This window comes from Myotis daubentonii, chromosome 14, assembly GCF_963259705.1.
Source record: "Myotis daubentonii chromosome 14, mMyoDau2.1, whole genome shotgun sequence".
Taxonomy (NCBI): Eukaryota; Metazoa; Chordata; class Mammalia; order Chiroptera; family Vespertilionidae; genus Myotis; species Myotis daubentonii.
The window spans coordinates 51870981-52013153 of NC_081853.1; the positions used below are offsets into that span (position 1 = coordinate 51870981).

The 142173-nt window shown below is 46.8% G+C and overlaps 4 protein-coding genes across 7 annotated transcripts in view; all 4 read left to right on the forward strand.

The window, feature by feature from the left end:
* Positions 1-6034: 6034 nt before the first annotated feature.
* OXSR1 (oxidative stress responsive kinase 1) lies at positions 6035-75882 on the forward strand. The gene is made up of 18 exons (XM_059664411.1): positions 6035-6432; positions 20100-20212; positions 25335-25443; positions 35272-35413; positions 41686-41741; positions 49135-49244; positions 50369-50470; positions 53274-53407; positions 55355-55403; positions 56053-56118; positions 59074-59196; positions 62191-62223; positions 65025-65171; positions 65895-65959; positions 70160-70212; positions 71960-72028; positions 72533-72597; positions 73238-75882. The coding sequence occupies exons 1-18, from the start codon at positions 6363-6365 to the stop codon at positions 73310-73312; spliced, it is 1581 nt and encodes a 526-aa protein (XP_059520394.1). The 5' UTR covers positions 6035-6362; the 3' UTR covers positions 73313-75882.
* A 2688-nt stretch (positions 75883-78570) lies between these two features.
* SLC22A13 (solute carrier family 22 member 13) lies at positions 78571-87679 on the forward strand. 2 transcript variants are annotated; one of them, XM_059664412.1, is made up of 10 exons: positions 78571-79003; positions 81607-81710; positions 82828-82982; positions 83199-83367; positions 83592-83712; positions 83793-83887; positions 84257-84471; positions 84664-84772; positions 85324-85539; positions 85772-87679. In XM_059664412.1, the coding sequence occupies exons 1-10, from the start codon at positions 78626-78628 to the stop codon at positions 85863-85865; spliced, it is 1656 nt and encodes a 551-aa protein (XP_059520395.1). In that variant the 5' UTR covers positions 78571-78625; the 3' UTR covers positions 85866-87679. The 2 variants fall into 2 exon arrangements, with proteins under 2 accessions (XP_059520395.1, XP_059520396.1); XM_059664413.1 differs by lacking the exon at positions 85324-85539.
* A 4454-nt stretch (positions 87680-92133) lies between these two features.
* Positions 92134-101411, forward strand: SLC22A14 (solute carrier family 22 member 14). The gene is made up of 10 exons (XM_059662927.1): positions 92134-92955; positions 93618-93721; positions 93928-94082; positions 94378-94546; positions 95290-95410; positions 95675-95772; positions 96047-96261; positions 98157-98265; positions 98852-99058; positions 100782-101411. The coding sequence occupies exons 1-10, from the start codon at positions 92443-92445 to the stop codon at positions 100957-100959; spliced, it is 1869 nt and encodes a 622-aa protein (XP_059518910.1). The 5' UTR covers positions 92134-92442; the 3' UTR covers positions 100960-101411.
* Positions 101412-109927: 8516 nt separating this feature from the next.
* Positions 109928-142173, forward strand: part of XYLB (xylulokinase) — a 36320-nt gene continuing 4074 nt past the window's right edge. Inside the window, exons 1-18 of one of the 3 annotated variants that reach the window (XM_059664416.1) lie at positions 109928-110084; positions 111328-111410; positions 115305-115374; positions 117209-117289; positions 119580-119666; positions 120240-120368; positions 121157-121222; positions 122349-122421; positions 124322-124440; positions 125281-125362; positions 127502-127542; positions 128097-128212; positions 129171-129286; positions 129929-130002; positions 130545-130641; positions 132888-132946; positions 135050-135137; positions 138348-138442. In XM_059664416.1, the coding sequence (XP_059520399.1) occupies positions 110028-110084; positions 111328-111410; positions 115305-115374; positions 117209-117289; positions 119580-119666; positions 120240-120368; positions 121157-121222; positions 122349-122421; positions 124322-124440; positions 125281-125362; positions 127502-127542; positions 128097-128212; positions 129171-129286; positions 129929-130002; positions 130545-130641; positions 132888-132946; positions 135050-135137; positions 138348-138442 (1533 nt within the window). In that variant the 5' untranslated portion in view covers positions 109928-110027. The remainder of the gene's footprint in view (positions 110085-111327; positions 111411-115304; positions 115375-117208; positions 117290-119579; positions 119667-120239; positions 120369-121156; positions 121223-122348; positions 122422-124321; positions 124441-125280; positions 125363-127501; positions 127543-128096; positions 128213-129170; positions 129287-129928; positions 130003-130544; positions 130642-132887; positions 132947-135049; positions 135138-138347; positions 138443-142173) is intronic. The other 2 variants (XM_059664414.1, XM_059664415.1) reach the window with 2 other exon arrangements.

A 142173-nucleotide genomic window follows, 5' to 3' on the forward strand; every position in this document is an offset into this window, starting at 1 on the left:
GCTGCTGAGACTCTATTTTCTGCACTCTCCTACAATAACCTATGCACCCACCTGTTTCTTTTCTTTTTTTATATATATATATTTTATTGATTTTTTACAGAGAGGAGGGAGAGAGACAGAGAGTCAGAAACATCGATGAGAGAGAAACATCGATCAGCCGCCTCCTGCACACCTCCCACTGGGGATGTGCCCGCAACCCAGGTACATGCCCTTGACCGGAATCGAACCTGGGACCCTTCAGTCCGCAGGCCGACGCTCTATCCACTGAGCCAAACCGGTTTCGGCAGCCACCTGTTTCTTATAGGCTCTGAGCATCTGTCATTTGGGACATTGATTTCCTGGGCCTCAAGGTATCAGCTTTTCACCAGGCCCCCAGACTCCTAGCTTGTTCACATCACCTCTACTCTGACACTCCATCTATTTAATCATATGTGCCTGGCACAAGGCAGGAAGCACACCTATGTGAGGCATGGGTGTCGTCATAACAAGAGATGACATTACGGTCCATGTGACACATGATAAGGGATAGACGGGGGGAACAGATTCTAGCAGTCTCCAGTGGTGCTGGCACTGACACGGAACTGCTGAGAAAATCAGCTTATGACAGACATCACATGTTGCTTTTCTTTATATTCAGGTTTCTCATGGGGTGCATATTAATTTCCAGACTTCAAAACTTTCATTGATGGAGCCTATAAAACTTGAATGATTACAACTGTAATTACCACTTCAAGGCCTCACTAGCCTTGAAATCTGTCCTTTCTCTCCCCCCCCCCCCCCCGCCCCCGCCCCCTACCCTGCCAGGTGCCAAAAGCAAAGCACAGCACAGGTAAGTTGCTCAAAGGCAATGAAGGGAAGCATGACTATACTCTCTCCTGGTTCACACATTGTAGTAGATGCTGTCTACGCTGCTCACCTCCTTGGGCCTCCTATCCTGAAGTTTGCTTTCAGAGCGTTCTGGTGCGGGAGGAGGACTGCCTATGGCTCCTGCCTAAGTGCCTTCTCTGACTCAGGAGTGTGCTCTCCCAGCTGGGAGCGGGGCAGAGGTGCAGGAGCATTAACACGCTAAAGAGGGAGAGGAGTTGGTGGGCAAGTGCCTCAGCATTCTTGCCTGTCAGTGGGCAGTTCTGACGCGTGTTCAGTTTCTCAGACAGTTCCCAGCAGGGCTGAGCCCACACGATAAGCCCTCACCAATGTGCCCTTTAAGGACACTCCTTCCTCTCCTGTCTCACTCCTTCCGAGTGCCTCTTGGAGTCACCTCCTAGATCCATTATTGGTATCTCAATCCTGGTTCCCAGCCGGATTTTGGGAGGAACCCCAACAAAGACAAGGACTCCTTTGAAAATGTGGAAAAACAAGGTCCCGCTCCCAAGGAAAATAAACCTACTCTGAAGGAACCTAGATAAAATTTGGTGGTGTTTGTTTTTTTAAATTCTCACCCGGGGATATTTTTTCATTGCTTGTATATAGAGTGGAAGAGAGGGGGTTGGGGGGGGGGGGGAAGAGGAGAGAGAGAGAGAGAGAGAGAGAGAGAGAGAGAGAGAGAGAGAGAGAAATATCAATCAATGTGAGAGAGACACACAGATTGGTTGCCTCCCACACGTGCCCCTACTGTGCCTGCAACCAAGATATGTGCCCTTGACCTGGAATCAAACCTGCGACCCTTTGGTGCATGGGCCGATGCTCTAACCAAGAGCGACCGGCCAGGGCAAGATTTGGAGGTATTTTAATATTAGGACCTGGGTTCCAGAACCACTCTAGCTTCTCTTCCCCCGCTTTCCCGAAAGATTACTGAGGGAGCCATATATAAGGATCAGCAGCCTAACTAGAATGAGATTATTAGTAACTTTGAAGTGTCTAAAACCCCTTTATACCCTGTTTAAAATTCTGTGTGTGTGTGGCTGGCTTTTCCTCCGTTTTTCTCCAAACTCCCTAACGCATGACAGTAGAAAAGGTGTCGGTAAGCAATGGCTGACACCTGCTTCTACAGCAAGGCTTCTGCTGTGCTTTCAGACCTGGCAACTCGGGCACCTTCGCCGGGACTGCAATCTCCTAAACTCTCATTTTCCACCTGTTGGAATGGTGTTTGCCGGGAGCCGGTCCATGATTGCTGTTTCAAGGGACCTGGCATATATGGCATACTGTTCTTAATATGTTTGCTCACCTTCTTGGCACTATGTGTTTTAACCAAGGTCTCTGAGAAAGGTTGTTTTCCCCAGGTAGGGATTTTCCCCTGAAGTTAGGGAGGGAATAAAACCCCTCAACTAAGTGCCAGGCGGGTAATTAATCCCTTTAACTACGAACAATCATGCTTAAACTACATAATCTTTTCTCCCTGGAATGGAGATAAGAAACGCCCTAACCTTTGTAATAGAGATTGATAGGATTGAATCAACTGGTATAAATACAGTTGTAACAAGACAGAAACACTCAGAACTCAGAACACAGAACTAAGGACACAGGGCTTGGAAGACAGGACCAAGAGAGACAGAGCCTAGGCACAGAACCTACACAGAACGTTCTCTAGAGACAGAAGAACTTCGCTGGAGAGAGCATGCCGGAGGATCCTGGAGAGGGACTGGCCTCAGAGCCTAGAGACAGAGCCTAGCGGGAGAACATGGCAAGGGATCCTGGACTGAACCTGACTACAGAGATTGGCAGGAGAACCTGACTGGAACCTGGACACTGAACCTGACTGGAGAGCCTGGACAGAACCTGGCTGGAGAGCCTAGCGAGGGAACATGGCCACAGAACCTGGCTGGAGATCCGAAGCAGAACCTCTCTGGAGATCAAGACCATTCCTTCTTCGCCGACTCCGTCCACACCTTTGGGGACCCCTGGACCTGCTGGGGTTGGACCCCGGCATATGGCGCCCGAACAGGGACCCCTAGGTAAGCGCCCTGCACTCGGGACGGATCAGACTCCACCGTAGGAAGAGGGTGGATAGTCTTCGCCGACTCCGTCCACACCTTTGGGAACCCCTGGAACAGGATTCCCTTAGGTAAGCCGCCCCATTGAGAACCTCCACACTCGGGACGGATCAGACTCCACCGTAGGAAGAGGGTGGATAGTCTTCGCCAACTCCGTCCACACCTTTGGGAACCCCTGGAACAGGATTCCCTTAGGTAAGCCTCCCCATTGAGAACCCCCACACTCGGGACGGATAGGACTCCACCATAGGAAAAGGGTGGATAGTCTTCGCCGACTCCGTCCACACCTTTGGGAACACCTGGAAAAGGATTCCCCTAGGTAAGCCCCCCCCCCATTGAGAACCCCCACATTCGGGACGGATAGGACTCCACCAGGGTGCTGCAAACCCCCCTATAGAGGATAAGTAGGGTAAGAAGGTGGATAGTACAGAACTCAGATTGAGAAGATGTGCCATACTGAGTCCAAAGAAAGAAGACTCTGTATTGATCTTTAGATTAAGAAGATGTGCCATACTGAGTCTAAAGAAAAAAGACTCCGTATTGATCTTTTAACACATATGCTTGCTAGCAGAGGAATTAAGGTTACTCCCAGTCAGATGGAACATTTTATACAAGAAATACGTCCATGCTTTTCTGAGGAAGGAAAGGTGCCGGAAAGGTAAATGTAGAGGCATGGGAGAAGGTAGGCCCAAGGAGCCTTATCCTTAACCCCACTGCAGCCTTTCCACCCCGGGAAAGTGCAGGATTGGCAAGCTCTCCCTGGGGTGATAGATCAGGACTCAGGTACTAGCGGAAAGCGCCAATCCTACTCTTAAAATGGATACAAGAGAGCGTTTCAGGTTTTTCTTTTTAATGCTTGCTTTTAAAAAATAAAAAAAGGGGGAATTTGCCGGGAGCCGGTCCATGATTGCTGTTTCAAGGGACCTGGCATATATGGCATACTGTTCTTAATATGTTTGCTCACCTTCTTGGCACTATGTGTTTTAACCAAGGTCTCTGAGAAAGGTTGTTTTCCCCAGGTAGGGATTTTCCCCTGAAGTTAGGGAGGGAATAAAACCCCTCAACTAAGTGCCAGGCGGGTAATTAATCCCTTTAACTACGAACAATCATGCTTAAACTACATAATCTTTTCTCCCTGGAATGGAGATAAGAAACGCCCTAACCTTTGTAATAGAGATTGATAGGATTGAATCAACTGGTATAAATACAGTTGTAACAAGACAGAAACACTCAGAACTCAGAACACAGAACTAAGGACACAGGGCTTGGAAGACAGGACCAAGAGAGACAGAGCCTAGGCACAGAACCTACACAGAACGTTCTCTAGAGACAGAAGAACTTCGCTGGAGAGAGCATGCCGGAGGATCCTGGAGAGGGACTGGCCTCAGAGCCTAGAGACAGAGCCTAGCGGGAGAACATGGCAAGGGATCCTGGACTGAACCTGACTACAGAGATTGGCAGGAGAACCTGACTGGAACCTGGACACTGAACCTGACTGGAGAGCCTGGACAGAACCTGGCTGGAGAGCCTAGCGAGGGAACATGGCCACAGAACCTGGCTGGAGATCCGAAGCAGAACCTCTCTGGAGATCAAGACCATTCCTTCTTCGCCGACTCCGTCCACACCTTTGGGGACCCCTGGACCTGCTGGGGTTGGACCCCGGCAGGTGTTATCTCTGCAGGGCCTGGTGCAATTGCCACCACCTCCATAAGTCGTTCTCCGGTTGCACCAACCAATCATAAACCTGCTACCAGCTCCGTTCCCACAGTTCCTAGCGATGGTTTGGTTTCCGGTCAGCGACCTGCCTGCCGCCCCCCACCCCTCCGCAGACCCGCCGCAGGGCTTCCAGCGCCCCGGGAAGGGCTTCCTTAAGGACTACAATTGGTCTGAAACGTGTTCCGCTGAGAACAGTTTTGCACCGAGCCCAATCCATGTTGATACCTTTGAGAATAGGTTTTTATTGACTTCGGAGAGGAAGGGAGAGGGAGAGAGAGAAACATCAATGATGAGAAATCATTGATCGGCTGCGTCCAGCCCGAAACCCGGGCAGGTGTCCTGGGCGGGAATCGAACCGTGAGCTCCTGGTTCATAGGTCCACGCCAGCCTGGGGTTGATACCTTCTTTTCCATTTTACCAAGCGCGTTTAATTTTCACCTTGTGAATTTCCCCAATGGCCTAAGGCTAAGCGGTCAACCCGAGAAAACAAGCTCAGTGAGGTCACACCAAAGGCAAAGCCCTGGAAAAACGGGCCAAATCCCACTTGTTTCATGGCCTAGGATGCTTAAGGGGTGGGGGTGAACCCCAACTTTCAGAAGCCCCCCCAAGTCAGATGCTCTTTTGAACTCCAGACCCAAAGTTGAGAATGGAGAGAACTCGCTCCCGGCCCAATTAGGTGGCCGAGAGAACCGCGAGGGGTTAACGCGGAGAGAACTTCCTCCTGGAAAAAAGTGTCGTCATGGGACAAGCTTCCAGTTCCACTCCGTACGTGGCCCGGGCCTTTATCCTAGTTGGCGGTCTTCCAGCGCCCGAGGCCACCCCACCCTGCTGCTCCCTCGGGCTTCTCCACACCCAGCGGAACCGTTTGCACGTCTCGAGGGTGTGACGGTGACGCCGTGACGTCGCTCGGAGACGGGCCGCGAGCGGAGTACGTCCTAGCGATCTCGAGGGACTGGGGCCCCTGGCGCAGAGAAGCGCGCTGAGGGCACGGGGGCGGGACTAGCGTATGACTGATGTCCACACACGCCTATCGCCTTTCTGATTCCCTCTCAAACAAACCAATGAATGCGACCACGGAGACGGCAACGTGCCCCCCGCCGCCAGAAGTGGCTCCGCCCCTCCCCTTGGCCGCCGTTGGCCGCCATACTTAGTGTGGCCACCTCGTCTGTGCTACTTGAGGGCCTTCCCTGGCTCTCCGATGTCCTCGCTGGACCCCTTCCTAAGCAACCTGCCTTTTCACTGTCAACTTGCACCTTCTCGGGCTTCTTGCTTGCTCCTTGCTAATTCAGCCGCACTTGATATGGCGGAAGGGGGCGGGGCCGAGGCGGGGCGTGACCGGCGCGGTGACGTCAGCGCGCTGCGTGTCGGCAGGTGAAGGGAAAGTTTGGCCCGTGCGTGGGGCCGGGGTGGAGGGCGGGACAGAGGGGCCGGGCCCAGGCGAAGCTCCAGTCGCTGCTGCAGCGGAGGCCCAGGACGGGACTTGGACCGGGCCGGGGAGTGCCGGACGCAGAGGAGCAGGAGGCGAGATCCGCCGGAGCTTCGAGCCCCCGCCGCTCCGCCGCGCGGTGACCCCGCACCCAGGCGCCCTGCGGACCTGGTTGTTCTCGAGGAGATTGGTGGGGTCGCGGCGGCAGCGGTTGGGGGTGGGGAGAGGCGCGGCGAGGAAAGGAGAGAGGTCAGCGAGTTGGAGGGAGGACCGAGAGCTCAGCTGCCGTCATGTCCGAGGACTCGAGCGCCCTGCCCTGGTCCATCAACAGGGACGATTACGAGCTGCAGGAGGTGATCGGTGAGAGCTGGCGCCCCTGAGTGGGGAGGCACCGCTCTGGGCAGCGGGTGACACGCGGGATCGTGGAGACCCGCGGGACTCTGGGCACTAGCGGGAGCTCGGCAGCACAGGACGCACAGATATGAATGGGCGCTCGTGGGGCCCCCGGGTTGGTGGGGCGCGTGGGTGAGGCTCCGGGTTTGTGCCGCGCGGGAGGGAATATTGAGTGACGCGCCCGTGGGGCGGGGTTGGGTGGGCTGGAGGGGCTCCGCATAGACGGACGCAGTGATAGATGTTTGAACCTGAGCGACAGACGTCTCCTGGGGAGGAAGAAAAGTGCAGGCTTGTCAAGGCTGCGCAAAGAAATGGGGTGTTGGAGTCGAGACACAGCCACCTACCTCCGTGGGGGATTGTGGGATCGGGTGCTTTATAGTTCATTCCCGCCTCGGGGGAAATGCCCCCGAAATGCCGGGCGCCGCTGGGGTGGAGCTGGGTGGGGATCCCCTCGAGAGGAAGCTGCAGGTACCGTTCTGAGCAACGTGGACACAACACAACTTCCTACCGCTCCGGACCGACTCTCTGTCCGGGGAGACAGACGTGAAATGAGTAGACAAATGAAAACAATTACAGGCTTTTGGCAAGTGCTGGGAAATAAGATGTTCTGATAAGGAGTGACCTGGAGACCTCCTGAGGGCGATTTCAAGGAAAAAAAGTCTTTTTCTGCGGCGTTGGAGCTGAGCAGGGAAGGATGAGGAGGAGGCTGAAGAGCCTAGGGAAGATGGTCCCTGCCCAGAGAAACGGCAAAGGTTCCGAGGAGGGGGCCAGCTTGATGTGTGTCAGGAGCCGAGGGGCCGAAAGAAAGGAAAGGGAGAGGCGGGACCTCAGGGACCTTCGCGGCCCTGGTAAGGATTCTGGAATTTGAAGTGTTACTGGAGAGCTTCAGGCGGGGACATGGCATCGAGTGGGCCTGGCTGCTTGCTGTGTGTGGAGTGGATTTGAAAGGGGTCCAGGAATACCAGTTGGCAGGGCACAGAACTTGCGCGGAGTTTGTCATTCTCGAGAGGCACGTGTGATGGGGGGTGATGAGGGAGGTGTTTGTTGGAAAACAATACTCCAGTGACTTTAGAAATGAAAAAAGGGGTGGGTGTCCTTAAACAGAAACCCGGTCCAGCGGACGCGAGCAGACCCCTGTTCATTGAAGGAAGGAGGTTGTCTCCTTTGCTACATCAGCATCCTGTCCTAAAATTAGTTCTATCGCAGAGACGGGCTGGACGCTCACTAGCTGTCATGGGGGTGTGTTTATTGTACGGTATCTGCGTTTTAGAGAAACTTGGTCATGTTTCTCTTTTCCACTTGCCTCTTGTTTCAGAACAGATCTGGGCTAAGTTTTGTCTGAAAGACATCACATCTTTTCCCTTAAGCCGCTTCCTGGGCCTGTGTGCTCCTTACCTGCTGTGTCTTGACATGTGTGGGTTGGTTCGCAGGACAGCTGCTAGCTAGGGCTCTGCCTGCAGAGATGGCTCCGGGCCCCTGAGAGTTTCATGCTGAAGGAAGGGACTAAGGGGGAGATCCCAAAGCAGTGTCTGAAACTAAGAAAAGCGTCCCTGTGGTGGTTTTAGAAGAGGCGTTTTTGCTTTCCTTTGGGTGGACATCTTTTTAGGGGGAAGAGGATGCTTGTGGTCATTCTTAATGCCTTTGCTATTAAGGTGGCATCAGAGTAGAAATTTGGGTATCAGTAGGGTGTCCGGGAGTGGAGACAGGGGAGTCTCAGTCCTCTGGGGTAGGGTTAGTCTTGTTCTCATTCAGAGTGGTCCATGGATAAAAGGTTGAGAATGCCAGTGTTAAGATTTGACCCCTTATTTTTTAAAATAACTTTACTGAGGTATAATTTAATACCATAAAATTCACCCATTTTTAAGCATAAAGTTCAGTGATTTTTAGTAAATTTACTGTGTTGTGTACCAATCAGCATAATCCAGTTTTAGAACATTTTCATCACCTCATTGAGATCCCTTGTGCCTGTTACAGTTCATCCCTGTTCCCACTCCCAGCCCCAGGCAACCACAAATCTACTTTCTGTCTCTATAGATTTGCCTTTTTTGGACGTTTCATGTAAATGGGATCATATAACATGTGGTCTTTTGTGTTTGGCTTCTTTCATTTAGCATAGTACTTTAATTGTTGAAAATAATTTTATGGAGGTGTAAGTTATATACCTTAAAATCCACCAGTTTTAACTGTATTGTTCTATAGGTTTTTAGTAAATTTACAGAGTTGTTCAATCACCACTACAATCCAATTTTAGAACATTTTCATCATTCCAAAAAGATGCCTCATGTCCATTTGTAGTCACTCCCTGTCCCCACCCCCTGCTTCAGGCAACCACAAATCTACTTTCTGTCTCTCCATATTTGCCTTTTCTGGATTTCCATATAAAAATAATCATATAATATGTGATTCTTTGTGTTTGGTTTCTTTTATTTGACATAATTTATTTTTGAGGTTCATTCATGTTATAGCTTGCCTTATAGTATATATTATGCCTCTCCCCTCCCCCCTTTTTTTTGGATACCACTTGCTGGACATTGGGCTTCTGTTTTTTGGCTGTGAGCACTTCATGTGAACATATTTCATTTTTCTTGAGTGGAATTGCTGCATCAGAAGGTAAAGTGACTGTACCATTTTACATCCCCATTAGTGATGTATGAAGGTTCCTATTTCTCTATACCCTTGCCAGCATTTGTTGTCTGTCATTTTGGTTGTAGCCATTCTAATGGGTGTGAAGTAGAATCTCATTGTGGTTTTTTTGCATTTCCCTGATGACTGATGATGTTGAGCATCTTTTCATGTGCTTGTTTATTAGCTTTCCATATATCTTCTTTGCTGAAATATCTATTCAGATCTTTTGTCTTTTCGGGTTGTGCTTTGGGTTGTGTTCTTATTGAGCTATAGGGGTTTGTCTGTGTATTCATTCTGGATTTGAGGACTTCGTAAACTGATACATGATTTCAAATATTTTCTCCCAGTCTGTAGCTTGTCTTTTCAGTTTCTTTCTTTCTTTTTTTTTTAGAGTACTTGATATTTGATTTTTTTTTATTTTTAATTTTTTAAATTTTATTGTTTAAAGCATTACATATGTGTCTTTTCAGTTTCTTTTTTTAAATAGTTGTTTTTTAAAAATATATTTCATTGATTTTTTACAAAGAGGAAGGGAGAGGGATAGAGAGTTAGAAACATCGATCAGCTGCCTTCTGCACACCTCCTACTGGGGATGTGCCCACAACCAAGGTACATGCCCTTGACCGGAATCGAACCTGGGACCTTTCAGTCTGCAGGCCGATGTTCTATCCACTGAGCCAAACCGGTTAGGGCTCTTTTCAGTTTCTTAATGGTGTCTTTTAAAACATAAAAGTTGCCCAGCTAGTATTGTTCAGTGGATGAGAGGACCTATGAACCAGGAGGTCACAGTTCATTCCTGGTTAGGTCACATGCCTGAGTTATAGGTTCAGTACCCAGTCAGGGTATGTGTGGGAGGCAACCAATTGCTGTTTCTCTCTTACATCGATGTTTATCTCTCTCTCTTTCCAATCAATAAAAACATTTAAAAAATACAAAAGTTTTGAATTTTGATACAAGTTTAATTTATCACTTTTTTTCTTTTATCGATTGTGCTTTTTTGGTGTTGTAGCTAAGAAATCTTTACTTATCCAACATCAAAACATAAAAAACAGCCCTAACCGGTTTGGCTCAGTGGATAGAGCATTGGCCTGCGGACTCAAGGGTCCCAGGTTCGATTCCGGTCAAGGGCATGTACCTTGGTTGCAGGCACATCCCCAGTCGGGGATGTGCAGGAGGCAGCTGATCGATGTTTCTCTCTCATCCATGTTTCTAATTCTCTATCCTTCTCCTTTCCTCTCTGTAAAAAATCAATAAAATATATTTTAAAAAAACAAACAAAAAACCCCCCATAAAAAACAACAACAACAAAAAAGCAGAATCCCGATGTTCATCAAGTGGTGTCTGAAAAAAAGGGAATATAATGTATGCAACAGGCTACAACATGAATGAACCTCAAAAAAAACATGCCAAATAAACCAAACACAAAGAATCACATATTATATGATTTAGGACTCTGATACATTTGAGTTAATTTTTCTGTATGGTGTGAGGTAAGGTGAACCATTTTGTTTTACAGATGAAAACACTGAGACATAGAAAGGCAAAATGACTTGTGTGGAGCCATAGAGCTAATTAATGGCAAAGGCAGTACTGGTGTCCAACTCTCCTTTTCCTATTTCGGGTCCTTGTTCCTGCATCTGTATTTGATTAGTTTTTGGATATAAACTGGAAGGTGATGGTCAGAGTCTGACAGATTAAAGGAATAGCCTTACAATGAAAACATCTGGCAGGAGCAGATATTTTGTTGATCACCCTTTCTGATGTAGTATATACTATGCTGATGTTGTATATACTATTCTTATAATGTTCTCCCTCTCTTTAGTAAGTCCCTGACACTCCACTCCTCACACACTCTCACCTATCTTCCCAACAGAGAGAGAAAAAAAAGATTTTCCTCCAACTACAGCCTAGTACTGGTACAAGTAGCAAGGCTCAATAAAGCAGTGTATTCTTATTCTGATGTTTCTTCTGTACTGAAATGTTTGGAATACAGGATTTTGTAATAAGCTGTGGTCTTCAAAATAAATTCTTTGTTGTTTTCAGATTGCACTCAGTTATTTTCAGGAAACAAATGCTTGGAGTCCAAAAAAGATAAAGCTTGGGGAGGGAGAGGTTAATTTGAATTTTTTATTTTCTTTTTTTATATATTTTATTGATTTTTTACAGAGGAAGGGAGAGGGATAGAGAGTTAGAAACATCGATGAGAGAGAAACATCTATCAGCTGCCATCTGCACACCTCCTACTGGGGATGTGCCCACAACCAAGTTACATGCCCTTGACCAGAGTCGAACCTGGGACCTTTCACTCCACAGGCCGATGTTCTATCCACTGAGCCAAACCAGTTAGGGCTGAATTTTTTATTTTCAAGGGATTGTATTATAAGGAAACTAGAGGCCCGGTGCATGAAATTTGTGTGCAGATAGGCTCTCTAGGCCTGGCCATGGGGTCTTCTGGCTGCCGGCTGGGGCCTCCCTTCATTCCACACCTCCTCCTGGTGGTCAGCGCACATCATAGCGAGCGATAGTACTCCTGGTCTCCCAGTTGAACTCCCGTGGAGACACTTTGCATATTAGCTTTTTATAGTTATAAATGGTATAATGATGTCTTTCTGACCAAAGCACATTATATTTATTTGAACTGTAATTTTTTTTCATGTATGCTGCTTAGTACTATATTTGTGGGGTTAATATTTCTTAATATTTCTGTTTTGTTCTCTCCTTTTCTGGCAAAATCCTACAGAGAAAAGAAAATTTCTTAATTCAAACAAAATAAAAACATACAGATTCAGGATTCAAAGGACTTCCTTTTAAAGAATTTTATTATCTTAAACATTTTTTATAAGATTTGAATTTCTTTAAGTATATTTACTTGTAACAAATGTTAGTATTGGTCTCTCTATAAATCATCCATCTTTTCAGTGTTTTTGAGCTCCTTTCTAACCCGTATTATTGCGTTAGGATTCTGACCAGGTGTTCAGTAGCCACACATTCTGATGTCTAACATAGTGATTTCCAAATGCAGGTTTCAGGATCCCACTCTAGCCCCCTGCATAAGTGCGAAAGACATTTGCTCTATCAACAGTGATGCTTAAGCAATGGTTAGTGTATTTTTTCCCCATGATTGGGAGACTTAATTATGGCAACATTTTTAATAAGGCCAGCTTTGTGCCAACAGCCTCATAGGCTTGTATCAAACAGGGATTGCATTTAGCTACATGTAATGGAAAATAAATAATAGTAGCTTAATAAAATACTTTCCCCCCATTACACATAACAAGAAAACTGGAGTGGCAGCTTGGTGCCATCCGACACCCAGGCTCTAGTTTTCACTCCACTACACTTAGCACATGACTCTCATTCTCGAGATAATTGTTCCACCTATATAGCCTGGAGCCTGTGTTCGGGCTGGAAGAGTATGGCAAAAGGACAAAGGCACGTGACCACTTAGTTGGCACCCTTTCATAGGACGTACTTTCCTGGAAGCTTTACTCGGTGGCTTCCATTTCTTTTATTGGCCAAAACTGTGTAATTGGGCCATTTGCAAGGGGGGGCTGTGAAATGAAGCTTTTTAGCTGGGCACATTATTACTTCACACAAATTTAGGTGAAAGTTTTGTTGTTGAAAAATAAGGGGAAATTGTTGGATAGGCAACTAAAAACGTGGGCCTCGGTTTTTTGAAAAAATTAAAACAGTTAAATAAGACATTTCAAGTAAATAATTTAACCTGACACATAGTATTCAGTTAATAAATGTTAGCTTTAACCTAAAGGGGCAGCTGCCTACCAGTTAAGAGCATGGTGTTGAAACATCATGTAGTTCTGGTTTCTAGGTCCTACCCTGCCTCTTACTAATTTATGACCTAAGTCTTACACTTGCTTACATTGCTGTTCTTACACTGCTTTGTAAGATCAATAATACCTAACTCATGAGATTATTCTGAGGATTAGATGAAAAACAGCAACACAAGTAAAGAAAGTGCTCAGGATAGCACTTGGCACCCTGAGCAAGTGTTCAATAATGTTAGTTCACGGTCATCGTGAGGAAAGGCCCGTAACACTGGGCTGCTTTTGTGTTTGTTCTGTCCCAAGCAGGTCATTATTTTTTTCTTGAAAACATATGCCACTACCTGATTGATTAATTTGTTCAACAAATAATGAACTCCTTAAGGGTCAGGCACTGTTCTGGATGCTAGAGATAGCAGTAAAACAGAGAGAAATCCCTGCGTTTTGGAGTTTATAATCTAGTGGTGAAGGACAGATAAAGCCGGGAAAGGGGTGGGGGCTGCCAGGGACAGAGGCAAGTTTTAAATAGATCAGGACAACTTGGGCTGCTAGGTGGAGAATGGTTTTGTAAGGGTTCAAGGTGGAAGGAGAGGTTACCCAGGGGAGAGACGCAGTTGTAGCGGGGGTGAGAGCAGTCAGATAGGACATATTTCAAAATTAGAGATGTGTGGTTGGATGGGATGTGAGAAGATGTGAAGGTTTTTGGCTGGAACATCTGGAAGAATGAGTTACCATCTATTGAGATAGGAGATCACAGGAGTGAACAGGAGAGAAAGGGATGATTCATTGCAAAACCATCCGGCTGATTGAAAACTTACTCAAAGCATATGGCAGTGTGTCTTCATTTCCATCACTGTGTGGAGAGAATAGCATGCCTTTTATGATGACTGTTCTCACAGCTGTTTCTCCAGTTCTAGGAGCTTTAATTTTCAACATGACTCTGACAAGAGGCCTTATTTAGAAAAGGGTTTACAAAATTGTAAATTCCTGTATTTTCCATGGTTTTCCATGGTTCAGGTGACGATGCTTTCGTCATCTTTCATAATGAACAGTCTAAGCTAGCTCTTTAGTAAATGTAAAACCTTATTAAAAAATACTTAAAAACGGAATCTTTAGAATGTGTATCTGATATAGTGATGGCTGGTTAACATTTTGGGAGAAAATATCTTCAAATGATTTGGTTCATTTGATAGGAATAATATCCTTTTTTTTTTTTTAACTTTCTCTTTTATTTTTTTAAAAATATATTTTTATTGATTCCAGAGAGGAAGGAAGAGAGAGAGATAGAAACATCAATGATGAGAATCATTGATCTGCTGCCTTCCTCACGCCTCCTACTGGTGATTGAGGCCCCAACCCTGGGCATGTGCCTTTGATCGGAATCGAACCCGGGACCCTTCAGTCCACAGGCTGGCGCGCCATCCACTGAGCCAAACCGGCTAGGGCTTCACTTTCTCTTTAAATACCTGGGTGTACTAAAGTGGAGGGAGACGCAAAGGTTTTTAGTCCCCATCATGCTTTTGGGCATCTCCTTTTCTGTCTCAAGAGATGAAGTTACCCAATTTGAAGGATTTCAGGAGAAAGTTCATTCATATTTTTGTGCATTAATCCACTCTGTTGTATAATGTACGCTAATCCTTCAGTTAACTAACTATCGAGGACAGAAGAGTGTAAGAAGTGGGGATGAAGGGAAATGGTGCATTGAGATGCACAACAGTGTAAAATGGTGAAAGTTTGAATTAGGATGTTTATTAGAATTGTTTTATTTATACTTGCCATTATATAATCTTCACATCGGGTTGATGCTTATTAGAAGGCATTGGCGCAGTAGCTTTCACACCTTGACTAAACCACTTTTAAGAGATACATTTTCTTTTACTCTGTTCCGTGCATACTGATGTGTTCTATTTGGTTCTATTTACTCTAAGAAAAATGATGGTTGAAACCAGTAAGTTGACTTGTAGTTTGAAAAATTCCACACAAAGGGACCTGCTTTAAAGAAGAGATGAAATATTTTGAAAATTCCTATCTCTAATCCTGTTCGGTGCAGCCACTGTGGAAAGCAGTGTGGTTATTAAAAAAATTAAAAATGGAACTGCCCATGACCCAGCGATTCCACTTCTGGGAATATATCCGAAGAAACCTGAAACATTAATTCGAAACAATATATGCATCCCTATGTTCATTGCAATGTTATTGACAATAGCCAAGGTCTGGAAGCAGCCCAAGCGCCCATCAGCAGATGAGTAGATAAAAAGCTGTGGTACATTTACCTAATTGACTACTACTTGACTGTAAATAAGAAGCAAAGGTAGCCCTTTGCGACAGCATGGATGGACTGGAGGGTAGTGTGCTAACTGAGATAAGACAGTCAGGGAAAGACAAGTACCATGTGATTTCACTTATATATGGAATCTAATGAATAAAATAACAAAAACAAAATAGAAATGGACTCATACATAGAGAACAGAGTGACGGATGTCAGAGGGGAAAGGGGCTGTGGGACTGAGTGAAAAAGGTGAAGGTATTAAGCCAAAAACACAAACAAACGCATAGTAACGGACACCAGTAGATTCACATAGTTGTGCAATCATCACCGCTCTAATTCCAGAACATGTTCGTAGCTCCAGAAAGAAACTCCATACCCATTAGCAGCACTCCTCATTCCCCTTTTCCTCTGACCCTGGCAACCACTAACCTATTCTCCATGTCTGTTAGGTTTACTATTTCAACAGTGTTACGTAAATGGCGTAATAAAATATGTAACTTTTGAGATTGGCTTTTTTTCCCACTCAACATAATGCCCTTGACATTCATTCAAGTAATTGTGCATTTTCAGTGGTTTATTTTTATTGCTGAGTAGTATTCCTCTGTATGGATTAACCCCCATTTGTTTAACCATTCATCTGTTGAAGGTTTTTGGGTAGTTTACAGCTTTTGGTTATAAATAAAGCTGCTATGAACATTCATAAATAAGTTTCTGTGTAAACATACGTTTTTATTTCTCTGGGATAAATACCCAACATACAAATGCTGAGTTATACAAGGCCATTTTTAGTTTTAAAAGAAATGGGGAAACAGTTTACCAGAGTGGCTGTACCAGTTTTTCCATTTCACCAACTAGTGTATGAGTGATCCAGTTTCACCATATCCTCACCAGCATTTGGTGTTCTCATTAAATTTTTTCCCCCCAGCCATTCTGATAGGTTATCTCATCTCCATTGAATTGCTTTTGCACCTTTGGCAAAATCAGTGGGACACATTGGTGTGAATAGGTTTTCTATTCTGCTGTGTGTGTGTGTGTATGTGTGTGTGTGTATGTGTGTAGTCTTCTGCCAATACTGCACAGTCTTGATTACTGTTAAATATGAGTCTTAAAATTGGGAAGTATAAATCCCTTAACTTTGTTCACATTTTTCACTATTGTGTTGGCTATTCTAGAGTCTTCCATTTATATATACACTAGAGGCCTGGTGCACGAAATTCGTGCACTGAGGCGGCGGGGGTGGTGGTGGTGGTGGTGGTGGTGGTGGTGGTGTGTGTGTGTGTGTGTTTCTTAGCCCGGCCTGTGCCCTCTCGCAGTCCGGGAGCCCTCGCTCCTTACCACCCGCCTGCTCACTGCTCCTTAGCACTGCTGCGGAGGCAAGAGAGGCTCCTGCCACCACCCCTGCACTCGCCAGCTGTGAGCCTGGCTTCTGGCTGAGCAGTGCTCCCCCTGTGGGAGTGCACTGACCACCAGGAGGCAGCTCCTGCATTGAGCGTCTGGCCCCTGGTGGTCAGTGTGCATCATAGTGACAGGTCATTCTGGTCATTCCAGCCGTAATGGTCACTTATGCTTTTATTATATAGATTTAAAAAATATATATATTTTATTGATTTTTTACAGAGAGAAAGGGGGAGGGATAGAGAGTTAGAAACATCGATGAGAGAAACATCGATCAGCTGCCTCCTGCACACCCCCTACTGGGGATGTGCCCGCAATCAAGGTACATGCCCCTGACCAGATTCGAACCCAGGACCTTTCAGTCTGCAGGCCGATGCTCTATCCACTGAGCCAAACCAGTTAGGGCTATTATATAGATTTTAGAATAAGCTTTTCTATGTGTACAAAATACATTGCCAGGATTTTGATAGAACAGCATTAAACCTATATGTAGTTAATTTGGGAGTATTGACATCTTTATTGTGTTGAGTTTTTTAAATTATTTAGCCCTTCTTTACTCTATTTAATTGGAATTTTGTAATATCAAGCATATTTTTTCTGTTCAGATTTTTTTGGATTTGTACCTAAAGACTCATTTTTTGGGATTACTTGTTAATGTTATTGTGTTTGAAAATTTTGGTTTCCACTGGTTTGTTGTTAGTTTATAGAAGTGGAATTCGTTTGTGTGTTGATCTTATGTCTTGCAACCTTACTAAACTCTCTTTTTAGTTCTAGGTACTTTTCTTGTAGATTCCTTGGAATTTTCTTTATAAATAATCATGTCATGCCCTGGCTGGTTTGGCTCAGCGGATAGAGCGTTGGACTGTGGACTCAGGGGTCCCGGGTTCGATTCCGGTCAAGGGCATGTACCTTGGTTGCGGGCACACCCCCAGTGGGGAGTGTGCAGGAGGCAGCTGATTGATGTTTCTCTCTCATCGATGTTTCTGACTCTCTATCCCTCTCCCTTCCTCTCTGTAAAAAATCAATAAAATATATATTTAAAAAAAATAATCATGTCATGTACAAATAGGGATAGTTTTATTTTTTCTTTTCTGGCAGTCTTTTTTTTATTTCTTGATTTATTGTGGTGGCTAGGACTTCCATTACTATGATAAATAAGAGTGATGAGAATGGACATCCTTGCCTTTCCCCTAGTCTTTTAGGGAGAGCATTTAATTTTTCATCATTAAGTATGTTGTTAGCTGTAAGGTTTTTTTGTTGTTGTTTGGTAAATGTTCTTTATGAAGTTGAAGAAGTTTTCCTCTATTCTTAGTTTGCTGAGAATTTTTTATCATGGCTAATGTTGGATTCTTTTTTTAAAAAATGTTTTTTTGTGTCAATTTATATGATCATATGATTTTCTTCCTGACCCTGTTGGTATAGTGTATTACATTGATTTTGATTTAAAAAAATATTGTACCAGCCTTGCATATCTGGAATACGTACCACTTGGTTGTGGTGTATTATCTATTGCTGAATTTGATTTGCTAATATTTTTTAAGAATTTTGCAGCTAAGTACACAAGAGATACTGGTTTGTGTATTCTTGTGATGTCTTTGTCTGGTTTTGGTCTTGGTAATTCTGGCTTCATAAAATAAATTGGGAAGTATCTTTGTTCCATTTCTGGGAAACATTGTGTAAAATGGCTATTAATTCTTCTTTCAGCGTTTGGTAAGATTCTCCATTGAAACCATCTATGGCGATTCTTTTTTTTTTAATCCTCAGCTGAGGATATGTTCATTAATATTTTTTTTTGTTGTTTTTTCAGAGAGAGGATGGGGGGGGCAGAGAGAGAGAGAGAGAGAGAGAGAGAGAGAGAGAGAGAGAGAGAGACATCAATCGGTTGCTTCAGGTATGCCCCAAGTGGAGATCGAACTAGCAACCTAGGCATGTGCCCTGACTGGGAATTGAACCCGAAACATTTTGGTGTTTGGGATGTCGCTCCAATCAACTGAGCCCACCCAGCCAGGGTGTGGGGTGTGTTTTTTGTTTTTTTTATAGAACTTTTAAATTACAAATTTGATTTTTAAAAATAGTTACAGGATTAGTCAAGTTACTTTATCTTGCAGCTAAGTACACGAGAGATACTGGTTTGTGTATTCTTGTGATGTCTTTGTCTGCTTTTGGTTGGTAATTCTGGCTTCATAAAATAAATTGGGAAGTATCTTTGTTCCATTTCTGGGAAACGTTGTGTAAAATGGCTATTAATTCTTCTTTCAGCGTTTGGTAAGATTCTCCATTGAAACCATCTGTTAAGATGTTTAATATCAGAATATTTTATCTTTTTTGTTTGTTTTAATTTATCTTTATTGTTGAAAGTATTACAGATGCCCCTCTTTTCCCCCCATTGACCCCTTCTAGGCGGCACCTGCCCCTCGCCCCAATGTTGAAGCATTTTTATAACAGCTGCTCTAAAATTCTCCAACATGTGATTCATGTTGGTGCTGGCATCAGTGTGAATATCTTTTCTCAGACAAGTGTGGGTTTTTCCCCCTTGGTGTGACATGTTATTTTTATGTTTTAATTGTATTCCGTACGTTCAGGATACTAATGTTAGGAGACTCTTGGTTCTCTTTAATCTTCTGTTTTAGTGGGCAGCTACTCTATTTAGGTTTAGTGGTAGGCCCTGGCCTACTTTTGTGAGTTGTGTAATTCCTGTGATAATTAAGTTTCAGAGCTGTTGTGGTGCGAGTCTCTTCTGCTGTATTCTCGGGCACCTCGGGGACTCCTGTTTGATCTCTACACGTGTTACGTGGGCTGACTGGTGGGCGTGGGTCCCCATTTCTGCTGCTGCTAAGGGCAGATTGGCTGGATGTTGCCCCAGGTGTGGGTCTGGGACCTAGCACCCCTGTGGTGGGTCTGGCTTACTGCTGTCTGGGCCCGGGTGGCCCCTGCTGCTGCTGCTGATGCTGTGGTCGGTTGGCTCCCTCACTGTCCTGGGTAGGGATGGGGCTCTGTCTCCCTCTGCATCTCTGCTTAGCTTCCCTTTTCACAGTCCTTTGGCCAGAAAGCAGGATCTTCTCGTTTGTCTGTCTGTCTGTCTATCCCTATTGGTGGTTTCAGGTTGCAGGCTGTCCTGGAGCCCATTCATGGATATTTGGGCGATAAATGGAAAACCCAGTGAACTCACAGTGGTGCTTTTCCTCACACTCTCAGGTCCTTAGCCAGTTCACCTTCTTTCTACATTTCATAGGCACTTTATGATTGTGGAGTTATTTCCAGGGCATTTAGTTGTATTTAGAGGCAAGGGTCAGAGAAATGTGGGCCTATACCATCAAATTCTAGAACTGAAACCCTAGCAATTTTTTATTTTTATTTTTGGTACTGGTATTTACTGGCAATTCTATGAAATAGTTGAGGCTTTTGCTTTTATAGACACCTAGCTTTATAGAATGTTTCTTTGCATCTATTGAGTGTAGGAACAAGATAAGGGTTAACTTCTCATTTAAATTGTGTGGGAATTTGAAATGTCATGTTTTTATCTACCCATCTATTCATTTACTCTTTTATGTATTTATCTTTAGGAAGTGGAGCAACGGCTGTGGTCCAAGCAGCATATTGTGCCCCTAAAAAGGAGAAAGTGGCAATCAAACGGATAAACCTCGAGAAATGTCAAACTAGCATGGATGAGCTCCTGGTATGCGCGTTTCATATTTCTTCAGTGGAGAGGTGTACTCTTGTACATTCATGTTGGAATGGGAAATAACTTGAAGTTTTTTTTATTCCTTTTTTAAAAGTATGTGATTTTTTTCATTAATAGTAATATTTATTATAAAACATATAAAAATTCAGGTAAGTAGAGAGAGAATATATAGTTACTAGAGGCCCGGTGCACGAATTTATGCACCAGTGGGGTCCCTTGGCCTGGCCTGCGGGATCAGGCTGAAACCAGCTCTCCAATATCCCCCGAGGGGTCCCAAATTGTGAGAGGGCGCAGGCCAGGCTGAGGGACTGGGGAGGGATGTGGGAGGTTGGCCAGCCAGGGAGGGACCGCGGGAGGGCTCCAGGGCATGCCTGGCACGTCTTGCTCAGTCCCGATATGCCGGACCCCAGCAGCAAGCTAACCTACCAGTTGGAGCGTCTGCCCCCTGTTGGTCAGTGCATGTCATAGCAACTGGTCAACCGATCAACTGTCTGCCCCCTGGTGGTCAGTGCTCGTTATAGTGAGCATTTGAGTGGCCTTAGCATATCATTAGCATATTACGCTTTGATTGGTTTAATGGATGGCCGGACACAGCATATTAGGCTTTTTATTAATAGGATAATCCTCTCATTCTGAAATTAACACTGCTATATAATCTTTCAGACTGCACATTTAAACATCTCTTTATATTTATGATAATGTGAATCATATACTTGTTCTTTTTTATTGAAAAATTTATCACAATTTTTTGTGTCTAAATATGAATTAATATAATTTTCAATATGTGTGTAGTGTCCCATTGAATAAGTAGACCACACTTTACCCTATCCTCTGGTATTGGACCATTACCTTACTACTTCTTTTTTATTGTTATAAAGGATACTTGCTTATTTCTCTCTTTCCTAAAAATAGTATCTTGCAATTGTGATTCCTGGGTCAAATGGAATATCCATTAATGGGAGATGAGAGATAGAATGACCCAGGCAACACTGGCTTCCGTAAAGGCTAGGGAAAGGGAGAAGAAAGAGAGTCCCAAGGATCCATAGCCTTAAGAGATGTTCTCTGGCATTGAAAGCTAGCCACACAGGGATTGTTTTGTACTTTTATGCACCATGACACCCAGAGTAGTTTTAAGTATGTAGTAAATGTAATAGTTTTAAGTATTTCAGCAAGGGAAATAAGATAGCTTTTCAAATCATTCCTTTTTAAATTTTTGATTTCTTCGGCTTAAAATGGACTTTATGAGGTTTCTCCTGAAGATCAAGTGACATAGTACTTGAAAACTTTATAAACTGCCATACAATTATGAATTAATATTGTTATTTTATTAAGTAATTTCTCTGAGATCATATACAGCTAGTGATAGAGAAGGATTAGGACTAGGATGATCTGACAGTCAGAAGTTTTTTTCCAGTGTCCCAGATTAGATTTAACTTCTGGGGTAGTCAGTACAGAGTATTACGGAATAATTGAAATAAAAGGGAGAGAGGGAATAGAATTCTATGTTGGACTTTTAGAAGATGAGACAAATGTGTTTCTTCAGGTGTTGGTAATGCATGACAGAAGCTCAGGAACTCGGTTGCTGGCATGATCTAGAGCTGTCTTTGGTGGGACAACCCACACTTGGATGGAGATGCTGATTGAAACCCTATTTGATGAACTTGGGTTTACAGATGCCAGCAATACCTTAGAGCATCATTTGGACATTTGAACAACAGTGATCATAAAAGAAGTCTAAATTGTAGACTAAGTCTGTTAAAGAAAAACAATATTTTTAATTTATATATTAAGCCTGGAATTTGAGAAGCCCAAAATGAATTTCTACCATTTGCCAGTTAATTTACATAATACATAATGTAAAGATGAATGAAAGTTTTATTCATTACTTCATGATTACAGAAACTGAGGCTCAAAGTTTAAATAACTTGACTATGTTCACATGAAAGTAATAGCAAACATCTTTTCAGTGGCAGGCACTGACGTGTACTTTAACCTCACAAACACCTCTGTGAGATAGGTAGTTGTTGCATTTTATTGCAAGGCAATAAATCATATGATAATGGCAGTCTGGATTAAAAATCGGGTCTTTCTGACTAAAGTCTATTTTCTACTTCATATAATACAAAATGATTATAATCTTAGTTCAAAATTAGAAAGAGCATCTCTTTTCAAATATAATTTGACATTCTTAAAAGTAATATTTGTATTATTACAATAGGGCCTTACTTTTAGAAGAAAGGAAATTTGATATAACTTAATTAAAGGAAAAAACATCAGTTAGATTTCCATAAATTTTGGCCACATATTCCAGTAAGCTTTATGTTACAAATGTAGTATTTATGTATGTGGCAAGTAAGTAAAGGTTGGGGGAAGTGACTTTTAGTAAAGCAATTTTAAGATAATTGGCTTTTGTGGGGGAGGGGCACAAAGGTAAGCTCCCACTAAGCCCTGCAGACACACACATGAGAAGTATCAATAATGCCGGATTTATTTGTGGTGTTCATGGTGTCAGAGCCAGCGGTCAGAGTGCCAAGGTCTCCATCTCTGAAAGATAGGAAGCCCTTCAGTTTACCTTATAAAAACCTAGTAGGTCAACACAGTAAACCTAAGATGTGGTGATTTTACAGTAACTTCATTATAATGCAGAAGGCGCTCTGGGCTCTCCAGCGAGTGCTGACTGCAGGGGTGCAGCATATGTGACAGTTATTACTGAGGAGGCAATATGTTGCTCCTTTCTCTTGTCAAAATGTTTTCTTGTCTGACAACCTTTGCTAAGTGTGATGGGAAAATCAGCTACCAGATCTTACATTTATTTTCTCCAGACATTTTATCACAGGCTTTTCTCTAACTTTCTATTTTGAGATAATTTTAAATTTACAAAAGAGTTGCAAAAGTGGTACGGAAGTTTCCATATGTTATTCACTCAACATCTCCTAATAGTAGAATAACCACAGTACAGTTAGAAAAACTGAGGAATTAGCTTTTTATTGTATTTCAGACCACCACCGTCTCACCCAGATCATGGCAACAGCCTTAAACAGAGGCTATGCCTCTGGTCCTGCTTTTTCTCATTTATTTTTCAGAAGGTAGCCAGAGTGGGTGTTATGAAAAAAGAAATATAGTTAAACCTTTGGTTCCTTTACATTGCCCTAAGGATGAAATTTAAAATCTTGAATATAGTTATAAGATCCTTTTTTATATGGTCCCAGGTAATTAAACAATCAAAACTGGTAAAAACATACTTATCTTTCTTATTTCAGTGTCAGTGAAGTCAGACTTGTTACAGGAAGCCTTCCCTCATGATCACTCCTATTTTTTGATAATTTGCCTCTCGGATAAAGTCATGTAGTATCTTGTACCTCCCCTATCAAACTGTTCTTCGGTCTGTGCTGTAAATTAGTATTTGTCTTCTTTACCAGACTGTACGTTTCCTGAGGGCTCACCATAGTGACCAGGCACCTAATATGCCTGGCATACAGTTGGCACTTGGTAAATATCCGTTGAAAGCATGAAGTATTTACCCCAGACAAGTTTACTCATTGCGTCCTATAATCTTCTTTGCATATTTCATCTTTTTAAAATTAATTATATGTGCATTTCACCTGTACCGCTGTAAAATCTCAGCACATATATGTGCTGTCCTATGTATTCCCTCTCATATGTACTTATCGCTTCGAATCCTGTATAACTATGTTAGCGGGCAGGTGCTTACTTTAGTTCCTTCTTCCTTTCCTTCATGTTTACTTAGCTTTTAGTACAGAAGATTGTGCTGGTGACTTGGGGGTTGCAGCAATACATGCAGCAGGTCCTTGCCACAAAGCAATTTCCATTCAAGTAGAGAAGATGAGGAAAGAAAAACTGGCAGTTATTGAGCACTTCTTATCAATCAGGGATTATGGGCAACTTTTACACAATTGATTTTACTAAACAAATACCAAGGTCACAGGGCAAATACATGAATCAGTAAAAAACTGTATGAAGTGCTGTAGGATTCATTCATTCAACAAATATTTATTGAAGGTGTGCCAGGCACAGTGATAAGTGCCAGAAATACAGAGTCTTAGCTCTCCTTGAGTTTCCAGTTTTATGAGGGATACAAAAACATAACTAGGGCAATTACATAAAGTGTGCCAAGTTCCACGATGCTTAGGAATCCACTTTTAAGTACTTGCCTTCTGGGAGCTCTCTGTCTCGCAAGGAGGGACAGACCACAAAGGCCCCGGGTACTACATCCTGTATACAAGGATGTATACAGGGAGCGTAGAAGCCAAGAGGAGGGATACCTAACTCAGCCTGGGGATCTGGGAGTTCAGAAGGAAGCATTGGCGGGTTTAGCTAGGCAGAAATAATGAGGGGACGGTATTTGAGGCAGAGGGAGCAATGGGGTTAAATGTCCATGGTTAGGAGAAGCATGGCTCACCTGAAGTGACTTCGCTGGATCTTGGGACGGGGCTATGTTGGGGTGTAAGGATGAGGGAGTAGGAATGAGACTAGAGAGGTAAGCAGGGCCCTGATCACACAGGGCTTTAGCAGGCATTTTATCATACAAACCCTAATCTAAATTCACTAATGGAAATTGTGTAAGCTTAGACGTTTGGCTCAGATTTCTACTTTGGATTTAGCTTACGACCTTGCCCTGTTTTAGTATATTTCTCTTTAGAGTGAGAGTTGTTAATCATTTCACAAAAATGGGATGAAACAATATTTTGAAAGAAAACAACAACCCACAAACAAACAAAGAGCACCCTCTATTTATTAGTAATTATCCTCTCTGGCTGTAAAGCCAGATTTCCCAAGATGGTTCTCCAAGGGCACCTTGCAGTAAAAATATGTGCCCGCGGGGAGGCCTCTGTGGTCCTGTGCCAGGCCAGGGCGTGGTGCATAGTCCACGTTTCCGGTTTCACAGATTACTGATGCAGTGAGTCAAGGAGAAGAGTCAGAATGGACTGAGGGTAACTAAGTGGTTCTGGTTGTAACTGTTCACGAAGAGGTCAGGGCCATGGAGATCCCAGGAAGGTCGTGGCATAGTCTTGGGATTCCCAGGCTGTATTCACTAACTTGTAGTGTTGTTTCAGGCCTGCATGTAATGAGTTACCATGTTTTCTCTTCTTTGTAGAAAGAAATTCAAGCCATGAGTCAGTGCCATCATCCTAATATTGTGTCTTACTACACGTCTTTTGTAGTAAAAGATGAGCTGTGGCTAGTCATGAAGCTGCTAAGTGGAGGTGAGTAAAATGCAATGAGGTGTTAATTTCCATAGGTTGGGAAGTTAATAAAAATGTTCTTCTTTTCTATTCTGGTTGGTTTTCATGGATATTTGCACGTGAGGAGATACTGAGCATATAGTGTCTGTTAACAGTGCTAGTGTATGAGGTGAGACAGGTCTCACGGATTGCATGCATTGTCATGCCTCTTGTTTGTCTTAATCTAGGATGGTTCCCTCCTGCTTCCTCTCTTCCATGATATGAACTTATTGAAGGATCTGATCTAAAAGGTCTAATGGTAACTATTTGTAGAATGTTCCACATTCTGGATTTATCAAGTTGTTTCTGTATGGTGATGTTTAACTTGATTTATATTCCTCTAATCCGTGCAAATCGAAAGTTAGATCTAAAGCCTTGATTAGATTTAAGTTGAATATTTTTGACAGGTGTTTTGTAGGTGATGCGGTGTACTTCATAGTGCATCACGTCAGGAAGGATTTGTTATCTAGTGTATCTTTTTAAAAAAATCATTTTTATTGATTTCAAAGAAGAAGGTAGAGGGAGCAAGAGAGAGAGATGGAAACATCAATGATGAGAGAGAATCATTTGATTGGCTGCCTCCTGCCCACCCCCTACTAGGGATTGAGCCCACAACCTGGGCATGTGCCCTGACTGAGAATCAAACCATGACCTCCTGGTTCATAGGTCGACCCTCAAACCACTGAGCCACCCTGGCCGGGCATCTGGTGTATCTTTAATGGTGATGTTAATTTTGATTGCTTAAGATTATGATAACCAGGCTGCTCCATGGAAAGGTTAACTTTTTTTCCCCTTTGTAGCTAGTAGGTAATTTGTGAGATAATACTTTGACACTCTGAGTATTTATTTCCCTGTAAGTCTTTTGTCTAATGATTTTAGCATTCAGTAACAGCCCTGTTTGAATCAGTTCATTTATCAGGGACAGCAGAATGGTGGTTTTTCCTTTATTGCATCCTTTCTTTTACATTTATAAACTGGCATTCTTCTGTGTAAAAGAACCTCACCTTATTAACTGGGGTTCTTTGATTAATTTGTATTGTAATCTCTATATTAAAGAGTTAATTTAATAATCAACTCCAGTGGTGCCAAATGAGAGGATCCTCCCACTCCTCATTGGTTGAGGCTGTCATTTAAAAAAATATTAATAGGTCCATAGGCTCAAGGATTTTTATATAGTCAGTGTATTTCAATAAATGATAATCTATTCTTTTGATGCTCAGGTTGCCCAAAATTTTGTCAGTGGGAGTCCCCTCAGTCTTTCTCTTGTATCCTTTTGACATGAATCCATCAATTTTTGATAACTTCCTTGTTTTATGGTTCAAGATTCCCCAGGCTCAGGTTTCTATTGCTTTTCTCAGACCCAGAGCCAGCCAACATTCTAAGGATCGCCGGTCTTTTCTATAGGGGATGGTATTTGGAAAGCCACTTGGATGCTTGGGATGCTCTTTGCTGCTACTTTGTCATTTCTTCTAGTTGAAAGACCTTGGAAATGTATAAATAAGTCATGATTTGACATTAATGCTTCCAATTCCATTTTAACATTATAGACCAGCGGTTCTCAACCTGTGGGTCGAGACCCCTTTGGGGGTCGAACGACCCTTTCACAGGGGTCGCCTAAGACCATCGGAAAACACATCTATAATTACATATTGTTTTTGTGATTAATCACTATGCTTTAATTATGTTCAATTTGTAACAATGAAATTGGGGGTCACCACAACATGAGGAACTGTATTAAAGGGTTGCGGCAGTAGGAAGGTTGAGAACCACTGCTATAGACCTTCAAAACTTTCAAATTACACTTGAATCTCATTTCTATTATACAAAAAATCTTGGTCCCCAGCATTAATATGATTAATTATGTGCTTTATCCTGCAGTAAATATGCAGTCATTTCTGCTTTAGTCCTTAGAATTTAATGTAAGTATTGTGATTATAAACAGTAGGCCCTTGGCATGTATAGATTGGACATTTTGTTACGGTTACCTGAAGGCCCATGCCATGTAGTAAAGTAGAGATTTTGCTAAGGCATGGATTTGAATCCTGTGGCGGGAGTGGGATGGAGCCACCTGACTTTCCCATCACTAGCCTTCTTGGTTTTGTTTGCATATGTATTTTGTGTGGGAGCATGATTTTCCATTTTATTTTTATTTATTTATTTTTTTAAAATATATTTTATTGATTTTTTACAGAGAGGAAGGGAGAGGGATAGAGAGTTAGAAACACCGATGAGAGGGAAACATCGATCAGCTGCCTCCTGGACACTTCCCACTGGAGATGTGCCCGCAACCAAGGTACATGCCCTTGACCGGAATCGAACCCGGGACCTTTCAGTCCGCAGGCCGACGCTCTTATCCACTGAGCCAAACCGGTTACGGCGATTTTCCATTTTAGAATGCACAGTTACAGCGGAGAGAGTCCATATTTGTTTGCAATCTTAATATGTTACCTCATTAATCACTTTACTTCCCCAGAGAAGTTATAAAGGAAAGAGCACAGGCTTAGAACTAAATTTTAACTTTCCTACTAGCAGTTATGTGCCATTGGGCAAACTATTTCAACTCTTTGAAACTATTTACTTGTTTGTTAAATGAGGGTAACTGTCTGCATTTCAGGGCATTGGGGAAGCGTGAATGAGATGGTAAGGCCTCCATCACCATGCTGACATGTAGTAAGGTGCACAAGAATTGGTCAAGAAGAAGAGTCCCTGTTACTTGATGCTTTTCAGTGTGGCCAGAATCACCTTTTTGTTTCAATCCCATTAGTGACACTCTGGAGGAACTGGATTGCTTTGTTAAGGGCCTTGTTCATATGATGGTTGGAAGCCTTGCTAACAGCAACCACCTTTCAAGATGGTGGTCAAGCATGGTTCTTTCAGTATGGACAGATATGGGAATATTAGGTAATTCTGTATCTTTCGTTATTGCTCACTTATTGCATTATTAATTTACAAAATTGTATTATACAAAGTTTTTAATGTTTGCTAAAAAGTCCTCTGATGAATAGGAATAAATTGTCTGCTTAATTTTTTCATCCCACACTTGTATGCCAGCCTGTTCTTTCTGCTAAACTCCTAAGCAGAATTATAAATATAACTCCATGTTCTCTTAGTGAGTAAATGTCCTGAACACAGAAAAGGCAGGACATGTTTCTGGGTGGTACCTTTTATTATTTTTTTATTTTTATTGATTTCAGAGAGGGAGTGGGAGAGAGAGATAGAAACATCAATGATGAGAGAGAATCATCGATCGGCTGCCTCCTGCATTCCCCCTAGTGGGGGTCAAACCTGCAACCCAGGCATGTGCACTGACCTGAATCGACCCCTGACCTCCTCGTTAATAGGTTGACACTCAACCTGAGCCACACTGACCGTGTTGGGTGGTGTCTTTTAAATGTACGACCCTGTCCTTCCTGGTCCTAGGACAGTGCCCATTTTTTTAGCCTAGCACTTAGCAGATTTCCTGAAGGATAATCTTCAAACATTAACTCTTTTTTTTCCAGGCATTAATTCTTTTTTTATAACTACTTATAGTTTTATGAGTCAGTGTAATCTTACATCTAAACATTTTAAAATAGTAATAATTTTGCACCTTTATAAAGAAAATGAAATCTTGCTTTTGTAGTTACACAGTGAATACACATTTAACCTTTAGAGATACATTGTGCAATATTAGAATATAGTAGGTAGAACTAAGCACAACTTTAATTTTTTTTAATAGAAGGAAACTGTATCAAGATAGCTCAATTAAAATTCCATTCATCAAATACTTATTGATCACCAGTACGTTGGTGAATCAAACTGTTGGTCCTTGCTCTTATGGATCTCATAGCTAGTAAGGAAAAATTACAGTTAAATAATTGTAAGTGTGTAGAGTGCCGTGAAGAAGTATTCGGTGCCATGGGAATACGTCAGGAGAACTTAACCTTATTGAGGGAGAATGGATGGGGTGGGGTTAACAAAGACGTCCCTCAGGAGGTGATATTCAGCTGAAACCAGTGGAGATGGTATCAGAGGAAGGATGGAGAAGGGATCCGGACAGAGGGAACACTGTACAGAGAATTGTCTGGAGGCAGGATGGAGGGGTGTGGTGTGTCTTGGGAACTGATGAGGGAATCACAGCTGCAGCAGGGAGAGTAACAGGAGACCTTTTGATAATTAAAAAATATATATAATCAGAATTGACAGAAAAGTGTATAGGCTACCTTCTTTCACATCAACCTTTTCAGCCAAAATATTAAAAACAAATGCATATTTTTGATTTGGCAATATTGTACTGTTATAGAATTTAATAAGCTAATTAAATTGTAAAATAAATTGCAACTGTCACTCTCAAACCCATCAACCACGTGGACATCATAGTTAAAATAAGTTTCAGTGTGTCAGTATTATTATTTCATAATGCTTCCTTGAAACTGTAATATCCTTATCTTTTGCTAATTAAAACTCTCATATTGAATAATGAGATTTATCAGTATAGGACGTTATGTTTAGAAATTAGGAGCACTTTTGATCCACATAGCTATTTCTACAATTTATGAGCACTAAACTGCAGTGTAAGATTTTTAGAAATCAAAGCAATTAAGAAAGCTTGGGAAGGGAAAGAGAAAAGGTGCCTGTAGGCTTAGATGCTGCAACATGCTGAGGCAAAGAAGGGGAGACCTTTCAGGACCAAAATTTTTCAGTCAAGGTTGATGATCTTAGAGTGACATCAGAGGAATGGGGTATGAGGGCACATCTTTTCCTCTCCCCCTGACATTTCAACAAGTTAACCATCTATAATTCAACAAAGAAGTCCCTGCTCAGCACAGATGCACACCTGAGAGACCCGCACACTGATGCCTAAAGGTGGGCATCCGGAAATAAACGAGGAGATGGGAAAGGAGGAAAGCACAGGCTCAGCCATGCAGCCGGGAGCTTGTGGCTCAGCTGGGAGCTCGCAGGCCAGCCAGGAGAGGGGAGAAAGCCTATGGTAGTAGGCACTTCCTTCTGCCAGGAGGAATAGAGAGTGTGTGTGTGTGCTTGCGTGCGGGCGGGCAGCCCAGTAGGGCTAGCTGCTGTGAGTAGAGCAGCAGGGGCGAACAGTGACTAAGTCTGCAGATGCCTGACAGAGCATGGGGTTCTGCTGTGCTCCCCACTGCTGGGTCCGGCAGTGGTGTTTCAGACAAAGAAAGAAAGCCACAGAGCCCTGCTACTGCTTAAACTTGCCCCCGCCCCCCCCTCGTGCCCTTGGAGTTGGCTCCAGGAGCATATTATCTATAAACCAAGAGCTGTTGCAACAGAATCACTGCTTCTCCCTGTGACTGATCTCCAGGAGACGTGCTTGGGTTGGGACCTTACGGAGGTCAGGGGTCGCCATCAAAACCCACCCCCAAGCAGTACTGCAGTACTGTCCTAAGGAAGCCAAGGAGGCTCAAATCTGGGAGACTTCAGAGGTCAAAATCTTGCGATTCAGCACCATCTACTGGAACATAGTAGAAGGACCTCTTCAGAGATAAATGCAAAAATAAAGGAGGGCAGTAGATTGAGTGAATTGTTGAGCATAGGAAGCAGAACAAACCAGTTAGAGGAAAGAACTAGTGATATTAAAGATAGGAATCAAGAAATGATGCAGAGGGAAGAAGAGAGACCTGAGAATAAAGAAAAATGAAAGAGCACTACAAGACTCTATGACTTCATCAGAATCAAGCGTTGTGGAGGAGGAAGAGAGGGAGCATGGAATGGAGAGTCTATTAAAACAAATGGTGGCTGAGAACTTTCCAAATCTATGGAAAGAACTAGATCCTTGAATCCAAGAAGCAAACAGAACATTTAGTTACCTCAATCCAAAGAGGCCTTCTCCAAGGCACTTGGTAATGAAGCTGTCAAAAATTAATGAGAAAGAAAACATTCTCAAAGTAGCCAGGGAAAAGAAGGATGTGACTTACAAAGGCAAACCCATCAGAATTTCATCTGACTTCTCAGCAGAAACTACAAGCCAGAAGAAAGTGGACCAAATATTCAAATGTCTGAAAGAGAGAAATTACCAGCCATGAATGATACATCTGCAAAATTATCCTTTAAAGATGAAGGAGAAAAAAAGACATTCCTGGGCATACAGAAACTGAAGGATTTTATCACCATAAAACTTTCATTGTAGGAAATATTCAAGGGAATTATTCTACCTGAAACAAAGAACATTAAGGTCACAACACTACAAGTAAGATCATCAAAAAACATAGAGCATAAACAGGAATAATTTGTGACAACAAAAACATACAAGGGAAAGGGGGAAGGTCCAAACTGGCAAAGAAAGATGAAGATCAGATGTGCTCAAAAGGAAACTCAACACCAAACAAACAATCCAATCAAAAAGTGTGCAGAGGATCTGAAAATACACCTCTCCCAAGAAGACATACAAACAGCCAATTGATATAGCAAAAGATGTTCAACCTCCCTGGCAATCAGGGGCAGTGCAAATAAAAACTACAATGAGATCCCACCTAATGCTTGTAAAGAGTGGCCATTAACAACATGACAGACAATAACAAGTGTTGGAGAGGTCGTGGAAAAACGAACCCTCATTCACAGCTGGTGGGAATGTCGACTGGAATCATCACTATGGAAAGCAGTCTGGTGATTCCTCAAAAAATTAAGAATAGAGCTGCCATATGACCCTGCAATCCCACTCCTGGGTATATACCTAGAAAACTCGAAATTGTGTATTTGGAGAGATATGTTTTATACACCCCTATGTTCATTGCAGCATTATTCTCGTTGGCCAAGACATGGAAACAACCAAAGTCCCACAATAGAGGACTGGATAAAGAAGATGTGGTACACAATGGAATAATAGTCAGCCGCAAGAAAGGATGAAATAGCGCCATTTGCAACAACATGGATGGACCTTGAGAACATTATGCTAAGTGAAATAAGTAAGAAAAAGCTAAGAACCATATGATTTCACTCATGTGGGATATAAAACTGAAACTTATGAACACAAACAGCAGAATGGTGGTTGGCAGAGGCAAGAGGGTCCTAATATAAGGTGACAGGAGAAGATTTGACTTTGGATGATGGGCACATGGTGCAATATACAGATCTTACAACATAGAAACCCACACATGAAACCTATAGGTTCACATGTTGACCAGTGTCACTCCAATCAATTTAATTAAAAAAAATAGATGATGATCTTAGTGGATTGATCATCCCTCCACTTATAAAAATTATATTGCTGGAGACTGAACTGGAAAAGACATTGTTATCCCAGGGGCTTCATATGAAGCCTTGTTCAGAGTATCTGTTCTGGATGTAGACTGGGGATGTGCATTGCTTTAACCTCCCCATTGATCATTAGATGATGTGAAATTAATAAAAATCTAAGATTCTGAAAAGGAGTTCCTATTTCAAACTTCTTAAACTTTTTATGTGCCCTAGGGTTTCTGTTGATCCATTTCCCTGACCCATCAGCCTGAAATTCTAGAAAGTCAGCAGTCGTGCCATATATATCTCGGCATATTCTGTGGCACCCAGTTCTAGATACTGCATGTAATATGTTTTAATTGTTGAATGAATAAATTGTGTTAACTTTCAATTCCTAGTAGAAATTTCTTCCTTTGTATTTCTAATTTAGATATTCCTTACGTTACAAACATGTAACTCAGTTGGCATTTATACAGCTATCTTCTTACTAAGCATTTCTTATGTGGTCTGGATTTCTCAGAATAATGAAGTATGTGGCCTGTTAGTGTAGTCACTTTGTTTTGGGGATTAATGTGTGATTGCTTAAACTTAGCAGAACTAAAATTATCCCTTAGTCCTCCCCCTTTGTGGATGTCTGGTGAAACCCAGCATTAAAGAGAGGAAGTGAGGTAATGTATGGAGAAGTTACCGAGTATCTGGAGCCTCCCTGGTTCTTTTTCTAAGGAGCGTAAACTGCCTGCCTCCTGCTGGTGATGCAGACAGTGGCTGGCTTCCAGAGGGGGAAGGGCGGGTCGGGGGATCTTACTCTCCCTTATATGAACTTTCAACCAGTTTTCCCGTTTACAACCCTTTCCTTCAGTTCCCCCTCTCTTCCCCTTTTGTGGTCCTTCTATTCTGAGCCTTTCTGAAACTCTAGGTAGACATCACTTTCTCCTAATTGGCATACATTCAGTAGGCATTGAAGTTTCAGATCTCTCCACTCTGCAAAAGTAGTCAGTTACCTTTTCTCTTTCTGTTTTCCTTCTTCCAAAAAAATTATTGTCTCTCTTCTGTTATCATTCTTGTTCTATTCTTTGTTCTGGGTTTATGCCTTTTTTATTTTTTTAAACATGAAAACTTTGTTTTTTAAAAATATATTTTTATTGATTTCAGAGCGGAAGGGAGAGGGAGCGAGAGATAGAAACATCAGTGATGAGAATCATTGATTGGCTTCCTCCTGCACGCCCCCAACTGGGGATCGAGCCTGCAACCCAGGCATGTGCCCTTGACCGGAATCGAACCCAGGACTCTTCAGTCCACAGGCTGGCACTCTATCCACTGAGCCAAACCAGCCAGGGCTTTTAAAAAAAAATCAACTTTAGCCCTGCTAGTGTGGCTCAGGGGTTGAGTGTCAACCCATGAATTGAGAGGTCACTGGTTCAGTTCTTGGTCAGAGCACAACCTGGGTTGTGGGCTCAGTCCCTGGGTGGCAGTGTACAGGAGACAACCGATCGATGTTTCTATCTCTCTGTCCCTCTCTCTTACTCTAGATAAAGTCAATAAAAACATTTTTTAAAAAATCAAGTTTATCAAGTTACTGGAAATTCAAGTGGGAGCTAAAGTGAACATGGGTTCAACCCTCCCATGTTTTCATCTAGACTGCTTCCTTTCACCTATTTGGAAGGACATGTTTTTCCTCTTAAGTGAAATGTAAATACCCACCAGGGCAAGGTGTCAACAAAAGTGGCGCGTGTTTTCATTTTAGTCTTGGTCATGAAGGTCTTATGCCAGGAAATGGGCATCCAGTCTTTTCAGTGCCGTTCGTGTTGTGTTTCAGAGTTCTTGGTACAATTTCTAATATTAGAGATGGTTTTATTTGGTTCCGTGATCTTCCTGAGCCATGTGCTGCCAGAAGTCTTACAAATCTCTAGCAAACTGTTACAAATTATAATAGTTATGGTCGTCAGCATTCTATGATTTAATTACAATATGGACACCTTTCCCCTCCCCCTGATTTTTAGTAGGAGCATTGTTTCCCACCTTGGGAAGAATGGGATTGATAATACATGTGGGCTATTATTTAAAGAGAACTACCATTTTAACTTTTCTTTGCCTTTCCTATTGTATTTCTTTTAAAAAATTTTTATTTCTATTATTTATTAATCTGAAACATAATTTTAGCTCTTAAGTCAGTTTGAATACACATACGATTTTTTCTTTCCAAGTATTTATTCTGTAATTTGACTTGCATTTCAATTTTTTTCCCTCTAGTCACATAATATTGTATATGCTAATCTGGTATTGGAACTTAAATTGTTTTGTGGTACCTTATGTTAAAGTGTTAATTGATGGGCGTGGTTAACCTAAGTATTCTTCAGAGGTGGTTAAAAGTTCTCTACTAATTCTCATAAGTCTGAAGATGATGCTTGTTTAACACTACTGTTTGGATATTAGCAGGCTACTTTCTGTTTTAGATTAGAATTGCGAATAAATTATTAATCTTAAACTTTTGTATTTCTTTATATTTGCTGTTTTTTTCCTTTATTTCCCAGACAGTTTATCAAAAGGTTTACATATAATTTGATTTCAAAATGTCTCTGAATCATTGAATTAGTTAAAATTTTATGGAAAACTGTCTTCTGTTTTCAGGTTCTGTTCTGGACATTATTAAGCACATTGTGGCGAAGGGGGAACACAAAAGTGGAGTCCTAGACGAACCTGCCATTGCTACAATACTCAAAGAAGTGTTGGAAGGGCTGGAATACCTGCATAAAAATGGACAGATTCACAGGTACGTGAAAGGCAATTCCCTTATCTTTTGGATAAGTGCAGTGGTAGTTGTGCTATATCATTTCATTGAGGCCACTTCCTATTCTTTTACAGATTTAATCATAATCTGAGTGTTAACATGGTTCTTTGCACTACTAGTTTTAATACATTGTGGTTAGGGTTTTAATTACACAGCTAGTATTTTAAAATACAAAAACAGGAAAAATTCCCAATTTCTTACCAGGAGGCAGTCACTGCAATCACTGATAACATTTTTGACTATTCCTTCTTAGTCTCTTTCATGTGCTAAAAAATATTTAAGATAAACCTGTATATGTAACTTTGTTTCTTTTACATCTTGAATATTTTCTCAAATTATTAAGAGCTCTTTGTAAAATAATATTTTTAATTAAAACTTTAAAAAAATAAAAATAACACTTAAAAAGCTGTGTAACACAGTTATACAATAATAGTAGGGGATTTTAATATGCCACTCAGGTTAGTGGCTAGATCATCCAGACCACAGAAAATTAATATGGAAATAATGACCTTAAATGTCACATTAGACCAGATGGACTTGATAGATATTTATGTAACATTTCACCCAACAAACACAGAATACACATTTTACAAGTGCATACAGAACATCCTCCAAAATAGATCATATATTAGGCAGAAAAATAAGCCTTCATAAATTCAAGAAAATTGACATCATATCAAGCATCTTTTCCAACCACTATGGCATAAAACTAGAAATCAACTACAGGAAGAAAACTGGAAAAAAACACAAATACGTGGAGACTAAATAACATGCTATTAAACATGCTATTAAAATGGATCAAAGAGGAAATTAAAACAGGAAATAATCTATCTTGAAACAAATGAAAAGGAAAACACAACTTTTCAAAACTTGCAGCAAAAACCGTTTAAGAGGGAAATTCATAGCTATCCAGGCTTACCCCAAGAAACAAGAAAAACTCCAAATAGCTCTAACTCTACACCTAATGAACTAGAAAAAGAACAAATAAACTCAAAGGAAACAGAAGGAAAGAAATGGAAATAGTTATGATCAGAGCGGAAATAAATAAAATAGAAATATGTGTAAAAAAAAAAAAAGAAAAATCAATAAAACTAAAGTTGGTTTATTGGAAAGATAGATAAAATTAGCAATTCTTTAACCAAACTCAACAAGAAAAAAAGAGTAAGAGCCCAAATAAGTGAAATTACAAATGAAAGGAATGTTACAACTGACATCTCTGAAATACAAAGAATCATTAGAGAGTAGTACAATTATATGCCAACACATTTTTGACAGTGTAGAAGAAAGGGTAAATTTGTAGAAGTATATAACCCCAGATTCAATTATGAAGAAATAGAAAATCAGAACAGACCAGTTACTAGGTAGGAGACTTAATCAGTCAAAACCTCTCAGCAAAGAAAAGTCCAGGATCAGATGTCTTCCCTGGAGAAGTCTACCCAAATTTTTAAAAAACTAACAACAATCCTTCTCAAACTCTTCCAAAAAATAGAAGAAGAGGGAACACTTCCAAACTCATTTTAAGGGCTGGCATTTCACTGATAACCAAAGCTAGACAGGACGCTACAAGAAAAAATTTACAGACCAGTATCCCTGATGAATGTAGATGCAAAAATCCTCAACAGAATATTAGTAAACTGAATTGAACAATGCATTAGGATCATACCATGATCAAGTGAGATTTATTTCAGGGATGCCAGGATGGTCCAACATTTGCAAATCAATCAATATGATATACCACATTAACAAAATGAATAATAAAAATCTTATGATTATCTCAATAGACTAAAAAAAAAAGCATTTGACAAAATTCAATATCCTTACATGATAAAAACTTTCAACAAACTGGCTATAGTGGTAATGTACCTAACATAATAAAGACCATATATGACAAACCCACAGCTTATGTCATACCCAACAGTGAAAAGCTGAAAGCTTTTTCTCTAAGATCAGGAACAAGACAATAATGCCTACTCTCACCATTTTTACTTACTTATTTTTATTATTTTATAAACAAGTGTTAAATTCCTATAGCATCTCATCAACATTATAATGAAATTATGTTGAATGAAAGACATTAATACAGGACCTGCTGTAGTTGATAACAATACTAGTATATTGTATTATTGCAATTTGCTAAGAGAATAGAATTTAAATGTTCTCACCAAAAAAATGTAAATATGTAAGGTGATAGATATGTTAAGTTACTCGATGGGGGTGGAATCCTTTCTCTGTATATACCTATATCAAACCATCACATTCTTATACTCTTAAAATATCTTACAGTTTTGTCAGTTATACCTGAATTTTTAAAAATCACCTACTACTAAATCCTAATCCCTCAACAAACAGACAAGCAAAGGCCCAGAAAACTAACTGATTGAAGATCACCTACCAAGTTGTAAAACTGAGGTTTTAAGGAGTAATTAGAATATGGAGGGAAAAAGCAAGTTTTTTTGTAGATAAGCAAGAAAGGTGCTAAGAGTTCCGAATTTCCAAAACCAATCTCAGAATTCTCCTTGTTTAGTAACATTGATTTAAAGTAGTTTTTTTTTTTTAAAGTGAAATAACTCTTTTTTTTTTTTTTAATATTTTATTGGTTTTTTACAGAGAGGAAGGGAGAGAGACAGAGAGTTAGAAACATTGATGAGAGAGAAACATCGATCAGCTGCCTCCTGCACATCTCCCACTGGGGATGTGCCCGCAACCCAGGTACATGCCCTTGACCGGAATCGAACCTGGGACCCTTCAGTCCACTGGCCGACGCTCTATCCACTGAGCCAAACCGGTTTCGGCGATTTAAAGTAGTTTTAATAATTAAATAAATATGTCAAAGTGAACCCCCCCCCCCAAAAAAAAAAGAAATGTTAAATATTTAGTTTAAGATGCCTAACTGTAGTGCGTTCGCCAGCTTCTGTTTTGATTTGTTTCTTCTCTTGCCCTTTTTCAAATTTTCCATAAACTGTGCTGATTGATGAGTCATAAAAATGTCATGGGGAGAAACTTGTGTTGGGTATTAATGAGAAAGTTAAGCATGTCTATGATATTCCTTTTAATTTTAAAAGGAATTTGTAACTTTGGTGCAATAGTGACATGTGAGGAATGGCATGAAGCCGAGAAAAACAGAGCTCACCTTTCTTGCTATTTAAGGGTGGATGGAGGCTTTAACTCTCCGGGCTGCTGGGTTGCTTGCTATTCTTTGTGGCAAGTAACAACAGTTCTTTCATCAAGGACCATATTGACGCCAGATATTTAGTTACAAATCTTCTTCTTGAAAGGTCAGTTGTCCTGCTGTGTGTGAGTTGTCCAGGGAGCCCTTTCACTGCGTGGCATTCCTCTGCTTTCACTCCTGGAAGCTGTTCTACAGATTGCACTTGTGGTTTCAAAAGGGAACAGGAATTGATTATCTGGTGAATCACTCCGGAAAGGCGAAGGTTCTGCTGAAAATGCATGACTGTCTCTTCATTTATGAAAGACAAAAACTTAGAAACATCATTTAAATAGGCAAAAGTTCACACTGCACAAAATGTATATGATAAAAAAACAAGTCTTCTCAATATCAACTGTGACTGAATTATGTTGATACCATGTACTCTTGACATGATGTGATGAAAATGGCACTTTGCTTCTGTGGTTTTTCTTCCAAGAACTTATAACACCAGTCTAATCATGAAGGAAACAAACAAATCCATGAGATGGTCATCCTATGGAAAACTAGACCCTTATTCCTCAAAATTGTGAAGGCCATCAAAAACAAGGAAAGTCTTGCCGGGTTGGCGTGGCTCAGTGGTTGAATGTTGACCTATGAACCCGGAGGTCACAGTTCGATTCCCAGTCAGGGCACATGCCCGGGTTGTGGGCTCGATCCCTGTGTGGGGCATGCAGGAGGCAGCCGATCAATGATTCTCTCTCATTATTGATGTTTCTATCTCTCTCTCCCTCTCCCTTCCCCTCTAAGATCAATAATAAAAATATATTAATAAAAAAATTAAAAAAAGGAAAGTCAAACTGTCACAGACAAGGGGAGCCTAAGGACAAATGACAACTAAATGTAATGTAGTATACTGGATGGGATCATGGGACAGAAAAAGGGTATTAGGTAAAAACTAAAAAAATCTGAATAAATGGTAGACTTTAGTTAATAGTAACACATCAATACTGGTTCATTAATGGTGGCAAAAGTGTCATACTAATGTAACATGCTAATAATAAAGGAAATTGAGTATAAGGTGTATGAGAACACCTCTGTACTATCTTCTCTTCTCAGTTTCTATGTAAATTTAAAACTGTTCTGAAAAAAGTAAAATAGTCTTCTTCCTTCCCTGAACCTCTAGACCAGCGGTTCTCAACCTTGGGTCGTGACCCCTTTGGGGGTCGAACGACCCTTTCACAGGGGTCTCCTAAGACCATCGGAAAACACATATATAATTACATATTGTTTTTGTGATTAATCACTATGCTTTAATTATGTTCAATTTGTAACAATGAAATTGGGGGTCACCACAACATGAAGAACTGTATTAAAGGGTCGCGGCATTAGGAAAGTTGAGAACCACTGCTCTAGACCAAGCATGTCCAACTCAAAGGCTAACACGGGCCAGATAAATGAGATTTAAGTTTATGTGGGCCACAAAAAAACAAAAGCCTCAATTTTCATAGAAATGTAAGTTTATTTCAATAGAGACATGCTGAATACAAAGGGCTGAAATAATTGAGTAATCGTTAACATAAGATAATAGAACATTTTAATAAAAATTAAGTTTTTTCTTGGAAATTATCAGACACTGAATAACTGCACAAATTAATAAGCACAATGCAAATAAATCTATTTTTCTTGCTCTCGAAAAGCGAAATATTTTCTGTTGCGCACACCAAACAAGTCAGTACAAGACTAATGATGTGGCAGTCGGCTGCTAAAATACTCGCTGCTGGTATTAGTGGAGAGAGATGGTGCACCTGCGTGTAAAGCACATAAGGGAGATGAATGCAACACGATTATAGTAATCAGTCATTAGCGAATGTTGTAGTTCGTTATTAATAATTATGTATAACAGGATACTGTAAAAATTAAGTTGTGAAATTTTTATTAAAATGTTTCTTATATACTGTTATATTGGCTGGGCCACAAAAATATTCGTTGTGGGGCGCATGCGGCCTGCAGGCCGTGAGTTTGACATGCATGCTCTAGACCAAGCGGTTCTCAACCTGTGGGTCGAGACCCCTTTGGGGTTCAAACGACCCTTTCACAGGGGTCACCTAAGACCATCGGAAATCACATATATAATTACATATTGTTTTTGTGATTCATCACTATGCTTTAATTATGTTCAATTTGTAACAATGAAATTGGGGGTCACCACAACATGAGGAACTGTATTAAAGGGTCGCGGCGTTAGGAAGGTTGAGAACCACTGCTCTAGCCCCTGGTCTTGCCATTTTCTTGTGACTCCTTTGAGAGAGATTTTAGGCCAATATAACATAATTTATATATCCTTCTTTCTGCTTAAAAAACAAAAACAAACCCAGGCAAATGGCAACATACTACATATAATATTCTTCACTTAAGAATGTATTTGGAGCCTGGCTGGTGTAGTTCAGTGGTTGAGTCAAACTATGAATCAGGAGGTCACGGTTTGATTCCTGGTCAGGGCACATGCCTGGGTTGTGGGCTTGATTCCTGGGGGCATGCAGGAGGTAGCCAATCAATGATTATCTCTAATCATTGATGTTTCTATCTCTGTCTGAAATCAATCCTACATAATAAAAGCCTAATATGCAAATTGACCAAACAGCAGAATGACTGGAGGAACAACTGGTTGCTATGACGCTCACTGATCACCAGGGTGGCAGAGGCTCAATGTGTTTATGGTATAATCATAGAATAATCCCTATTTTCGACCACATACTGACCATTTAAAAATTTTGATCATATGTTAGGTTTTAGAAAAAAATCAATATATTTCACAAAGTAGAATTAGGTGAGGATCACATTCTTTGGTCACTATTATTACCCAATCAAACATTTAATCACCTCAGGCTTTAAAACTCTATGTAATTCTAGCTTTCTGTTTATAATGGTTGGATTCTAGTACAAGTGACTAAAATTTTTAAAAATTTACTATTGGCCTTAATACCCTTTAATGCAAAATAGAGCACTTCAGTGGCTATGCTGTATGAATATAGTGAACAGTTTCTTAAATTATGTGACTCCAAAGAATACGTGTTATTTTAATATGTAATTTTTGTTTTTCTTAAAGAGATGTGAAAGCTGGAAATATTCTTCTTGGAGAAGATGGTTCAGTACAGATTGCAGGTAATGATTAGTATTTTTTATTTTGACTTAATGCTCAGTAGAACCACATGACCCATCTTTACATTTTCTGGATCATTTCTCGTCACGCACCCTATATTGGCACATCCCTGCTGACTCTCAAGATATTCTTCACTTCTCAATATTCATTTTCAATCTTAGACGTTTTTCTGACTATTACTCATCACCTTCTAGTTATCGACTCCTTATCCCACATTAGGGTCTTTTTCTATGGTTTCTCATAGCATTCTGTACAGTTTTTTAAAGGAGAAGTAGTCAAGAAACCGCCTTATGTTTAAGAATAAATATGCTATAGAGAGGCGATCTAGAGCTGCTTCTGTACTGGGGGACATGGGGTATTTGCCAATTAGGAAGAGTCATTTGAGAGGTGGAAGTGCGCTGTTGGGAGATTCAGAGCTGAAGAGTTGGAGTCCAGGGTCTGCCAAAGGTGGCTATCCTGGTGAAGTAACCCTTGCTTCAGGCCGAGACTCCAGAATGGTGGAACCACAGGCTTGTTGAGCAAGCAGATGATCTGAGAAAACCTCAGTGTAGTCCCATGTGCACTGTTGCAACAGTCTGGTGTTTGGCAGGAGGAAGATAATCACTCAAAACTTAATTCTTTCTTCAGCATTGAAAGATAACTTAGGTACACATTTTCATGTCCTAAGGTAAGGGAATATTTTAACCAAGCCACATGATGTTCTAATATAAAGGAAAAGATTGATAAATTTGATTCTTAAAATTAGCAACCTTTATTCATCAAAAGAGGAACCAACAGTGTATCACCTTGAATAAGTAAAAAGCAAACCACAGGGTATAGAGAAGATATTTGCAGCATGAATACTGATAAAGGGCTCAAATTTAGAATAAATAAAGGACTCATTAAGAAAAAAATCTGATTAGAAAATAGACATAAGGCTTCTCAGATGAAGACATTAAAACATAAGTATAGCCCTAACCAGTTTGGCTCAGTGGATAGAGCGTCAGCCTGTGGACCGAAAGATCCCAGGTTCGATTCCGGTCAAGGGCATGTACCTTGGTTGCAGGCGCCTCCCCAGTAGGGGGTGTGCAGGAGGCAGCTGATCGATGTTTCTCTCTCATCGATGTTTCTAACTCTCTATTCCTCTCCCTTCCTCTCAATAAAATATATTTAAAAAAAACAAGAAACATAAGTATAAAAGGTGTTCAGCCTCACTAGTAATCAGTTAAAAACGAAGTAGAGTATCATTGGGATACCATGTCATACTGACTCAGTTGGCTTACAAATCTAATAATACCAGTTGTTAGTTTGGATGTAAAGCAAGGAAAAAATCTCATACTCTGATCATGAGAGTGTAAATTAAGTTAAAGATATGCATACCCTAAAACTTTGCCTTTTAGATGGCATGGCCTAGAGAAACTCATGCTTACGTGTGCGTGGTGCTCATAAGCATTGAGAAAGTTTAAAAGATCCCCCAGCCCTTCATTAGTATACTGGATAAATAACTTGTGGTTAATTTATACATTAGAATACTATCTAGTTGAAATTGGGTAGAATTATAACTACATACAACAACATTAATAAATTATAAAGACAGGATGACATAAACCAGTCAAATTATATTACAGGGGCCCGCAAAAGTAAGTTTACAGTTTGTATATAGAATGTGACTCCATTATGTAAGTTTAACATCAGGGACAATTGTCTGTCTTGCTTAGGGAAGCAAAACGAGGTGGAAGAAAAAAATAAAGGAGAGGACTGTGATAAAATAGTGAACAGAATTATTACCAGGAATCTGTCTTCCCACCTGGACAGCAATTGAACTGGCAGAATCTGATGCACAGTGGGGTTCTCGAAAACATTTTGTCCATCATTTCATTATAATACTAGAGGCCCGATGCATGAAATTCATGCAAGGGGCTCGGCCCTCACATTCCCAGCTTCGTCCAGAAGGTTGTTCGGCTGTCTGGTCTAATTAGCATATTATGCTTTTATTATTATAGATAGATAGAAAGATAGATGAGATGCTGTAGGAACTTAACTCTTTCTATATCAATTAGCTTATGATAAAATTGGCTTCGTTATACATTGTTTTTCTTAAAGTCACAGAACCTGTTGATGTTAAGTGAGGACTTACTGTAACTGTTTTGGAATTCTGTGGACCATTAAAGGCTTGAAAATTCTAGGGAAGGTCTTAGATTGCAAATTGTGCTTAATTTGGTCAATTTCAGAGCCAAATTTCTCACCCATCAGCCACTGTATGCAGCTGTGCATTTTTTGGAATGGTTTGCACACAACTTGTGGGAATCATAGTGGGCAAAAATGATCTGTTCTCCAGATATCATGCATCTGTGTTCTGATCAGTGATTGCTGCTTCAGATCTCAAAGGTGCAGGCAAAGAGGCAAACAGCCATTATGGTTGTTATACACCCCCTCTTCCTCCCCACAGTGATTTCCAGGCAACTTAATAGGCCAGCACCCATTTTCCTTCCCTTCATTTTTCTCGTCTTTCCCCTTTTGGAGCCAGACATTAAAGACTAGGACATTAAAAAACACCTACATTTACAGGGAAAATTGGAAAATGACTGCACATGCAGAAAAGATCTGAGAAGACCTTTAAGTTTACATCTCAGGCTGATGCTTGACATAGACACAGTCTCCAACAAACAAAAACATTTACAAAAAAAACAGCAAACCCTGGAAATGGGGTAGAATATGATCTCCACAGTTGCCATATTAATCAGATTTAAATCTCCAGTTTTCAACAACAACAAACTTACAAGGCATTTAATGAAACTGCAAAGTATGATCTATTCAAAGGGAATACATAAGTCAACAGAAACTGTCAGTGAAAAAGACCTGAAGGCAGATCTGCTATACAAAGATTTTAAAAGAGCCGTCTTAAAGATGCTCAGAGAAGTAATGGATGCTGTACAGAAACCAAAAAAAACAATGTCTGAACAAAATGGAGCTATTAATAAAGAGAGAACACCTAAAAGAAACCAAAAAGAAATTATGGAGCAAAAAGTACAATAACTATACTGTGACATGAAAAATTCACTGGAAGACTCACTTGCAGATTTGAGTTGGTAGAAGAAAGAATTGGTGATCTTGGAGATAGGGAAGTGAAAATTAGCAATATGATGAATAGAAAGGAAAAGGGCTGAAGAAGAGTGAACCAGAGCTGAGGGAGTAGTTAGACACCAGTAAGTGGACCAACATGCACTTTGTGGGAAGTCCAAAAAGAGAAGAGAGAAAGGGGCAGAGAGAGTATTTGATGAAATAATGTCTGAAAACTCCCCAAATTGGATGAATATAAACATCAAAGAAGCTCATTGACCACCAAGTATGAAAAACCCTAAAAGACACATTATAATCAAATTTATGAAAGCCAGGGACAAGAATCTTGAGAGCAGCAAGAAAGAAATGACTTGTCACAAGGGATACTGAATAATGTGGTCAGCAGATTTCTTATGAGAAACTACGGAGGCCAGAAAGCAGTGGGCCTATATATTCAAGTGCTAAAAGAAAAGAATTCTCAACCAAGAATCCATTATCTGATAAAACTTCATCAAAAGTGAGGGATAAATAAGACATTCTCAGATAAATAAAAGCTGAGGATTATGTTTCCACTTGGCCTGCCCTGCAAGAAATGCCCAAGGGAGACCTGCAAAGCGAAATGAGAAGATGCTAGACAATAACTCCAAGCAGGATGAGGAAATAAAGACCTCAATAAAGGTAAATACATGGGCAAGTATGAGAGCTGTTATTATAAGTATTACTGCAACAGTGGTTTGTAGCTCTACTTTTTGTGGTTTCTACATGATTTAAGAAACTAATACACTATTGAAAACAGTAATTGGTCTAAAAGTTAGTATTACAGTAACATTAGTTTATAAGTCCATCTTGTCTACATAATTTAAGAAACTAGTGCTTTTAAAAGAATTGTTCATTTATGGTTTTGAACACACAATGTATTAAGATGTGCTTTTGTAACATCAGTAATCAAAAAGGGTGGGAACAGGACTATAAAGGAGAAGCGTTTTTCTGTCTTGAAGGTAAGTTGGTATAAATTCAAATTAGAGTGTTATAATTTTAGAATGGCAAGTCTAACCCCTGTGGTAGCCACAAAGAAAATAACTGTAGAATATAGACAAAAACCAACTAAACACAAAACACAAAAGTAACGTAGGAAATGAGGGACAAAACTATTAGATATCAGGAAAATAAATAATACAGTGACAGAAGTTTCTTCATATCAGTAATTGCTTTCAATGTAAATGGTTAGCTCTCCAGTCAAAAGACAGAGATTGACAGAGTGGATAAAAAAAACACATGATCAACAAACAAACAAACAAACAAAACACATGATCCAGTTATATACTGTTTATACAGGTTTTCCCACTACCTGATGTAGAGCACTTTTATGAAATCTTTCGTAAGCCAAAATGGCATAAAGCAAAGAGAATCTCCTGCTTTCAGAATGTTAACTTTAGCCACTTGATCTCACAAAAAACCTACATTGGTATAGTAATGGCTTTTTTTCTGTAAACATGAAAACCTTCTTCAGGTTTCTTTTAGTTAGTGAAAACAGATACTCATGTAGTCTTTCGTATTATGCAAACTAGAAAGTGGGGATACCTTTATTGTTAAAATGTCAGTACTACCCAAAGTGATCTACAGATTTAGTACAATCACTATAAAAATCCCAATGATTTCTTTCTTCTTCTTTTTTTTTTTTTTTGTAGAAATAGAAAAACCTATCCTAAAATTCATATGGGATCTCAAATAACCTCAAATAGGTAAAACAATCTTGAAAAAGAATGAACAAAGCTGGAAGAATGACATTCCCTGTTTTTAAGACTTATTGCAAAGCAACAGTAATAAAAGTAGTATGTTATGTATGCCCTGGCTGGTATGGCTCAGTGTTTGAGCCTTGACCTATGAATTAGGAGGTCACAGTTTGAATCCTGGTTAGGGCACATGCCCAGGTTGCTGGCTTAATCTCCAGTAGGGGGAGTGTAGGAGGCAACCGATCAAAGATTCTCTCTCATTATTGATGTTTCTATCACTTTCTCCCTCTTCCTTCCTTTATGAAATCATTTAAGATATATATATATATTTTAAAAAATAGTATGTTATGGGCATAAAGATAGTCAGAGACAGATGAAATAGGAAAGAGAGCTCAGAAATAAACCCTCACATACAGAGTGTGGCAAGAAGAGGTTTATGGTTGTTTGTATGGAAAAATACAATAATCTATAATAATAAAAGGGTAATATGCTAATTAGACCAGACATCATTCCGGGCATCCTTCCAGACAAAACCAGGGCTGGAGCAACGCCTGGGTCCTGGGTGCCTGCTGGCGGCCGGAGGGAAGCCCCGGTTCCGGGTGCCAGAGGGAAGCCGGTGCCGGCAGCTGGGGGAAGGGAGGCCTACTCTTGCACAGATTTTGTGCATCGGGCCTTTAGTTAATAAATAATAGTGCAAGAATAAATTGTAGTTCTCATACTCACAACTGTAAATCTACTTTTGCCCACCCTGTATATGGTTAAATTGTTTTGACAAAGATACCAAGTCTATTCAAGGACAAATGGTGATGAGAAAACTGCATACTTTCATGAAAAAAAATTAAGTTGGACCCTTATCTAACACCATATACAAAAATTAACTCAAAATGGATCTAAGATTGAAACATAAGACCTAAACAATAAAATTCTAAGAAGAAAACATAGAAAAATAGTTTTATGACATTGGATTTGGCAATGATTTCTTAGAAATGATGCCAAAGGCATGGCTTAACAGAAGAAAAGGTAGACAAATTGGCCTTTATGAAAATTAAAAATTTTGTGCGTAGACACTACCAAAAGAGTAAAAGGCAACCCATTAAATGGGAGAAAATATTTGCAAGTCATATACCTGATAAGAGGCTAATAATATCCAGAATTTACGGAGAACTCCTAAAACTTAACATCAAAAAGAGCAAGGTTTTAAAAAATGGATTTGAATAGACATTTCTCCAAAGAAGATAAACAAGGGGCCAGTAAGTACTTGAAAAGCTGCTCAACATCACTAATCATCAGGGAAATGCAAATTAAAGCTACGAGGAAATTTCACCTCACATCCACCAGGATTGACTATCAAAAGAAAACCCCCAAACCCAGAATATAACAAGGATATGGAGAAATTTGAATCCTTGTTCACTGTTGTTGGAAATGTAAAATGGTACAGCTGCTGTGGAAAACAGTATGGCAGTTCCTGAAACATTTAAAAATACTATATGATCCAGCAGTCCACTGAAAGCAGGGACTCAAACGGATATTTGTACACTCATTTTTATAGCAGCATATTCATAGTGGCTAAATCATGGAAGCAAACCAAGTGTTCCATCAATGAAATAATCAGTACTCAAAATGGTATATACATACAATGGAATATTATTTAATTTATAAAGGAAGAATATTCTGATATCCTACAACATGGATGAATCTTGAGGACATTATGCTAAGTGAAATGAGCCAGTTATAAACAGATAAATGCTGTATTATTCCACTCATATGAGGTACTTATAGTCAGAATCATAGAGACAGAAAGTAGAATGCTGATTGTCAGGGCTGTATGGAGAGGGCAGTGAGGAATTATTGTTTAACTAGAGGCCCAATGCATGAAATTCGTGCAAGAGTAGGCCTTTCTTCCCCCGGCTGCCAGCACCGGCTTCCCTCTGGCACCTGGGACCCGGGCTTCCCTCCAGCCCTGACTTTGTCTGGAAGGACGTCTGGTATGACGTCCAGTATGACTCCAGTCTAATTAGCATATTGCCCTTTTATTATTATAGATAGACTAGGGGCCCGATGCATGAAATTCATGCAAGGGGCTCTGCCCTCACAGCCGTGGCGGCTTGCCTCAACCCTCGCAGCCCAGCTTCGCCTGGAAGGAAGTCCAGGAGGTCGTTTGGCTGTCCGGTCTAATTAGCATATTATGCTTTTATTATTGTAGATGAGTATGCAGTTTCAGTTTGGGAAGATAAAGTGAAAAGAATGGAGTGGAGCAAGGAGGAAAACCTAAGACTACGATGATGTGTCGGGGTGGAGAGGAATGGAATGAAGGACCTGTTCAGCTGTGTTTTAATTTGGTCCAGAAGTTCCGCAGAGGCTCAGCTTAATCTCTAGGTGGCCCAGGTCTGCTGGGACGTGTCCTTTTTGCTTCTTGTGTAGCCATGCCCGTGCCCCTGGCCTTTGTGTTTCTCTACTTGAGTAAAATTTGCTTTGTTCTCACATGCACAAAAAAGTTTAGCAAGAAGAGCAGAAGATGTCATGCTGTTTGCATATAGAACTATAACTACATTATATTATTTTCCTATTTATTTATGTTATTTACTGTACTTTTAATGCCTTGCTGTTATTTTCTCTGTTTCAGACTTTGGTGTTAGTGCTTTTTTAGCAACTGGTGGTGATATTACCCGAAATAAAGTGAGAAAGACCTTTGTTGGAACCCCTTGCTGGATGGCACCTGAAGTTATGGAACAGGTACTGTGTGTTTTACTTTTTATTTATTTTTTATTTAAAAAATATATTTTACTGATTTTTTTACAGAGAAGAAGGGAGAGGGATAGAGAGTTAGAAACATCAATGAGAGAGAAACATCAATCAGCTGCCTCCTGCACATCCCATACTGGGGATGTGCCTGCAACCAAGGTACATGCCCTTGACTGGAATCGAACCTGGGACCCTTCAGTCTGCAGGCCAACGCTCCATCCACTGTACCGAACCGACCAGGGTGGTACTGTGTGTTTTAAAATGGTTTAGGGTTTTGTTATGAAATTGAAAAACACTGAGTAATGTTTGCTTCTGTTGGTATACTAGATTAGGTTTGGGAAATACACATATTTGATCTTTGGTTAAGACTTTTGTCCTCCTTTAAAAGAGAACTAAAAAAAACAAACAAAAAAACTAGAACTTTACAAAGGACATATGCAACTAGGATTTATACTAAAGACAACCTAAGGAATAATATAATGAAGACTGGTTTAGTAATATTTTTCTTAGTACAAATTAAATGACCTAATCTTTTTTAAAAAATATATTGATCTCAGAGAGGGAAAGAGAGATAGAAACATCAGTGATGAGAATCATCTATTGGCTGCCTCTTGCACGCCCCCTACTGAGAATAGAGGTCGCAACCTGGGCATGTGCCCTAACCAGGAATTGAACCCTGACCTCCTGGTTCATAGATCAACACTCAACCACTGAGCCACACCGGCCAGGCAGTATGACCAATTTTGTATTTTTATCACAGGTGTTTTTCATATGGAATTCATTAACCTTGCTTTTGTTTACCTATATAATATTTCTTTAAGTGAATGTACCATATTTAACGATTTTCCATTGTTGGTGAACATTCATACAGTTTGGTTCCTTTTTTTTTTTTCTGTTCCCAAGTATGTTTAGCTTTTGCCTACTTTAGGTTATATGATTGGTTTAAAACCTATGAACACTTCCATGGTTCCTGACACATATTGGAAGCTACTTTTTATTTTTATTTTTTTTATTATTATTTTTTTTATTCTCACTGTTTCTCTTTTGGAAGCTACTTTTTAAAAGTGCTTTTAGGGTGGTAAAGGTAATCCTGTTCATCTCTCTGTTTCCTACAGGTCCGAGGGTATGATTTCAAAGCTGATATCTGGAGTTTCGGGATCACAGCGATTGAATTGGCCACGGGGGCTGCTCCTTATCATAAGTATCCGCCAATGAAGGTGAGGCTTATACCCCAAGTACTACCCCAGCTCCTGTCCACACAGTTCCATTTCAGAGCCTTTCTTCATTTGACATTTTTACTCATGGAATTCTGCCCTGCATTCCTTCTAACTCCTGGAGCAGTTAAAATCTGTAGTAGATATTTGGTATTTAGTATTGAATGACTGTACATTGTAGCGGTCCTCTTTATATGATGACTGTCCATCTCCTGACACTAACTGGTTTGATATTAGGGTCTGATGCCTCTCATTTTAGTGTGTGTTCCGTACAGTCACCTTTAATGGGGATGAACAGCCTTACTGGGGATGGTGATCGTTTCTACTTCATAAGGTTGTTGGAAGGGTTATGAATTAATAGTGGTTATAGCTGACATTCATTGAGCACTTATTTTTCCAGGCACTGCTTTAAGTGCTTTTTATATCTTAAATAAGATAACCCATGCAAAGTGTTCATGTGCCATACATATGTATTATTATTTTTTTTAAATATATTTTATTGATTTTTTTACAGAGAGAAAGGGAGAGGGATAGAGAGTTAGAAACATCGATGAGAGAGAAACATCGATCAGCTGCCTCCTGCACACCTCCCACTGGGGATGTGCCCGCAACCCAGGTACATGCCCTTGACCGGAATCGAACCTGGGACCTTTCAGTCCGCAGGTCGACGCTCTATCCACTGAGCCAAACCGGTTTCGGCCATATGTATTATTTTTAATATTGGATAAAAGTTTGCTTAGGACACTAAGCAGCTTTTATTAAAAGCCTATTATTATTTCCTAATGTAGTCGTTACCTGAAGTGTAGTCATTAATCCTGTCCCTAACATTAGTAACAGAATGAGTATTTTGTGTTTAAGATGGTGCTGCCAGTACTATTGGTAACCATTTTTATCTATGTGACCCTTTAGTTGTAATATGCACATGAATTCTGTTTTGTTTGCAGTTATTGTTTATAGTTGTTTTGTTTGTAGTTATTGTTTATAGTTCTTCTTGCCACTTTATAAGATATTCTATGACTGTTTGAAATGGCAGACCACCATTGTGAATTGTTATATTGATATTATTCACACCTGTATGATTTTGGTGTACTGTAGAACCTCTAAAACAGTGGTTCTCAACCTCCTGGCCCTTTAAATACAGTTCCTCATGTTGTGACCCAACCATAAAATTATTTTCATTGCTACTTCATAACTGTAATGTTGCTACTGTTATGAATTGTAATGTAAATATCTGATATGCAGGATGGTCTTAGGCTACCCCTGTGAAAGGGTCATTTGACCACCCAAAGGGGTTGCAACCCACAGGTTGAGAACCGCTGCTCTAAAAAGATGTTATTCTGTTCCCTTTAAGGATCTAACAATGTGGAGAGGTACAAAATCAGTAAAAGATTATTATGAAAAAACCTCTCTCTCTCCATATTCAAAACATATCCTATATAACAAAAGGGTAATATGCAGATTGACCAAACGTCAGAATGACCAGTTGCTATGATGTGCACTGAATACCAGGGGGCAGATGCTCAATGCAGGAGCTGCCCCCTGGTGGTTGGTGTGCTCCCATGGGGAGCGCCGCTCAGCCAGAAGCCGGCTCACGGCTTTCGAATGCAGGGAGAGGCTCCTGCCTCCACGGGGGCTCCTGGACTGTGAGAGGGTGCAGGCCAGGCTGAGGGCCTCCCCCCCTGAGTGCACGAATTTCGTGCACTGGGCCTCTAGTACATATATATTGACCTACATGTTTGGTGGGTGCAATTTTGATTCTGTGAAAGGTAAGTGATGTTTAAGGTCATAGTTTGCCTAACGGTTGAAGATTCCTAGGAGAAAGTGGGTATGCACAAAACTTTTTTTTTTTTAAATATATAACTGTAAGGTGGGAGGCTGATTTTAAGCAAAAAAAATAAAAAAATGTTATTTTTATTTATTTTAAACTAGAGGCCCAGTGCACAAATTCATGCACGGGTAGGGTCCCTAGGCCTGGCCAGCGATAGGAGTGGATCGAGGCCTTCATTTCGTGCTGCCCCCTGGTGGTCAGCACACTTCATAGCAAGCGATCGAACTCCTGGTCTCCTAGTGAACTCCCAAGGGGACACTTTGCATATTAGCTTTTTATTTTTTAGTGTTGACTTTATGTGTAGAAAAATGGCTTATGCTTTTATAAAAATAGTCAAACAGTATAGTAAAAGAATCACCCAAAGTCCCATCACATAAAAATGACTTTCATTACTTGCATCTCTGTGCATTAAGCTAGTATGTTGCCATGAAAGTCCAGGAAGGAACAGATGGACAGGATAGTCAAGATTGTCAGTTGCTGCGGGGAAAGTAGGAAGAACGAGAACTAAATAAAGCTCCAGCTTTGTTATCTAGGACATCATTAGTGATTTTAATGATAGAACTATCTGAGGAGTTCTGGGAAGAGAAGGCCAGATAACAAGGCATCAAGTTGAAAGAGAGCCATGAATAGGTAAAGTCAGCAAGTTCACACTCTGAATTTTGCTATGGTTTTAATTTTTTTAAAGGTAGTTTGGCAGTATAGGAGTGGGGACAGAAGACATGAAGAAAGGAGTCCAATTAAAGGATATATAGTGTGGATACAGTTGAGCTCTAGTAGGCATAGCATCTGGGAACTTCCTGTAGGATATTGTTTATGTGGATAACTCTGGATTCTGAACAACTGGTCTAAATGTGAACTTCTGGAAAATAATATCTGCTCGTATGTCGGGGGTTGTCCATATTAAAATGTCGTGGCCACAGCATTTAATTTTACTTTACTGAGTCTTTAGAAGTTTTTGTTATATTGAAAATCTTACAGGTTTTGATGTTGACACTGCAAAATGATCCTCCTTGTTTGGAAACTGGTGTTCAAGATAAAGAAATGCTGAAAAAATACGGAAAATCATTTAGAAAAATGATTTCATTGTGCCTTCAAAAGGATCCAGAAAAAAGGTAAATATCAGATAAGGCTTACTTTTCTCTTCATCTAATATGTTACTAGGAATCACATACATGCACAGAGAATTATTTGTGCATATGAAAGAGAGATGAACATACAGAGCAGCGGTTCTCAACCTGTGGGTTGTGACCCCTTTGGGGGTCGAACGACCCTTTCACAGGGGTCACCTAAGACCATCGGAAAACACATATATATAATTACATATTGTTTTTGTGATTAATCACTATGCTTTAATTATGTTCAATTTGTAACAATGAAATTGGGGGTCACCACAACATGAGGAACTGTATTAAAGTGCCGCGGCATTAGGAAGGTTGAGAACCACTGATATAGAGGCTAGAATGAGAAGGTTCAGAGTTGTGTGTATGTAACAGACACACACATACACATATGTATACAAATCTACATATATGTACCTATGGACTTTATAGGAAGGATTAGAAAAAATGTGGAAGATAAAATATTCAAGGAAATAATAGCTGAGAATTTTCTAGAATTGATATACCTATATCCTCCGGTTAAAGACCATCTCCCAAAATTCCAAGCAGCATTCCCCTTTTCCACTTGGACACATGGTCATGAAACTACAGGACAGTGAGGCAAATAGAAACTCTTAAATGCACCCTGAGGGAACAGATTACCTCCTGAGGAATGGCAAGTAGACCATTAGCCACTTCCCCAATAATAACAGTTGATGCCAGAATATACTGGCATAATGTTGAGAGAAAATAACTTAACCCAGAATTCTCCAACTAATCAAATTAACATTCAAGAATTAAGCATAGAATTAAGATATTTTTCAAAGATTAAGTTTTTCAGTCATGTTTTAGCACTTAAAGAACTCTTATAAATTGTATTTAGAAAGAAGGAAACGATCCTAGAAGAAAGGAATAAATTATAAGAAGCAATGTTGTGCAAACTATCGAACCTATTGAAAACTTGACTGAATGAAAAAATAGGAATGGTAATGACTGTTGTCAGTGTGCATTTATTCTGTCTGTTACTCTTTATAGAAATCCTGGTTCTCAAGCTTGAGTGCACATGGGAATCACCTGGAGAATTTGATCAGCTAATGATCCCTGGTTCCACTCTAATTGGTGTGGGTGCAGCCTAGGCATCAGGATTTTTTTCAGCTCCCAGATATAATGCACGGCAACGTTTAAGAACCACTGTTTTTAGGGAATTGACCAGGTGATCCTGAACCTTAGAGAAGTGATTTGCTCAGAATTACATGGTAGGTGTGTGGTGTAATCAGGACCAGGCTCTTAAGTATAGAATTGCTTGTTCTTTATTCTCAGCCATACTCAGTTAAAAATTTGTCAAGTTGGTATGATGCCTTTACTCAAAGGAAATAAGACTCTGCACAGTTGAGTAAAATTGAATTTAGATTAAATTTGGAGAATATTAAGTGTAGAGTATTTTTAAGTGAAATCTATTTTTAATATGTTAATAAGTTGAAGGCTAGCAAGCAGCCACATAGCAAGGAGCAGAGGACTTTGTGAATTTAGATGTATTTTTTTTCTTTTAAAAATATTAGTTTGATTGTTGACACTATTATAGATGTCCCCATTTCTTCCTACTTTGCCTAGCTCCACCCAGCACCACCCTGCTCCCCAACCCCCTGGCCGTCACCACACTGCTGTTGGTGTCTAGATGTATTTTTATGCCGTGTTAAAGTAAACATTTTCTAGCCTACTTCTTGGGAAATAATATTAAATAGCAAATGTATTGGAAGCCACTGAGAAATCATGCTTCCAAAAAGAAATTTCACCTAATGACTTTGTCAAAGAACCTACAATAATTATTGTCAGGACATTTCTACATGAGTTTTTATTCTACTTAATGTCTTATACCAAGTTTATCATAGTTTTCTCAGCTTTAAAGATAAAAACCCATATTACATTTGAATTAATTATAAAAGCTTTCTTTTCTGGTTTTAGACCAACAGCAGCAGAATTGTTGAGGAACAAGTTTTTCCAAAAAGCAAAGGTAGGAATTTCTAACTTTTGATATTTGTGTTCATTTTCTCTTCCTCAGTTACCTAAAGTAGGTTCACTGCTCAGAAGCTGTACTATGTTAATATGGTTGTGTTTAGAAGAATGGTAGTAGTAGATCAAAGAATTGCAGAGGCTGCCATTTATACAGTCTTTGGTAATTTAGATACCTGATTTAGAATAAGTAAATTTATTTTTCATATAAATTAATTTAAATGTCAATAGATTAAACTTATAACAGGAACAATGAATGTTAAATTTTGCCATTATAAATATAATCTATGAAAAATACTGAACTCTCATTTCAGGGTTGACTACTAAATTACTAAACATCTCATTTCCTAAAGATTTCTGATAAGTGGGAATTTACTATATTTGGAAGTATCGGACCATGATCCCAAAGGACATAGGGTATAAAGCAAACTTTTCATAGATAATGGTTCCTAACAATACACTAAAACTCTGTGGCACCTTATAAACCCTTGTTAGCAGTATCCGAAGGGAGCTTCAGAATAAAAAAATGGAAGCGTTTCTTGAACTTCTTTATAAAACATTTAATTTGTCACATTTTAATTTGTGTCAATAAAAACTTCTTTGTCAATAAAAACTTGTTATAAGAAAAAATACTTATTTTTCCTCTCCAGAATAAAGAATTTCTTCAAGAAAAATTATTGCAGAGAGCACCAACCATTTCTGAAAGAGCTAAAAAGGTGGGTATTTAACTCGGTTTTCCTGGCAAATTGCTTTGAGTCGATTTACTTTTGCATTTTGAAGGTAATACTTTGCTGCCCTGGCTGGTGTGGCTCAGTTGGTTGAGCGTGGTCCCATGAACCAAAAGGTCACTGGTTCGTTTCCTGGTCAGGGCACTTGCCCAGGTTGCAGGTTCGGTTCCTGGTTAGGGTGCATATAGGAGGCAACCAATTGGTTTCTCTCCGTCTCTCTCTAAAAAAAAAAAAAATCAATAAAAAGTAATACTTTGTTAACAGTCTGAGTATTACTCATTTTCTTTCAGCCCTTTCTTTAGCATTCTTTGATACATTCATTCAGTAAATATCATTTATCTACTGAATGCCTACACATTACTCTGCTATCTGCTGTTGATGAATGAATTCTACACTGTGTTAAATCACTATTTGCAAACTAGAGTGAGTTGTGAGGTTGGGCTCTTTTCCTCACACCATACAAAAGTATTGAAGATACCTCTTCATATCCACTAGGAGGACTAATAAAAAAGATAGACAATAACAAATATTGATAAAGATGTGGAGAAATTGGAACCTCACACTTTAATGGAAGTGTAAAATGGTGCAGCTCCTTTAGAAAGTAGTTTGGCAGTTCTCCCAAAGGCTAAACAAAGCTGCCATATGACTCAACAGTTCCACTTCTTGGCATGTCTAAGAGAATTGAAAACATGTACACATAAAAATATGTACACAAATGTTCATAGCAGCATTATTCATAATAACTAAAAAGTGTAAAAAACCTGAATGTCCATCTACTGATGAATGGATATGTAACATGTCATGTATCTGTTTAATGCCATAAGAAAGAATGATGTATTGATACATGCCATAACAAGCATGAGCCTTTAAAAAATTATGCTAATTGAAAGAAATCAGTTACAGAAGGCCACATATTGTGAGATCCCACTTATGTGAAATGCCCAGACTAGCAAATTTATAGAGACAAAGTAAATTAGTGGTTGCCTAGGACTGGAGGGATTTTAGAGAAATAGGCAGTGACTGATAATGAGTATGGGTTTTGGAGGGTGGGGTGGGAGGAAGTGATGAAAATAATCTAAATTTCATTGTGGAGATGGGTTCACAACTCTGAATAAAATGATTAAATTATATGCCTTAAATGGGTTAACTGTATGGTATATGAATTATCTATAATAATAAAAGCATAATATGCTAATTAGACCAGATGTCCTTTCAGACGACCTTCCAGATGAAGCTGGGGCTGTGAGTCGGGTCCTAGGTGCCAGAGGGAAGTTGGTGCCGGCAGCCGGGGGAAGGAAGGCCTACTCTTGCACGAATTTCGTGCATTGGGCCTCTAGTATCTCAATAAAGCTGTTACTGAAAAAAAGCATTTAGAGAATTGCAGCACCACCAACATAAAGCTCTTAGAAATTGAAAACATTATAGAATAAATGAAAAAATTCAGTACAAAAGCTGTAGAGTCAAGTTTAGGATGTTTCCCAGAAAACAGAGCTAAAAGGCCAAGAAATAGGTAACAAGAGAGAAAAGACAAGAACAGTAAAAGGATCATTTAAAAAGATTCAACAGATGAGTAAAATGAATTCCAGAAAAAGAGAACTAAAAAGAAAACAAAAAAAACAGAAGAAAGGAAATTATCGAATAAATAATTCTGGAAAAATTCTAAAATTAGTGGTCATGAGTTTCCAGATTGAAAGAGCCCAAGTATCCGGCACAATGAATGAAAATAGGCCAACGCTGAGGCCCACCGCCATGATCACTCAGAGAACTGGAAGCAAAACGCTTGTCGGAGAAGGAGGAATGATCACAGACAGGAGCAGGAGTCAGAATCAGGGTCAGGAGTCAGAACGACCTCAGGAGCGCTTCTGGCAACCAGATCACAGTGGAGCAGTTACGCTCAACATGTTCAAAGGAAATAATTTCTGATCCAGACTTTTTCTTAACCAGGCAAACTGTCAGTGAGATGCAGAGATGGAATAAAGATATGTTTTAGAAATGCATGGCTTTAGCCAGGCTAATGGTGGGGAAAGTGCCTAAACTAAGAAGAGGGAAGTCACATGATCCAGAAAGCATGGTCCTCTGGATGATGGTAGAGGGAGATCAGAAGTACTAGACCTGGTGTGAAACCTTCCTGGGGGAGCAGATGAGGAGGCTCTGGTGGGAGTCTTCCTCCAGAAGATGACGCTGATACAGAATACCTACTGTGCATGAATGTGCTGGGAGGAGACGTACATAGCTGGGAGAGAATCGAGGGATAAATTTGACAAGTACACAGACATAAGCAAATATTAACTCCAGGGAAAACAAAAATGTTATGCAGGAAAGAAAAGTAATTATAATGCACAGTAAGGCTCAGCCATATCAATTATGTAATCAGGTTATGTAAACACTGAATATTGATTTAACCAAAATAATATATCTTGAGAAAAGAGTAGAGGGGTGGTAATAGGGTTAAATTCTCAACTTCCAAAGTAGGAAGTCCAATAGATAATTCCTAAAATAAGAAAATGGGTAATAATGAAACCATGTTACATAGAGAGATGAAAATACAATCCAAAAGAATAAGCTAACGAGTTGAAAATGGTTGCTTATGATAAATAGGATGAAAGATAGGAGATTGTTATTTTTCTTAACAAAATTTACACAGCTATAAGGCTCTTAAAATTGTACAGGTATACTTGTGATTTTTAAATAAAATTATGACTTCACATAAGGACTTGGATGATGTTCGATTTCAGAGCATAGAAGTATAGGGAAAGTAGTGGTTGTGAGTAAAGAAAGAGTGGAGATTACGAGCAGAGCTGAGCCGGCGAGGGCTGGAGGATACTTAGAGGAGAATGATTATCTGCTGGGTTGAAGTAGTATAAGGAGAGGAGAATATGATTGACTTTTCTATATAATAAATGTCAACATTAGCATAACTTACGTCTCTCTTCCAATGAGCAGGTTCGGAGAGTACCAGGTTCCAGCGGCCGTCTCCATAAGACAGAAGATGGAGGCTGGGAGTGGAGTGATGATGAGTTTGATGAAGAAAGTGAGGAAGGGAAAGCAGCAATTTCACAACTCAGGGTAAGTTTTGTGAAACTATATGCTTCAGCCAGAGCTCTATCTTTCTGTCTGAAGCCTTTGAGATAATACTGCATTCTATAATTCTGGTCACCCTACCCACCTAAAATATAAAAAATCCAAGTGACAGAATTTTCTTGAACAACTTATCAATATCAGGAGCCCAATTGATTTTACATGGAGAAGTGAACTGGCAGGTCTGTTTAAATATGATAATATTTGGGGCACATACAAATGACCCAAGCCTAGAGATGAAAACTGCAGTGTCCAGGATGAACGCACATTGGGGGGGGATTAATGGCTAACTATGCATTGCACAGAAAAGATTAGTGAACTTGAAAGACTAATAGTAATAGAAGCTTTGACCCTGAGGCCTGCTAACCTCCTATCCGAAGAGTAATAGTGCATCTCATCTCTTCTTATATCTACTTGATATAACCTTGTTGATCATGATGATGTGTGTATGCTAGTTTTTGCTAGAAGCAGTGAAAATAGTCTTGTTTTCATTTGTTGTATCACTGTTGCCTAAATTTAATACCTGAAGTGATTTTAGGGCTCACCCCCAAGAATAGGAAACAAACACAAAACTAAATTTATAGACTATTGTGATGTCTGAGATGGAAAATAGATCGGATGGGAATAGCAGCAGATTAGACACTGTACAAGAAAAGATCAATGAACTTGAAGGCTAGCAATAGAAACTGCTAAATGAAACTGAGGAAAGGATTTATAAAAAATGAAGAGAATCAGTGAGCTAATACAAACATTAAGCAGCATAATATACATGTTATTGGAATCTCCAATGTGTGTAGGAAATATTAATGTTTGAGGTCATTATAGCCTTGACTGGTCAGAACCTTTTGTGGGAGGAGCAGTGGCTAGTGGTATATCTTTGCCTGCTTTTAAGAACGAAGGCTTCTGGGGGAAATGGCTGATTACAGGGCTTTCACAGATAATATACAAGATGAATCTGGAATACCTTCTTTTGTCACAAAGTAAATATTTTTTATTAAAACAAAAAAATCATAATAATAGATGAGCCTGGTTCACGGATCTCCCAGTGGCCAAATCAGCGAGAATTTAACCATTAAAACCATTAAGTGCAGTAATAATTTATAAATAATTTATTAAGTCCACAACAATAAATGGGGGAAAGGAATGGTTTTTTTCATTGTAGTGAACTGCCATGCCAGTGCTGACTGGTAAATGTTGAGGAGTGTTGTACAGGGAGAATTATCATTTTACAGCCACCATAAAGCAGTCATAAAGATTAGATCAGGCAAGGATCATCAACAGATGCTAAGTATAGGAGAATATTTTGATGAGCAAGATATTTACATGGTTTTAAAGTGTTTCTTCACTGAGTGCCTTTTAGTTGCAAAATACAAAATAGTTCCTGCATACTGGAGAAATCAAAAATTGCCCTGAGTAGATGATTAACATCACTAACGAGGGGCAGACGAGCACATGCTTCCCTAAGATATGAAACCCTAGGAAGGGCACAACACTGTAGAATTCCAGCTGTGAGTTCATATAATTAGTCTAGATCAAGCGGAACCATCAGACAAACACAGATCAGGAGCATTCTATTCAAATAAAGTGTGTGGGGGGTATTCTTCAAAAATATTTATGTGCCAGATAGAAGCAACCTAAAGAGACATGACCGCTAACTGCAATACACAACCCTAGAGTTTATCCTGTACTGGAAGAAAAACAGGCTATAAAATGAGGTCTGTTGAAAAAAGTTGGATTATGGACTATCAATAAAAGTACTATTGTTAAAGTTACTGAAGTTGCTAACTACAGTAGTGTTATGTAAGAGAATATCCTGACCGGTTTGGCTCAGTGGATGGAGCGTCGGCCTGCGGACTCAAGGGTCCCGGGTCCGATTCTGGTCAGGGGCATGTGCCTTGGTTTCGGGCACATCCCCAGTAGGGAGTGTGCAGGAGGCAGCTGATTGATGTTTCTCTCTCATCGATGTTTCTGGCTCTCTGTCCCTCTCCCTTCCTCTCTGTAAAAATCAATAAAATATTTTTTAAAAAAAAGAGAGAGAGAATATCCCTATTAAGAAATACAATAACTATTCAGTGGTAAACAGCTATTTATTAATAACTATTATTATCTATTAAAGTGAAAGTGAGCATTGAAACAATAAAGCAGATGAGGAATAAATACTATTAATAGGTGAATCTGGGTAAAGGGTACACTGGTGTTCTTTGTATTGTTCTTTATGTAAGTTTGACATTTTTTCCAAATAATAAAGTTTTTTGTTTTTTTTAACAAGGTTTGAGGTTGGCCATATACTTGCTGTGATACATTAGCTATTAGCTAGACCTTGATTCTCCTTAATAAAATGGTGATGAGAATTTTAAAACAAACCCAAACTGACGTTTTAATTAGTCTAAATCCATATTTGGTAATTTACCATAAATTGGTATTTGTTTAGAGATAAAGTTTTTGTTTTTTTGTTCCCCAGTAGTATCCAGAATTACTACTAACTGTTTTGATTTATTAAATAACTTTAGCTTAGATTTTCATATGATAGATTATAATTGGTTTTTCAATTTTGGCTCTAGAGTTTTCTTCATTAAAGCCCATAATCATAATTACCCTGTGTTGAGAATTATTAAATATTAGCTTGAAGGTTGACATTTGGTCTGGTACATTACACACATAATATGTTCATAATTAGTAGAAAGTTGTGCTTTGAAAAATGTGACCTTCCTGCTGTCTGAGAACTCAGTCTCGTTATGTTTGTTTATAAACTTCAAGTTGTGAACTCTTCAGATACCATCAGTACAGGCCACCTGGACAAAGATTGCAATAGTCACGACAGTTTTCTTTTTCCTGAAAACTTTCACGAGAGTTGCCGGTGAGTGAATGTGTGGATCAGAAGAAATGGAGTTCACTTGTGGTTCAGCTTTCTGTGCAGTTTGGAACTGACCAAGTAACCCGAGTTTTGAGTTAACAAGGCTTCTTTTTTTGTATTTCTTTTAGTCTCCCCGAGTGAAAGAATTATCAAATTCTGAGGTAAGTAGTTGTGATTATTGAATTGTTAAAGAATATGGGCTTTTGTTTGGGTTTGGTTTTAATGTTAAGCACATCCTATATAATAAAGAGCTAACATGCTAATTAGACCAAACAGCAGAACAACCATCCTGAAGACCGTCCAGACAACCTTCTGGATGAAGCCTGGGCTGTGAGGGCCGAGGCAGCCGGCGCTGAGTGTTCATATATTAACATGTATCAGAATTTACTTCCTTCCTTTTAAAGGCTGAATAATATTCCATTGTATGTATATACCACATTCGTTTATCCATTCATCTGTTGGTGACACTTGGATTGCTTCCATCTTTTGACTATCCTATATAATAAAAGCCTAATATGCTAAGTGTCCGGTCATCCGGTCAGCCATTCAACCAATCAAAGTGTAATATGCTAATGATATGATAAGGCCACTCAACTGCTCGCTATGATGTGCACTGACCACCAGGGGGCAGACAGTCGACTGGGTCGCTATGATGTGCCATCAGGGGGCAGACGCTCCAACTGGTAGGTTAGCCTGCTGCTGGGGTCTGGCCAATCGGGATTGAGCGAGATGGGCCGGACATGCCCTGGAGCCCTCCCCAGCTGGCCAACCTCCCGTGTCCCTCCCTGGCCCCAGTCGGGCACTGGTGGGGTCCCTCGGTCTGGCCTGTGCCCTCTCGCAATCTGGGCTGAGGAACTCCCCACCTCCCCGCTACTGCATGGATTTCGTGCACCAGACTACTAGTTGTTAATAAAATTCCTATGAAAATGGCTGCACAAATACCTGTTGAAGTCCCTGCTTTCAATTCTTTCAGGTCTGTACCCAGAAGGGAATTGCTGAATCCTACGATAATTCTGTTATTAAGTTTTTGAGGAACCACCGTACTGTTTTGCAATGCACAAGCTTCCAGTTTCTCCACATCCTCTCATTACTCTGTTTCTGTGTTTATTTTTGGCAAACATATATGTGCATGCTTCATTTTGAAAAGTGTTAATAATTATATTAACATTTTGAAAACTAATCTTAAAGTTCTGTTTTTCTATCAAAATCCAGAACCAGTGAGTAACTTTTGATTTCCTCTATATGAAACTAAATGAACACAAAATTTTACTTCCTCATCTCCTTGATTTTGCTTATATATTACTAGGGACCCGGTGCACGAAATTCGTGCACTGGGTGTGTGTGGGGAGGGGAGTGTCCCTCAGCCCAGCCTGCCCCCTCTCACATACTGGGAGCCCTCAGGCGTTGACCCCCATCACCCTCCAATCGCAGGATCGGCCCCTTGCCCAGGCCTGACGCCTCCGCCAGAGGCATAGACCCCCATCACCCTCCGATCGCCTGATCGGCCCCTTGCCCAGGCCTGACGCCTCCGTCAGAGGTGTCAGGCTTGGACAGGGGACCCTCATCTCCCCCTGATCACTGGCTCTGGCCCCTGCCCAGGCCTGAGGCCTCTGGCCCAGGAATCATGCCTGGGCAGGGGACTCCCATCTCCCTCTGATCGCTTGCTCCACCCCCCGCCCAAGCCTGACGCCTCTGACCCAGGCTTCAGGCCTGGGCAAGGGGACCATCATATCCCCCCAATCCCCGGCTCAGCCCCCCACCCAGGCCTGATGCCTCGGCCAGAGGAGTTGACCCTCATCACCCTCCAATCACCAATCACCGGATCGGCCCCTTGACCAGGCCTGAGGCCTCTGGCAGAGGTGTCAGGCCTGGGCAGGGGACCCCCAGCTCCCCGTGGTTGCAGGCTCCGCCCCTGCCCAGGCCTGACACCTCTGGCCTAAGCGTCCGGCCCGGGCAGCGGGGACCCGCAGCTGCAGCGGCCTGCGATCATGGGCTCCGCTTTAGGCCCAGGCAAGGGACCCCTAGTTCCCGGGACTGCCAGCTTCGACCGTGCCCAGCTCCCATCGCTGGCTCCACCCCTACTTCCTGCTATCACTGGCCAGGTCGTAAAAGGCACCTGATTCTCCGATCATGGCTGGGGGGCAGGGCAAAGGCGGCCCCAGGGCCGCCTTTGCCCTGCCCCCCAGCTCTTAGCTCCTCCCTGGGTTTCCGATCACTGTCAGTGGCAGGGGGCTTCTTCCTGCTTTCCCTTTCGCCTCCCTGCATTGTGCCTACATATGCAAATTAACCGCCATCTTGTTGGCAGTTAACTGCCAATCATAGTTGGCAGTTAATTTGCATATAGCCCTGATTAGCCAATGAAAAGGGTATCGTCGTACGCCAATTACCATTTTTCTCTTTTATTAGATAGGATGAGCTGTTAGACCTCTCTTCTTGTCCTTCTGATTTTTTTTCTCTTTTAACTCTAAATTTGATTTCTTTTCACTAACTTTTCTTCTCCAAGTTACATAATTAAAATGTAGAAATATTTCAAACATGCAAAATAACATATATAATGTCTATGTTAGTCATAAAGTTTCATATCCATTTTGAAAAGCATTTCAGCTATGCTAAGGAATTACTGGTTGATTGTCTTTCTTTATAAGTAATGGAAAGTCCCTAGACATAGAAAAAGGTAGCTTGTATAATTTTGTATTGCATACTTAAATTTGTATTTTGAATGTGCTATTTTGCTGAGCAAAGGGTGCAGAATAGATGTGGTTAAAAGTAAGTATGATACAATGAACTGCTATATTGAAGAAGAAGAAAAAAGTGAACTACTAATATATGCTGCAGCATCACTGAACAAACTATGCTATGAAAGAAGCCAGACACAAAAGAATGCATTGTTTTTTGAGGTCCAGCCAACCTTGCTCAATGGCGATGAATGAAACATTATTCAAGGATATTCATTCTGTTACAGCTGTTTCCAACAACGGATCCCGTGGGTACTTTACTTCAAGTTCCAGAAGAGATTTCTGCTCATCTACCTCAGCCAGCTGGGCAGACGCCTGCACAGCCAACTCAAGTCTCTCTCCCACCCCCCGCAGAGCCAGCAAAAACAGCTCAGGTAAAGCAGGGGCATGCGTTAGTGGTTAGCCTCTGGGAAGATGTAAAAAGCAGACAGGAATGTGCTCATATAATAAGGTGACCTAATAAAATATAATAAGGTGACCTTAGTATATTAGGTGGTAGATTTTGAAACAAGTTTGAATTCTTTTCCCCCAGTTTTAAATGTATGCAGATAAGAGAGTTTTATAAGGATCACACAGATTTTTAAGCAAAAAAAAAAAAAAAAAAATGTTAACAATGGAAACATTTCAAACATCAAAATTTGGGGGTTAATGTTGTCAGCCATTTATTAGATCCTTATTATGCTTAATTTCAGAATGCAGCTGACAGTTATCTTGACACTAGGAAAATTGTCGACTGTTCTCTTTTTGTTCACTTTTGTTTGTGGTATTTATTAATACTGTCTACAATCCTTGATTTTCCAGTATTCCTCTTTTTAAGATATTTGTCAGTTTTATGGGGGTTGACTTTATTAAAATGAGGGAATGTCATCTGTAAATCCACATACTCTGGAGCACACAGACTTATGAAAGCAGTGGGGAAAGTTGCTGCCTTGGAGTGCGTGTCCTCCCACAGCAGGGAACGTCCTCGGGACCAGGATGGCCTCACCTGGCGATGGAGAAGCTTGCTGCCAAGTGGACGGTTCCTCTGCAGATGAGCAGCGGTCACCTCCATGCGTAGCAGTCCTGGCAGTGACCCTCTACCTTTCAATGCTTTTTAGGCTCTGTCTCCAGGAGCAGGTTCACAGGAAACCAAGATCCCCATCAGCCTAGTACTAAGATTAAGGTCAGTCGACGTTTTTGTTTTGTTTTGTCTTCTGAATACTCTGAACACGCTCTTTTCTCTTCGAAAGTTACTCCTTGTTCCAATAGTCTGTGCCCAAGAGTAACCAGATAGGCTTGCGTGTCCTCCTGGCATCGGGTGCATTTGCTTGCAGGTGTATTATTTCACTCTGAAATAATAGGAGCAGCGTGAGGCCTTGGATGTTGACAGTCAACTGGTACATACTCTTCATTGTTTCTCCACTAATTGTGCATTTGCAATGTAGGTCGTTTAGATTAGGAATATGGTCTTTAACCGAGGAACAGTTTTTAGGGGAGTAGCACTAAGTGGGCTTATCTGAAAATTAGTCTTGTAATTGTGACCATATAAATAGCATGGACTCTGAGATCAACTAACCCAAGAGTGGAGTGCTTTCTGATTGTGAGAGAGCAAATAAAGGCCTTCTCCTTAAAAGTGGAGGGAAAACTTCTACGTGTGTAGTTTTGTCTGTTTCTCTATTTTACAGCAAGTGCTCTAATTGATGCTTCTTGGTGGGGCTGCAACTGATAGCTCGCAGGAAGTGCCATGGTGGCGATCTGTTCATTTTAACCCTCTCTCCCTTTGCAGGTAGTTGGATTAGGATTCCAGAGCATTCTTATCAGAATAGCTGTGAATGTTATATTGCTATAAAGTACTCATAAATGAACTTTAAAAATTTATTTATGCTCTAACTGGTTTGGCTCAGTGAATAGAGTGTCGGCCTATGGACTAAAGGGTCCCAGGTTCGATTCCGGTCAAGGGCATGTACCTTGGTTGTGGGCACATGCCCAGTGGGGAGTGTGCAAGAGGCAGCTGATGGATGTTTCTCTCTCATCGATGTTTCTAACTCTCTATCCCTCTCCCTTCCTCTCTGTAAAAAAATCAATAATATATATATATATATATATATATATATATATATATTTAAAAATCAATAAAATATATTTAAAAAAAATAAAAAATTATTTACTGATTTGGGGAGGGAGGGGAGAGAAGAGAAAGAGAGAGAGGTTTTTTGTTCTACTTATTTATGCATTCATTAGTTGATTCCTATATGTACCCTGACTGGAGATTGAACCTGCAACCTGGTGTATCAGGATGACACTCTAACCCAGTGATGGCGAACCTATGACACGCGTGTCAGAGGTGACACGTGAGCTCATTTTTTGGTTGATTTTTCTTTGTTAAATGGCATTTAAATATCTACACTAATAAAAGAGAAACATGGTAATTGGCGTACAACCGCTACCCTTTTCATTGGCTAATCAGCGAGATATGCAAATTAACTGTCAGCCAAGATGTCGGCCTGCAGCCAGGCAGCTTGAAACTAACATGAGGCTTGCTTGCTTCGGTGACGGAGGAAACCAACGTTACCCCCCTGAGGCTGCAGGCCTCTGGGCCTGCAGTTTCAAACATTGTAACAGATACCGCGGGGACTTCAGCCAGCAGAATCGCAACATTGTATGCAAAGGCCAGAAACCTACTTTCAGCCGGAGGTCTAAGAGCTGGAGCCAAGCCTCAAGCTAAAGCTGGCCCAGAATAAAAAAAAAAAAGGAAAAAAGGAGCGGTTGGGAAATTCAGTCACTCCCAGCCTGAAAACAGCCCTCAGCCCCTCACCCAGACTGGCCAGGCACCCCAGTGGGGACCCCTACCCTGAATGGTGTGTGACCAGCTGCAAACAGCCATCATCCCCTCACCTAGGCTGGCCAGGCACCCCAGTGGGGACCCCCACCCTGATCCAGGACACCCTTCAGGGCAAACCAGCCGGCCCCACCCATGCACCAGGCCTCTACCCTATATAGTAAAAGGGTAATATGCCTCCCGGCACCGGGATCAGCGTGACGGGGCAGCACCCAAACCCCCTGATCGCCCTGCGGCTCTGTGTGTGACGGGCGGGGCCACAACCTCCCTATCCATCCTGCTCTGTTCGTGACAGGGGAAGGCGCCCCAACCCCCTGAGCAGCCCTGCTCTGTGCCTGATAGGGCGGAGCTCCCCAACCCCTCCCCCCCCCCACACACGGGTCCTGCTCTGTGTGTGACGGGTAGAGCCATTACCTCCCCATCGGCCTTGCCCTGAGTGTGAGAGTGGCGGCGCCCCAACCCCCTGATCGGCCCTGCTCTGTGGGTGATAGAGGGCGGTGCCCCAACCCCCTGATGGGCCCTGCTCTGTGTGTGACAGGGGGCAGTGCCCCAACCCCCTGATTGGCCCTGCTCTGTGCATGACAGGGGGTGGCGCCGCAACCTCCCCATCGACCCTGCCTTGAGTGTGACAGGGGACGGTGCCCCAACCCCCAATCGGCCCTACCCTGATCGTGACTGAGGGTGGCATCACAACCTCCCAATCTCACTGCTCTGTGCATGACGGGGCGGCGCCCCAACTCCCCAATCGGCCCTGCTCTGAGCCCGACCAGGGGCTGCACCTAGGGATTGGGCCTGCTCTCTGCCACCCGGGAGCAGGCCTAAGCCAGCAGGTCGTTATCTTCCGAGGGGTCCCACACTGCGAGAGGGCACAGGCCGGGCTGAGGGACCCTCCCCTTCCCCCCGAGTGCACAAATTTTTGTGCACCGGTCCTCTAGTATAAAATAAATATCAAAAATATAAGTCTTTGTTTTACTATGGTTGCAAATATAAAAAATTTCTATATGTGACACGGCACCAGAGTTAAGTTGGGGTTTTTCAAAATGCTGACACGCCAAGCTCAAAAGGTTCGCCATCACTGCTCTAACCAACTGAGCTACCTGGCCAGGGCAGAAAACAATTTAGTTTTAGAAGCATCATATGAGATGGCTCAGGCCTTCTTAAACTGTACTCTAACACTTTTAAAAGACTTTCACTAAATTATATTGACTCATTCCTCCTTCCACATATGAATTCCTAGTCATCCTCTTGATATGACCATAATTAGAGATAGAGGTAGCAAGAGCTGTTTGGAGAATGTTTTGATTTTACCACTAGGAGCAATGAAATTATGCCATAAATGTGAGGAAAGCAGATCTGGTTACCTTTTCTTTACAAAAGCCTCCTCAGTGTACCCTATCTCATCTCAAATAGTTCTGAATTAATAGAGTGTCTTAGTAATCTCATCCTATTTTAATTGTACTTAGAGAATACTACTTGTCTCTTTTTGAAAATTTGTTATGCTGCCTTCTAGCAGTCAGTAGACAGTACAAAACTTCTACTTGACGTGTGCTCCAGGAAGGTGGAGAAGGTACTTGGAAGTGATGCAGTTAGCTTTCTAGAGGGTGGTTTCTTAATGAACTATGTTGCAATCCTGTTTATGGAGGAGGGGGCTAGATTCTTCTCGCTGATGAAAACTTTGAGGTTAAATGATGAAAGAGTTTCAGATCAGAGCATATTATTGTCTTTAAAGGTGTTGGTGCTTGACATGTCAGTTAAATAACTAGTGATGCTAACTGTCGGACCTACTTTTAATCAGCTTTCAGAAAGAATAGATTGAACAATTATACAGTCAACAGATTATATATATATATCACTCTTAGCTACTAAGGAGGAATATGGAAAAAAGAGAAAATGAAATGCCTCACTTGATAATCAAGTCTGGGTTGGAAGTTGATTTGGATTATGTACTAATAGCTAAAAACAAATTTCAGGCAGTATACATGCAGAAGTACAAGTCTGGATGCAGGGCGCAGAGAAGGCGGTGCAAGGGTTGAAATCACGTGGGGGCAGGTTGTGTTGGAGATGGGTAGCTGTATTTTAAGCACAATAACAGGAACCTCCTCAAGTATTTGTCAATAGTCCTAAGCCCTCTGCATTGTTTTGATAAAATGGATTTGGGTTCTAAGTGATCAGACATATCTGCCATTAGACATAATGTTCTAATTTCTCCACCTTTAACCAGAACCTCCAGGGAGCCTGGTTAATTTCAGTACAGTCTATGTGGTGTGTGTAACTTTTCCTTGCCAGTCACGTATGAGGATCTGTGGAGTCAAATGTTAACTCTTTGCCGATATGGGCCCAGTTGTTTCCCCATCTCCTTGGACTGCCCAAATCTTACCCATCCATTAAAACTTACTTCTGATTTTTTTCTCTCATCTCATTAGGACTAATGATATGATCTTTGGGAACAAGACAGTCTTGAGGCACAGCTTTCCTAATATATGTTGGCAGAGTCTGTGTGGGTAAATTCAGAAATTGATTTTATACATCCTGTGTTTTTCATAGGAATTCCAAAAAAGAACTAAATGATATTCGATTCGAATTTACTCCTGGGAGAGGTAAGTCATCAAAAAAACTGGAGCTAAAGTAACTGCTGCTTTGTTTAGTGAGAGGTGTTGTGAAGTTTTGTCCTTGAAATATGTTATGTAAAGGATGATAAAAATGTTCCAGATTGGGGGCATATGAATAAAATAATGCACTTCGTTACTGCTCACCTCATTCAGAAAATCTAGTGCCGGTGACCCTTGAATAGCATGGGTTTGAACTGCGTGGGTTGCTTATACACAGATTTCTCAATGAATACTGTAAATGTATTTTGTCTTCCTTGTAATTTTCTTAATAACGTTTTCTTTTCTCTACTTTATTATTAGACTGCAGCACATAATACATGTAACATACAAAATATGTATTACTTCTCTGTTTATGATATTGATAAGGCTTCCAGTCAGCAGTAGGCTATTAGTAGTTAAGCTGTGGGGATAGTCCAGAATTTCCCACGGCACTGCTGGTCAGAGCCCCTACCTACCCCTCATGTTGTTCAGTGGTCATCTGTATAATACAAACAGTAATTAATACAGTTCTAATTTACTGTTACTGTTGGCCAGACTTGTGCTCTGATAATGTACATTATCTCATTAAATTCTCAAAACAATCCACTACATAAAGATTACCGACATTGTATGGATGATGAAATCAAGAGACAGGTGAAGTAACTTGGCTGGGAAGAGGCGTAGCTGGAATTCAAACCCATATCTGTCAGAGGCAAAGTTCTTGCTCTTATCACTGGACATGGTTATCCTCATGACAATAAAGAAGGAAAAAACGAGGCTTCCAGACTCGTCTCTCCCAAGGCTAAAATTGAGCCTGTCGTGCAGAGTTTCTGGCCATGAACTTCTCCCTGGAACATGGCTTATTGCCTTCGTTACTCAGTGTTCAGATTTGGGGAGTGGCCAGCAGCAAACAGATACCTGTCCTTTGTGCCATGCTTAATCTTCTTGCTGCCTTATATCATCAGCAACTGACTATAGAAGAGAGTAGATGCAGATGTACAGAGGGGTAGTCGCTGTACTTTTTAAAAACCAGGCAGAGTCACATACTTAAGAACTAATTCAAAGTGCTGGTTGTCTGCACAAGTGTGTGCATGTCCCCTCTGAGGGGCTGAGGGTTCAGCCCTTCGGGGGGAGCGTCACTGACTCAGTGGGGGGTGAGGGTAATTGGGGATACTCTGTCTTCATCGTTTTAGTTTCTCATTACAGTTGCTCAGATTATAGCACCCAACATAATTAGCTATGAAGAAAAGCCCATCATCATCATCATAAAAGATTTCAGCAAAAAGTTGGGCGTGTGATCCCAAAAACAAGGGATTGCGTTTTATTTTTTCAAGATTTAATTGAGAGAGAGAAAAAATCACTGTTTTATTAGCCATGGGGATGTGGCAGGTTTGCCATCACGTCTCAGAGCTCATGAGGCACCGGCCAGGCTGCCCTTGGACCAGGCGTCTCCTCAGCAGCGTCCCTGGCAGGTGCTCTCCCACTGACATGACACCATTATTGAGACAATTATCTTTACCTTGAGCTCACATTTGCTGTCTAGTTGTATTGCTTTTGCCCTCCAGCTAGACCTGTGAGAATTCCTCAGTTGAGATAATCCCAGTGCTTAAAACTACGTGTGTGGGAGGAAGACCTCCACCTGCCTCCTTGGTTCTGTAGATTTAGTAGCTGAAGTCTGGCAGTGCCAACGCCTGCTCGGAGGGTTAGCAGTGACGTGCCGCACAAGAAATGGAACACCTCTGCTTTGTCCTTGCAGATACCGCAGAGGGCGTCTCTCAGGAACTCATCTCTGCTGGCCTGGTGGATGGAAGGGATTTAGTCATAGGTAACTCCACTCTGCTCTACCCTTCCCCCCGTCTCTGTGTACTTAGGACCAAGAAAACCAGGCTTTGATTCCACTGAGGGCATATCAGTGGTTCTTGGAATGGTCCTTGGCTTGGCTGAAATAACAAGTATTGGGCACAGTTCCTTACAAAAAAAGAAAATGTCACTCCTGAGTTTGCTTTGTGACCTTTGGTGATAGTGAAAAGCCCACCCAGATCGCTGGGAGACTATGACAAAAATTACAAGTTAAAGTAAGCGTGGCCATGTCCAATCCATTTTGGAGGATGAGCGCTACCCTTGTGGAGCTAAGAGGTAAACAGAAATCTTTAGAGTTAGTCCTAGAAAAAGCAGGCAGTAAGATAATGCACAGTCAGCTTTGGGGAGTGATGAAACTTTCTGCTTCCATTTTAATTGTACATAGAAGATTAAAAACTACCATTTAAATTCTTAAAATATGGCTGAAAATGGATCGACTAAGCTCATTACTTTTTCTGTTTGATTACAGTGGCAGCTAATTTGCAGAAAATTGTGGAAGAACCTCAGTCGAATCGATCTGTCACTTTCAAACTGGTATTTGTCTCCTCCTCCTTATTAAACCATCTTCCTTTTTACACACCAGTAACTCCTGCAGACCAGCTTCCATATTCTCTGGGTGATGAGAATTTTACTTTTATTTATTTATTTAAATATGTTTTTATTGATTTTAGAGAGAGGAAGGGGAGAGAGAGGAGAGAGAAACATCCATCAGCTGCCTCCTGCCCACACCCTGACCGGGGGTGGTGCCCTCAACCTGGGCATGTGCCCTGACTGGGAATCAAACCTGCGACCTTTCAATACCCAGGATTCAATGCAACCTTTCTGAGCCACACTGGCCAGGGCTAGGTGATGAAAATTTTAAAATATCGTGGATTGTGTTCACTTAGCCACTCCCCAAGGTCCTGGGCTGAAGTCTCCCTTTGAGGGCCCTCTCTTTCTCTGCCCTCCCAGGAAACCTCCTACCCCAGGCCCTTGACTGTGCTCAGGAGAGATTGTGAGCTAATTTGACTCCAGACCCATCCCTTCTGGAAGAGATCCCTTCATCTGCCTTCTGTTTCTATCCCAGGGACCTCTCCCCTACTGCCTGCATTCCCACAATCCCCATATCAGTTTTAATTGCTACCTGTGATTTGTTTATAAATAGCCCCAGCTTCTCATTTTGTTTGGTTCTTAGGCATCTGGTGTCGAAGGCTCAGATATTCCGGATGATGGTAAACTAATAGGATTTGCCCAGCTCAGCATCAGCTAAATCACGGCCCTGGACGAGGAGGCCTCAGAAGATCCCACACATGCGTATCTCTGTTACTTCTGTGGCCTAAACCCACTACTGCCAAAGAACCCAGCAACAAACTTCCCAGCTAGGAGTTTTCGAGGTCTTTCCTCATGTTCGTCCTGCCATCACCCCCCGTTTCCCACAGGGAAAGAAAAGTTGGATCACCAGTGGCCAGCATCCCCTTACAGAGTTCCGTTAGTCAACTTCCATGTCTCCTGTCTTCCTCCGTCTGCGAAGAGGCCTGCGTGCCTCAGCCAGGAGGAGATCTTTCAGCTCATCTTGCCTTACTCTGTTGGTGGCGCTGGGTGGAAAGTAGCAGCTGTGTCGGGCTTCCTCGTGCCGCCTCTTCTCCCACACCTGACGGGACGTGGGCACCTTGGGATGTCTCTTCACCCCACGGGAGTAGCAATTAAAAGTTGATTGTCCAGCTGGAGCCCAGAGCATTTAATTTAGGGATTTTTTTCTTTAATCTGATGTGAATTCTAGCAACCTTTGTTAGGAAAAAGCACAGCCTCAGATGGAGGCAGCCTAAACCGTCTTCGAGTTTTGTTCATGATGTTTCTAAGCGTTTTGCTGAAGCTGCTCTCAGGCACCCTCTTCATTATTCCCTCCAGAAAGGGTTGCTAGCCTTAACTTCAGCTGGTGCAAAACATCTGACTGTAGTCGAACTTCAGCCATCGGATCCTTCGAAGTGGAACTTGGAACTGTTTTTAGAGAAAATACCAAGTATCGGCTTGTTAAAGTGAATTTTCCCAGCAGTGGTTTTTGGACAGAAAAAAAAAAATCATAACTCATGTCATTGTGGAAGTTATTTATTTTCAGAATTTAAAAAATTAAATTGAAAAACTGCTCCTTAATCCTCCCCTGAAAATCAGTTTGCCTGGCCTCCAAGTCACGAGGAAATGCAAGGCTGAGATTTCTGCAGCAATAACGGAGACGCCACTGCGCCGGAGAGGCCTGCTCCGCCCCTCGCCTGCACTGACCTTCGGAGGGGTCCATCCTGCGGTGCACTGACCCTGGCCCAAGGCAGAGAGTGAAACCACATGTGCCGTGACCTAGGGTTTCTGACAGACAGTATTCATTTGATTTTCTACAGAAATAATGTAAATTATTCTTTAGGTTTTAAAAAAGAGCACTCATAATGCAATTTGTGAATAATCAATGGGGTTGATTTTTTTTTTCCCTACTGTTTCACAGTCAGCCTTTGTCTAATTGCAAAGAGCCCTGACGCGTTTTGTGTATGTAAGGGATCCTCAATCTGGCCTTACACCACACACAGAGGGGCTCTGGCCCCAGGAAGCGGGGAGAGCTGAGCTGCCTCTTAGGGAGTGGCTCCAGCACGTCCAGCATTGTTGGTCTGTGAATAGCAAGATTGCTTTACCTGGTTTTCTCGGAGTGTCTCAAGGCTCTCCCTACAGGTGACATGTCACAGCTCTTGTTTCATCCGGAGCTTGTAGTTTTAGTCACGGGCTTTCTTAGCCTACCCTGGATGCAAAGGCATGTTGGGAAAGGGGTGGATGTTGGGGAGTAGGAGAGAGGATGGCTTTGAGACGGAGGTTGGGAAGAAAGTAGATTACGGATCAGACACCAAAGTCCCTGGTCCAAGCAGGATTGTTAATGGGAGAGGAAAGAAGGTGGATCAGCTTGCTGGGAAAATACTTACCTTTTTCTTTCTTTTTTAAAAAAAAATGTATTTATTTTTTTTAGAGGCAGGTAGAGGGAATAAAGACAGGGAGGTAGGAATAAGTTTGAAAAAGAGATAGTGTCCTCTTTGGCGCAAGACTAGTCGCTTACCTAGAGTCTGTGTTTTGGTGTCCAATACGCCCATCATCATCTACTTGTTTATGAGTCCAAAGGGTGTGGCTTTCTGTTTGTAGGCGATGAAAGCCCAGGCCGGGGGAAGCAGCAGCCCATCCTGCTCAGCGTCTCCAGCCGCCATTACCTTTGGACGGCAGTGGGACAAGCACGGCAGTGGAAGTGGCTGGGGCTTTCTCTTTGCTCCCAGTTCACTGTTTGCCTGCTGGGAATGAGGAGTCACCAGGCTGCAGGACAGCGTTCGTTCTCGTGCATGCGGTATGGTGGGCTCCCTTTGCCGCCTCGCGCAGTGATGCTGAGAAAATAAGTGAACAGAAACTTCCAGGTGGGACAGCACGTGACCTAGTGAGAGACCTCGCTCCTTTCCAGGAGTGGTGGGTGGTTCCGGGTACACCCTTTTCCCAAGGTCCCCAGGACTCCCTGTGGTAGGGACTGACTTTAGCACAAGGTAACCTGTGCCAACGCTGTTTGTGAAATGTATGGTGTTTCTGAATGACTATTGGATTTGTTTGGTTTTTTTGCTTACGTTTTGAACCAAATCCTAGAGCCAGCTGATTCTATTTAATAATCTGGAGGATAGAATAATAGTGTATCAATAAACGGAGGTTCCTCCTTACGACGTGTGCTAGATTATGGAAGATGTAAAATATTTGACTCACCCCCACCCCTTTTTTGACTTTGTATTTTGCTGCATGTTTCCTTCATTTTTAATCAATAAAGAGTAAATTGTCTGTGGTGGTGTAAGGAATCTTTACTTTAGTAGCGGTGAGTGGGGAGGAATGGGGAGTGGGTCAGAGAGTCTCTACTATAATTTTTCTTAAAAATGCAGAAAAACGAAAGTGCACATAAACTTTAAACAATGTCTGTGACCTACAGAATCTTTGTACACATGGGAAAGCTGGAACCCCAAAGGGGAGAGAGAGGATCCACCCGGAGAAGTTTGGCAGGACGGGATAGAGAACGCCGAACATTGATCTTTTCTGACTTGATCCTACTTGTGGGTGTGGGCGGGGAGGGGTGCTGGAGTCAAGCTCATGAGAGTTCCTTTAGGAAAGTTCAGAGCAGGGCTGAACTTGTCTCCATTTGGCTTTGAGATTGCAATGGTGGGGTTTCATAGAAGATTCTAGGCCCCTCTATTCCTCCACCTTCTAGAGAAGTAATCTCCCTGAGCATAATCCCTTCCAGGAAGGTGGCCATGACCAATGATAGGACTGCTTGTGGGTCTTGGTCATCCAGAGCTCAAGTCCTGGAATTGGCAGTATCAGAGCTGATTGAGTTTGCTTTTAAGATAAGCAGGCCATAAAAGTGGACTCTGACTATTGTGGGGAACAGAGAGGGGGTGCTGGTTATTCAAAAGTGACCCTGGTGTCTTGGGGACGGGCACAGCAGGAGCAGCACCCCTCCACTTGGCCATTCTCTCTAACACGGTCGGATCTTGTCGAGAGAGTGGTGATGCTCAGTGCAGCAGTTTACAGGTCCTTTCTTTGGGCCACCTCATCTACCCCTTGATTTTATAGAGAAGTTTTAGTTTCATAGCAAAATGGAACAGAAAGTAAAGAGTTTCCATCTACTCCCTGAATCCATACGTAACAAACTTCCCCGCTATCAACATCCTGCACCAGAGTAGTACATTTATTGCAGTCGATGAACCTACATTGATCAGTTACTATCACTCAAAGTCCAGATTCACTCTTTCTGTTGTGCAATCAATGGATTTGGACAAATATATAATGACATGTATCATCGTTACAGTATCGTACAGAATAGTTTCACTGCCCTGAAATCCTCTGTATTCTGCCTGTTCATTCCTCTCTCCCCTCTAGTTCCTGGCAACTGGTGATCTTTTTACTATTTCCATACTTTTGCCTTTTCCAGAATGTCATACAGTTAAGATCATACAGTATTTAGCCTTTCCTGAATGACTTCCTTCACCTCGTCATATGCATTTAAGGTTTCTCCATGTCTTTTCATGGCTTGTTAGCCCATTTCTTTTTAGCACTAAATAATGTTCCCTGTCTGGATGTATCACAGTTTATTAATCCAGTCACCTGCTGGTTGCTTCTAAGTCTGGGCAGTTATGGGTAAAACTGCAATGAACATTCATTTTGTGTGGATATAAATTTTCAACTCTTTTGGGTAAATATCAAGGAACCCAGTTGTGGACTGTATAATAAGAAAGAGTATGTCTAGTTTTATGAGAAGTCACCAGCTGTCTTCCCAAGTGGCTATACCATTTTATATTCTCACCAGTGAATATAGATTTGTCTGTACTCGTATGTGTGTGTAATGGTATCAGTTTTTAATTTGCAATTCCCTAATGACAATCTTGAACATCTTTTCATTTGCTTATTTGCTATTTGGCCATATATATATATATATATATATATATATATATATATATATATAAATAAAATTTCAGAGAGGGAAAGAGAGAGATAGAAATGTCAATGATGAGAGAGAATCATTGATCGGCTGCCTCCTGCACGCCCCCTACTGGGGATCGGGCCCATGACTGAACTAGACTTCTTCCAAGACCTGGGTCTTTCATCTGGTAAGACTTCTCCCCGGGGGTAAAAGATGGGAGGATGGGAGCCTTTATCTTTGGGAGAGTCCTCTTTGAAGTCCTGCCTTTGTTCGTCTCACAGCTGGGGCCTGTGATAGAGAGACTTGGTCCTGTGCTCTTTTGTTGTCACTGAGCTTGCCTAGGATCGCTGGGGCTACTCTGGGCAGCTGCATTTGTTTTTCATCTTGGCTTGTGTTTGTGATTGATTCCTTGATTAGAGATCAAAATGTAGCTCTTGGCTCCTCCGTAATTGCTTTGTATTCTTGAATTGTCTTCGTTGCTGAAAATGAAAAGCTTTTATGCCCTGGATGGGTCTCCTGACCTCCGTGCTGCCTTGGGATTGACTGGTGTTACACACCACCAGTACCAGGTCCCAGAGGAGAAAGATGAGATGATCATGAGTCAAGAGGCTAGGTTGGTCCATGGACAGATGTAATAAATCTGCAGGCTGGGTCCTTGCAGCTCTCCTGACTTACCCTGCTCTGCTAGCGTGGGCTGGTTGCTAGAGGGACTTCTGTGTCCCTTTGGGTATCGCAACTACTCTCAGAATGTGGATTCTATTGTGGTGAGGGGTTTGAACTGGGTATGGGTTGTTGAGGATGTGGCTGTTGGCGGGGGTGTAGGGGGACGCTGTATACTATATAATGTTTGGGTAAAGCTCTGTCCTGCGTGCTGGGCCTGGGAGGTTTCCAGTGTCTAATAAAACATCGTCTGATTCTGCAAGCCCGAGTGGACTATTTTTTTCATCCTCCTCCATCCTGGACAGGGAGCTGAGGTGTGAAGGTGCAGCTGAGTGCGGCTGGGTTAAACATTAATGCCGCCGTTATCACAGCCAAGGGGAGCAGAGAACCCCGGGCCAAGGTGCACAGCTCTCTGCCGGCCTCAGGCTCAGGACGTGGTGGCCAATAGACATGGCTCAGTTTTCCGAGGTCTTGGCTGAAATAGGCGACTTCGGTCGCTTTCAGGTGCAGCTGCTGCTGCTGCTGAGTGTGCCCAACTTCCTGTCCGCCTTCTATATGTTCGGCCAGGTCTTCATGGCCCTGGAGGAGCCCCACCACTGCTCAGTGGCCTGGGTCAGGAACCTCACCTTGAACCTGAGTGCTGCCGAGCAGCTGAACCTGAGCGTGCCCCTGGACGCTGCGGGCAATCCCGAGCCCTGCCGCATGTTCCGGCCGCCCCCCCACGGTGCCAGCCTGGAGGACATCCTCGGCCACCGCTTCAATGAGACACAGCCTTGCGAGGGGGGCTGGGAGTATCCCGAAGACAGGCCCCCGTCCCTAAAGAATGAGGTAGGCTGCCTTTGGGGCTGGCCGGCCACTTGTTTGGGGCCTGTCCCTTCCTCTGCCTTCGCCTTGCCCGCCTTGCCCTCAGTCACTGGCGTTGCTGCCTTTGTCTTGCCCCTATGCCTGAATGGTTAACCATTGATATGCCTGTTTGTCTTTTTGCCAATTACGCTGTTTTTCTCTCTGTCTTCTGCCTCAAGGCCCGTCTACCTCTCCATCCGTTTCCTCTGTCTGGTCTCTCTGCCCATCCGTCTGTCCATTTTTGCCTGTTCTTTTGTCTGTCCTGCCTGTGTGCCCAATCGCCTGCCTTTCTTCCTGTTCCCTCCTGCTTTTCTGTCTTTATCCCTTTCCCTCCCGTGTCCTCAGTCCGCGCCTGCGTGTACACCTGCGTGCCCATCTTCCTGTGTTTTCCCAGTGCTAATCTCTTTCCCTGTCCGCTCATCTGCCTTTCTGCTCATTTGCCTTGGCTTCCTACCTGTTAGCTTCTCTCTCCCGGTCTCCTCCTGCCGACCCCTGGGATGCTGGAGGACCCCCGTGACTCTAGGACTTGTCCTGTTGAGTACAGGTCATTGTTCTTGCTCAGTTCATTCTCCCGGAGGGACCCAGGCAGAGAACAGAAAGATCCCCACCCCAGCCGCCTCCGATTAAGAGGACCCCTCGGCAAGCATCCTGGCCCACGCCGTTTCTTCCTAGATGGCGGGGTGGGTCTCAGAGTGGGGGTGGGACTTTGCCAGGGTGGCATCGTGGACTGGCCATGGAGCTGGGACCCACGCGGCTCCTGCTGTCCAGTGCCCTGCAGGAGCGGGACCGGGGGCGGAGGGGGCGGGCACGCCTGAGAGGATCAGCGCAGCTCTCACCTTCAGGTGGAGGACGCAATCTGGAATCCAGAGATCCAACATTTATTTTCCCCCAATGGGTAAAAAAGATTTCTTTCTTAGAAGCTCTCAGAGGCGAGTGTTTTACCCAAACTTCCCTTTAATATGTGACCCTAAACCTGCCCAGAGCCCTGGCGCCCGAGGATGTGTTTTTCGGTCTTCATTGGCCACCCCCCTCACCCCGCCCAGAGGGAGAAGACAGCCCAGGCGCTCCCCCGCCTCTGGATCACGTCCAGCTAGCCCCGTCCACCCCTCACTGGCCTCCCGTCTCCCCAGCATCACCCATCCCAGGTTCTGCCTTCACCGCCTCAGATGCTGGGGGGGGGGAGGGTGCCTGCCTCTCCACGTGCCCATGAACTCTGCCGGGCGGCCAAACAGCGCCATCCTAAACGCCCAGGCAAACACCCAGGTGGCTGGAAGCCCCGCTCGCCCTTGTCCGCAGCCCGTGCAGGACTGTGCTTGGAGTCTTATTCAACCAAAGACCCCCGAGTATGCACCGTGGGGAACAGTCAGCGGGGGAGGCACCCTGCTCCCTTCTGCGGTTGCCCCGATGCTCGGGGGAAGACCTGGCTCCTCACTCAGAGAGAAAGGGCGCTGGGCTGGAGGCTAGAAGTTGCTTCCTCCGAATGAGGAAATGGGAGCTTCCGGAAGAGCTGCTATGTGAGGGGGGCCCCCAGGTACCAGGAGGGTGAAGTGGAGTCAAGCTGTGTGCAGGGGGCACAGAACTCCCCGAGGGGCCCACACATCAGTGGGGTGAGGGGTGATCACATGGACTTCCTGGGTGGGCACGTGCAATAGACATGTGTTCAGAGTTACATGGACATGCATGTTATTCCTGGGGGTTCCAGTCTGTCTGTCTGTCTGTCTGTCGGGTTCTCTCTGTGTGTCTCCGGGCGCATTGCCTCCACCTCCTCCCCCACCATGTGTGCATGGATGGGCTCTCCTCCATCCTAACCTCGCCCCCCCCCCCTTAGTATTCTGACTGCCTGTGAATGCGGATAGCTTCGGGGGGAGGGGGGGATTTTGCTTCTGGATGAGAGGACTTGGGCAGCCCGGGAGGGTCACAGGGGTTTCCTGGCTGTGAGGAAGAGGCCCGCTTTGTCGGGGAGCACCAATTAGTGCTTCTGTCAGAGGTCCCCAAACTCTGCATCCTTAGTGTGTTGGTAATTTTTCTTGGCATCTCTAGATACCAAGAAATACATAACTCTGCAAACAACTCAAGCATTTATGTTCTAACAATTTAATAACTGTTCTTAAAAATTAAGACATATATTAAAAGGACATGTTTTTATTTCATTCTTAAAGAAACACAATTACTTACTAATAGGATGTTTGGGCCTATTGGGAATGGCACATCTTCTCAATCCTTGAACGCCGCCACCCTCATTTTCAGATCCACATAGATTTTCTCATGGTGATTGCTTTTCCTCATAGCAATGGCCAAAAACACAACTTCCCATAGATATGAGCCACTGAAAGGAAAGTAGCATGATCTCGTGTTGAAACAACCATCCTGAGCTAGTAGTTTATGTGATATCAGACAGATGTTACATATTGCTGTATTTTCCTTCACTAGTTTAAATATCATGCTACACTCATGTTCCCGGGGGTACCTTGACACACAGTTTGGGAACCGAGGGCACCTGCCATGAGCTGTCTGTAGTGGGTGGCCTAGATGATAAAGGACTTGTCCCCAGATGCCCCTGGACTCATATCTGCCTGTGTCTGCCTCAGTTCAACTTGGTTTGTGATCAGAAGCACCTGAAGGAGACCTCGCAGTCAGTGTACATGGCCGGCCTCCTCATCGGCGCTCTCATCTTTGGGCCCCTCTGTGACTGGTAAGAACCTTGACGAACCCATCCCTTCCCAAGTCTATCCCTTCCCTCGCTCACCCCTTCCCTAGCCCACCCCTTCCCTAGCCCACCCCTTCCCTAGCTCACCCCTTCCCTAGCGCACCCCTTCCCTAGCTCACCCCTTCCCTAGCTCACCTCTTCCCTAGCTCACCTCTTCCCTAGCCCACCCCTTCCTTAGCTCATCTCTTCCTTAGCTCATCTCTTCCCTAGCCCATCCCTTCCCAAGTCTATCCCTTCCCTAGCTCACCCCTTCCCTGGCCCACCCCTTCCCTAGCCCACCCCTTCCCTAGCGCACCCCTTCCCTAGCTCACCCCTTCCCTAGCTCACCCCTTCCCTAGCTCACCCCTTCCCTAGCTCATCTCTTCCCTAGCCCACCCCTTCCTTAGCTCATCTCTTCCCTAGCCCACCCCTTCCTTAGCTCATCTCTTCCTTAGCTCATCTCTTCCCTAGCCCATCCCTTCCCAAGTCTATCCCTTCCCTAGCTCACCCCTTCCCTGGCCCACCCCTTCCCTAGCCCACCCCTTCCCTAGCGCACCCCTTCCCTCGCTCACCCCTTCCCTAGCTCACCCCTTCCCTAGCTCACCCCTTCCCTAGCTCATCTCTTCCCTAGCCCACCCCTTCCTTAGCTCATCTCTTCCCTAGCCCACCCCTTCCTTAGCTCATCTCTTCCCTAGCCCATCCCTTCCCAAGTCTATCCCTTCCCTAGCTCACCCCTTCCCTAGCTCACCCCTTCCCTGGCCCACCCCTTCCCTGGCCCATCCCTTCCCTGGCCCACCCCTTCCCTAGCCCACCCCTTCCCTAGCTCACCCCTTCCCTAACTCACCCCTTCCCTAGCTCACCCCTTCCCTAACCCACTCCTTCCCTAGCCCACCCCTTCCCTAACCCACCCCTTCCCTAACCCACCCCTTCCCTAACCCACCCCTTCCCTAACTCACCCCTTCCCTAACCCACCCCTTCCCTAGCGAACCTTAGGCACCAGCACAAGGGCCTCAGGGTGGGACTGTGTATCCTCCACACACAGAGAGCCCAGGGCAGGGCTGAGTCTCCCCCTCTCCCCTCCCCTCCGAGATTCCCTCCCGGACCTGTCCCCTCTGTACCGCAGGATTGGTCGCAAAGCCTGCATCCTGATCCAGCTGCTGCTCTTTGCCATCATCGGCCTGGCCACGGCGTTTGTGCCCACCTTTGAACTCTATATGGTCCTGCGCTTTGCTGTGGCTACAGCTGTCTCTGGCTACGCCTTGACAAATGTCACCCTGCGTGAGTATCTGGCCTGCAGCCTGAGCCACAGGCGGAGGCCCTGGGACAGGCCTCATCCCCACACTGCCGCAGGGGCCTTGCCAGGGGCCACACCTACAGGGTCACACCTGTGCTTCCTGGGCTGGGACTCAGGCCCCGACGCTGACAGGGTGGCTTCTGGGGAGATGGGGGGTGTGAGGGCAGGGCCTGGCCCAGTCTCCGCGTCTCCGTTCACAGTTGCAGAGTGGGTGGGGCCCTCGCGGAGGACCCAGGCCGTGGTCCTGGCCCAGTGCAGCTTCTCCGTGGGGCAGATGGCCCTGGCCGGGCTTGCCTATGGCGTCCGTAACTGGCGGCTCTTTCAGATCGCAGGCGCCGCGCCCGTCCTGCTGCTCTTCTTCTACTTCTGGTGAGGAGGTGCTTCCCAGAGCAAGCACTCTCGGTCAGCCGTGCTCCCACAGGCTTAGAGTGTAGACTCGTGTTCCTCCCATGGGCCGCTCAGGGACACGTCTGGGAGAGGGGCCTGCCCAGGGCATGGGGCTCAGTGTGCACTGGAACGGCCAGGGAGGCTCTCGGGCACTGGGGGGCTCTAGGACTTCGTGCCCCATACTCACACCCGTTCCTGACCTGCAGGGCTCTGCCAGAATCTGCCCGCTGGCTCCTGGCCCGGGGGAGGGTTGAGGAGGCTAAACAAGCCATCCAGAAGGCGGCCTCAGCTAACCGGCGTAAACTCTCCCCAGAGCTGCTGAGCCAGGTACTCACGGCAGGGCCCTGCCTGCCCCTGATCTGACCCACAGACCGTTCTGCGGGCCTCACTCGGCGTCTTCCCCCCAGCTGGCCACTGAGAAGACAGGCCCCTCGGGGAACGCCCTGGATCTGTTCAGACACCCCCAGCTCCGGAAGGTGACCCTGATTCTCTTTGCCGTCTGGTGAGGGCACTGGGGCCATGCCCCTCCCTGGTGTGTGACAGAGGGATGTGGGACAGTGGCTCTCTGGCTGGGATGGGCTGCTCGGGAATGACTGGGCTTCTCCCTGTCTGTCTAGCCCAGCGGTTCTCAACCTGTGGGTCGCGACCCCTTTGGCGGTCGAACGACCCTTTCATAGGGGTCGCCTAAGACCGTCCTGCATATCAGATATTTACATTACGATTCATAACAGTAGCAACATCCCTGCCCAAGGCATAGCCGGCGACGGCAGAAGTCTACCTGACGGGGACTTCTGACCAAGTCAGGCCCCCTCTCTGAGTGTGATGATGTCTCGTCACTGAGAAGTGAGAGGGACCCTTGGATACTTTGTAGGTTTGTGGACAGTCTGGGGTACTTCGGCCTGAGCCTCCAGGTGGGGGACTTTGGCCTGGACATCTACCTGACGCAGCTGATCTTCGGAGCCGTGGAGGTGCCCGCCCGCTACTCCAGCATCTTCATGATGCAGTGCTTCGGCCGCAGGTGGAGCCAGATGGGGACTCTGGTTCTGGGGGGCCTCATGTGTATCAGCATCATCTTCGTCCCGGCAGGTACCTGCACTGGCTCTCCCCTGGCCCTCCCCGCCCTCCCCGCCCTCCCTCACCTGTGGCCAGAGGCCCATGGCTTCTCTTTCTGGAGCGAGGGCTTCCTTGGGGTTAAGTGTCTGGGTGCGTGGGGCAGGGAGCAGGGCCCAGGGGATGGGCTGTCTGCCCTCCGTGTGGCTGACCAGCCTCCTTCACCAGACCTGCCCGTAGTGGGCACCGTGCTGGCCATCGTGGGGAAGTTCGCCACAGCTGCTGGGTTTACCATCTCCTACGTCTACTCCGCTGAGCTCTTCCCCACCATCATCAGGTAAGGGCTGCTGGCACCGTTCTCCTCCGCTCCCGAGACCCTGATGTGGGCCATCCCTCCTCCGCCCTCGCCGCCACCCACATATAGCTTTCGGGGTGGCTCTGGGCAGCTGTGCTGGGTGGGGGCCAGGGCATCTACAAATGTCGTCCAAATCCAAGTTGTCCCAGGCTGGTAGCGAAGTAAGCCATGCCCCGGCTGCGTCGGGACTGTGCCATGGGCTACATCTAAGAATGAATGGCTCCGAAGAAGGAACCATCATGTGGGGGAGGGGTACTCAGGAGGGGCAGCCTTCGCCCTGAAACTGGACAGAGGGGCAGGAGCGCAGCGGCTGACAGGCCTAGAGGTGGCAGCAGCCTTGGACTCTCAGTAGAGGAAGACGGGGGGGCAGGGGGTGGGGGAGTGGGGGGGCGGGGGGGGGCTGGATGCTCCTGGAGGCCCTGCAGGCCTGGGGGGCCATACAGAGATCTGGGCCCTCCCAAGGAAGTACGCTGAGCTGGCGCTGCAGCCTGGCGTTGAGGCCAGGTCCCCAGCTGGCACGGGCTTCCCCGCAGGCAGACGGGCATGGGGCTGGTGGCCATCTTCTCGAGGATCGCGGGCATCCTCACGCCCCTGGTGATGCTGCTGGGCGACTACCACGAGGCCCTCCCGATGGTCATCTACGGCAGCCTCCCCATCGGGGCGGGCTTGCTCTGTGCGCTGCTGCCCGAGACACGCGGCCAGGCCATGAAGGACACCATCCAGGACCTGGACCAGGGCCCCCAGCCGCGGTGAGCAGCCCGCTTTCTCTGCAGCCCGGACCCTGGCTTCCCATCAGTGCCCTACCTCAGCAGCCCACGCCTCTGCCTCACCACCCGTCCGTGGCCACTTACAGACCAGTGAGGGGGTTTAGGAACCACAGACATCTGACTGGCCTTGGGGTTAGGTCCCCCTACTTCGGGGAGGGACATTGCTATGGAGTCACTTCCGGGTCGGCCAGTGATGGCTTTTCGCTCCCTCTAGGACTAAGAAGTTAGCGCCCGCAGACAATGAAAGGGGGGCCCCGGGAAGAACTCCCAGCCCAGGGGAGGCCTCTGTGAGCAGCACGTCCTTCTGACCTCATTCCCTGGACACCGCAGGACCTGAGAGCAAGGCCGGCTTTGCTGATGGAGGCAACACACCAGGACCCGACTCCAGCACCAGCACCCTCCTGGGACGGGGCCGCTCCCCTTCTTATCCCTTGAGCCCCACCCCAACACCCTCTTCTGGGTCAGGGTCTTGGTTGTAACTTGCCCTCTGATAGTCTTGTGGGGGGTACAGCTCCCCTGACCCCTCCATCTCTATGGCGCCTAGAGGTGGTGGTAGGTGCAGGGCCCGTTGTCCTCTTTGTAAACCCAGCGTGGACGCGTCCAGCAATCCTCTCGGATACCTGGACAGTTGTCACTCACGGTTCTCAGCTGTGAAGCGACGGACAGTTCTGTTTTGCTTCCTACTTGGTTACCCTCATGGAGTCAGTCCCAAGCCAAAGCCTTCTCTTGGGGACACTGCACCGTCTTTCTTGGCACAGTGTGGCACCCGGGCTGAACTGCCCTGGTGAGAAATAAACACCCGAGCGGAGCCAGGAAAGGGCCAGTTCAAAGCGGAAGGCGGTTTTCAGCTCTAAGATGCGGACCCTTGCACCCCTTTGAGGCGCAGTGATCTTTCCTGAAAGAGACTTAAATGGACCCTCTATTGGCACAAGCAAGATGCAAAAATCAGCTGTTGCCCCCGGACAGGTCTTCGGAGACTCATTTCTGTAGGGACTGGGGGCCCCTGGGGAGAAAGGTTTTTCCCCCTGGGTGTATTACAGCGTGCCCCGTGGCTTCCTCTGGCCCACGGGTAGATGCTCGTCTTTGGGCGCTTGCTGGTGTGAGATCAGCAGCTGAGACCCCCGAGAAGACATGCAGCCTGATGTGGACTCGACCCCAAGGAGCTGTGGGCGGCCTGGGCTGGGCTGGGCTGTTCTGCCTCGGTTGGGGAGCCCAGAACAGCCCAGATTCGGGGTGGTGCTAGCAGTGGGCCCACTGCTCATGCTATAGCCAGCTTTGTGGAAGATAGTGCAGAGCTCCCATCTCAGGCTTGGGTGCAGGAGCCCTCCTACGCTGGGCCTCAGGCTTCCCATTTTCAAATGGATGATTTTATAGGTCCCTTAGCACTAGTCAGCAAGGACTCATCTTGGCGGCCCTGGCTGGGTGTGAAAGGCAGAGGGCTTCACAGTCTGCCCCCAGGGTCCAAGGAGATAGGAAAGGAGGGCCACCCTCCACCCTCAGGACACTGCCAGGCACTGGGCTGGACTGAGTCCTCAAGTGTGGCCCTGACTCAGCCACCCTGGACATTGCCTCACTCGCTGCCCACTCACCCACTCCTCTGTCAGGGAGGGGTTAGCGTCTCGTTTCCTTGGCTTCTGCCCAGGAGGAGCCCCCTGGCCACCAGGCTTAGTGCCCGCCCTCCTCAGAGACCCCTGAGATTGAGCCCTGTGCTGTGCATCTTGTGTTTCCTATGTCACTGTCAAAGGCGAAGGCACCTGCACTTCCCCTGCCACCTCCTCTACTTTGACACGGTCCTCACCGAGTCCAACCCACTGACCTGGCCTTAAGTTCACCCAGTGCCATAGGTGGGTGGCTTTCAACAGTAATTTATTTTCTCACAGTGCTGGAGGCTGGAAGTCCGAGATCAGGGTGCCAGCAGCGGCAGGTTCTGATGAGGGCCCTCTTCTTGGCTTGCAGGCAGCCACCTTCTCGTGCTGCCTTCACATGGTCTGTCCTCTGTGTGTGGATGGAGGGTGCGAGATCTCTCTCCTTCCTAGAAAGCCACTAATCTCATCAGGAAGGCCTGCCTTCATGACCTCATCTAACCCAAATTACCTTCCCAAGGCCCATCTATTTTTTATTGAGTTTTTTGCAGAGAGGAAAGGAGAGGGATAGAGAGTTAGAAACATCGACCAGCTGCCTCCTGCACACTCCCTACTGGGGATGTGCCCGCAACCAAGGTACATGCCCTTGACCGGAATCGAACCTGGGACCTTTGAGTCCGCAAGCTGACGCTCTGTCCACTGAGCCAAACCTGTTAGGGCCCCAAGCCCCATCTTTACCTATCACTGGGGTTTAGGGCTTCAACATGGAGATGTGGGAGACTGGGGGAGGACACATTGTCTACAACACCATCCACTGGGCCCTGTGGTCTGTGGACCTTGTTCTGCCTCCCCACCTCTGTCCTCAGATTTGAGGATGTAAGCCATCATTTTCAGTTCTATGGAGAGATAGACAACATCTCTCTCTGTTGCCAGCATCCTGTACGTTATCCTTTTCACCCTTTAGTTGTGCCCCAATTTGCAAAACCACAGCAGCTAAAGAACCCAAACATCTGCCTTTTCTCTCCCTGCACCCCAGACTGCTGGGCACTGCAGGGCACTGCTGAAGAGGGTCACACGGCCGCCACGTCTTTTCCGTGAATGAGCTGCTAGTCATCAGCCTCAACTGGGCCTTTCACTGCGCCCAGCTTTCCCACCAGCTTTTTCTAGTCAGCTTGTTTTCCAACTCTCACCAGTGGCTTTTTCTTTTCATATATATATATATATATATATATATATATATATATATATATATATATACACACACACACTAGAGGCCCAATGCACAAAATTCGTGCAAGAGTAGGCCTTCCTTCCCCCAGCTTCTGGCACCGGCTTCCCTCTGGCACCCAGGACCTGGGCTTCCCTCACAGAGGGAGACCCTACCCACCTGCCACAGCCCACTGGTCAGTGACCTGGGCCTCCCTCTTTGGGGCGATCATGGAGCCCCCCAATTGATTGCCCTGCCAGCCTGTGGCCTGGGCCTCTCTCTGTGGGGTGATCATGGGGTGATGGCCGGGCCCCCGACCAATGGCATCGCACCCGCCTTAGCTGGCCTGGCACCAGTGGGTGTCATAGCGTGGTCCCAGATGGTTGTCCAGATAGCCGTTCCACTGTTTGGCCATTTGGTCGATTTGCATATTACACTTTTATTATATATATATATAATTAGAGGCCTGTTGCATGAAGAGATTTGTGCAATAGGCCTTCCTTCCCCTGGCTGCCAGCACCAGTTTTCCTCTGGCACCCAGGACCCAGGCCTTTGCTCCAGCCGCAGTGGAGAAGCCACGCCTCTTCAGTCTTCAGTTGTCTTCAGTCTTCAGTCTTTGCTCGGGCGGAGCCTTCAGTCTTCGCTCAGTGCCTGCATATGCAAATTAAACGCCATCTTTGTTGAGTTGATTTGCATACTCATCCTGATTGGCTGGTGGGCATAGCGGAGTGACACCAATTTGCACGTTTCTCTTTTATTAGTGTAGATACTAGAGGCCTGATGCATGAAATTCGTGCATGGGTAGGGTCCCTAGGCCTGACCAGCAGATCAGGGCTGATCTGTGGAGCAATCTGTGTGGCAATCGGAGGGCGGGGGGGGGCAGCCCCACTGGACCTGCCTTGGCCAGCCTGGCGCCACCTGCTTGCCAGCCAGCACCGCCCCACAATCTCCCTGCTGCCGCTGCCTGTCACCTTCTTCTGCCAGGGCAACCAGAGGGGCAATTGGGGGCCCCACTGGTACCTGCCTTGGCTGGGCTGGGGCCAGCAGGCTGGGGGCAGCTCCTGCATTGAGCACCTGCCCCCTCGTGGTCAGTGCGCCTCATTGAGACCAGTAGTTTCGCAGTTTGGTCAATTTGCATATTAAACTTTTATTATTTATTGATTTTAGAGAGGAAAGAAAAGGGAGAGATAGAAACATCAATGATGAGAAACATTGATCAGCTGTCTCCTGCACACCCCCTACTGGGGATTGAGCCTGCAACCAGGGCATGTGCCCTGACCCGGAATTGAACCGTGACCTCCTGGTTCATAGGTCAACGCTCAACCACTGAGCCGTGCCGGCTGGGCTCACCAATGGCTTTTTCTAACCTCCCATCTGCATCCCTTCATTCTGCCTCCTAACAGCCTCTCCTCCTTCCAGAAAAGGAGAAGCCATCCTATGGCAGCTCCCAGACTTCTCACCACCAGTCTTCCACCTCCGCTCTCTCCCCTCCCTCCTGCGGCAGTGGAAGAACTGCCCTGCACAGAGCTGCTAGGGGGCCAGGCCCGAGGCTCGGCGCTCACCGCTGCCCCCAGATCTGGGAGCAGCTGAAGGGGGTCCTATCCCCTCTCTGCCTCTCCTCCCGCCCCCACCGTAGGCCTGGGGACTGAGGACAGGTGAGTTGTGTCTGGACGGATGGAAGATCTTCCCTCAGTGGAGGTGGGACCTTTAAGGGGAGGGCAGGGGCTCCAGGAGCCGGGAACAGTCTGCACAAAGGCCTGGAGCTGGCTCATGTGGAGACTTTCCCACCTGCCTTGCCCCAGTCCCTCCCTGGGGTCTGTGGCCAGCTATGCCCCTGGAGTAGAATGCCGCTCCTCACCATGCCTACCCCACCCCCTGCCCATTGTGACACTACTTCCTGGCCACCAATGGAACCCAAAGGTTCTGCTGCCAACCACCTGGCTAGGCCTGGAGTATGCTAAGGTGGGTCCTGGCTTTGGTTTGTGGTTCCGTCTCCAGGGAGGCGGGACGGGGAGGGTGGCCGTTTTGATGACACCTGGCAAGTGTGGGGCCGTATTCTCAGCACACATGTGGACAGGAGCCTGCCAGGACCGCTCGACTGTGTGGAGTCTGTGAAAGGAGCAGGCTGCCCTCACAGGAAGTGTGGGTTTGGGGTGGCATCTGGCCATTTCCTGTCTCAGATGGAGCATTGCTTCTGGCTATATGTTTATTTTCCAGGCCTCAGTTTCCTCTTTTTCTGTTGTTACTCCTCACCCAAGGATATTTTTTCTATTGATTTTGTGTGTGTGTGTGTGTTTTTTTAGAGAGTGTGGGAGGGAAGGAGGGAAGAGGGCGGGGAGAGAGAGAGAGCATTGATGTGAGAGAGAGTCATAGATTGGTTGCTTCCTGCATGCACCCTGAATGGGGCTGGGGATCAAACCTGCAACCCAGGTAGGTGCCCTTGACCGGGAATCGAACCTGAGACCCTTCAGTGTTTGGGCCGATCCTCTCACCACTGAGAACACTGGCCAGGGCTCACTTTCCTCTTTTGTACATTGAGAATCAATTACCTTGGGCCTGTCCACCTGGCAGGGGACCTGTGGGGTCAGTAGAGGGAGCAAGTGCTCCAGGGCCTTGCTGACTGTCAAGAGCCCCATGGGCATTCAGGTGATGCTGGGGGACACTGAAGGGAACCCCGAGGGCAAGGTGGGGACAGCTGGCTCCTCAAAGCCAGAGATCTGTGGGCAGAGCAAAGTGCCCTCCCTGGGAAGCCTCCTCCATCCACCTCTGCCGCCCTCCAACCTTCCACATGTATGCACCGTATTGGTTTCCTTATGCTGCTGTAACAAATGGCCACAAATTTAGTGGCTCAAAACAACACACATTTATTACATCGCAGCTCTGGAAGGCGGAAGTCCAAAACGGGCCTCACGGGCATAGGTCATGGCGCCAGTCGGCAGGACTGCGTTCTTTCCTGGAGGCTCCTGGGGAGCACTCGTTCTCCTGCCCTTTCCAGCTGCTAGAGCTGCCTGCATTCCTTGGCTGCCCTTTTACATTCCCAGTGGCACTATACAAGGGTTCCAATTTCTCCACTTCCTCAATAACACTTGCTGTTTTCTGGTGTGTTTTTTTAAAAGCATTAGCCACCCTAATGGGTATCTTTGCACATATTAAAATATATTTTTATTGATTTCAGAGAGGAAGGGAGAGGGAGATAGAAACATCCTATATAGTAAAAGGCTAATATGCAAATTGACCAAACAGGAGAACGACCAGTGGCTATGATATGCACTGACCACCAGGGGGCAGACACTCAATGCAGGAGCTGCCCCCTGGTGGTCAGTGTGCTCCCACAGGGGCAGCGCCGCTCAGTCAGAAGCTGGGCTCATGGCTGGCGAGCACAGCAGCTGTGGCCGCAGCGCTAAGGACCCCTCAGGGGATGTCTGACTGCTGGGTTAGGCCCACTCCCTGGGGTCCCGGACTGCTAGAGGGTGCAGGCTGGGCTGAGGGACACCCCCCAACCCCAGTACCCAAATGTTGTGCACTGGGCCTCTAGTTAATGATGAGAAAGAATCATTCATTGGCTGCCTCCTACACTCCTCGAACCCACAACCCAGGCATGTGCCCTGACTGGGAATTGAACCGTGACCTCCTGGTTCATAGGTCGACTCTCAACCACTGAGTCACGCTGGCTGGGCTCACCCTGCTATTTTGGTGCCTCGCTGCATCAGCTCCATCTCTGTGGCCTTAGTTCCTGGCCACTCCTGATCCAGATTTGGGGGGTGTTTTTGGTGCTGTTCCCTGGAGAACTCTACTTTTGCAAGACTGGTAGTGCCTTGGTGTGTGTGTGTGTGTAAACTAAGTTTCGGAGCAGGGAAATTGTCGGAGAACTCAGCACTTAGCAGGACATTGTCTAAAACATTCAAGAAATAGGAATGGGCGGGCCAATGGGGGACAAATTAACTAAGAAACTTCAGAAGCAAAGTGGGGAGCTACAGAGGACATCAAGGCTGGAATCCAAATTGTTCTAAGACATGCCAATTTCAAGTCAGTGGCTCCACGCCAGCCCCTGACTTCTGGCTGGTAGACACTGAGCTGCATTCTTTCTCTGAACAGATGATGCATGAAGACAATTCAGTGGAGCTCCAACCCCGGTCCTCTTACAGGGACTTACCCCAGCATGTGGCGGCAGAACAACCCCGTTCCTGGTCTCTGGACTTGTTTTTACGCAGGTTGAGGTCCATAGAGAGCAACCAGGGTGACAAGTTTGCCAGTATCATGGAAGCGATGGGGAAGTTTGGCCCCTTCCAGCGAAGGCTGGTGGCCCTGTCCTTCATCCCCAACCTCCTGGCGGTCGTGTTCATGTACGCTGACCTCCTCGTGGCCGCAGAGCAGAAGGCCTATTGCAACACCAGCTGGATTCTGGCCGTGGGCCCGAACCTGTCAGAGGCTGAGCAGCTGAATCTCACCCTGCCCCGGGACGTAAACGGCAGCTTCCTGACCTGCCGCATGTTCTTGCCTGTGAGCTGGGATTTGGATTCCATCATCAAGTACGGCCTCAACTACACACAGTCGTGCAGCCAGGGGTGGGTCTATCCTGAGAGCAAGACGCGATCAGTGATCAATGAGGTGCGACTTGTCCTGAGTTGCCGGTAGCATGGGCCCAGAGATGTGCCCCACCCCTCCCCAAACAAGTGGAGAAACTGAGTCTCAGCGAAGGGAAGCAGTTGGCCCAAGGTCACCGTGCAGAGGAAGGGCCGAGGCAGAAACTTTGAATTCTCGCTGCCCGGCTCTAGCCTCGCCCATCTTAGCCAGAAAGCTAGAGTGGATTTGGGGGTAGGGACAGAGGCAGGGTTTGCCATCTGTCCAAGGAGTTGCTTCTGCAGTTGTGGCTCTGCCCTCTGAACTCACAGAAGGTAGGGAACTGGAGAAAAAAGCAGTCTAAGATGCAACCTGGGCCCTTGAGAGCACAGACCTGCCAATCTGAACCTCTGGGCTGGAGCCCAGCATCTGCATTTGGGGAAGGGTCTTCAGTGATGTTGGCCTTTAAACAGGGACCTCTCCATCCACCCCCTATCTTGGCTCCGCCCCTGGTCCCTCCCTTCAGGCCTAACTCCCAGAGTGTGCCAGATGCAGGATGGACGGCAGGGGTGACAGCTGAGGCCTGCTGCCTGTCCCTGTCCCAGGCCCCTTCTGCCTAAACGCCCACCCTGGGAGGAGACTCCATCTCGGGAACCAGGCGGCTGGCCCTGGGCGGAGGCCTGCGGCCAACCCCTGCGTGTAATCCCCAGTTTGATCTGGTGTGTGGTGAGGAATTTTCCCCGGAAGCCGTGCAGTCCATGTTCCTGACAGGCCTCCTGACGGGGGCGCTCATCTTCGGGTTCATAAGTGACAAGTGAGTCTCCCAGAGTTTCTTCCGGTCCCCGGGGCGCTCCTGCCTCCCCCTCATGGGCACGCAGAGCTGAGTCTCAGACTGAGGGAGGCAAGGGTGGGGACACGCTGGAGGCCCATGGGTGGTTCAGGACCTGGCCCGAGTGTTGGGCTGGGGCCGGACTCCGAGGTTCGTGCGCTTGACACACAGCCTTCCTTCGATGCCCGCAGGCTTGGCCGCTACCCCTCCATCCTGCTGTCGAACGTGGGGATCATCGTCTTTGGCTTTGGGACAGCTTTCGTCAACAGCTTTCACCAGTACCTGTTCTTCCGCTTCGGGGTGTCCCAGGCCCTGGTGGGCCACAGCATCACCAGCATGGCTTTAAGTGAGGCCAGGCTGCACGGACGGACGGGGTGCATGGAGGGGAGGGTGCACCGGGAGGGTGGGATTAGAGGCGATGGGGGTGGGGGGGGGGGCCACGAGCCGGCAGGACCGAGTTGCCATCCAATGGCACGTGGAGCGGAGGAAGGAGCCTCCGCCTCAGGCTGCCTAGAGGGACGGAGAATGTGTGCCCAGTCTGCACTGTCCCACGCGGGGCTGGGCGTCTCAGAAGGCTGGCTGCAGGAGCCGCCCCAGGGACCCCGAGCTAACCGGGTTTTGTCCTCTTGGCTTCTGCACAGCTGTTGAGTGGCTAGTGGGCGAGCACCGGGCCCACGCCATCATCCTGAGCCAGTGCTTCTATTCTCTGGGGCTCATTTTCCTGAGTGCGTTTGCCTACAGCTTTTCCAACTGGCGGTTGCTGTTTCTGTTGGGCACGGCCCCCGTGTTATTCCTCGTCTCCTTTATCTGGTAAGCCGAGGGGCCCGGGGCATGCCCGGGGCTGGGTCCGACGGACTTGGAGATTGAGGGTTGGGAAGGATCCTCGAAGGGACGGAGTGAGTGGATGAGATGAGAGAGAGCCAGGGGCAGAGCCTCTGGAACCCCAGCATTAACCCTCCTCAGAAGAGACCCTTAAAGGGACGCCAGAGCCAGTCAGAAAACCAAAAGGCAAGATTCAAGGACAAGGAATGGTCAGGGTTGAGGGCAAACAAAAAAGAGTCTAGTCAAGTTGGTCTTGAGTTGACTTCCCTGGAGCAGCAGGGAGTTGAGGAATGAGGAGGGACTGAAAAATGGAGCCACTTAGGGGACACAGTGTTGGGCTGAACTCCCAGCGATGTGGATGGGCTCTAATAAAGGATGTGGGCATGGAAGACAGTGCCCTCCATGTGCCTGGGCAGGTGAGGATGACCCTGGAGATAGAAAGTAGTTGAGCTCTTCAAGGTGGCTGAGAGGAAAGACACTGCCAGGCAGGGGAAATAATGGCCAGGGTGACACCGAGCAGCTGCGGGACCTGTGTGTGGCTTAGGAAGGGGAAGGGACGAACTTCCAAGGAGGGACGGAGGACATCTTGGGGTTGACGGTCACCTTCAAGGCCTCCGTTATCTGAATGACCTCATGCTGGGACAGGATGGCCACCCCTGAGGCAGAGATGGGGCCTACTCGGGTGTCTGGGGCATCTTGGAGTGATGAATAAAGGAGGGTGTGCCATGCAGGATTCTCCCAGAGTCCCCTCGGTGGCTGTTGGTGAAGGGGAAGGTGGAGGAAGCCAAGCACGTACTGCGCTATGCAGCGGACATGAACAAGAGGACCATTCCTTTAAGTCTGTTGGACAAGGTAAGAGGCCTCGGGCCCCATGTAGGGCAGGGCTGGGGGTTGTGGAAGGGCCTCTTCCCGCCCCATCCTTTCAGGTGGGGCCTTGGCCCAGAGGGTGTCTCTAGCCCACTGCTTGAAGGGAACAGTGACAGCAAAATCAAATCCCATCAGGGGAAGACCAGAGACCAGGCTGGCACTGTGGGGGCAGGGCCTTGTGGGTCTTCTAGGGGTGGGAGCAAGCTGGGGTCCCCGCCCTGCCTCTGGCTGGTCCTGTTTGTCCTGTAGCTACAGGTGCCTGGAAAGAATGTGACCAATGCCTCCATCCTGGACTTCTATAACAATAGTCAACTGCGCAAAGTGACCTTGGTGATGGGCTGTGTGTGGTGAGTCCCCAAGGCTGGCCAGCAGGGACTGCAAACAGAAGTGCATGCCAGGAGCTCTGGTGAAGGAATGGGGCATGGCCTGGCTGCAAGGGAGCAAGGCCTAAGGACGGGGCGTGGCCGGTAGATTCCAGATCTGTGTGTATTTCTCCCTTCCATTCCCACCCTGCTCCCCCTCCTTCGCTTCTGTCTTCATTTTGCCCCGTCTGCATGAGGGTATCTGTGTGTGTTCTCTCTCTCGTTCTCTCTGAGTAGTTATCTTCCGGTCTCATTCCAGGTTTAGTGTTGGTCACAGCTATTCTACACTGACCTTGAAGATGAGGGATTTTGGTGTGAAGTACCAGATGAGCGCGATAATTCCTGGCATGATGGGGATGCCTGCCCGGCTGTGCAGCCTCTTTCTCTTTGAGCATTTTGGGAGGAAGTGGACTATGGCTGGGTCTCTCTTCCAAGGCAGCTTCCTGAACTTGCTTATTCTTTTCATCCCCTCAGGTACACCCCCTTCCCCCTCCCCATGCCTTCTGTCAAATCCCTCCCTCGTGCCTCTTGCCCTGTCTCTCCAACAAGCCACCCTGGGAGTCAGCATCCTACACCTACAACCTGCCTTCTCTGCAGGGGCCCAGGTACCTCCAGAGCAGGCACTAATCGCTAGAGCACTGCCCTCCCTGGGCAGTGGGGTCCCCAAGACCAGGCACTCACAGCTCTCAGAGGCCTGGGAGAGGGTGAGCTGTCTGGAGTAATCGTCCCTGTGTGGACAGCCTTCTTCCCTTGATTTCAATCCACATTAGATCAGGTGATGCATCCCTGGGTGTGCACAGATGCATCAGTGCACCGAAAGGTTGCTGGTTCGATTCCTGGTCAGAATATATGGGATCAATCCCCCATAGAGGGTGTGCAGGAAGCAGTTGATTGATGTTTTGTTCTCATATCATTGTTTCTCTCTCTCAAAAATCTATTTTTTAAAAATCTTAAAAAAAAACATGTGAACAGGTCTGGCCTGTTTGGCTCAGTGGATAGACTAAGTGTCAGCCCATAGGCTGGAGGGTCATGGGTTCATTTCTGGTCAAGGGCACATACCTTGGTTGCAGGCTCAATCCCCAGCCCCAATGGAGGCAACCAATCGATGTGTCTCTCACCTCAATATTTCTCTCTCTGTGTCTCTCCCCATCCCTTCCACTCTCTCTAAGAATCAGTGGGAAAATATCCTCAGGTGAGGATTAACAAGCAAACAAAGAAAAAAAAATGTGAACAGATGCAGCAAAAATAATCTTTCCACTGCTACCCAAGGCGTGGCCTCTCATCTGTAGCCTCTGATTGGAAAATGCCTGTTAGCTGTAACTTTACCAGGAAAGCAGAACCTGCCTGCTGAACCCAGGGGCACAGCATCCTGGTGCCCCATAGGCTCAGAACTAAAGAAGGAAAGCCAGGGGTTTGGGAAGCTGGCAATATTTTCAAAATTTCAAAGAGCCCTAGGGCAAATGAGTAACACCCCCCCTCCACCACCACCTCCAGGTCAGCTCACAGGGCTAGAGAGTGACAGGGCTGAGGATGTGGACATTAAGATGTCAGTTTTCGCCCAATCAGAATTGCTGCCCACAAGGACCCCCTCCGCTGCTGGGGCCTGGACTAGGGCCACTGTGTCCAGGGTCTGCCTCAAGGGGGCGCCCTCTCTTTCTCTGAGGGTTGGAATTGTGAGCCTCTTGACTGGGTGGGACCTTCGTTCTCTGAGACGTTGGTAGCGTGGACTGGCTAAAACAAAATGGTGAGACAAATTCCTTTTTCAGTTTCTTTTGCTTGGTGGTGTTTTTGTTTTTTTAAGTGAGTCTATAATGCGTCAAGCAGAAATGTTTAAAATTCTCCACCCAGTGAGAGAAACCAGGACTGGAATCCCCGCTAGAGATGTCTGCTCTCATCCCAGGGTCAAGAAAAGCTGGGCTCAGAGTGGGGAGTGGGGCCGACAGGACCAGGAGCCAGCAGAGGCTGACGAGGAGGGGTAGTGAACCCTCAGCTCCAAGTGGCTTCCCCTGCCTGAGGCATGGCGTTTCCTGGTTCCTTTCTCCCTCCCAAATGCACCTACGGATGGGGGTGCTCTGGGGGAGGATGTGGAAGACAGGAGACTGCCTGGAGGCACAGGTGTGGGGGCCGAGCCCAGCAGAGTAGATGGTGTGACCTCCCATCCTACCGGCAACTCCCCCACTGCTGGCTGGGCCTCAGCAGGCGGACCCTCTCCTCTGACCACACGCCTGAGTGGGCTGGCCAGGCGGTAGGGATGGACTGTTGAGATGCCTTCTGAGAGGGGTTCAGGGAGAGCTGATGGGCAGACCTCCCCTACCTGGCCTGATGGGAAGATTGCCCCAAACTCAGGTGGTCACATTGTCTGGCTACAGAGTTGAAAACCACGCTGATGTTGTTGATCCTGGTGGGACAAATCAGCCTGACCGCCTTGATCACCTTGTTCTTCGCCTACGGTGCCGAGCTCCTGCCTACCATCCTCAGGTACGGGCCTGGTGGGAGCAGGCCATGCGGGTGAGAAGGCGGGACAATGACAAGATGAACAGCAGCGGCTAAGCTTGGGCATTCACCCGGTGACAGGCAGCTTACATGGATTATCCCATCAAGCCCTCACAAAAACAGCTCCCAAACACCATCCTTAGCCTACGTAAGACAACAGAATCCAAGAGGTAAAGGCACTGGCTCAAGGTCAGACAGAGCGAGTTGGCAGAACTAGCACTGGCCCAGGCAGTCTGTCCCGGTGTCTGCCTCTCACGGACCGGCTGGGCTGTGGCTGAGTCTCAGGCCCTTCACCGCGGGAGAGCTCGCTGATGGCCCAGTGTCCTCGGACCCACGCTCTCTCCGCACACCCCCTCAGGGTTGCGTGGGTCTTACTTCTCCCACTCCTGACCCCACGAGGTAGGCCCAGAGGAATGACTACCTGCTTTGACCAGCAGAGAACTACACTCTCCCAGGTCACGCTGGGTGTGGGGACAGGGTGGAGGCTGGAGGTTGTGGATTGGGGGGAGCTGATTCTTCCAGCCTTTGGGCCTCCGAGGCCCCTTAGACAAGCTCTGATCTTTCCTTCCAGGACGACGGGTCTGGGGCTGGTGACTCTGGCCTGGGCATCTGGATCATTTGTGTCCCTGGCATTCATCACCTGGAGTCCTCCCAGCATCACCAATTATATTGGCTGCATCTCAGCCATTCTGTCCTTGTCCCTCTTCTATATGCTTCCAGAGACGCAAAATCTGCCCCATTCCGATACTCTGGATCACTTTCCCTTGTACAGAAGGAGGTAGGTGTGTGTGAGGGCTTTGGTCAACACAGGGCCTGGTTCTCAAGCTCTGAAAGTACGTCAAGTGCTGTCCATTCCTGCCCCTTTGCCCAAAGGGCCTGTGGCGTAAGAGCCACCGTGTCCATAGCTCCTTCCCGCTCTCCTGATGCTGCCACCCAACTCTACCCATCCCAGCCCCTGCTCTCCCATCCAGCCTGGGCCAGGTCCTTTCCTCTCTGTACCTCCTGGAAGCCTGCCTGGCCTTGAGCGCTACCTTATAGATGCCCTGGGCTCCCTGCCCTCCCAGGGCGAAGGGCACTGGCTGAGATCAGCTCTCTCGGCCTCAGCAGCTCAGGTCCCTGTTTAAGAACTAGGCTCCACTCCATCCCCTTCGTGGGCACCCTGGTCTCCTAAGTGCCCGCTGGAGAAGACTTGTGATCGGCAGAACCATCATTTCTGGGATTTGGGCCAACAGAGTGCATCACTCTCTGCAAGCAATAGTGAGGGGTCCTCCGCTCATACCACAGGGGTCACTGCCTCTCTCGTTCTCCTGTCTTCCTCCCCACCATTCTCCTCAGACGCTCATTGGCACCACCAGGGTTGGGCTGTCAGTGGTAAGAGCAAGCGATAGTTTATGGCAGTGGTCGGCAAACTCATGAGTCAACAGAGCCAAATATCAACAGTACAACGATTGAAATTTCTTTTGAGAGCCAAATGTTTTAAACTTAAACTATATAGGCAGGTACATTGTTATTAACTTAATTAGAGTACTCCTAAGGCTTAGGAAGAGCCACACTCAAGGGGCCAAAGAGCCGCATGTGGCTCGCGGGCCGCAGTTTGCCGACCACGGGTTTATGGGGAGATAGACATGCAAAGAGTTATCACTAATGGTCTCTGACAGAGGAATGTCAGGACCTATAGGAGCCCCAGGAGAGAGGAACGTTCATGTGGGGAGGTGAGGCGGGCTCCCCAACGAGGTGACATGTGAGTTGGGCTTTGAAGGATGAATAGGAGTTTGCCCCGTTAGACAAGGGGAGTGCAGGGCAGCAGGGCGACGGCACAGTCGCTAAGAACACAGGCTTTGGAGCCGAGGGCCTGGATTGCTGTCTCTGCTACCACCTCCTAGATGTGCACGGGGAAGTTACCGAAGACCGCTGAGATTCTTCCTGTACCTTGAGTTTCTTCGTTTGCAAAATGCAATGATAACATAGTAATCACAATAGCTAACAGGCATTGAACATGTATCACGTGTCAGGTCCTGTCCTATACATGCGTTTTTCACACCTTGTCCTAACCACCACTGCGTGCACGGTAGGTCCTGTCACTATCCCGCGTTTTACAGATAAGGAAACTGAGGCACAGACAGGTTAAAAACATATGTAGCCCAGCCTTCCTCTCTCTCAGGGCTTTAGGGAGGCTGAAAGCCACATAGAGCTTGGCCCTGTGTCTAGCATGCGGCAAGTGCTCAGCAAATGGTGGTGGTGAAGATGGTGGGTAGGACCCCAAAGGCACAGGAGAGGGAAGGGTCCGGCTAGAGTCAGGAGATGGAAGTGGCCCGATGCTAGAGGCTAGAGGCCAGGGTCCAGCGCAGGCTCACGACCTGCAGGTGTGGGAAAGCCCCACCTCTCAGGAAGGCAGAGCCGGTCATCCCACTGCTGTGGGGAGGGGGGGCCGCCCCCGAGTTGCTGCTTTTTTTGGCTCCAAAGCATATGACTCATGACTTGTTCTCCAATGGCTTGTTCAGGGGCATGAGCAGCAGTTTGAACAAAGATGACTTGTTGGCTGAGGCTAAACTATATGGTGAAGTGAGTGAGGAGGTCGCAAAGAACACCCTTCTCAATGCCATGATGGAGCCGGACCCAGCCTTGTTCAGCGCGCCTCCGAGGAGCAGAGAGGCGAGCACAAGCAGACAGGATGCCTGAGGGCCAGGCCCTCGGACGATCTCGGATGGAGTTGAGTGGCTGAGTGTGGGGCCGTGAATCTCAGGCCACAAATTCTGGGCCAAGTTCAGCCCGGGGACAGGGTCAGCCCTGCTCCGAGGTTAGCCCTCGAGATCCAAAAATAGCTCCTCTGGGGGGAGCTAAGGCGTGATTAATTCTAATAAAGGTACCATGTTAGACTTGAGATGGCTCGGCCCAGCTGGTGTTGGAGAACCTGGAGACCCAGGCCCAGAGGATGGTGGGTTGGAAGGGCTCATCCAGAGTCCCTGTTGTCTTTAGTTACTCCCTGGGGACAGCAAGGAGCTCCCTGGAGGGAGTGTGCGGTGGGCTGAGTCTGTGAGGGCCAGGAGTAGGCAAGGGCAAGACTGCACCTCCACATTGCCATGTCCTCTAGCCCAGGCATCTGCTGGTGTGGGTGCACTTGCCGCTCCAGTGCAGGCCCACTGGGTGCACCTGTCAAGGCGGGGCCGGGAGGTGAAGGAATGAGAACTCCCATCTGTACTATTACATTGGGCTTTCCCTCCCTCCCTCCCTTCCTCCCTCCCTTCCTCCCTCCCTTCCTCCCTCCCTTCCTCCCTCCCTCCCTCCCTCCCTCCCTTCCTCCCTCCCTTCCTTCCTTTCTTCCTTCTTTTGTAGAGCCAGATCCAAAGTCAGACAGTCTGACTCCAGAGGCTGCTCTTTTTTTTTTACATATAATATATTTTTACAAGAGGCCCGGTGCATGACATTCGTGCACTGGGGGGCGGGGGGGGTCCCTCAGCCAGGCCTGTGCCCTCTCGCAGTCTGGGACCCCCAAGGGGTCCTTAGTGCTGCCGCGGAGGCGGGAGAGGCCCCTGCCCCTGCACTCACCAGTCGTGAGCCCGGCTTCTGGCTGAGTGGTGCTCCCCCTGTGGGAGCGCACTGACCACCAGCGGGTAGCTCCTGCATTGAGTGTCTGCCCCCTGGTGGTCAGTGTGCGTCATAGCGATCGGTCGTTCTGTTGTTCTCATATTAGGGTTTTATTATATAGGATTGATTTCAGAGAGAAAGATAGAAACATCAATGATGAGAGAGAATCATGGATCGGCTGCCTCCTGCACGCCCCCCACTGGGGTTTGAGCCCACTACCTAGGCATGTGCCCTGAACAGGAATGGAACTGTGACCTCCTGGTTCGTAGGACAACACTCAATCACTGAGCCACACTGTCAATTTTTTTTTTATATTGTATTGATTTTTTACAGAGAGGAAGGGAGAGGGATAGAGAGTTAGAAACATCGATGAGAGAGAAACATCCATCAGCTGCCTTCTGCACACTCCCTACTGGGGATGTGCCGCAACCAAGGTACATGCCCTTGACTGGAATTGAACCTGGGACCTTTCAGTCCGCAGGCCGACGCTCTATCCACTGAGCCAAACCGGTTACGGCCAATTTTTCTTTTGATTTTCCCAAATAAGCATGGCCTTGGGGATTACCCATCTCAGCCTCCTTTAGGGGGTACTTTTCCTGATGGCACCAGCTTGGCTGACCCCTGACCTCCATCACCCTGGGAATAAGTCCCAGACCCTAGCTCACAGTCCCCACTGCCCTGAGGGTGAGTCTGCCCTTCCCAGCGTGGGGACCCCCTAGGCAAAGCCCAGGAATCCTTACCATTAGCCAGATGGAAACCTTTGGGTCAGGTCCTAGGCTTTACCTCCTGTCTCCCTGGAAGGGGTGAGGGGGGTGGTTCCTGAGGGCAAGGCCTGGCTCTCCCCCTCCTCTCTCTGCCAGTTTATTGGCAGATCAACTTGCAAGGGAGGAGCTAACTCCCAGGAGCTTCTGAGAGCACAGAGAAGGGAGCGGGCAGGGAGGCCTTGGGTCTCCTGGGTGGCTTCTGGCACCCAGTCCTAAGCTTGCTGCTTTGAGCGTGTGCTCCTAAACGTTGGAACAGCGAGAAGTGGGTGCCCTTGCCTTCTCTTTCAGTGTCATTTTCTGGTCTCTCCATTGTTTCCCAGGATTGCCCAGACAAAGGGTCTCGTAAAGTGTCTGTTCAGAGGATGACAGGATGTTTTCAAGGCCCCCCTTTCTTTTTCTGGGGGACTTCTCTGTGAGCTGTGAGGGCAAAAGATTAGCCACGTTAAGCACCTCACTTCAAATTACTTTGCTGGAAGGATTCAGCCAGCGCTGCAGGGAACAGGAGCAGGAGATGGGTCAGGATGGAAACCTGACGGGGCTGTGTTGGTGGCTGCAGGACGAGCTGCTGGCCAGACCTCGCACCCCTGGGTGACTCAGATTTTCCTTAGAGCCAGGGTTGTCAATCATTTCCAGACAGGACCTACCTAGTTTATCCAATCCACAGCTAATAGGACCTGGAGTTTGACATTATAGATATTTTTTAATTAGTTAAATGTTTTGGTTTACAAACAACAGAAGTTTATTTCTCGTGGTTCTGGAGGCTAGTAGTCCAAGACCAGGGTGCCAACACAGTGGGGGGGAGCCCTCTTCCCGATTCACAGCCAGCGCCTTCTAGCTGCGTCCTCACATTACAGAAGGTGCAGCATCATATATTTTAACAGGCTAGGCCCAGTGACGGCGAACCTTTGGAGCTCGGCGTGTCAGCATTTTGAAAAACCCCAACTTAACTCTGGTGCCGTGTCACATATAGACATTTTTTGATATTTGCAACCATAGTAAAACAAAGACTTATATTTTTGATATTTATTTTAGATATTTAAATGCCATTTAACAAAGAAAAATCAACCAAGAAAATGAGTTCGCGTGTCACCTCTGACACGCGTGTCCTAGGTTCGCCATCACTGCGCTAGACCCACGCTGTCCCATCCAATAGCTCCTAGCCCAGTGGTTCTCAACCTTCCTAATGCCGCGGCCCTTTAATACAGTTCCTCATGTTGTGGTGACCCCCAACCATACAATTATTTTTGTTGCTACTTCGTCACTGTAATTTTGCTGCTGTTATGAATCGTCATGTAAATATCTAATATGCAGGATGTATTTTCATTGTTACAAATTGAACATCATTAAAGCATAGTGATTAATCACAAAAACAATATGTAATTATATATGTGTTTTCCGATGGTCTTAAGCCACCCCTGTGAAAGGGTGGTTCGACACCCCCAAAGGGATCGCGACCCACAGGTTGAGAACCGCTGTCCTAGTCAGATACAGCTATGGGGGGCTTGAAAGGTGGAGAGTTGGAATTATGTTGTACTATGAGTACAGAAAACACTGGATTTCAGTGACAGTACAAAAACAAAACAGGAAATATCAGTATTTTTTATATTGCTTATCCTATATAATAAAGAGCTAATATGCTAATTAGACCAGACGGCAGAATAACCTTCCGAAATGACCTTCTGGAACGACCAGTGGGTGGGGGGCGGTGGGGCCACCGGGCCACAAGGCAGCCCAGGCTGGGAAGGCCAGCTCTTGCACGAATTTCGTGCATTGGGCCTCTAGTCTATATATGTAAAAGGCTAATATTCAAAGTGTCCCTTTGGGAGTTTGATCAGGAGACTGGGAGTTTGATCACTCGCTATGATGTGTGCTGTCCATGAGGGGGCAGTGCAGAACATGGTGGGCAACTGGTGTGGTGGGGCATTGAGGGAATGAGGGAAGGAGGGGGTGGGAAGGGAAGGAGGTGGGGAACCTGATCAGCCCTGATCACTGGCCAGGCCTAGGGACCCTATCCATGCAAACATTTCAGGCACCGGGCCTCTAGTATGTAAGAATGATAACCTTTGGGATATATTGAGTTAATAAGATATTAACATTGATTGCACCTATAAAAAAAAAAAACTTTTAAAAATGGGACTGGCAGAGAATTTAAAACTACCCACGTGATTTGCATTTGTGGCCCACGTTCTATTTCTACTAGATAGTACTAGCCTAGAACCTTCCTTTTATCGGTCTCACACATCGTTCAAATCACACTGGTTTGTAGGTGTAATACTGAAAGGGACATGTCAAAATTGCATGAAGTTTCACTGGTTGATAAACTGTCCCACAGGCCCTGGCCGGGTAGCTCAGTTGGTTAGAGTATCATCCCCCAAACACCGGTGTTGAGGGTTCGAGCTCCAGTCAGCGCCCATACAAGATGCAACCAATGAATCCATAAATAAGTGAAACAACAAATCGATGCTTCTTTCTCTCTCCCTTCCTCTCTCTCTTTAGAGTCAAAAAGAATTTCTTTCAGTCGCTAATAAAAACATGTGAGAATGTGCACTCACCTCTGAGTACATCCCAAAGATTGTGATAAGGATGTTCTCATCCTCCTGCTTCCTATATAGTGTGTTGTTTTTGATTTCCCCTTGGACCCCTGATTCCTTAAGAGACTGGTTTAAAAGTCCTAAGCACCTTGCGATCCCCCCATTATTACTGCTTGGTTGGCTGGTTTTCTTTTTCTTTTAGCAGAAAAGTTAAAAGTTCATCAATACAGAGTTAATTAAAATGCAGAAGTCCCCTCCTAACCACCAATTTCTAAATCCCTCCCACAGATAGTTGTTAATAACTTAGAGTACGACTTTCCAGAACTTTCTTTTGTGTATACAGGGCTACTGGATTTAATTATCTGCCTCACACACTCATGTACTGGGGGAAAGACAGGTGCCAAGGGAGGAATGCTATAAAACCATAAAAATGGCCCTGGCTGGTATGGCTCAGTTGATTGGAGCATCATACCATACACCAGAAGGTAGTGGGTTCGATTCCTGATCAGGCCACATGCCCAAGTTGTGGGTTTGATCTCCAATCTCTAGTCAGAGGCAACTGTCCACTCAATGTTTCTCTCACATCTATGTTTCTCTCTCTCTCCCTGTCTCTCTCCTCCCCCGTTCCTCTCTCTCAGATTAATGAAAATAATAAATAAAATCAGAAAAATGGAAGATATCTACAACAATATTTAATTTTCCTAAAGTCAAATTAGCTTCTGAGGGGAGTACAAAGACATATACAACAGAAGTATTCACACTTGTTAAAAATAAGCACCCCCCCCCCCACACACACACAGAACTCTTTGGAATCTGTTTTCCTTAAACATCAAAGTCCATCAAATTTGTCTTCAGGTTTAAAAACAAATTCAGCTTTAAAAAAATCTTAACCTCAGTTGCATGAGTGATTTATTTAACTGGAGACAGGACCCAGCCCTCACCCTCCAACTTGGACAAACAACTCTGTGTGATGTTGGCCCTGGGGCTATAGTTCAAACATCTATTTTCAACTCGTAACAGCTTCCCACTGCCCTGACGAAGATAGAATGGAAAGTAGATTTACTTATTTCTGACATATTCCAAGATGAAATCTTTTATAAAATTTCAGACAGATATGTATAATAAATTAGTGAGCCTAAATTATAATTGTCTACTTTATTTCCTAATTTCTGATTATTTTTGACTTAGTGATTTTTATCTTAGAAGTGTAAGGGATAGAGATTAAAGCTACCAATATACTTCTAACTTTTCTCTCTTTTTTAAAAAAATACGTTTTTATTTATTTTAGAGAGAGGAAGGGAGAAGGATAGAGAGACAGAAACATCATGGATCCGCTGTCCCCCACCCCCTCTGTGGTCCCCCTACTGGGGATCAAGTTCACAACCTGGGCATGTGCCCTGACTGGGAATCGAACCCACAGCTTCTTGGTTCATGGGTTGACACTCAACCATTGAGCCACACTAGCCCGGTGTAACTTTTCTCCCTTCAAACTACTCATTTAGAAAACTATATATAAGTCTGATGTCCACCCAAGTGTCACTCACAGGGAGCCTGCATAGTAAAATGTGGGGTGAACGCACCATTGACTATGACAGAGCACTTAGACACATCCAACTAGATCCGGTTTCCCAATTGGCTGGCCTTCATGACACTCTTAGAACCTCAACAATTATTTCACGGTACTCCTAGGACAGTGATGGCGAACCTATGACACGCGTGTCAGAGGTGACACGCGAACTCATTTTTTTGGTTGATTTTTCTTTGTTAAATGGCATTTAAATATAGAAAATAAATATCAAAAATAGAAGTCTTTGTTTTACTATGGTTGCAAATATAAAAAAATTTCTTTATGTGACACAGCACCAGAGTTAAGTTAGGGTTTTTCAAAATGCTGACACGCCGAGCTCAAAAGGTTCACCATCACTGGCCTAGGACAACAGAAATGCGAACGGTTCTGTTTATTAAGTAGTTAGGTGCAAACAGGTTAACATATCTAAATGCCCTAACAAGTTGGTAGCTGCTTGAAGAAAATAATACACGTAAGTTGGAGGAGAAAATATTTCATTTTTAATCAAAATGACTTCCCCAGGGGACGTGTGAGCCCGTGGGGCGCTATGCAGCGTCTCAGATGTTGGGATCAGATGGGATACCCACCCTTGTTTTCTGTTTCACCTTGCTTTCCCTGCAGTACTCGTTCCTCACTGCAGCCGCGGAGAGCGCAGTGCGGCCAAGACAGGGTGGAACAGCCCGGAGAGGCGTGCAGCGCAATCTAATGCTGGGCTGGGAGCTGCCTCCCGTTAGCAGTGCACGGGGGCCTGCCAGACGCTGAGAATCACTGTGTCTGCTTAGAAGAGTAAAAATATCCCGGGCACCCTTATGGGTTCCCTGCAGCTTCTCAGGCACACGGTCTGGGAACCACAGGATTAGATATACATACAACAACAGAAAGAAAGCCTAAAAACAGTGCTGCATAAAAAAGATCTTACAAACTATGGCCTGTGGGGCACCCCGGGTCTGCTCTTGCAAGGTTTCCATGGCCCGCCTCCTCACTGCTGTAAGGGGACAGGCTTCCTGCAGCGCCTGACCCTGTTGCACGTTAGCTCCCAGGAAGGTCCTTCCATGGGCTTTGTTGCCCCCTCCCTCATGGTCTCTTCCTGCGCCTTGACTTGTCCTTTGCAGGTGCCTCTGGGGGTCTCCAGCTGTCCCACCCTGCATCCTCTCTACACAGTCTAGGTCACTCCCTTCGGGACCTGCTGCTCATTTCCAACCCATTGTCTTCAGCCACACATCCAACGGCTTGTTCACCATCTCAGCATCCACAGGCATCACCAACCTTCCGGGTCCTGCCTAACTCACCTTCTTCCCTCCGGCCTGCTTCTGCATCCATGTCTCCTAACTCCGAGAACAGAGCCACCCTCATCTGGGCGTGGCCTGTGGCCGATGGCATTGGTGGCCATGGTTCTCCCTCCTCCCCGTGTCCCACCTTTGCCAGGTCTCATTCCCACCACTTGCCCGTGGGGGTCAGAGAGGCAGAAGTGCGGATGCCATTTCCAAGCCTAGACCTGCAGAGGCCTCACACGCTTGCCCTCGCCCTCTTACGCTCTGCTGCGTTAGGAGAGGGGCATGCTGGGAGTACTCTGCTGGTCCCAGGAAGAGAAAGATGAGAGACACGCGCAGCAGAGCCACCCCAACTGGCCCTCGTCTAGGTCGGCTCGCCCTCTGCTGACCCGCTGACGTGTGAGGAACAACAAAAGATTGTTGTTCTAGCCACCAAGTTTGAGGGTGTTTTTCTGCATCAACAGTTAGCCAACCAGGTCACCTAGACCAGAAAACGGGGCGTTGTCCTTGACTTCTCTCCCTCTCTCAGTCCACAGAGTCCCGGAGCTTCCAAAATACCTCTTGAGTCCATCTACTTCTCTCCACCCATTAGCACCCCTGCCCTGGGTCAGGCCTCCTGCAACCACTTTGGAACCAACTTTCCCTTCCTTCCCTTGGCCCCCATTCTCCGAGTAGTATCTTCAGTGTTCTTCCTAGTATGCAAATGGATCACGTGACTCCTCTTCTGTGGCTGGGCTTTGCCCATTTAGAGCCTGGGTAAGAGACAGAGCCCTGCTGGAGACTAAGAAACGGTGACATAAGAAACGTCCAAGCCAATGGCTTCCCAGAATCCCTCTACCACTGGGTGCCCCTTTTCAGGACATCAACAAGGAAGACAATAGGAGAGGCACTGACAGTTTGGAATTAAGAGATCTGTCTTCATTCCTTGCTAATGATCAGACCTTTCGTAAGTAAATGGGCTTTCAGACCCCCAGTCTTTTCTGTGGCCACAGTGAAAGGGCTATTATATCAAGAGAAAGGATGAGTCACCAGAAAGGCAGAGGTGCCACAGGCCAAGAGGAAGGCACCCTGAGCAAGACAAGGCCTCCCTGTGAGGCCTTGAGAAAGGAGCCTGAGAAAGCCTTCCTGAGACGTTTGTGTATTGCCACCGGCCTTCTCGCAAGGCTGCCCAGCAAACTGTCCTGTTTAGTGGTTAAATGTGGATTCTGGAGTCCAACTCACTGGCTCTGGGCCCAGCTCTGCTGTGATCTTGGGACTTTGGGCCAAGAAGAGGATCTGGGCTCCAGGCAGTTCAGAAAGAGAGAGCTAGGTAACTAGACCATTGCATCTGGGGGCTGGGAAGCTCCCGAGAGGACCACCTCTCCTAGGTGGGTGTTGGCAGGACTTGGGAAGAAGGCAGTCCTAGGGACAGAAGGACATGGCCCGGTGGAATGAGGGGGAGGGAAGGTGCCCCAGCTCCAGGAGCAAAGGGAGTGCCTCTACTGTAATCCCGGCTCTCTCTCCCCCTTCACCATGCTCTGGCACCTCAGGAGTCCTGGTTTTGGATACAGAGGTGGAATGTGGCACATGGGGAGACACTCAGATTGGCTGGGTCAGGACAGGGCCTGCTGGAGCCCACTGCCTCCAGCCCAGGGCGCCTTTCCCTGTGACCCCAGAGTCACCCCCATGCGTGGGCATCTGTTCCAGTACCCAAGGTCTCCAGGCCGAGGGCCACCAGACATAGGCAGGGGCAAGCTGGCTTAAAGCTGGATGGGGAGGAGGGACAGGGTAGGGGCTTGGTGCGAGCGGATTGCGCAGAGCGCGCCTGTCCCGTGCACTGGTTCAAAGTCCCAGCGTCCCAGCCCGAGACCGAGCGCGTCCGCGCCCCCGTCGCCCGGCAGGTGGAGCCAGAGCACAGCCGGCGGATGACTCGGTCCAGGAGTCCGGCCGGGCGGGGCGAGGGGCGGCCCCTGCGTCTCTGGGCGTCGGAGCGCGGCGACAGTCACGCCGCGGGAAGGACGGACGGGCGCGCGCCGGAGCCTCCGTGGCCATGGCCGAGCCCGCCGCTCGCCTCTGCTGCCTGGGCTGGGACTTCAGCACGCAGCAGGTACTGTCGCGGGGCCGGGGCCGGGGCCGGGGCCGGGCCGCCGCCTCCGCTTCGCCCGGCGTGTTGGTGGGGACCCCGGTGCGGGGACACCCAGGCCAAGCCGTGGGCGCACCTCCCTCTCGGACTTCTCGGGGACCCGGCGCCCCTGCGCGGCGACGCCTTGCCCGTGATACCCCTCCCACCCCCACTCCCGCTCGCAAGACGCGGCAGCGATCTGGCCCGTACCCCGCCCCTCCCGGAAACGGCGGCCCCCGCATCCCCCCGCGGCGGGATCCTGGGGGCGCGCGGTGGGGAAGTGCCCAGGGGGGCCGGAAGGCGCGGCCACCAGTGATGGGACCCCGAAGCTACTCAGCCAGTGTAAGAGGGGGGGACAGGCGGACGGTAGGTGAGCACACAGGCATAACCGGTGGCCTGGAACCAGATTACCGCTTGAATTTTTTTTTTTTTTTTGGTGAAATGGAACAACGTATCCTGAACTTTGTTCCATCCTGGGTTGGCACCAGCCCGCCCGGGTCAGCATGCCCAGCAGTGGTGACAGAGGACTGGCTGTGCAGTCCCCAGGACTCCATGGACAGGCAGGCAGTTAAAATTGGCCAAAGGCGCCCCTTCTTAACTTGGGGAATCAGCACAGTTGTAGTCAAACCTCTCTTCTCAGATGGGCTAGGGAAGGCAGACCAGTCCTCCAGCAGAAAGTCTTATGGGACCCTGGGTAAGGCTGGTTGCATTAAGACCTCAGTTTCCCCATATGTCTGGGGAAGGAATTGTACCCCTGGGTTTGGAGGTCTGCTGCTTTGCGACACAGTCTGTCTCGGGACCACGGCCATGCCCTGTGGGAACAGCCCAGGGGCCTTGCCTGGCTCTCAGATCCCTGCAGACATGGTCCCCCAGAGGCATCTCCAAACCCTAGCCTGCCATTCCTTCGCCTCTAGGGCTTTCTCAGGCCTCCTGGCCAGGAATCAGCTCATCTGTGAACATTTTTCTCCAAGAGGGTCTTGGCTTTGGCTGTTTGGTGGACAGAGATTCCTTGAGCTACAAAGGTGTTTCAACGCAGTCTCAGCTTCATTGTACTAAATCTTGGGGCATGTCCCCAGGTGAGGCTTGGTTGCCATGGTTACGACAATGCACCCCAGCCTTCCAGAAGGTCTCCAGGTTGAACGCCTCACTTCACCTGATGAAGTTTGTCCCTGGCCCTGCGTAGCAGCTGAGGGAAATTCTCTGCCCCATCGTCTCGAATGCTTTGCAGGTGAAAGTGGTTGCTGTTGATGCAGCGATGAATGTCTTCTATGAGGACAGCGTGCATTTTGACAGAGACCTACCAGAATTTGGGTATGTACCTCGTGTGCATGTTTCTCTGTGTGTGAGGTGTTGGTTTGTGGGGGCCCTCACTCAACCTTTAACATCCATAAACATACTATTCTGGCTTCATCCAACTGCAGGAGTTGTGGTCTTCAGCACCGCTTTTTCTATGCCTGGAATGCTCCCTCCTCCATTCCTTTGCAGCTCCATTCATTCATCCATTCATTCATGCATATAAGCAGTAGGTACCAATTAAGACTTTGCATCAGGTACTGTGCTGGGTCTGAGAATTTTATATAAAAGAAGTCATATACTCTTTTTTTAATCTGACATTTTAATCGACACTAATAAAAGAGAAAGATGCAAATTGACCGTACCTTTGTGATGCCCACCAGCCAATCAGGCATGAGTATGCAAATTAACCCAAACAAATATGGCGGGTTAATTTGCATACATAGGCCTGAGTGGCCGGGGGGAGGGAGGGTGGGATGCAGGCATTCCACACTGTCCTAGCCACTCTGGGCCTCTGGGCAGCGTGGGAAGGCGGAAAGGTGGCTCTGGGCCGGACCGAAGGCAGTGCCGGCAGCAAGGGGAAGGAAGGCCCATTCTTGCATGAATCTTCATGCATTGGGCCTCTAGTTCAATACAATCATTTTGAGATTCATCCATGTTTATCAGTAGTTTGTTCTTTTTATTGCTCAGTAGTATTCACTGTATGAATGGATCACAACTAGTTTATCCATTCACCTGATGAGAGACATTTGGGTTGTTTCCAGTTTTTTATTATTATAAATAAGGAGGCTGTGAAATTCACATACAAGTCTTGGTGTTGACATAAGCTTTCATTTCTCTTGGAAATGAAATACCCAGAAATGGCTAAGTTGTATGGTAGGTGCATGTCTAACTTTTTAAGAAATTGCCAGTTCTCTTCCAAAGCGGTTGTTTTAATAAAAATGTTTTGTTAATAGGCATTGCATGTAGTTGGTACATCATTCAAAAGAAACAAAAGGCCTACATTGAAAAGTTTTAATCCCTCTATGATCTCATCTCTTCCCTCCTGGCCTCTTCTACTTCTTTTGTTAGTTTTTGGTATATCCTTCCAGAGTTTCATATGGAAATATTAGCAGATAAGAATATTCTTATTTTCTTCCTTTCTTACACAGAAAAAAGCATACCATATATAGCATTTTGTACTTTGCTTTATTCATTTCACAGTCACTTGCCTGTGTTTTCCATGTCAGTACGTAGAACTGCTTTGTTCTTTTTATAGATGCATTAGAGGCCCAGTGCAAGAAATTGTGCAAGACCCAGACCCGCCCTGCGCGAGCCACGGGCTCCGCCTCTGCCATGCAAGCCACGGGCCCCGCCTCCACTGCCCCAGCCCCACCAGCCCTGTGCGAGCCTGGCCCGCGAGAGGTGCTCCATGCACCTCCTGATGACCAGTTGTTTGCTTGTTCTGCGGTTACAGCGTGACGACCACAGGCATTTTATGATATAGATAATATTCCATTGGGTAAATTTACCATCTCCTATGTAAGGATATTGGGTTGTTAGCAATGAGAAATGATGTAGTGAATTACCTACAGATGCTATTACAGATATGTACTAGTGTATCTGTAAGACAAAATTTTAGAAATAGGATTGCTGGATCAAAGAGCAAATAGATTTATACTTTCGGAAGATGTAGCCAAATTGCTTCCTGTAGGGATTGTATTGATTTGCAACCCATCAGCAGTACATGAGAGTGTTTCCCACAGCACTGCCAATTCGGGGTGGTCGTAAAAGAGATTGTGAATGAAGCTGAGTGTCTTTTCATCTGTTGAAGACCTACTCAAATTTCTTTTTTTCATGAATTTATTTTTCATGTCCTTTGCCCATTTTTCTATTGGATTGGTTATCTATTTCTTATCAATTTCTAGGAGCTCTTCACATAGTAGAGGAATTATCTCTCTTGTTACATGAATCACAAATATGTTTCTCAGATTTTTGTTTATTTTGACTTGTGTATGGGTTTTTGCTGTTGTTGCCATACATGGGTCTTTGTTTTCTATGCCATTGAATTTCTCCATCTCTTCCTATTCTAGATTTTGAGTCATACTTTAAAAAGCCTCCCTTACTCAAGATTATGAAGGAATTCACTTATGTTTGCATCTAGCTCTTATAAGATTTCAGTTTTCCAATATAAAAGTATTTGGGAGTTTCTTTAGGTACATGGCATGACATTTATACATACACTTAATTTTTCCCCAGATGACTCTTCGGTGGTTTAACATAATTTTTTTAGAAGCCCATCATTACCTCGCTGATTTGAGATACCAGCCTTATCATATGCTAAATTTATCTGTGTGTTTAGGTCTATTTCTAGGCATTTTTTTTTTTGCTTGATTGGTTAGTGCAGTGATGGCGAACCTTTTGAGCTCGGCGTGTCAACATTTTGAAAAACCCTAACTTAACTCTGGTGCCGTGTCACATATAGAAATTTTTTGATATTTGAAACCATAGTAAAACAAAGATTTATATTTTTGATATTTATTTTATATATTTAAATGCCATTTAACAAAGAAAAATCAACCAAGAAAATGAGTTCGCGTGTCACCTCTGACACGTGTGTCATAGGTTCATCATCACTGGGTTAGTGTGTCCGCTCATAAGCCAGTAACACATTGTTTTAATTATTCCAGCTTTAGAATAGGATTTAATATCTGGAATTGTTGGTCCTCTCTGATTGTTCTTCTTTTTCAGTTTCCATGGCTACTCTTTCTCGTCCTTAATTGATGCTTACTTTAGGATCAGCATTTAATGTTCCAGAAAGCAAAGTTATTAATATTTTTATTGAGATCACATTACATTTATAAATTAACTTGGAGGGAATTGACAAGAGGTCAAGTCTTCCTGCCTAAGCACAGACTGTGTTTTCCCATTTGCTCAGTTCTTTTGAGCACTTCATGTATATCTTAATATGCTTAACATAGGGATTTTGCACCTTGTGGTATATTGCAGAAATGACCGTCATCCTCCATGCCTCCCTTTGCTATGTGACTTTGCTATGTGACTTTGCAGCTCCTTTCATTAAGAGACGGAGCCCTTTCTCCACCTGTTGATTTTAATCAGTAGAACATGGGGGAGGTAACATTGTGCCAATTCTAACCCCAGCCCTCGATTGGCTTTGCGTGCATCTACTCTCATTCTTGGAATCCTGTACAGCCGCCACATGAACAAGCTCAGGCTAGACTGCTGGAGATTGAGGGACCTGTGGCCTCATTGCCCCCATCTCCCCAGCTAAGAGAAGCAGAATTCAGCCCCCGGAAGCAGAGCCCTCTAGCTACAGTTAACTGATGACAGATGCATGAGTGAGACCAGAAGAACCAACCAGCTGAGCTCAGCCCAGTGACTGACCAACAGAAGTGCAAAAAGTACCCAGTGCACATAGTTATTTTAAATCTTATTTCTAATTAGTTTATCATTTTGGATGAGGGCCTTGCAGGGGTGAGGAGGAGCGGGAGAGGGTTCCAGGTAACCTTCCACAGATTGTAATCCAAGGACTCGGTCTGATAGCCAAGAACTTTTCTCACAGGTGCAGCTCCTCCTGTAGCCACACCTTCCCCTCTCCAAATGCAATGGATTTGGGAGGGCTTCTCCTCCAACCCCATGCTCCCCCAGTCCCTTCTTGATCATTGCACCAAGTGACACCAGTGCCTGCCTTCCAAGGCTTGCTTTTGCTGGTGCTTTCTGAGAATTGCCACTCTGGGCAATTTCCATGGTTTCTCTTTCCATCTCACTCAGCATTCATGCCTGTTCAATCTAGTGTCCCCTCTTAAGGTTGGAGGAGGAGGAGTTTCTGCCTCCACTGGAGTTACCCAGGATCTGCTGCCGCTGGGCCCCTGCCCCAGCTCTGTCCCTCATTCTCTCTTGTTCTCCTTGTAGGACTCAGGGTGGAGTTCATGTTCACCAGGATGGTCTGACAGTGACTTCTCCAGTCCTGATGTGGGTCCAGGTAAGCACAGGGATCCCTGTCCCTCTCCTGTCCCCCGTCTGCCTTACCAGCAGACCTGGTGACTTGCTAGGAAGCCCAAAGGTGGCAGCTCGTGAGAGCATCTGTTGAGGCCAAGTCCTCATGGGGAACTAGAGGCTGTGTGGTTCCTAGGGCCAGGCCCGGCCTCAGCTGGTGTCAGTACTGAGCTGAGAGGACTCCCAAAGGGCTTCTGGGTTCGGGAGCCATGGCAGCTGGAAGGTCCAGCCAGTCTCCACCTTCCAGATACCACAGAGCAGACCTTTCCCAAATACTCAGGCCTGTGACCACCCTAATGCCCTGAGATCACACACAGCCTTGGGTTCTTAGTGCTCAGTCCCCAGACCCCTCCTCCCCCGGAATGGTGGCTGGTGACCTGCCCCATCAGGTTCAAGCAGGCCAATGAGAAAGGAAGATGCCTGTTGCCAGATCCAGGTGACCCATGGGGCCACAGGACCGAGGGTGTGGACCGCACAGACAGGCAGGACCGGGCTGGGAGCTGCCTGATACGCCCTATGGGACGCAAAGCCCTGAAACTGGAGGCCAGCCAAAGGCAGCCCTGAATGTGTCTGCCCAAAGCTTTTTCAGTCCTCCAATACCCGTCTAACCAAATTCCTGTAGGAAATTCTTTCTGTTGAGATAACTAGTCTGATTTCTTATTTATCAGCCTGACCCTGACTCACACTGGAGGACGGGGGTCAAGGATGACTTTCCACCAGGCAGGCTGGCCAGAATGTGCTTCAGAGGGCTGAGCCAGACCGAGGGGCAGTGGTGGAGGGGTTGGAGGTGACAGGCAAGAGTTGGTGTCTAGAGGTCCCAGTGATGAGGTCCAGGCCTTGATTTGGGGGTGAACAGTGGGTAGAGAGCCAGGCTTGGGGTTGGGGATGGTTTGGGGGTGGTTTGTAATTACGAGCAGCCTCTAGGATTGGACAAGCTCTAGTTTTGCCCATCCTTGCCCCAGCTGCACCACACTCCCTGCAGGGGGTTGGCAGGCAGAGTTAGAGTTGACAGCCGCAGCCAGGATTGTGAAAGGAGTCCTCCCTGCCCTGGGATGGCGGGGTCAGCTAGGAGCTCAGGTGGCTTCTCTGCCCACAAGGAAATCCCTGCCTGTGGTGACTCTCTAATTCTTGCTAGGAAATCTTAGGGGAAGTGTCGAGCTCTGCGGGGCACTGCCATCTGTGCCCCCCGGGGGGTCTTGCGAGGAAGAAGATGCCAACTGGATGGAGGATGGTGGAGGGGTTGGGATAAATGGCCACCCCCTGCCTACTGTCCCTCCCGCCTGGACATGGGGACTGTGGGCCTGGAGCCCCCTTCTGGTGGGAGCCCTCTGCTTTGCTTTTTTTCACTTCTCCATGGCAGTGAAGTGACATCATCAGTATGGTGGGTCGAAAACACAAATCAACGAAACCCACATTTGAGCCGCCGTGCTTTCTCTCTTCCCGAGTGCTTGGACGTCACACGTTGCAGAAGCAGAAGTTAAGGATTAGTGGTTAGCGCTTCCGTTTTTTCAAAATAGCTTTGGCATAGCCCTGGCCAGATGGCTCAGTGGGTTGGAACATCATGCTGTACATCAAAAGGTTGCGGGTTTGATTCCAGGTCAAGGCACACACATACCTAGGTTACAGGTTTGATCCCCGGTCGGGGCGCTTACCGGTCCCTGTGTCTCTCACATCCACGGTTCTCTCTCATTCATTGTATCCGTTCCTTCTTCGTCACCTCCGCTGTACTGGCAAGCCCTTCCGTGTCAGTTTTGAGGCTTGTGTGGTTGTCTGGTTCCATGGATCGCTACAGTCACGGTGCATTGTGTTTTTCTTCCCAGGCTTTGGATATCCTCTTGGAGAAGATGAGGGCTTCGGGCTTTGACTTCTCTCGAGTCCTCGCCTTGTCTGGGGCAGGCCAGGTCAGTCTGCAGCAGCCCGCACGGGCCACGCGAGGGCAGCTGTCTTGGGCAGGGGAGCCGGTGCCGAGTTGCCGCTCCCCGAGAGGGAGGGTGCTCGTCCTTGAGACCCACTGACACATTGCATTGTTGTAAAAGCCCCTATAGCCCTTGGAGGGTATATGGCTTGGCTCCTTGCAGAAGGATCTGAGACAGTTCTTACGATTGCGCATGAAATAGGACAGTGGGTGAGGAGGAACGAGGGGATGGAGGGATTGGCATGAATTTGTGATGACTGGGGCACTAAAATGGCATTTCTATTTCCTGGAGGTAAAACCAAAGGCAGAAATTATACTAACCATGGTAGCAGTTTCAGTAGTAGAGGTGCTACTACTACTACTAACAATGAATGTGTGCTGGCCGCAGTGCTGAGCCTTTGATATAAGTTATCTGAGTCCTCATACCATTTCTACGAGGTGGGATCCTGGAGTGGTCAGCACAGGGGTTCTGGTTGGATCCCCAGCTCTGCCATTTCCGGCGGTGACCTGGGACACACCACCCAGCTCTCTGCTGCCTCCTCACCCTCATCTGTCATAGGCTCAATGTGATTGTTAAATGAGTAAAATTTAACTGTGCCAAAGTATGTAAAACCCTTAAGCTTTAGCTACTACTTTTATTGTCATTGCCATTGACGGGGGGCGGGGGGGGGGAGACTGAGGCACAGAGAGGCGACGTCACTTGTCTAAGGTCACTTCGCTCCCTGCTGGATTAGCCCTCGTTAGGGAGTGCTCACTAATTTTTCAGAAGACGCCTCTTCCCCCTGACCGGACAGGAATCGGTTGCTCTTGTCCTTGTTAAACTAAGCAGATTCCCGGGGTGCTCTTGTCTGCTCCTCACCTGATCCCGGGCCTCGACACCCTCTCCCTGCTGGGCATCCCCTTCACCCCCATGGCCTGGTGCCCTATGACCACCGCAGACGTACCACGACCCAGACTGAGCACCCATCTGTCCCCATACGTCTTCCTCGGGCTCCCTGCCTCAGGTGTCGTCTTCCCACCCCCACATCCAAGGGTCCCCACGTTGCTTTGTACACGACTCTGAATCTACCGCCTCTTCTCCAACTCTGCTCCTGTGGCCCAGGCCTAGTGCCATCCTTTTCCTCTGGGCTTCGGCTCCCGCCTCCCTACCTGCAGCCAGCCTTCTCCAAGGTTCCCACGGGCCGTTCATACATTCGGCCTGCCACATCCCGCTAAGCCGGAGTCCCCACACCTCCAGGACGAACCCCAGCCTTCTGAGCATGGGCATCGAGGCCCTGATGCTGCCGCCTTCCCCTCCAGCCCCATCACCCACCTCCTGCCCCAGCTCAGGCCCACTGCTTAGAATGCCGCCCTTCCCTCCACCTGGCCCACCTGTTCCCACAGCCCTGCCTGCACCTCCAGGGTTTTCTGATTATACATGTGTATCTTCTTTCCTGACTCAACCTCAGGGTCCTGCAGAATAGGGACAGTGCTGTCTGATGCATCTGTCCTATGCCTGGCATGATCTAGGTCAGGGGTGGGCAAACTTTTTGACTCGAGGGCCACAATGGGTTCTTAAACTGGACCGGAGGGCTGGAACAAAAGCATGGATGGAGTGTTTGTGTGAACTAATATAAATTCAAAGTAAACATCATTACATAAAAGGGTATGATTTTTTTTCCCAATAGTTTTATTCATTTCAAACGGGCCGAATCCGGCCCGCGGGCCGTAGTTTGCCCACGGCTGACCTAGGTGCTCAGTGTTTGTGGAATGAATGGATGGGTAAGGAGGGGTGGGGAACGTCTGGCCTGCAGACTGTAGAAGACCTACAAAAACATTGGGTCGGGCCCTGCCAAGGCATTAGGGGCGAGCTAATTAAATGTCCGACCAAATAGAGCAGGCTCATTTTTAAGTTGATAATTTTGTGTGGCCCGAGAATGAAGTTATAAATATCCAAGTGGCCCTTGGTGGGAAAAAGGTTCCCCACCCCTGGAAATGAATGGATGAGTGAATTTCAGGTAATACTCTGAGCATATACTTAAATCCAGTTTTACAAAAGCACCAATATCCAGACTGACCGTTCCTTCTTGGAGTCTTCCTACAAGTTGTGAGGTGGACGGGGCAGAGTCCCCCCTCTCCCCATTGTATAGACAGGAAAACCGAGGCTCCTGAAGAGGATGAGCTCTGTGGAGCCCAGTTCTTTGCGTGTGGTCTGGGGTCCTTCTGTGCTTTCTGTGTCTCCTGAAGGCTGTGACACGTGTGGCCTAATGAGCGTGTACTTGGCTTTCCCTGGACAGCAACACGGAAGTATATACTGGAAAGCTGGGGCCAGCCGGGTGCTGACAAGCCTGTCACCAGACCTCCCGTTACACGAGCAGCTGCAGGTAACTGGCCAGGATCGGGGAGTCCAAGAAACTTCTCTAGAGGGGAAAGGAAGGCCCTGAGGTGTGAGGCTTTGAGCATTGTCGGGGGGTAGGAAGGTGGCTTGGGTGGTAGTCCTGTGAGTCGGGTCTGCCCTGCCCCCCTGCAGTGGGCATACCTGGTGTCTGGACAAAGGGTCAGGTGCTAGCAGCCCTCATCACACGGTCCCTCCTGCCCAGCCTGACTCCATCTCATGGCCCCTTGGGAATCTCCTCATGGGGCCGGATGCCTCCTGATGCTGGAAGGCCGGCTCTGGCTTCTCCTCTCCTCCCAGGCTCCAGGTGCCCCAGCAGAGTGGCACGAATCCTTTCCCGCCCACATCTAGCATCGCCTGGGGCACTCGGGCATCCTCCCCAGAACCTTCCACCTTGAGCTTTCTGGGAGGGATCCCAGTGGGCCAGGCTGAGGTGTGGGCATGGTGGGCTTGCCCTTGAGTCTCCCAAGGTCACATCCAGGGAAGAGGCACCCACACCTGCTCAGAGGCGCCCGCACCAGCGGGCAGAGCGCAAGCCTGAGCCCTGGCCCCTTCTCTCCAGGCCTGTTTCTCCATCCACGACTGCCCGGTGTGGATGGACTCCAGCACCACAGCCCAGTGCCGCCAGCTGGAGGCCGCCGTGGGCGGGGCCCAGGCTCTCAGCTGCCTCACCGGCTCCCGTGCCTACGAGGTGAGCAGGGCTCGCCTTGGGCTGGACTGGGCTGGGGCTGGGACCGGGAGGAAGGTCTGGTAGTTGGCTCCAGTCCCTTTTCTCTGGGTGTCTGGGAGGACACAGCTGGTGGCCGGTCCCTGTGGGGATCCCATGAGGCCGGGTGGGGTCCCAGAGGAGCCAGGACTAGGCACTCTGGCCCCGGGTTCCGATCAAGGCCATCCTGCCTCTTTGTGCTGCCCATCGAGCAAGGGCAGGCCTCCCCTGTGTGTGCCCAGGTGTGAACACGGCTGTGCTCCTCGTGTCCGCCGGGGTGACGATGGCGCCTTGCTTTCAGCCTCTCTCACTCAGGTTTTGGGTAGTTTTGAAGCTGAAAGGACTCAGTGCTTGTAAGACAATACAGTTCCTGGCAAAGTGAAAAAATAAAAAGAGTGCCTGTTTCCTGCTGGCCTCAGCGAAGGCCCCACCCCGCCCACGGGTGGCTGTCACCGGCCCAGCCCCAGCTGGGGTCATGCGACCCTCGCTGGAGCACAGGTTCTGGGGACAGGGCCAACCCCACCAGGGCCACCTGAGGTCAGAAGGATGTGGGGGGGAAGGGACCCCCTGAGTCCCCTGCACGGGTGCCGTGATCAGAGCAGGCCTCCCTGCGTGTCAGTCCCGAGCGAGGCTTGGTCACTCAGGTGGCCAGCCGGTGCCATGCATTGCTGAGGCCTTTTGAAAGCCTTCACGTACTAACGGATTTCCAGAGCATGGAGCTGCTCATTCCACGTAGGATTTGGGTTTTTAAGAGTTTGCCGTCTTTTTTTCAGCGATTTACAGGAAACCAAATTGCAAAGATTTACCAGCAGAACCCCGAGGCCTACTCACACACCGAGGTTGGTTAAACGTTCCTACTTGATTGAAAGTCACAGTTGAATTCCTTTTCTAATACTTATCTTTAACAGAAATACATCTCATGTGCATTGGTGGGAAAAAACACAGACATCGATTAGCGGACATTAAAAATGATACATTCACTTTGCTTCTTTCTCTCATTTGGAAAACAATTTGCTTGTTTCTGTGGCTGGGCCCAACGGGCCTTTTTAATCTTGGAAGTTGACATCCAATTTACATTATAATGATTCAGGATTACTTTGCAGCATTAGCCATGCAGGCTGTGGGCAGGGGTGGAAAGCCCGCTCTGAATTCTGTGGGAAACACAGGACAGAGGTGGCTGATGGGGGCAGCAGGTGTTGGCGTTCTCTGCCCTGGTCCAGGGGCCTGTGGTTCCCTTGTGGAAGCAAAGACCCCCCCAGCTGACATCTAAAATCTGTTATCCGTTCCTGCAGCTCCTGTCTGGGCCAATCGAAAGCTTCCTAGGGGCCGGCTTTCACTGATTCTTGCTCTGAACCCTCAAGTGTCTTTTTTGGGTCTGAGTCCTGCAGTCACACATCCCACTTCCCTTGTGACTAGATACAGCAGTGGTTCTCAACCTCCTGGCCCTTTAAATACAGTTCCTCATGTTGTGGTGACCCAACCATAAAATTATTTTCATGGCTACTTCATAGCTATAATGTTGCTACTGTTATGAATCATAATGTAAATATCAGATATACAGGATGGTCTTAGGCGACCCCTGTGAAAGGGTCGTTCGACCGCCAAAGGGGTCGCGACCCACAGGTTGAGAACCGCTGAGATACAGAGACCACAGAAGAGGAGGCAGGAAGTCAGCACCACACTCCGTGGATGCCGGGTGGGAAACCCGCTCCCCTAAGTGTGCCTTTCTCTGTTCAACTTGACAGTTGTATGGACTGTCAGAACCTGCGGGGTGAGATGCCACAGCCATTACTGGGGCATCTTGCTCACAATATAAAGCTCTTCTTGTGTGTGTGTGTGTGTGTGAAGTATTCAGTTGCTTAGAGCAGTGGTCGCCAACCAGTGGTCCGTGAGGTCTGAAAGGTTGGCGACCGCTGGCTTAGAATATATGGAAGTGAGTCATATCTCAGTTTCCTTCTCTTACAGAGAATTTCCTTGGTCAGCAGTTTTGCCGCTTCCCTGTTCCTGGGGTCCTACTGCCCTATTGACTACAGTGACGGTGAGTGGGCCTGCGGAGTCCTGGGCGTGTGCCCGTGCAGGGGGCGCGCAGGCAGCGTGAGCCTCGTCCACCTGGCCGGTGCCAGTCTTTCAGGCCTATTATCTGCTGCCAAGCAGGGAGGGTGTTAGTTACCTTGCTGTTGGCAGACGACCCGAGCAGTTCGCTGCTGCAGGTCACAAATGTTTCTTTGCCCAGAGTCTCTGAAGGTCAGGAATGTGGGAGCAGCTTAGCCGGGCGATTCTGGCTCAGGAGCTCTCGTGAGGGGGCGTCCAGCTGGCGTGATGGGCTGGAGGATCCAGGTTCACACACAGGCCTGTTGGTCAGAGGCCTCGGTTCCTGGGGGGCTGTTAATGACAACACGGCTGGATTCCCCTAATCTGGGAATTGAGGTGCCATCACTTCTGCCCCAGCCTACGGTCGCACAGACCCACCCAGGAGGACCTCCCACGCGTGAACACCAGGACTCGGGGTTGAGCCGGGGCCAATCTTGGTATTGACGTTTTTGTTCACGTTTGGGAAACTCCTGGGAGTTGTGAGCCTCTGGAATGAAAACCTGAACAAAACCCAGACGGCGCAGCTCAGGTGGTTGAGAGTCATCCCGTGCACCAGGAGGTCGCCGGTTCAATTCCCAGTCAGGGCACATGCCCAGGTTGCAGGCTCGATCCTCAGTTGGGGGTGGGGGGAGGGCGTGCAGGAGGTAGCGGATCTACGTTTCTCTTTCATCGATGTTTCTATCCCTCTTTCCCTCTCCCTTCCTCTCTCTGAAATCAGTAAAAGCATATTTTAGAAAAATAAAATAAAAAGCCCGAACAAAACTAAATGGAAATGGTAGCGGGGAGGGAGGAAGGCTGGGAGGAGATACGGAAGGAACTCTTGGGTGGGCCTAGGCTGCAGGCGTGACCAGAAGCAGGAGGAGGATGTAGAGCAGGAGCCCAGACCCGGGAAAGTGGCTGCAGAACAGAGTGAGTGCTCTCAGCCCCCGGGAATCCAGCTGAAGTTTTTGAGTGCTGTTGTGTTCCAGATGTTATTCGAGTTTTCAGGGGGGGAAAAATGGGGCGGTTAAGGAGTGCCCCCCACCCCCCAGCTTCACTCACAATCTGGAGAAGTAAAGGTCCCTGCAGCTAATGGCATAGAGCTCAGATCAGCAGAACTTACACGTGGACGAGCGGGTTGTGCACTGTGCTCCCCACCTCTCCCTGAGGCAGAGTGCCTCTGGGGCAGGTCACACGCTGCTCACTGCTCACTGCTCCCGTGGGGACGCTGGATGATCTTCAGCCTCCGCTGGGCCTTCCGCTCCCTCACCCGAGGCGTCACGGCCTAACTCACCAGCTGCCTCTCATGGGCAGGTGACTCCATCCCTGCCCCAGCCCCCTGTCTGCCTCCACCTGTGCTCCCGGTTCCATCCCCTTCCCCATCCCGAGGAAAGCCTTGGGAGAAATAGATGGTGGTAGCCCAGACGAGGTGAGCTCAGTGAGGAGCAGGAGGAAGGGGAGGGGCGTCTGAGCGCTCTCCCCGAAGTTCGATGTGGTTGGGAAGTCCCTGAGGGCTGGCCCACATCAGCAGTGGGCTACCTCTGAGGAGCCAGCTTGAACTTCAGGGGACACAGAGCAGTTCCTTGTCAACATATTCCCCTCCCCTGGCCAGGCCGCGGCCAGGTCTGGGAGCAGCAGCTTTCCAGGTAGTCTGAGCTGTTGGGGAAGTATTTGGAAGAAGCGATGGTGGGGCGGGGCCTGTGTTTCCCGGGGCCCTGCTGGCGGCTGGCTGGCTGGCTGGGTCCAGCGTGACCCAGGCACATGGTACACCTCCCGCTGGTCCAAGTTTGCTGTGAGAGCATGATCCGCCCTCCCAGATCTGTGCATTTTGCAAGATGTTTCTAATTCTTGTTTCCTGCCGTCCGTAGGTTCTGGAATGAACTTGTTGCAGATCCAGGACAAAGTCTGGGCCCAGGCGTGCCTTGGTGCCTGTGCACCCCATTTAGAGGAGAAGCTGGGCCCCCCGGTACCGTCATGCTCAGTTGTGGTAGGTCCTCTTTCCAGGGACGTGTCTCCTTTAAGAGCTGGAGGGAACACACCTTTCTTCCCAGACACCAGGAAATCTTACCATGTGTTTTAAACTTTCAGGACTAAAGTAAAGTCAGGGCAAGGGGGGGGAACGCTTTCTTTTCCTGACGGTGCTTTCTAAAGATTACGCATCCATCTAGAGGGGTCTCTGCCCTCTGGTCCCACAGCAGCTCGTGGAGGCGCCTGAGGGCCCTGGTTCCTGGGGGACCCCCTCCCAGCACTGCCTTTTGGGTTTATTTTATTTAGACCGTTGACATCTGTGTTCATGTGTCCAGTTATTTTTTTTTAATGTTTATTAATTTTAAAGAGAGAGGCAGGGAGAGAGAAACATCTGTTTGCTGTTGCTCTTACATATGCATTCATTGGTGGTTATTGTATGTGCCCTGACCGGGGACGGAGCCCCCAACCTTGGCGTAGGGGGACGATGCTCGAACCAACAGAGCTCCCCGGCCAGGGCTGCCCAGTGGTTCTTAATCCGATGGCTGGGCCTGGTAATTCATTTGCTTAGTTTTCATGCTACATCCAGAATTTGAAGCTCTCGTGACATGTCCAAGTTGCAGATGGGCTTGCTCTGGTGACCTTGACTCTCAACATCAAGTGGTCTTCGAGGTGGTGGGATGACCTGTCCGGGGCTCCTCTGGCCTTTTGTGAACAGGAGGGACATCCCGGTTTGCCACAGGGAGTGATGCGGCTCCGGGCTGTGACCTGGAGCCGGTCCCAGTCCCGTGGCCTGCGGGTGGACGCTGTGCTGGGAAGGCGGGCTTGGCCTCAGCAGAGGGTCCTGGCTTTTCCTCCTCAGGGGCCCGTTTCTTCCTACTACGTCCAGCGCTACGGGTTTCCTCCGGGATGCAAAGTGGTGGCCTTCACTGGGGACAACCCAGGTGAGTCCCTGGCGGGTATCGCTCCCCAGGGAGCCTGCCTTGGTCCATAGCCTGGCCTCTGGGAAGCCCCCTGGGATGGAGCCCCGCCCTCCCTGGCTGCAGGCTCCACTCCTGAAAGCTGGCCCCCTGGACTTGCCCCACCGTGGCCCTGCCTGTCCTCAGGAGCCACAAGGCCGCCTCCCCGCCCAGGAGAAAACTGACCGTGATCAAGGAAGGCAGTCCTGCCCACCGCTCCTAGACCTGCCATTTCTGGTCCAAGCTAAACCTCCCACTCCCTCTGACCCTTCCTCTGGGACCTGGTTTTGAGTCCCTACCCGTCATTTGATCTACGGGTGGGGGTGGGGCTTATTCCTCATGCACACACCTTGTTTACCTTTCCAAGTGAAAATAAGTTCATTGAGTCTCCTTAGGACAGTCATGGCGAACCTTTTGAGCTCGGCGTGTCAGCATTTTGAAAAACCCCAACTTAACTCTGGTGCTGTGTCACATATAGAAATTTTTTGATATTTGCAACCATAGTAAAACAGAGACTTATATTTTTGATATTTATTTTATATATTTAAATGCCATTTAACAAAGACAAATCAACCAAAAAAGTGAGTTCGCGTGTCACCCCTGACACGCGTGCCATAGGTTCGCTGTCACTGCCTTAGGAGCATGTGTTAGTTCTTACTCCTCTCCCAACGAGAAGAACGCCCGCCCGGGAGGATACTGGGCTTGCTTCTAACCCCTGAAGTGTCCGCTTCTGGGCACGTGTGAGCTGAAATGGCAAAGAAGCAGCTTTCTGTCCTTTTTCTTGGACTTTGGTTTCAGGCCGGTCCCTCCCTGAGTCTCATCTTCAGGCTGCGGTTGCTTTAAATAGTACATTTTTTGCACCTTCATTAAAACAACAATAACAGGCAGACGAACAAAAGCTTATGCTGTTGTTTTATTCACAAGGGATGCCTCTTCATTGCAGAAAAAAAATGAAATACTGACAAACCAAAGGAAGGATGTAAAAATCATCCATAAACAGTTAAAATTGGGCTGGGACCAGCCACTTCCCTAAAGCAGTCCAAACTCCCCACCCACTGAGGCCTGACAGTAGAAGTGATGGCTGTCCTTCCGACCTTCTTTTTATGTCCAACCCACCAGGGCAGGCTTGTGTCCAACATTTTCATGGTTGTCTCGGTACGGTTGGCCCAGCATTGATTTCCCCAGTCCGCTGTGGTGGAGGTTGGCGTGGCTTCCGGTGCAAATGCTGACTAATATTCCCTTTTGAAAACAACTGTTCTTTTGAGGAGCACCCAGGAAGGATATTAGGGCTTATGTTTGAATAAAAACACTGGAACTTGCTTTCCCCTTCTTTTTTTTTAGGGAAGAAATCCTCTTGGAATGTGGAAAAGAAATTAGTTTGAGCATACTAATTCTAAATAACCCAAGCTGATCTCTCTTAATCATGAGGCAATACAATAGCCAAAACTCCAATAATGTGAAATTTGCTGTTGAGAGATGGCACCTATGACATACTCTTGTCCCTGGACTCTGGGGCCTAGAGGATACGCTCTCGGGGGGATTCCTGGACCCAAGGCTCTGACACACACTGCTGCTTGCACCTCATCAGCAATATCTGAGTCCACCTCTTCCCACACTTCTCCTTTCACTCATTCATTCATTCTCCCGATGTTTAGTGAGCATCTACTACTTGACAGGCCTTCTTTCAGTTATCAGTGAACAAGGCAGATCAAGATCATTGTGTGGGCCACGTAACCCGGCCCTTTCCCTACCCCTGGGCCAGGGAAAGCCCCTCACTCCCGCCTCACGTCTGTCTTTTTCTGCCGTATGTGTCCTGGTGTCTTGATCTGGCCCCCTCTGTTCTCGGCGCTCCTGGGAGCCCCTGACGGTGGGTGGGGAGTGTGGACTGCCTAGGGAAGAGGTCCCAGCCCAAATCAAAGGCCCTGATCACAGAGCCTCCACTCTCTCCCCCCTGGGACTTCCTTTGGGGACCTCCTGAGCCCTCAGCTCACCCTGTTCCTGCCTCTACCCTTAGCATGTGGGTTCAGGGAGGGGGGTGGGGGCTGTGCTCCCATCTGGGGGGGCGATTGTCGTTTGCTCCCTGGCTCCGAAGTGTCTAACCAGAGGCTCCCCTCCCATCCTCAGCGTCGCTGGCAGGCATGAGGCTGGAGGAAGGTGACATTGCGGTAAGGTGACTGCTCACGCCCACAGGTGGAGCCAGCTCTGTCCGCCCTGGGGGTCATCGTAGTTGCCTATCAGAGGGCCTGCTGGTTCCAAAGGGCAGTGGAGGGAGGGGACAGGGAGACCCAGGGCCTGCCCACATCTTCTCTCTTAGAAGGCCATTTGCCTTGGCTGAGTCCTCTGCCCGCCTTGACAGTGGCCAGTCCTGGCGGGCACAGTGGCAGAAGGTGTGAGGATGTGAGCTCCCCAGTGAGAAAGGCAGACACCACCCATGCCCTCCTGGGTGTAGTGGGCAGTCGCTTGGGGAACCAGTCATCCATCACCCACACCATTAGTTAGACGCAGTTGTGGTGAGTTCTAGAAGGTCAGCCCATAGGATCCAGGACAGCCTGTATCTGGGGAGCTGACCTTGGGCTCCTGTGGTGCGGGAGGGTCAGAAGAGGTTTCTCCCCGGAAGTGGCCTTTACTCCGCAGTCTGCAGCACAAGGAGGGAAGCGATGGGTCAGGGCGGTGGAGCTGGGCAAGCACAGGGTACCTCACCCTGCCCATCTCTCCTCAGATCAGCCTGGGCACCAGCGACACCCTGTTCCTCTGGCTCCAGGAGCCCACGCCCGCCCTGGAAGGCCACATCTTCTGCAGCCCGGTCGACCCCCGGCACTACATGGCGCTGCTGTGGTAGGTTGGGTGGGGAGGAAGGCCGTCTGCCCCCATCGGGAGCACCCCAAGTTGTCCCACTGAGCAGGCTCCTGTGGGCAGCTGAGACCCCGGGACGCACTGGGTCCTGCTGACACAGAGCTGGGTGGGAGCAACTCAGGACCTAGAGTCCCCCAAACCCAGGTCCCAATTCCAGCCCTAGCACCCACACCCTGGGTGCTCAGCCTGTGTGTGGCCTGGGGCAGACGCCCTAGCACAGTGGTTGGCAAACTCATTCGTCAACAGAGCCAAATATCAACAGTACTTCTTCAAAATAGACTCGCCCAGGCCGAAAACCAACTTCTGCGCATGCGCCACGAAGTTTCAATCGCACTGTACGCGCGCCCGCACGGGGTATTTTGTGGAAGAGCCACACTCAAGGGGCCAAAGAGCAGCATGTGGCTCGCGAGCCGCAGTTTGCTGACCACGGCCCTAGCATGTCTGGGCCACGCTTTGTTCATAACCTGAGGAGAAGGGGAGCGTTTACTTTGTACTGTGAAGACGTGTTTGGCACATGGTCGATTCCGTTCCTACAGGAAGGGGTGCGCTGAGCACAGGCCTTCAGACACTTGCTGAAAACTACTGAGGGAGGTTTCTGAGCCTCTACGCCCCAGGAACTGCTGGGGAATATGTGGGTCTAGCAGATCTAGCCAGCCCCTCCCCGTTGTGCAGGTGGTACCGCGTGCAAAACCCCAGCTCCCTGCCCCTCTTGGGGCTCCTCTGTGGCAGCCTTCTTTGTAAATGGCCCCAGACAAGTGCGTTTCCAGGTGATTCCTGGGACCTGAGCTGGGCCTGGTACTTGAGGGAGAGCCGCAGATCCCTGCCATGCAGTGGCTGGGGGTTGTGGTCCAGCCTGACCTGCAGCTCCTCTTCTTGGCAACACGTGTGTCCAGTCAGCGAGCGCTGGGGCGCTCCCTCAGGGTTGTGTGCACTTCTGCAGCTTTAAGAATGGCTCGCTCATGAGAGAGAAGATCCGCGACGAGTCGGCTTCCGGTTCCTGGAGCGAGTTCTCGAAGGCGCTGCGGTCCACGGAGATGGGGAATGGCGGAAGCTTGGGTAGGCTGTTGGGTGCTGTGCAGGCCCGGGGAGGGGCAGCAGCTGCCTGTGGAAGGGGCAGGGCCTGGCGCCCCGTGAGTAGGGGAAGAGGAGGGCCAGGGAGAGGCCCAGGAGAGCCCTGTGTGTCTACACTTGTGCTCCATGGGCCTGACAGCTGGTCTGAGACCCTGTGTTCTGAGTGGAAGATGGGGCCATCGCTGCATCTCCTGCCCCCTCAGAGTGCCTGGTGGCAGCCTCAGAGGTGGCAGCCACAGTGCCTGCTCCCTTCTGGTGCATCCTGTGCACAGCTTTCTGCTGCAGGCACCAGGTCCTGTTAGAAAAAGTGCCCAGCGTCTGGAACAGGCCTCTGAGCAGGGAGGGGGCGTGGGCAGGTATTTCAGGGCTAGTGGGGCAGCTGCCCGTGGCCCGGCTGCCAGGTGAGCGTCGGGAGAGCTGTCTAAGGAAACTTGCTGAGGCCTTTCTGGACGCCCTCTGTCCTGCCCGAGGGCAAGGGACTGAGTATTCGTAGATGTCCTCCCGTGGGCGAGTGGGGCCCAGCGACAGAGATGTGGGGTCGCTGCACCCCGCCCTTTTTCTAAGTCTTGAGACGCCCGCCTTTTGTTTTTGATCGCTGACAGCTAATCTCTTCCTGGTCTGTTTCAGGTTTTTATTTTGACGTCAAGGAGATCACCCCTGAAATGACCGGGCGTCATAGGTTTAGCCCAGAAAACCGTGAGGTATGCGCTACGTGTATTGGAGCTGCGCCGGCTCCAGTTCTGAGTGTTACATTTAACAGTTGCCTATGGAATAGGCATGATGCTCCTTTTAGGGGCTCCATTCATTCACTCATCCATCAATAAAACAAACGTCTTTGAGCCTCTGGCCGGGTAGCTCAGTTGGCTAGAGAGTCACCCCGATACACCAAGGTTTCGGGTTTGATCCCTGGTCGGGGCACATACAAGAACCAACCAATGAATGCATGGATAACTGAAACGACAAATCGAGGTCTCTCTCTCTCTCTCTCTCCTCTTCCTCCCCTCCCCCCCTTGCTCTTTCCCCCTCTCCCTCCCTTACTCTCTCTCTCTCTCAAATCAATTAAAATAATTTATTTTGATGTGCCAGGGTGCATGCTTAATGTGGGGAGTCAGCAGCTATGCCTGAGATCCCCTGGAGGCCTGAGTCATGCATTCTGAGTCTGGGTCGTTGGTTAACATGCTGACACACACATGAGTGGACAGTGAGAGCTCCTCACTCTGTGCTCGCTGTCTCCTGGACACAGGTCCCAGCGTTCCCTGCGGATGTGGAGATCCGGGCACTGATTGAAGGACAGTTCATGGCCAAGAGGATTCATGCCGAGGGCCTGGGCTATCGAGTCCGTAAGTATGCAGTGGCGGGCTGTGTTCTGGAGCGGGAGCCAGGGTCTCGCTCGCACCTCGGGCTTGAGGTCCTGTTCGGCCGTCAGACGTGGCCTGGTGGGGCCTGTCTGTTAAGGCTCCATCGCAGGGGCCTCAGACAGGAGAGAAGAGGAGCCTGATCCTGGTGGGGCCTGAAAATGAGGTGACTGGCTCTTGTGGGCAACCCACACGAGGGGACAGGTGTTCCTGTTTCCCGCTCTGTCCCCTGTAGCCTCATCTCCAGGCCAGGAGCTATAGGACTTGATGGTCTTTCTTTTTTAAATATATTTTTATTGATTTCAGAGAGGAAGGGAGGGGAAGAGAGAGATAGAAACATTAATGATGAGAGAGAATCATTGATTGGCTGCCTCCTGCACGACGCCCACTGGCGATTGGGCCCGCAACCAGGGGAGTGACCTGACCGGGAATCGAACCGTGACTTCCTGGTTCATAGATAGTTCTGGGCATTTCAGTTCGGATAGGGAGGAGTGGGGATGTGGAGCCACTGTCCACACTGAGAGGTCTGGAACAGAGCGGCAGAACCAGGGCAGGGAGAGGCAGTGAGGATAGGGAGGTCCTCCTGGGCTCAGGAAGGTAATGCGATCAAGCCATCATTTCCAGCCTCTAAAGCATTTCCTGTGCAAAACAGCATAAAGTTACTTATCCTCTTAGCAAGCCTAAAAGCACAATCAAACCTGTTCACCAGCTCTGCTGGGTTCCTCTCCAACAGGATCATGTAAATGAATGAGCTTGCTCCCCCCCCACACTCACCTACACTCCCCCCGACACCCTCCCACCTCCCCCCGCAGCACTAAGAGGCGTCATCTTCCAGCTGCTATGTGGATGGACCCGCTTGGGTTCCTTCTCGATCAGCTCTAATCTTGTTAAATAGTGTTTAAAGAGAATAAAGAGGCACTTGATGTAGGGCTGGTGGTCATGATAATAATAGCTCCTAACATCTATTAAGCACCTACTGTGTGTCCAGCCTGGTTCTAAGCACGCATTCCTTATTAACAGCAGCGCTCCGAGGTAGGTGCTGGTGTTACTCCCACTTCCCAAAGTAGGAAACGGGTTAAGTCGCTTGCTTAGCACGTTGAGGCTGGCAGAGCTTCTGAACCAAGCTTCTGGCTCCAGACTCTTGGTTCTTTTTTTTAAAATTTTTATTGATTTCAGAGAGGAAGGGAGAGAAAAACATCAGTGATTAGAGAGAATCATTGATCGCTGCCTCCTGCATGCCCCCTACTGGGGATTGAGCCCACAACCCGGTCATGTGCCCTTGACTGGAATCGAATCTGGGACCCTTCAGTTCGTAGGCCGACGCTCTATCCACTGAGCCAAACCAGCTAGGGCCAGACTCTGAGTTCTTAGCTACTGGCTACAGATGCTTTATTTAAAGAACCATCGCTCTCTTGATGTTTAGATACTGAAAGACATGCATCCATCTGCACTGGGCTAGCACCATGGTCCCTTTCAGCTTATGTTTCTGTGTATATATTCATTTTGTTGAGGTTGGTTTGTAAAAGCAATAAAACCTTATCTTAGCAAGTTTGGAAAGTAAAGAAAACTACTTAGAATCTCCTCTTCCAGCCCCTTGCACCACCTGGAAGTTCTTCCAGTCTTCTTTATGGGCTTATTTCTATCTTGCTATAGTCCTGCTGGTGTTTCCTTTGTGCATGCAATCCCTGAAGTTTATCAAAACCCTTCTTCATGGTGCTTTCCCTGCAGTCAGGCATAGAGGCTATTTTTGTTTCGTTTTTAATATATTTCTGTTGATTTCAGAGAGGGAGGGAGAGAGAGAGAAACACCAATGATGAGGGAGAATCCATCAGTCAGCATGAGCCCTGACCAGGAATCAAACCGTTCATGGTTCATGGGTCGATGCTCAAGCACTGAGCCACACCGGCCGGGCAGCACACAAGTCTTAAAGAGAATGCTTCTAGATGTTTCTGTTAAGAATGATGTGTGTTGTACATTTTGGACATATGGCCTTCATCCATTTAATTAAGGTCCCTTCTTTCCTGTTTTGTTGAGAGATTTTTAATAAAAGAAAAAGATGATGTTAAGAGGTAGGTGGGCAGCAGCCGCACAAGCCGATTATAGGGGACAGAACCAGCTTAGGGTCTCTCCCCCCATCCTCTGTGATAAGCAAGAACAATGGCCGACACAAGCCCTTTGTGGCTGAAGAACTCCGGGGAAACCGCCAGTCATTTTTTTCTTTCTCCTTGCAGTGCCCAAGACAAAGATTTTGGCCACTGGAGGGGCATCTCACAACAGAGACATACTACAAGTAAGTGTTGAAAGGATCTCTCCCATATCTGTTCATTCTTTTTAAAAAATTGGTTTTTTTTTAATTGATTTCAGATAAGAAGGGAGAGAGAGAGAGAAACATCAATGATAAGAGAGAATCATTGATTGGCTGCCTCTTGCCGCAACCCAGGTATGTGCCCTGACTGGGAATTGAACCGTGACCTCCTGGTTCATAGGTTGACGCTCAACCATCCAGCCACACCGGCCAGGTCCATGTCTGCTACTTCTAAGAGCCAGGCATTCAGCAGGAGGAATGCCTGTTCCCACTCCTTCACTCCCAGGAAGCCAGATCCGCTGCCTTGCAGCTTACACTGTGAGCAGGTTGTCTTAGACTCGGGAAATCCGCTCCCTGTCTCACTCCACTCTCTGATCCCAGCACCGGCCTCTGTAGTCAATGGAAAGTGCCCGTCCCACACGTCAAACCTGACATAGCATGCCAGTGTTCTTGCCTTCCTAAAAGCTTCTGCCTTCCAGTGTAAAGATCTCTGATTTCTCAACCATTCCTCTTGTAATACAGTTGCCGGACTTGGTCACGGTCTTTCTGATCCTCCACGATGCTAGAAATATGTGACCAAAATTGGATCAACCTGCAGATGTCTGACAATCAGGCTGTTACATCTTGGGGCTAAGTATTTTGGGATGTAGCCTGAGGCTGCCTTAGCTGTTTGAATAACTGCATTGACTCTTGACTTGTAATATACCTGCCTTAGGTAAGATTCTCTAGAAGCAGAGTCTGAAATGGGCATTTCCTATAAAGTGATGCGTTGAGAGAGTTCTCCTGGGAGAGGGGGTGGGAGATGCAGGCAGGGCAGAAGGGCAAGCAAGGATGTGCTTTTGGCTGGCGTCGGCTTCAGCTCCATCCCGTGGGGAGATCTGGAACAGGAACTCTACCACAGACTTGTTTTTGTTTTGGGGTAAGCGGGCCAACTGGCCATCCTGGGAAGGTGGAAATAACCTCCTGTGAGAGGCAGCCTCTGTTCAGCAGGGAGTAGTTCTTTTTTTTTCTTTTAAATATATTTTATTGATTTTTTACAGAGGGGAAGGGAGAGGAATAGAGAGTTAGAAACATCGATGAGAGAGAAACATCGATCAGCTGCCTCCTGCACACCCCCTACTGGGGATGTGCCCGCAACCAAGGTACATGCCTTGACTGGAATCGAACCTGGGACCCTTCAGTCCCCAGGTCGATGCTCTATCCACTGAGCCAAACTGGTTAGGACAAGGGAGTAGTTCTTTTAAGGAGGGACAGTTGTTAGCCATTAGTAGCCAATATTCATAGCATCTGGAGAGGGATGCACAGTTGTCCAGTCAGGGGATACATATGGGGTATCAGTGGCATCTACTACAATATCTCTGTTCAATTAAGACCCTCAAGTCTTGCCCTAGCCAGTTTGGCTCAGTGGATTAAGCGTCGGCCCACAGACTGAAGGGTCCTGGGCTCAATTCTGGTCAAGGGCACGTACCTCAATCGCAGGCTCGATCCCAGGGTGCCTGTGGGAGGCAACCAATCGATATGTCTCTCTCACATCAATGTTTCTCTCTCTGTCACTCCCCCTCCCTTCCACTGTCTCTATAAATCAATGGGAAAATGTCCTCTGATGAGGATTAACAACAAAAAAGACCCCCACGTCTTTTCCATGTGAGCTCCTCTTAGCACATGCCCCCCATTCTGTGTGTATGCAATTTATTAGGAGGGCCTAAATGGAAAACTTTGTATTTATTCCTATAAAACATGCCCTTGTTCGTTGGGTTTGGGCTTGTGAATATGAGTCTGATACCCAGCCGTCTCCACCTTGACCATTTGCTAAGCATGCTTCCTAAATCTTCCTCCTTGTCTTTGATGCCATCGTTAGACAGTGCGGGGACAACCTGGAGAGCTGTGGTCCTCCACTCGAGGCTTCCTGTAGGTCATCCGGACCCTTTTATCACGGGCACATGGCCAAGTGCACTTCCTTTAAGGCAGTAGAGGTGTCCTGGGAGGCATCAGAAGATGGATGAGGGAAGAGCCTTGAAAATGTGTGCCAGGCTCCCTTGTTCCCTCTGAGGAGTGACTCTCCACAGTCAGAGCCTCTGTCCTCTCCAGGTGCTTGCGGATGTGTTTGGCGCCCCGGTATATGTCATAGACACCGCCAACTCAGCCTGCGTGGGCTCCGCTTACCGAGCTTTCCACGGTAGGTCGACGGATGGGGGAGAGTGGGTGGGCACTCACTGGGCTGAGGAGGGTGGAAAGGGGAGACTGGGATGTCCCCAATCTTTTGGGACATTGGAGTATGGTCGGCTGTACCTTCATTTTTCTCCCTCCCAGAAGGCGAGAACCAACCCCAATTTTCAGTCCCTTTATCCTCTACGTAAAGAGGGGAAGGAGTGGCAGGGTCCTGAGTGAGGCCTGGTCAGGATCAGGCTCAGCACAGGCTCATTGGGAATGGACGTAGGCCTACTCAGGGCACGAGTGTCTGGGTGTGGACAGCTGGTGGGCAGGAGAGGTGGATGAAGTCCAGAGACTTTTCAGCAAGAGCTGGGCGTTGAGTCAACGGCGAAGGCTCAGGAGCCGGGCACTTCAGGACCTTGGACAGCGCCCTGTGCGTCTCGGCTCTCCTGGAGGCCTCTCTCACTCCCCTGGTAGTAAAGGAATCCCCCCACCTGGGGGCGTTGTGGCAGGAGCAGCCCGTGCCCACAGAGCGTTCTTCCTTCCGTTTGGTCCGTTTTCTCTGCCCCCTGATGGCTCAGGCTGCTCCTCTGGCTGCCCTTGTACCTTAAGGGCTTTGTCTTTTCCCTCTAGAGCAGCGGTTCTCAACCTGTGGGTCGCCTAAGACCATCGGAAAACACGTATATAATTACATATTGTTTTTGTGATGAATCACTATGCTTTAATGATGTTCAATTTGTAACAATGAAAATACATCCTGCCTATCAGATATTTACATGACGATTCATAACAGTAGCAACATTACAGTGATGAAGTAGCAACGAAGATAATTTTATGGTTGGGGGTCACCACAACATGAGGAACTGAATTAAAGGGTCGCGGCATTTGGAAGGTTGAGAACCACTGCTCTAGAGGTTCCGTTCTTCACACGTTTACTTTTAACTTTTTAACACACCTTTAAAATATATAATACATTTATTTTTTTAGAGAGTGGAAGGGAGAGAGAAATAGAAACATCAATGATGAGAGTCATTGACCAGCTGCCTCCTGCACACCCCCTACGAGGGATCAAGCCCGCAACCCAGCTGTGTGCCCTGACCAGGAACTGAACCATGACCTCCTGGTTCACGGGTTGACGCTCAACCACTGAGCCACTCCGGCCAGGCTTAACACACCTTTCAAAACATATATTTCCTACTGACATTGAGGATTAACTCGGGACCATGTCCCCCTCTTAATAATTACCTCTTTTATTCCCTTCCCTCCACACCCCATCCACCTCACAGCACTTCACCCCGGCTCCTGCATCATGATCAGTGGACACTTTATTTCCAGATTGTTATGTTTTCAGTTAAAATTTACATTGTGTTGGGTTTTACTTTGCACTTACCTATGAGTTTTTTTTTTCTTTTTTAACTCGCTGCAGTTTCTCCTTCCAGTCTATGCTAGTTTTTTGTTGAAATATACAACCTAAATACATTTTTAAGAGGGAATTCAGTAGGTGATAATTTTCTGAGGCCTCACATGGCCAGCAAGGGCTTTGCTTTGTCCTCCCAAAGAATGTGACCTTGGCTGGGCAGAGGACTCTAAGTTCAAAATACTTCGCTTCAGGACTTTGAAAACACGTCCACAGTCGTCCAGCCTTCAGTGTTGCCCATGAGAAGCCTGGGTCACCCTCCTCCTCCTCCTCATCCTCCTCCTCCTCCTCCTCCTCCTCCCAAAGCAGGGAAAGAACTCCTTTTTGGGGAGGACTCTGCCGCTCTGCTGCATGTGTTTCTCTCCCATCTTTCCTTTTCTGTGCCGACTTAGTTGCCAAAGGTTATCTGGGGCATCGCCCTACTCTGCCCCCCAAACCTGAGCTAAGACCTAGCACAGAGGTGGGGAATGTCCGCCCCGTGGGCCACATGAGGCCTGTGAAATCATTTGGTCTGGCCTGGCCAAGGCATTAGGGATGAGTTAATTAAATGTTAGACCAAATGTAGCAGGCTAATTTTTAAGTGGATAATTCTGCATGGCCCGCGAGTGATGTTATCAATATCCAAATGGCCCTTGGCAGAGAAAGGGTCCCCACCCCTGTCCTAGCATATCAGTTCCCACCCGAGGTGCCTCAGCCACTTCATCTAGAGACCTCTTCTCCCCGGCTGGGTCCGGGGATGAGTTTCACACGCAGCAGTCCGTGAAGGAGTGGAAAGGGAGCTAGATCTTTTGATGAGTCTCACCGCTGGCCACCGCACCACTCATCCTCTTCGCTCATCCACACAGCTCTGAGCGGGCGTACTCCAGCCCTCGGATAGAAAACCGCCTCACCTCTTCCGTGGGCTCCTTCACTCCTGGTGGGGTTGTTTCCCTGTCAATCCGATGCTACTCCTTAAATTGCCTGCAGACCCCTCACTGTCTCTTGCCCACCTGCGGCAACCTTCCCTCTCTTCCAGCACGGCCACCCGTTTGCTTGGTGAGTATTTATGGAGTGCCTCCTGTATGCAGGTAGTGTGCGAGGTCCCAGGCGCCAGTGGAGACCCAGGCCCTGGCCTCACAGAGCAAGGCAGGGACCGTCATCACACCTGTGGCCGGAGACTGTGAGAAGTGCCCTGAGGGAGCCGATGGTGCTGAGAGGAGGAGGGGTGGGGGAGGGAACCTCCCAAGCCAGTGCGCCGCCGCTTATCCGAGGAGAAAAGAATAAGTCCATGGAGAGAGAAGAACATTCCACCCAGTGAAAAGGCTCTGAGGCAGGAGGGATTGAAAGCCATGGGCTGGCTCGAATGTAGTGAGTGATGGAGGCGATGGGAGGGGTGAGTAACGTGAGGAGGAGGGGCAGGCGGGCCTCCCCTCTGTTAGGTGCCAGGGCTCAGCCGAGGAAGACGGAGGACGGACAGGTCTATCAGTGAGCAAGACAAACCAGGCCCTGCTGAGGAGGCCTGCACTTGAGATTTTTCTCTTCTCTTCTCTCTCTCTCTCTCTCTCTCTCTCTCTCTCTCTCTCTCTCTCTCTATCTCTATCTCTATCTCTATCTCTATTTCTGTGTGTTAATGGTTTTATCAGGGCACGATCATATGACATAAGGATGACCCAGTTGTAAGTATACAACTCAGTGATTTCTAATAAATTTACTGAGGGGTGCAGCCATCGCCCTAATCCCGTTTTAGAGCATTTTGTCGCCCCAGAGAGAAAATGCTATTTCCGGTTAGTGTCCTGGTTTGCAACATACACTGACGTGAACTGAGCTTTCCTTTTCTAGGCCTTGCAGCTGGGACAGGCGTGCCCTTCTCGGAGGTTGTGAAGTTCGCCCCAAGCCCCAGATTAGCTGCTACCCCGAGCCCAGGAGCTGCTCAGGTGAGAGACCATCAGAACTTGCTTATAGCATTTGCACTGTGAAAACCAACCGGGTTCTCCCCTTGCCCTCTCAAAAGGTAAGTTTTTCTTTGTCACCTACATTAAAGTGGATGTGCTCAACAAAAGGGGAAATGCTTTTTTTTTTTTTAATTGTCAAGGAACCAGAGCAAAAGAAGCCGGGTTGTCCACTGAGATTCACAGATACCAGTGACTGCTGATCTTACAGCCTCAGGGGTCAGATAGAGTGCTGGGCACATCTTCATTGTTCCGTGTGCCTCAGGGCAGGCCCTTCCGTTTCACCAGTCACAGAAGCCACAGAAAGACTGTCGCTGAAGCACAAGGCATGCCAGGTGTCTAGCACTCAGATCTGAAGTCTGGATCCTAGACAGCCAGCGTGCAGTCCCTCAGGCCAGGAAATCCCTGTGTATTGGCCCCCACAGTTACAGGTTAGGTTCCCGGGAAAGCAAACTGTCAGATGTTGATTAAGGATGCAGGGACGTAGGAGGGGCTACTCTTGGGACTCTAGTCTGTGGAAGGGAAAGGAGGTGAGCTGCAGGGCAGTCCCAGTGGAGCCCTCAGCCATCCCTACAGGAACTTCTGAAGCTGGGATGACCCTTTAGAGTTTTACCCAGTTGGGGTCTGCCAGGCCTTTATACTCCATGTCAGCCAGTCATTGCATGCAGGCTGCAGGCCATCCCAGGATGGGGTAAGGCAGCCCTCCGTGGCTGAAGCCACCCCCAAAGGGGGCTGTCTGCTGAGGGCTGGGGAGTAAGTTCTCTGTTCCTGAAGGGCAGTCTGGGTGGTCTGCCATAGCATGGGCCCCACCGCTGTCCTGTTTGCAGAAGGTCCTTGCAGTTGAGGGGCAGGGCGGTGCAGGCAGAGAGCTTTATTATTCACGGGGGTCCAGCGGGCAGCGTGAGCTTCATGTTTCCTTCATCCTGAAGTGTCCTGGGGTGATGCGGAGTGGGCCCAGGTGGATACTGTGCCCGCACTGTGTCTGTGTCACAACGGAGGGACCCTGAGCTTAGAAACCTGTAACCTTATAAAGGAGTGGCAAGCAATGCTATCCAACCTTTGCCCCCAAAGGAGACACTATCTTTGTTATCCCAGATGGCAAAAAAATGTTCCCTGTGCCCCCAGAGGGTGACGCTGTCTCTGTCTTCCAAGACTGCTGTATAAACGTCCTTGGAAAGATGGTGGGGAACAAAAGCTGTGACATAGAAACACCACTGAGAATTGTTCCCAGCATAGTTTGGAAGCAGAAGCTCATACTTTCCAGGTGACAGGGTAACCCACACACATAGGTGTACCCAAGATTTTATTTACTACTGGAGGCCCAGTGCACGAAATTCATGTGGGGGGGGGGGGGTGGGAGGGGGTGTCCATCAGCCCGGCCTGTACCCTCTCGAATCTGGGACCGCTGGCTCCTAACTGCTCGCCTGCCTGCCTGCCTGCCTCATCGCCCCTAACCACTCTGCCTGCCTGCCTGCCTCATTGTCCCTAACTGCTCGCCTGCCTGCCTGATCACCCCTAACTGCCTCTGCCTCAGCCTCAGCCTCAGCATTTGCACTGTGAAAACCTACGTTTTCGTCCAGAAGGACGTCCGGAATGATGTCTGGAAGGTCGTTCAGCATATTACGCTTTTGTTATTATAGATTGTGTGCCCTTGTGTTTAAGAGACAGCTCAGTGCAGAAGAAAGATCCTACATTGAGATAAAGGAGCTTTGGGTTCTGAACTTATTCTGCCTCTCCCCACCATCTGACCTTCATGTGACCTTGAGCAACACTCCTCCTCTCTGAACCTCTGTTTCTTCATCTGTGAATCGGGGACGACATCTGTCCTGCCCACTTTTAAGCTGCCAATTGTGAGGCTTAACGAGCAGCCTTGACAATCGTGGCTTTATTATATAACAAGAGGTCTGAAGGTCATTGCCAGTGTTGGTTCAATGGTTCAGCAGTGTTAGGGCTCCGCACCATGATCCCTGAAGTTCTCCAGATCAGCAGTGGACAATGGGAACCTCATGAGAGCCACCTAGGTCATCTAAAAATTTCCAGTAGTCTCATTTTTTAAAAAAGTATAAAGAAAGAAATGACAACTTTTAATAACATTTTATTTAATCTAGTAAGTCCAAAATGTTGTCATTTCAACATGTAATCATTAAGAAGAAGTGCTAATGTGATATTTTGCTCCTTTTTTGTCTGGAGCTTCTGAAATCTGGTGTGTGCTTAGAGCACTAGCTACATCTCAAGTGCGCACAGGCCCAGATGGCTGGTGGCTCCCGTATTGGATCCTGCAGCTCTAGACGCGTCCCAGATGGTGGCGGGGTGTCTGCAGCTGCTCCAAGCACGTGTCCCCCACCACCGCACTCATTGGGCAGAGTCTCTCACACACTTCTCAAGACACCCCTCAACTCCCCAGCAGCCTGCGACTTGGTCACATGGCCAGCCGTGGCTGTAAGAAAGGCTGTTGCAGGGTCTGGCTCTTTCATCCTCTCTAGGATGCCAGGAAGCCGGTAGTTGGGGAAAGCTAAGGAAACAGGTAGTGAATACTTGTGTGCGGCCACGCCCCCGGGCTTGCGCATGGCCAGTCACTAATAGCTCGTGGAACTCTTTACCCCTAAAGCCAAGTGCAACCTCAGAGTCCTTCTCAACACCAGGCTGCAAGCAGTGACAAGTCTCTGACTGTTGGCATAAGTGACGTATTTGCGGGCTGGATTGTAAGTTCCTGGAGAACAGGGTGGCAGCCCGTTTTCTCTCTGCGCCTCAGGAGGGCTGTGCTGTAGTGGAAATTCAAAACGGTAACAGTGTTGAGTATTTTCTCTCTGGGCTTAGCTGAATGTTGCAGTTTCTTTCCTGGAGAGGAAATCTGGGAGTCCTCACGTCCTCTTGTGTTCGCAGACAGAGCTGCTCTAGCTGCTCCAAGAGTAGGTCCTTATTGCACAGTCAGTTACCGAAGTGCTTGACTTTGGAGCTGATGAAGCCAAATGAAGCAGGACTGGGGCTGGCTGGAACTGGTGGGATGTGTGAGTCCCAAGGAAACCGGTCCTTTGGTCTTAAGCGTTGCTTGTCTGTAAGGTAGCGTGCGCTCATATGGAGCGCGCCGTTTCTCAGACCGGGCTTGTGGAGCCAGAGGAGAAAACAGCTTTAAAAAAAAACGAATAAAGGGTAAGATTATGGGGTTTATTTCTTTGTGGTCCTTTTTCCCTGGTTGGTTTTTAGGTTTGGGTTTATTATACAGCATACTGTACACATAATTTTATATATATAGTATAATAATTATATAAGACATATGTATATGTCACATAGTAATCATATATACACACACACACTTAAAATTCTGCATCACCACATAGGTATTTACATTCTTAAAAATGCACATGTTATCTTTAACGACTGCATAATATTATCTCTGGCTAATGAGCCATAATTTACTTGAGCATTTTTCATGTCTTAGAGCAGTTGCTTCTGATTTTTCAAACATTATCATCAACTCTATGTGGGTAAAGGGTTAACGAAACCTTTTTTCTATTCTGTTAGCTTTCTAGCTCTGTTTCCTTTGAGGCTCAATAAACTGGAATGAATACAGTGTGGTGACTTCTCCTGGGCATGTCTCTTGCCTAGGGCGTTGTTGCAAGAGATGCCTCTGTGGATGTGAAGTTTGAAAGCCCGGGTGGTTCTTGCACCGGCTCAGTGTGCATTCCATCTCTTTGCACCTGGGCTATAACCTGGAG

Bases quoted from the DNA above. Each gene is read 5' to 3' on its own strand.
- OXSR1 (XM_059664411.1), top strand. From the start codon at position 6,363: ATGTCCGAGGACTCGAGCGCCCTGCCCTGGTCCATCAACAGGGACGAT. The intron at 35,414-41,685 runs GTACGTGAAAGG...TTTTTCTTAAAG, and splicing joins AAAAATGGACAGATTCACAG to AGATGTGAAAGCTGGAAATA. The intron at 53,408-55,354 runs GTAAATATCAGA...TTCTGGTTTTAG, and splicing joins CAAAAGGATCCAGAAAAAAG to ACCAACAGCAGCAGAATTGT.
- SLC22A14 (XM_059662927.1), top strand. From the start codon at position 92,443: ATGATGCATGAAGACAATTCAGTGGAGCTCCAACCCCGGTCCTCTTAC. The intron at 94,547-95,289 runs GTAAGCCGAGGG...TGTGCCATGCAG, and splicing joins TTCCTCGTCTCCTTTATCTG to GATTCTCCCAGAGTCCCCTC. The intron at 98,266-98,851 runs GTACGGGCCTGG...CTTTCCTTCCAG, and splicing joins CTCCTGCCTACCATCCTCAG to GACGACGGGTCTGGGGCTGG.
- SLC22A13 (XM_059664412.1), top strand. From the start codon at position 78,626: ATGGCTCAGTTTTCCGAGGTCTTGGCTGAAATAGGCGACTTCGGTCGC. The intron at 79,004-81,606 runs GTAGGCTGCCTT...TGTCTGCCTCAG, and splicing joins CCCCGTCCCTAAAGAATGAG to TTCAACTTGGTTTGTGATCA. The intron at 84,472-84,663 runs GTACCTGCACTG...CTCCTTCACCAG, and splicing joins CATCATCTTCGTCCCGGCAG to ACCTGCCCGTAGTGGGCACC.